The sequence below is a fragment of the Rhipicephalus microplus genome, chromosome 7 (genome assembly GCF_043290135.1).
Source record: "Rhipicephalus microplus isolate Deutch F79 chromosome 7, USDA_Rmic, whole genome shotgun sequence".
NCBI lineage: Eukaryota > Metazoa > Arthropoda > Arachnida > Ixodida > Ixodidae > Rhipicephalus > Rhipicephalus microplus.
The window spans coordinates 15,746,287-15,889,446 of NC_134706.1; the positions used below are offsets into that span (position 1 = coordinate 15,746,287).

At 46.4% G+C, this 143,160-nt stretch overlaps 4 protein-coding genes across 9 annotated transcripts; 3 read left to right on the forward strand and 1 right to left on the reverse strand.

The window, feature by feature from the left end:
• Positions 1-11,577: 11,577 nt before the first annotated feature.
• On the forward strand, positions 11,578-46,174 carry scny (ubiquitin specific peptidase 36). 4 transcript variants are annotated; one of them, XM_037431444.2, is made up of 17 exons: positions 11,578-11,685; positions 15,682-15,881; positions 16,468-16,636; positions 17,333-17,629; positions 19,961-20,071; positions 26,703-26,814; positions 27,331-27,398; positions 29,833-29,903; positions 32,182-32,342; positions 33,360-33,453; positions 34,481-34,606; positions 34,910-35,008; positions 36,200-36,269; positions 38,343-39,473; positions 41,407-41,711; positions 43,001-43,129; positions 45,629-46,174. In XM_037431444.2, the coding sequence occupies exons 2-17, from the start codon at positions 15,801-15,803 to the stop codon at positions 45,761-45,763; spliced, it is 3,159 nt and encodes a 1,052-aa protein (XP_037287341.2). In that variant the 5' UTR covers positions 11,578-11,685; positions 15,682-15,800; the 3' UTR covers positions 45,764-46,174. The 4 variants fall into 4 exon arrangements, with proteins under 4 accessions (XP_037287341.2, XP_037287344.2, XP_037287345.2 ...); XM_037431447.2 differs by having other exon boundaries at positions 45,632-46,174; XM_037431446.2 differs by lacking the exon at positions 11,578-11,685 and adding an exon at positions 13,464-13,566.
• Positions 46,175-48,248: 2,074 nt separating this feature from the next.
• Not3 (CCR4-associated factor Not3) lies at positions 48,249-97,747 on the forward strand. 3 transcript variants are annotated; one of them, XM_037431361.2, is made up of 16 exons: positions 48,249-48,422; positions 59,644-59,711; positions 61,186-61,260; positions 63,715-63,804; positions 71,264-71,488; positions 73,656-73,811; positions 74,711-74,950; positions 76,065-76,174; positions 76,890-77,005; positions 78,920-79,049; positions 83,182-83,347; positions 86,119-86,335; positions 89,139-89,355; positions 89,628-89,757; positions 89,835-89,960; positions 97,434-97,747. In XM_037431361.2, exons 1-16 carry the CDS (start codon positions 48,398-48,400, stop codon positions 97,530-97,532), a joined length of 2,190 nt encoding a protein of 729 aa, XP_037287258.2. In that variant the 5' UTR covers positions 48,249-48,397; the 3' UTR covers positions 97,533-97,747. The 3 variants fall into 3 exon arrangements, with proteins under 3 accessions (XP_037287258.2, XP_037287259.2, XP_075724868.1); XM_037431362.2 differs by having other exon boundaries at positions 76,068-76,174; XM_075868753.1 differs by lacking the exon at positions 48,249-48,422 and adding an exon at positions 48,948-49,155.
• Positions 97,748-108,561: 10,814 nt separating this feature from the next.
• On the reverse strand, positions 108,562-113,645 carry LOC119180365 (uncharacterized). The gene is made up of 4 exons (XM_075868754.1): positions 113,627-113,645; positions 111,267-111,485; positions 110,016-110,242; positions 108,562-109,050 (listed from the first exon to the last, which is right to left on the reverse strand). Exons 2-4 carry the CDS (start codon positions 111,483-111,485, stop codon positions 108,945-108,947), a joined length of 552 nt encoding a protein of 183 aa, XP_075724869.1. The 5' UTR covers positions 113,627-113,645; the 3' UTR covers positions 108,562-108,944.
• Positions 113,646-114,845: 1,200 nt separating this feature from the next.
• Positions 114,846-130,543, forward strand: SCCRO3 (defective in cullin neddylation 1 domain containing SCCRO3). The gene is made up of 3 exons (XM_037431443.2): positions 114,846-114,980; positions 119,778-120,846; positions 130,338-130,543. The coding sequence occupies exon 2, from the start codon at positions 119,802-119,804 to the stop codon at positions 120,828-120,830; it is 1,029 nt and encodes a 342-aa protein (XP_037287340.1). The 5' UTR covers positions 114,846-114,980; positions 119,778-119,801; the 3' UTR covers positions 120,831-120,846; positions 130,338-130,543.
• The last annotated feature ends 12,617 nt before the right edge of the window (positions 130,544-143,160 follow it).

Sequence of the window (143,160 nt, forward strand, 5' to 3'; positions counted from 1 at the left end):
GCGCTCCGACGCGGACACGCGATACGGTCGACGGTGAATGGGAGCAGCATCACCGGTGTTGATGCGGTGCTTTACAAGAGAAGTTTGGCCGAGTGGGCGGTCGTCAAGGTCGAAGATGTCACGGTAGGAAGCTAGAAGGCGTGCGAGAGCGGCTGATTGCGCTGGGGGAAGGTCAGGGTCGATCATGGGACGTATTGACATGTCGAGGCATGTGGCATCGAGTGGGCGACAAGGAAAATTGGGGCATGCGTCGGCTGCGAAAGTGGTGACGTGATCATCGGCTAAGGACCGCAACGTGGCAATTAGGATGCCTTCAGGGAGGACTTGCTTTGTGAAGCCGAAATTTATGACGGGTAGACGGGTCCGGTTGGAGGCTACAGTTACGATGCAGTGAGGGACGGTGACGTCACGTGCCAGTAGGACATCAGGAATCGGTGTGACGATGTAATTCCCATCCAATACGGGTGAGGTCGTGGCGAATTCGGTGAATGTGAGGGCTTTAGGCGGTAAGCGGAGGAAGTCTGTGGCAGAAAGGCCGTGTTGAGGTTCAGGGTGAATATCCGGCTGAAGAGGAAGGTCTAAGCAAAGAGTACCAGCGGAACAGTCGATCAGAGCAGAATGGGTCGACAGGAAGTCCATCCCTAAGATGGGGTCATGAGGACAGTTCTGGAGCACCGTGAATAGAACAGGGATGTAACGGTCGGCGATGCGTATGCGAGCCGTACACATGCCAATGACAGGAACAGTGCCGCCATCGGCCACACGTACAGCTTCGGTAGCAGGGGGCGTGAGTACTTTTCTTAAGCGGCGACAAAGATGAACGCTGATTATGGACACATGAGCGCCAGTATCGACTAGTGCCGACAGAGAAATACCGTCCACGTGTACATCGACAAGATTTTTGTTCGTATGAAGCGTCAATGGAGGGTTTGGTTCAGACAGGGATGATGCAGCACTACCTCCAGGGGCTGCACTGTCTAGTTTTCCGTCGGGTACGATGAAAAGTTAGGCGGCGAGTGATGGCGGCGTGGCTGGGGCGACGGGGAACGACGGCGTTGAGGGGACGGAGAACGAGCAGGAAGGCGGCTGTTAGACGTGTCGAAAGCAGGGGCGGTACGGCTGGACGAATACCGGCGAAGATCTTCATATGGGCTATAAGGTGCGAAAAACTGGCTCCTATGTGGCGGCGTCCAGGAGGCACGGCAGTAGCGGGAGACATGTCCAACGCGGTGGCACCGGAAGCAGATCGGTTTGTCGTCAGGAGTTCGCCATTCCGCCGGGTTGCGAGATCGTGGAGCAACAAATGGGTCACGTCGAGGTGCATTAATGGGAATTGGTCTGGAGGAGGGGCAAGAGATGGGGCAAGCATCAGGGAACCCGCGGTTGGCGAATTCTTGTCGTACGACCGCCTGAATAACGGAGATCGCGGGGGTTGTCGGTATCGTATGTTCGAAGGAAGTGGGCTGAAGCGGCGCTGGACTTGCTGCTTCAAGTTCCCGTCGAACGATACGCGTTACACTCTGCTCAAAGGGCGGTGTGACGGTAGAATCGGAGCAGGTGGACGTAGCCGCCGTGTTTGGCAACCGAGAAAAAGGAGGGCGCACCCGACGGCTTTTTGCTGTTTCGAAACGGCGGCATTCTTGAATTACACGGTCGATGGTCGAGACGTTAGTGTACACCAGCAAATTGAAGGCGTCGTCCGCGATCCCCTTCAAAACGTGTCCAACCTTTTCAGCCTCAGACATCGCCTCGTCCACTTTTCGGCAAAGAGCGAGAACTTCTTGGATGTATGACACATACGATTCAGTTGGCGACTGGACACGGGTAGCCAGCTCCTGTCGTGCAGCTGCGTGGCGACCGGTCGGGTCCCCAAAGATGTCACGTAGCTTCTCCTTGAACGTGTCCCAGCTGGTGAGTTCGGACTCATTTGTCTCGTACCAGACACGCGGGGTTCCGTCCAAGTAGAAGAGAACATTAGCGAGCATCATGGTAGGGTCCCAACGGTGAGTTTGACTGACCCGTTCATAAAGGCGAAGCCATTTGTCGACGTCGAGGCCAGGTTGCGCAGAAAATGTCCCGGGATCACGTGGTGTTTGGACGGCGACAAAGGTTGTCGGAGAAGCCGCAGATGATGAAGCGGACGCGTTGTCACTGGAAGCCATGGCGGGAAGCTGGAGGATGCGGCCACTGCGGAGCTGCGTGGTGAGGACGGGGATCGTTCCACCTCCACCAAATATGTTACGTGAGTAACGAATATATTCGAAAAATATATTGGCAAGAGCGGTTGCAGCACTGGCCAGTCTGGCTCCGAGCTCGAGCAGCCCGCGAGCCTCATCTTCTTCGTCGGGCGCACACGCGCATTCGCACTATGGTTTGTGGCAGCCTACAGGTAGCAATATATATATATATATATATATATATATATATATATATATATATATATATATATATATATATATATATATATATATATATATATATATATATATATATATATATATATATATATATATATATATATATATATATATATATATATATGTATGTATATATGTATATATGTATATGTGTGTATGTATATGTGTGTATGTATGTGTATATATATGTCTGTATATGCATCTCCATATGTGTGTGTATATTTATGTGAATGTGTGTACACGCAATTTCTATGCATAGCATTGTTGTCATATATATAGTATTCTGTATTCCGTCATATTTTGCATTGTACTTCGGAATTTGTGCCGAACTACTTACGCATATTAGTCTCTGTATATAGCATTACTGTACGTGCATCTTCCGACTTGTACTGCGCTAAACATCTCATGGCTTATGTTCGTTGCCTATATGTTCATGGCCTATGTTTCTTCACCCATGTCCACGTTGCTTGCCATGTATTAGGGAGGCTCGGGTTCTCCTCAAGTGACAAAACGTCACTTTTCTCCCGAGCCTGCCCTCATCCTTGGGATGAAATAAAATTGAATTGAATTGAATTAAAACTTGCGTGATTGTCAACCGACACATGAGGCCCGAGTTTCGGGTGGTTCACATACGCTTCAAAAATGTGAAAACCACACATGTAATCTAAACGCATAGGGCGAAACACATCCAAGAACATAAATAATGAGTGGTGGTTTGAACGACCCCTACCTCATCCCCGAAAAACTATTTCTGGCTACGCCCAGGGCCAGTGGCAATGGGGGCTGGAACCCCCCCCCCCCTCCCCGGAAATTTCTGCCTGTCGCCCCTCCCCCTGATTAATCTTAGCAAAACACAACGCATATGTTCCCAGCCTACCCCTCCCCTCCCCCCCCCCCCCGTCCTTTGAAGAAACGTACTTGTCCCGTGTGGCCCTTCAGTAGAAAAAAAAAAAAAAAACGGCACCGCGCTTCTGGCTACGCTGTTGTTCAGTGTCGACTTTCGGGCTCCTTATCGCGAGCCAACTGTACACATTCGCGTCGAAAGTTTCTTTTGTTGTACTCAGTCTTAGCGCAGTTCACACAGCAGGCGTGGAGCTACAGATGCTTGAATAGTGTGCGATATGTACGGGGATAAGAACGACTTTGGTGTGCGTTCGCTGGGGGCCGTCAATTCGCGCGCAAGCAATGCAGCGCTTGGGTTCTGTCGTTATCTTTCAACTTTGTGAACCCGAAATCGCGTTCCATACGATGCATCGTCACATATTTATTCGTTTTATTCTTGCTTTCTATATATAAGAGTCGGCTGGTGAAACTATCTTCCCACATATGCTCGGCAATAAACGGTGCGTGCACCGGAAGACTGCAGCTCCGCGTAAGCGCTCTCTGTTTCGTTTTTTGCCATCGCTTATTCAGAGAAGAGCGTTCCGCACGCCTACACCGACCGTTCGCCGTCATGTCTCGTAGCAAGGTGCCTTCCGCAACGTCCCGAAGCGGTCGCCCCCAGCCCTACACTGTCGGCAACCCGGCCAAGCCCTCCGCCGTCGCGTCCTCGTCTAAGCTCTCGGCCGTGCCAATGGCCCTCGGCCCGGCACCGAACGCGAAGAAGCAGCCTTCGACGCCGGGCCAGCCGACGACCTGCATCGCGTACGCCTTCCAGCCCGCCCACGGGAAGGAGGCCATCTTGCTCATACCAACGAGTGCGTTGAAGTTCGAACTACGTGAACAGGCGGGCCAGAAGGTGCTACAGTTCTTGCCGCCGTCGGCGGCGTTCTTTCCGCTGCTAAAAGCGACCCCAGTGCCGTCCGCGGCGACTTCAGCCCAAGGCCAGCAAGGACAACGCGGCGCCCCGCACACAACTCCTCCGAAAACGCAGCAGACGACTCCTTCCGCGTCGTCTGTTCCACCGGGGACGAAAGACAAGTCGTCCTTGCGCCCGGCTGCCGCGAGCGACGTAGCGGCCGTTGTAGAGCCGGCGTTTCGGTTTCAACAACGTCCCGCGTCCTGGAGCAATGCCCTACGGCTGGACTACGGCGGCAAGATCCGCAGCGGACAGGCGAGTACCGCTCCCGAGCCGCATACCGGCACCGGTTTCAAGATGGCACCGGCTAATGCCTTTCCGGAGCAGCAAGAGATCGACCATGTAAGGCGGCAAGCGCACGCTCGGTACGGATCGAACAACGGGTTGATCAATCGAATCTTGGATGGCAGTGCCGTTGGTCACGACTCGACTTGGCTCGAGACGTCTCGGAGGGAGAGTATCGGCTCGCTCGCTTCGAAGGTACGCTACGCCTTGGCCGACGTGGAGCGGACTGAGAAACGGCTAGACCAGAAAATGGCCGATGTAGCTGAAGCCAATGAACTGTTTCACTACAAGCTGGACAGATTCCAGCAGCTGGCTGCTCTGATAAGCAGTGACGAATTTCTCCGGGCTACGGTCGAAGCTGAACTGCAACAACCCATGCAGTACCTTGACCTTGACGGCAGTTCTTCCGCTTTCTTCTAAGGGGGTTTGCGGTTAGTCTGCGTCACCGTAATCGTTAAAGAACTGTGCCGGAACATAGTGAAAATAGTGGATAGTGCTGGTTTGTTGATATACTTTCTATTTAGCGCATGAACATATGTGCATTTCTAATTTCAGCCGTGAGTTTGCATGTTTTCTACGACTCAAATGCTCAGCTGTTTTGGGTTCTTTAAGAACGGCAATAAAACGACGCTGATATCACGCGTAGTCTAACATATGCCACTCCACCAGTGGCCTTGCAAGCAAACAGATGGGTCTGTTCTAGTAATATGAGTAGCATGCTGTGTACAAGAATCTCTAAGAAATAAATTTGTTGGTTGCAATTTATGCGTCGCAGTTTTAAGTTCTGTGGGCGTAGCCCGAAAAAATCACGTTTAGGTATCACGTTTACAGCACACTTATTTTTTTTAGTTTGTGATTTGATTGCGATTTTACGTCAAGTTTGGTAAGATATTACCGTCGTCTGCACTCAAACATTCTCTGCGACTAGTTTTCTTTACCATGCGGATCGGCCGCTAGGGGGCCACGGTGTGCGGACGCGCGTCGCATCGGCTCCGCAGATTTTCTATGGTTTTTCGGCGATTTCTGGTTGTTTGAAGTGCATCGGATTCGTGAAAGTACAGCGAACAGTGAACGTCGAATTTCAGCGGTGAGTGGCTGTTTTTCGGTTTTCTGCAAGCTGAAAACTTCGAGGCAGCGACCGTCGCGCCCGGCCAGACGCACCGCCGCATAGCGGCTTCTGCGTCGTGGCCGCGTCTCAAGCGTCGGCGGATGGACGCTCTTCAGGAAACACCGAGGTCTCCTCAGGAGCAGCCACTGGTTCACACAGATGAGGAGTCTGCTACAGAAACCACTCAAATGGACGTTCAGACCTGGTCACCGCAGGGTTCGTCCGAAGAAGTCGACAATGTGTCTGCAGGGGAACGCCACGATGGTGCCGCATGGACGGAGGATGGCTGGCACACGGTTTTGACACGCCGGCAAAAGAAGAACCAGAAGAAAAACCAGAAAAACGCGTCAGAAGCTGTGGAGTGCAACGCCTCGTCAAGCAGCCCACCGAAGCAGGGAAGTCAGGTGAAGCGCCGACGTCGTACGAGAAGTCGCCGTCCGCTCCCGCCCCTGCCAAAGGACGACATAAAGATCATTCTTAGGCCTCACAAAGGCCTCGCCGTAAAAGACATACTCGGCTATGAACTTTCCACCGCTGTAATAGACGCTTGCCACCGACACTTCGACGGTGGTAGCTTCATGCTGCGCGTCCACCCGGGCTCGAATATTATCATCGTATCGACGCCCCACGAGCATGTAGCCAAAGAGCTGCGAGAGATCACGCATCTGAATATCAGGGGACGAGTGCACTCATTCAACTCGTATGTGGCGGATCCTGAGGACGTCCTACGAGGCATAGTCCATGGTATTCCGTCGGGGACTTCTCAAGCAGAACTCATGGCGAATCTCCGTGTGAGAACACAGGGGGTCAAGATTGAGCGGGCACGCATGCTCGGATCTACGAAGACCGCCATCATTACCTTCACGGGCAGCACACTGCCTAGGTGCGTCTATTTCATGGGAGCGGAAGCCATCTGTTATCCCCACAAGCCTACGAGGCAGGCTTGCAAGGTATGCCACTCCACAGGGCATCGAACTGACGTGTGCCCAACGCCCGACGCCAATGTATGCTCCACGTGTGGAACACGTGAACCCGCACAAGGACACGCGTGTACCCCTAAGTGCGTGATATGTGGTGAGGACCATATGACAGGTGACAAAATGTGCAAGAAGAAGCTTAAACACGTTCCGCCTAGGAGGTCCCGAGTGGATCAGCCAAAACGGAGGCACCATCCACGCTGGTTCAGCTCCGAGCGGGACTCGTCAGTGGAATCACGCTCACGTTCAAGATCCAAGTCACGGGCTTCCTCAAAGGGTCGAGCCCAGTCTGCGTCCAGAAAACGACTCAACAAACAGCCGCATCAGCAGCAGCACCAACAGCAGCAACAGCAGCAGCAACAACAACAGCAGCAGCAGCAGCAACAGCAGCAACAGCAACAGCAACAGCAGCAGCAGCAACAGCAGCAGCATCAGCAGCAGAAGAAGAAAGCGCTGGTACAAATCTTGACGCCGCCCAAAGAGGGGACGGAGGCAGCCGCCTGCCAGCCAGCAAACACGGTGAGCTGGACGAGGATTGTGTCTCCATCTGCTCCCTTAACTGAGAATCCCGAATATCAGAAAATGGTTGCCGAGAATAAGCAGCTTGCTTTAGAAAACGAGAAACTTCGATGCCAGATTAAGGAGGAACGCCGGGAGTTCCACAAAATCATATCATCTTTAGAAACCAAACTTGAAGCCAGGCTTAACGCCTTAGAGGCGAACAACAACGCCACTCATGCTATCTCCAGGGCAACCGTAGCCCACTCTTTGGAGGGAGGAACGGCGAAAGTAGACATACCTCAGAGGTTTAGCGAGGAGGCCCACGTTAGCCAGTTACAGATGGGGGAACAGTTGCAGAGCTTGCGAAACTTAATGCGAGAACTCCAATCACAACAGCAACGAGCAGCGTCTGAACTCCGAGAGCAGATGATGCAGCAAATGCATCAAATGTTTTCGGAGTACAGGAAAGAGTTTGCAGCAGAAACGGAACAACAAAGACGATACGTTAATGACTCAGTTGTAGGCATTCAGCGTGCCATCAACAAGCGGGTCAGTGTTACCTCCGCGAGCAGTCCACTACCGAAGGACCGTCGAATCACGGAGAAAGCAGACACCCCCCAATAAAGGCAGTAGTCACCATGGCGCGAACTAATTCCACGCAAAACTCCGACCACCTAGAAATCTGGCAGTGGAATTGTCGCACGTTCCACAAACGAGCGGCGGCATTGCAGAATTACATCCATTCGGCACTAATCCCACCTGATGTAATATGCCTGCAAGAAGTTGGGAACCGTCCCGTCAAATTGCAGGGATATTACACATTATACGATCCAAAATACCCCCGCGTTGCAGCGCTGGTGAGTAACTTCATGACAGTTGCGCTAGACCATTACGAACAGACTGACATTAATCACCAAATTATCGATGTCTTCCCACAAAAACGAGGAAAAGTACGAACGAAAATTTTAAACATATACAGTCCTCCCAAAAACCGGAATGACGACTTCGGCCCACTCCTAAACGAGGCAGTTCGAGCCGTTGGCACCAGAGATCAATTAGTGGTGGTGGGCGACTTTAATGCTCCGAGCACCGCTTGGGGCTACGTCCGGGATTCACCCAAGGGAGTGTTATTAGAGAACACCACGTCTAAATTAGGTTTTACCCTTATCACTCTGCCAACAGCACCCACCAGGCTTGGTAATAGCATTAGCAGGGACACGTACCCTGATTTGACCTTCACCTTCAACATTAAAAATGCCACGTGGTCAAACCTCGATGAAAACCTTGGTAGTGACCATTATATTCTTAGCACCTCTATAGCATCACCAAAAGTTCGTCGTGTCGCTGGGGACGTTGTGATGACAGACTGGGTGACCTTTCGAAAGCGCCCTCTGCCGGAGCAAACGCCCTGTGATGTCAGTGGGTGGGTTGCTTTCATTCGAGAAACGCATGATGCCACCTCTAAGAAAATAGCGCGCACAGTTGAGGCGCCTGCGATAGACCGGCACCTATTGCACATGTGGGATAGTAGGCGACGCCTGATCAAGAGATGGAAAAAACAACGCCTCAACCGCTGCCTCTACAGGCGAATCGCTGCTCTGTCGGAGGAAGCGAATGAATACGCAACGAAACTTGCCACCGATGGTTGGGTGCAGTTTTGCGGTTCTCTCCGCGGTACACTAGGGACTAGCCAGACGTGGGCGATACTGAGGTCCATGCTGGAGCCGGACAAATCTAAGTCCTCCATGAACCGCATTCTTCAAAGAATAGTACACAGCTACCCCGGCACCGACGGAGAGTTGATCCAGGCGCTTAAAGACCGTTATATCGGTACTGATGTGGTTCCGCCATGTACATTAGAGTACATCGGCAGCGAGAATGCCACATTAGACGCCGCAATCACGAAAGAAGAGGTTTTCGCGGCAGCCCAGGCAGCCAATCGGAACTCTGCGCCGGGGTCGGATGGTATAACAAACGCTATGATAAGAAACCTCAGCACTGAGGTTCTTGAGCAGATAACGCAATTTCTTAACGACCACTGCTGGTCCCAAGGTCACGTTCCTCCGGAGTGGAAGGAAGCCAAAATAATAACTATACCAAAGCCCGGTAAAGCACCATCGCTCGGAGCCCTGCGGCCCATTTCGCTTACTTCGTGCATGGGCAAGCTCTACGAGCGAGTAGTACAGACACGGCTTCAAAATTACATTGAAAAAGAAAATCTGTTTCCCGCTACCATGATTGGTTTTCGCTCCGGACTCTCAACCCAGGATGCCTTCCTCCTTTTAAAAGAAGAGGTCATGAGTTGCGTACCCAGGGGAGGCGAACATTTGGTTTTGGCCCTCGACCTCAAAGGGGCCTTTGATAATGTTTCGCACGAGGCCATTCTCTCTGAACTCAACACAATCGGCTGCGGAAAGCGTACATTTAACTACATTAAATCCTTCCTCTCTGGGCGGACGGCAACTATTGGGATAGGCGACACGAGGTCGGTGCCGTTCTCGATGCCAAATAAAGGCACACCGCAAGGGGCAGTCATCTCCCCCTTGCTCTTTAACATAGCTATGCGCAGACTTGCTCACGAGCTCGAAGCAATCCCGCACCTTGGATATACATTGTATGCGGACGACATCACACTCTGGGCTACGAAGGGTTCACTGGCGCTGAAAGAGCAGACCCTCCAGGCTGCTGCGACAGCTGTGGCAGAGTTCGCAAGAAATAGTGGGCTGAGCTGTGCGCCTGAAAAATCTGAACTCATAAGAATACACAGTAAGTATTACAAAAGTAACGGTGACATAAACTTACAGGTAGACGGCCATGCCATAGCCGAGGTTACTCAGGCCCGTATACTTGGCTTCTGGGTCCAAAGCAATGGCAAAGCCAGTCACACGATAACCACCTTAAAGACTACGGTTAAACAGATAGCTAGAATGATCCGTCGCATCACTTATCATAAAAAAGGCATGAAAGAAAAGGATACTCTCCGGCTTGTCCAGGCCTTAGTTTTGAGCAGAGTGACGTATGGCCTACCGTACCACTCACTCGACAGAAGTGAGGAGAGCCAGGTGGATGTGCTCATTAGAAGCGCTTTTAAGGCAGCACTTGGTCTACCCACCAGCACACCGACCGAGCGGCTCCTAGCTCTCGGTATACATAACACTTATGCTGAGCTCAGTGCCGCAGTCCTCATGTCTCAGAGGAATCGTCTAAGTGAAACTTCAGCAGGCAGGGCGATACTCACTAGAATAGGAATTTCGCCCCACCCACAGCACATTGATGAGGAGCTGGTCGACGTAGCCCAAGAGGTTCGCAGGCGAATCTCAATCGCACCGGTGCCCAAAAATATGCATCACGACTTTCACGCTGAGCGACGTACTGCGAGGGTAAACTGGCTTCGAAAGCAATTCGGCTCAGCTTCCAATGTCGCGTACGTCGATGCGGCCAGTTTCGATTGGCAGAGACACATAATTACTGTTGTCGATAACAACATGACGCTGCTAACGAGTGCCTCCGTACGCACGACCTCGGCTACAAAGGCGGAGACGATGGCCATAGCCTTAGCCTTAAGGTTTCAGGAGCGTAGAGGGGAGCCATCAGTTATTTTATCCGACTCCCAGGAAGCCTGCCGGCTCTTTTTAAGGGGCCGCCTTCCAGCAATGGGGCTGAGGCTGCTAGGATCCAAACTCACTCACCACCATCGCTTGATCTGGTGCCCGGGACACGCAGGTCTCGAAGGCAATGAAAGGGCGGACGCTCTAGCTCGTGCGTTTTGTAACCGAGCGGAGAATCCATCTCTTTCATTGACCATGCCAATTTTACCTAGGGAGATTCTAGCTCACCAGCGCTTCACGCGTCAAAAATGTGGAACACCTCACAGATCCCTTAATGGGGAAGAGGCCACTGACCTTAGAAAAATTCAAACGGATGTATTTCCGCACCTACTGAAGTTACACGCGATACATCCAACTCTTTACCCGGCTGTATGTCCGTGGTGCGGCGGAAGACCGACTCTCTACCACATATCGTGGGGGTGCGATCGTAAACCAAGCGACATAACCAATTTTCTCGGCGAACCTCTAACACCTAGTATGGAGCAGTGGGAGGCACACCTCGCTAGCTCGGACCCAGGAGTGCAGCTCGCACTACTGGATCAAGTCCGGCGGGCGGCTAAGGCCAGTGGAGCCCTGGACGTAGGGCCCCAACCATAAAGGCTCTAAAACGCCCCTCTCCCTTTCCCCTTCAATAAAGTTTTACTCTCTCTCTTTACGTCAAGTTTATAAGTTATTTGCTGACATTATTTCATAGTGCTGTAGTGTTCCGTAAACCGGACTGAACTCGTGGTTTGTTCTGGCGCGAACGCAACTCGCCTAAAGCAATCTTCGCGCCAAACAAACCTTACTGCTGGTAGCGCCATCTCTGGAGCGCTAATCGACACACTTTATTGTCCTAGGTGGCGCGCCGGTCTTTTGTGTTTCGGCCAGTTCCTGAGCGTACCGACTGGCCCCCTTTATAAAAAAAAAATATCGTAGTGGTCACCGATTGTGTGTAGTGACGCCGGCGACGGATACTTGTTGGCCATGACACAGCACGCGGCTGTCACAGGTAAGTCTCATACCCATATCGTTCGCAGAAACAACCGATCGCGGTTTGCTGAGCGCCGGTCGGCGGGCAAGCGCAGCTGACGATAGGCGAAACCTAGGCCTAAAATGCTCGCCTAGTTGAGCCGCACGGCGCGGACGCAATGATTTTTCGCCGTCGCTCGGCGCGTTTGTTGGGATGCCGTCTCCACCATCGGTGCTTCGAGGACGCTGGAAGTGGCCGAAGGTCGACGCGCAGCCCAGAAACGCTTCGTGTGCGAGCTTACACGTGTTTTTTGGATGAGGAGCACGGCACTTAGACGAGTGTGTCGGGCGGCCGGCAGCGCTAGTGTAGGTGACCGGGCGCCCAGCTCGGCTTCGCGCGCAACTGCTTCGAAGTGCGCCGCCGGACGTCGTCCCATGTGGCCTCGCAGGCCGGTGCGCTAGGCCTATTTTGACGTGTACCTCGAGTCCAGGCGCTTCGCATTTTTTTTTTTCACCTCGCAGACAACCAGCTTTACGATCTTAGGCGGACTCGTTTGGGGTCCCCGTCACTCAAAAAAACGCGACGCAACAACCCCCTGTTGTTTACGGCAACGGCAGCGCTGATGTGTAGTCGCTACACTAGCGTGCCGCGTCATTAAAATCTACCGACGGTTATGATATAAACCCGAAAACTACGAGCTAGGCAGTCACGTAGCTCTGCGACACGTTTTCAACGTTGCCGAGGCCGTTCCAGTACTCTCAGACCAATGCTTGCGACGGTTTAACCAGCTAAATGTGCAGGCTTTTTGATTAAAGAGCGCGTGATTAAGCGTGGTTATCAAATCGCGCTTGGTCGTTCCCGGCATCGTTAGCTAATGCGCGTTCCATTTTGTGCTTGAGAACCTTTCTCTGAGGATTCCACCGAAAGAAAGGCAGACGCGTACGCATTTGGGAGCTCCACACGCGACGACCGATGTTTGATCGCGTAGTAACCAGCCGAATTGATTGCCAGACATGTCGCCATTGCCGTCTTCGTATTCTTGTTCCCCTTTTTTGCGAAATCTGCTCCCGTTTATTTCGTTTGCGGGGCCATTTTTTGAGGCGGAGTTTTTCTGATACCCGCCTTTTTTTTTTTTTTTGGACTGTTATATCTTTCGATATCGAAGATCTGAAGGACGCTTCCGCTGATTTTCCTTGGAATTGAAGCCTGTACTCGCATCTATCTTATCGCTAAGCGCATTCCGCTTGAGCTACGGATAAGTTGACCCACACAACCAACTTCACGCTATTGCCACGGATTAACTTTTCTTTTACGATCCGTTTTGGAAAAGAAATTGCCATATCTGTTGGGACAGCTACAAGATCGACCGGCCGGCGTAGACGTAAAAAATAAATAGGACAGAAACGCGCACCGCACGAAGGAGAGAAAAAAAAAAACAATAAAATCGATCGGCGATGCGAAGACGTCGGTTGCGTCTCAAAGCCCGCCTATTTTAAATTCACGTGACTTGAATGCGCCACCCCCCCCCCCCCCCCCCTTTTTTTTTTGTTTCGTAGAGTCACGCTGGCTTTCACAACTGGTTTGTACGTCGCACAACGTCGGAAGCAGTATTGTCTCCCTGTTAATGTTTCGTCGAGACGTTGTTTCTTTAGCGCCCGTACCATTTGCCAGTGCGACCACTTCGTTTTCATTAGGTTCCTTCGATAGCTTCTTCCACGCTGGCGTGTTTTTGCGTTCGCCGCGAAGCAAGTACAAAAGTGAGACATCTTAAAAAGTTGTGCGCGTGTCTCGTTGCGCGATTCATTCGCGCCTCCTGCGAAAGCTTTAACTATTACTCAGTGCTAATCACGGGATAATGGGAAGCGTGGATGATAACCTTCTGAGGCCCCCTCGCCCATCACCACCAGTGCTTCGATGTAGGTGAGTGCTTGTTTGAAGAGGCCGCAGATGCGTTGCTGTTTTTGGGCTCCTGCGGCAAGCGTGCTGGCGAGTCGGGTGTGTTGCTTGTCAGCGTTGGCGCCGGTCCAAGCCAAGGGGGGAATCGCGAAATCTCGGCGCACTGGAAATCGCCATTCGCCGCGCCTGCTTACCACCATGTTGAAAGAACGAAAAAGAAAAACAACGCGAAATTCTGAAGGAAACGTGCCCTTCTTGTTGATTGAGCCTTGGTGTTGGAAGTCTACGAATATTTTCGTGGAACGCAAAACTAAGCAATGTCTTGTTCGTAAAACTCAATCCTCTAAGCTCTATTCGCAGCAAGGTTCGTGAAACTGAACATTTTCGGTAACTTCATCATGTCTGCTTGTTATTTACAACGTTTTTTAATAATTTTGAAACTAGTTTTTCTGTGGTGGGGGGGGGGGGGGGTGTTTAGATCAAGTAATGGCGGCTAGTCACTTGCTGCGAAGGGAGCGTTGAAGTGTGCTTCGTCAACATGCATAACTGACAAGTCCCAGCACGTGTGACTCGGCCCACTTTGAAGGATGACAGATGCCGCCATTAGTTGGGTGAATAATGAAGCATAGAGAAGCACACTTGTGAATTGTGAGAATGGTCTATCGGGAGCGAAAAGCAATGCTGGCCTGAGACGAAGCCAAGGAAACTCCGGTGTTGTCCCATGCGCGGAACGGTATTCGTGAGTTCTTGGGGTGCCGTTTCGTGCACCGTGAAGTTCTGCCATATTCTCGGACGTCGGGGAGGCTCCCGATTTTGAGCGGCCCTGTTGGCCAATCGCAGTGAAGCAGATGACTAATTTAACACTGTCTAAATTGGCTTCCGTGGCAAACTTCACAGAACGTCTACTGAATGGACTTGATGTCTATTCGTACGCCTGTGGCATTGCCTACATTTGTCGGGAACTCTCGGGCACCTAACAACCACCACCACCGATATGTATTAAGGTGCCCACCTAATCTGACCAGTCCTCTGAATACGGAAGTGCACATTCCTTCATGTAGTGCAGCATGACTTCGTGTTGAAAGACCTGTGCTCGCCAGTAGTTCATGGTGTGTTTGTAATGATTGGGAATACGTTTCTAAATGTCGACAACTGTCCACTCAAGCTATCTTTTAATTAGATAACACGGGCTAGCAGCACGCGCAGCAAGCCTGAGTAAGTTAGATGTGGGTACTGTTAGCTTACCCAGGCCAGCACCCGCAGCACAGCTCAGAGCAGCGATCATTGGAGTGGCAGTCCTCCCTGAAAGAGTGCGAGTTCGACGCTTGTATTTAGCGGGCCTTGCTCTTGTTGTACAAGATTGTAGGCCGTTCACAGGCTTCTGCTTCTGTGACTGACATCGGATCTTGACTGGTGTTTTAAGTGGTTGTCAATGAAAAGGGAAAAGAAGCTTTATGGAGCTCAGTCTCTATCTAGTCATGCTGTTCAAATGTTACTGTGTTCAACTGGCCCACCTTACCTACTTTTCAGACAAAGCGTTTACTGTATTACAAGTGTCAGTGAAATTGTCAGTCTGAACACACACACAACAACAAAAAAAAAACAATGTCTGAAAATGCAAACAAACACAGCCTGAAAAACTGTGCTGGTCACATCCATATTTGTGTGCGCAGTTTCCCAATGACTAATGCTTGCATGATGATGAGCTTGTCGGCAAACAGGTATTTCTGGTATAGCAGTCGGGTCCTTCGTCAGGGCAACTTGTCGTTTCTCATGGCTACATTTCATTGCTGCCTAAATGTGAGCTCGTAACGGGCTTTGTTGCCTGTAGCAACTGAAGTGTTTTGCCGCTAAGTACTAGGTGGATAACGGTCCAACTTTGCCGCCCAGAAAGGAAACACTTAGGAGGGAGCATTGCGCAATGAAATCAAAAGTCAAAGAAAAGGGATAGGTCAGGTGCCCCCAATTTTTTTTGATAGGGCGAAGGCTTACCCACTAGCTCGTGCTGTCGTTTTAACGTATCTTTCTGTGTTCGTTGAGGTATGACAATTCATTTCCCCTTTCACATTCTCTTGGTTTCAGTGGCCCAGACATTGGGGAGGAGTCTAGTCAGCACCTCTTGTATTCTCTTCGTTTCAGTGGCCCAGACATTGGGGAGGAGTCTAGTCAGCACCTCTTGTAGGTTCTAAGAATTCACCGTGCCACCCCCATCCTGCCTTCCCTGCTTGGCGGCGACGCCACGAGCACCCGTGGGAAAGATGCCGCAAGAAAGTTTGAAGATGATCAGCAACTCCATCAGCATGGGGCTCGGCCGTAGTCCGCTCGGCCTCAATCAACAGGTGTGCGCTGCATGAACATATTGCGATGAAAGTGTTGCTGTGGAAGAACTTGCTGCTCGGACGGAATGAATGTTTGCTATTGTAGCATGTTAATATGTTAATGCGACTGATAAAATGTGATTCTGATGATAACATAAAGAACAAGACATGTTAGCAAATGTAATATAAACTCGGGACATGACCTAGTAATGTAACATGTTAACGTGACAACGCATCTGCTAGGGACTGACATGGCATGTCATGATAACATAAATATGTAACATGACACAGCATTAACATGGAAGTTAAAATACACACCATTAACTTTGGAGTGACATAACGTGTCATAACACAAGTTATTATCATGCCATAACATAAACTGCAGACATATCATGATGACATAACAACACAATAACTTGGAACATAAATGACATGCTATTGTCTTGGACTTGGCACTAACTTGGGGCATCACAAGATCACTCAGCATGTTACTGTAACATGTCGACACAACGTGTTATCATACTGGAAAGGCAGGAATCTTTGTTTGTTTGTTAAAGTCGATGTGTGCTGTGCTCCTCCCCGGAATAATGCCATGTCACTGCTGCAGGTTGCTGGTGGCTCGCGTTCGTCGGTGCTTCTGTCCCGCGTCGACTTTGAGCCAGGTGACAGTGGGGGAAAGCACTCCACTGAGGCGCTGAGGGCAAAGTACGCACCCCTGTCGCCATCGCCGGTGCACAACGGACAGCTGAGCAAGAACAACTCCCTACACAAGATAGGTAAGCGTGACAGGGTTTGCTAATTAACGAAAGATTGCTTCCAACGTTTCACAAGCCAAGGCTACAACATATGGCTGTTGGGTATGCTGCACCATGGCGATATTACGACAGTGTTGTAGCGCGAGAACGCCCGGCACATTGATTTAGACGTGTGCCATGGAGCCCTGCGCGCTCAAAATTGAACCGGAATGGCCCACTGTGCCATGCCTTGTAACCATATTGTGCATTTGACAACTAAAGGCATAATATTTTTAGTGTGAATGCTTGTTACAACAACGGTGGTAAGACGCCTTGCAAGTTTGGTCAGCAAAATGTGTAAGTCTGCATGTCTTGCCTTGAGTTTCGTTGTCATAAATGTGGCCTGTGCGAATGGCTCTTGCTGCATGCCTTCGGAACCTTTTGTGAAGTCTATGATATGGAAGCAGACGCTGAGCTATTCAGCATTTCCTAACGATAACTGTATAAATAATGGGTTATGTTTATTTACAAGGTGCAGTGCATCTCCATTATTACGCAGTCTAAGAACAAAAAAAATTACATGGGTGGTGACATTGTTAAACATTTTCTTGCTCTGGATGCATCTTGTGCAAGAGGTCTCTTTAGCTTCCATAGTGCTGCACCTGATGTGCAGAAGAGAGCAAAACTTTTAGCACCCATGTTAAAGACGTGTTTCTTCATGTTGGTGAATTGCACCAGGGGGCAAGACGATGGTGAACGGTGCAGCCCTGACAAACGGGTTGGGCGGCGGCAGTGACGCCGGGAACAAGGCGGTGCGTCGGGACGACGGGTACGGCGAAGACGGCATCCCCGAGCCCCGGGTGCGCCTCCACTCCTCGGACTCCGTCTGGCTGGACTGGCGGGAGCAGCGGCGCATCGGTGCTGGCCTCGTGAACATGGGCAACACCTGCTTCATGAACACGGTCATCCAGTGCCTGACCTACTGCCCGCCCCTGGCCAACTACCTCCTGCACCAGGACGACCACTGCGCCAAGTGTGAGTGCACACCGGTTGTGGTACTTGCTGCGCGAGTGGCGTACCGGGTTGTACTGGCTTCACCACGAGGGAAGTGTGGGCCTTAACTGACTCAAACAAAAGCTTGTTGATTCGACTGTATTTAATTTCTTGAGGGGGCAGACTGGTCTTTGGGACCAAGAAGTGACAAAATAATTAATTTTTTAAAATTGACATATTTGGTTTCGGCAAGTATTTTTCTATCTCTTTGCAAAGTTTCACACACCAGGAAGTGGTACTTTTTGTGATGTCATTCTAACAGTCCAGATTCTTGGTGCTGTAAACATGCAGAACCTGCAAAAATGGATAACCGACTTTGAGGCTTCTTTATAATTCGCTGGCACCTGAGTTAGAAGCTCTGCTACGAATTTATGAGCACCTTTATGAGGATCGCAAAACATGCACACCATGATTGTCCCTTTTTGAAAAAGCTGTGTGTATTCAGTTTTTTTTTTTTTCATTTTCTCCTAAAAAAGTAAATTTATGACTGTTCAGTTTTGAGGCCTCAATATCCCTGCAGCTAGGGAGGTGCAATAATAATTTTTTTTTTTTTTGCAATGGAAACCTGTATGTGTATAGAATGCAAGTATGGGAGCACAATTTAGAGCACAAGTCTTTTTAATCAATTACTCATCAAAATTGTTACACAATTCCAACTGCTTTTGAAAATGGATAGTTCATTTTGTTGTAAAATAACCAAGGAAGGCCTAAAAACAAAAAATCTACTATAATTGCAATCTATAGTCATTAGTCTATGTTGGCACTTGTTGCACAAATGCAATTAAGCGCTTGTTTTTCTATGGCGGCCTTAAAAATAGGGGGTGAATATAAGTTATCTCAGGAACAAGATGATTTGCAGGAAAACAAATGAAATATTTGAAATAAGCAGAAAAAACTGCATAAACCTGTGCAGTTTGATCAAGATCGCTGAAGCAATAAACAAAATGTCTAAGACCAGTCTGCCCTCTTAAATCTTGCGCTGTGGTCGCATTGTGAAATAAGCTGATGCAAAATTAGTAAAGCATCTAGGTAGTCGTCAAGAAAGTGACAGTGTATTGATCTAATACACATTTCTTTGTTTTCAAGATACATTTTATAATTCGGACTTCTGTTAAAAGGGGTACTGACCCAAAAATTCACGGGCGAGATAGCCTGTGGAATCGATTCTCGTGAGCATGCCCATATCATCTGCAAAATATCACCAGCGAATATAGCTTGGGAGGTATTTTACAGCAATTTTGAAATTTGAAGGTATTGACAGCATCTAAAAAGACCTCTTCACATCCCTCACATCACCACGCCGCAGTCAATTAAAACAGGTTATGATGACGTCGTAGGTGCCATTTTCTTTTGACGCACTTGTTCCATCAGTCTATACTGGCCGCAGCGCACTAGTTCAAAGTTTTGTGTTTGTTACACTGCACTCCCGTTTCCTATTGGAAAAGAATTCTCTATGCAGACCGTGTGGAAAAGTGCGTCGCAGCTCTGCGGGCTGACATGGTCGGTAGCTGCACGCACGAAGTGGTCATAGTTGCACCCGGTGACTTCTCATTTTTGGAGCTCTTTCAAACCAAAACAGGTTGATATTGAGGGGCTTGTAAATAATTATCTGTCCTGTGTTGTAGCAAACAATGTGTCGTGTTACGACTAACAGGTCCCCTGCAATACATTGCAGGAAAAAAACGCGAGGCTACAGTTTTTGTGTCGGTATTGCTTTAATCTAAACATCTCTTCCAGTCCCGTGAAATCCGAATCAATGAGCTTTTACTGTGCCAGGCCATGTGGCAGCCGTGGTCCTAATGCAGCAGATTTCCGATTTTTGTCACTTTCGTTTCTTTCTCTCTCTTTCAACAAAGTCTGAACGACATACTGTCATTCAGTGTAGTGACCATGGCTAATTGATTGTCAAGTTGTTTTGGTGTTTTACTAAAGGAAAGGAGGGTATCTCGAACTTGCACCCGGTGGTCTGGGTACCCATATAGTGAAATCTCAGAGTTGATGATAGAACTATCATTTATAATGAAGTAAATATGAAGGATAGTCATGCCGTCATAAGTGTTACGAATGCGCTGTTACGAGGTTTTCTGTATAATGAACTTAGTTGCGTGTCAGGTGCGATTTCATAGTGTAGTTGACCTGTCCTTTCCATCCTCTCGTTCTCGCCCCACCCTGCAACGCAGTGCTTCTCTTCTAACATCAAACCACTATTTCTCCTCATTTACTATAATGCAGTCATTCAGTTGTGAATCAATAGGCTTTTTTTTTTTTTCACTTTCGTACTATTGACCGTCTGCACCTTTCATGTTCGTGCAGGCAAGACGCTGAACTTCTGCATGATGTGTGAGCTCCAGAGGCACATGAAGCGTGCCCTGGAGAAATCTGGCGACGTCATCAAGCCCCTGTACATATACCAGCGGCTCAAAGGTATGTTGCAGGACGCTCTGCCATTTCACCGACTTGGCGATCGCTCTCTGTAGTTGTCAACAGAGTAAACATTGCCAGCCTGTGATCAATGACAGAGCGAACGCTCTGGTGCTCTGCAATCACAGTCTTTTTGATTTGCTAGCTTTGTAATTGCAGACTCGGTAATCACTGGCCTTGGGGTCGTTTACTTTGCAGTCTCTGCAATTGTTGGCTTTGTAATGGCTGTCTTGGAAATAACCGACTTTGTGATCGCTGACTTTTTATAATCTAGCAATCATGGGCTTTGTGGTCACCGACTTGGTCATCACCATCAATGCTGAGAGAAGGGGGGGGGGGGGGGGGACTGCAAGTGGTTCTGCAAGTGTAGCAGTTGGTGAATGGGCTGTCCCAATGCTTGTGGAGCTAGTTTCAACCATCATCTCCATCCACTTGCCAACTTCTTGAATGCAAAGTTATACAGTGAAAGCTTGTTAATTCACACCTCGTTAATTCGAAATTTCAGATAATTCAAAATAATAGCCACAGTTCGGTTTGCAGTGCGTAAGAGAACATGTGTAAAGCGATTCATTAGTTTGAACAGAAATTGCTGCGTTTACGGATAATTCGAAGCGCGCACCGCCAATCGTCATTGTCGTCAAACACTAGTGGAAGCTTTTACGGCTGAACGATAGGTAGCACGACCGGTTTTTTTTTTTTCAAGTTTTAAGAAGCCTCTGAGCAAAGGGTCGCAAAGTATGGCATCCATAATCAGGAGAGCAATTTTTTTTTTTTTTTTCTGTCGCCCACCTCCTATTTCTGCGCCACTTGTATGCGCGGTACGCTGAGGGTTCAGCAGGTCGGCGGAGTAGTCTTAGCAGTCCTAGTCCGCACTCAGCAGCATCACTTTGTTCCTCGAGCACGTTCGTTCACGCCGTCAAGCTGTCTTATTCCGCATTGAAGTTGCAAGATGCCGTGGGGAAACTGCTGCGCGAAGACTGTCAAAGAGAAGGGAAAGATTTTGCGAGAGGTTGACCAAGGGAAGTCGAGCAAATATGAAATTTTGAGGAAGCACGGCATACCTCTGAGCACCTTGTCAACCTACATACAGAACAGGACGGCCATTGAAAACCACTATGAAGCTGGGGATTCTGGTGCCAGTTGAAAAAGGCCAAGAACAGCGAAATTCCCGGAACTGGAGCCAGCTTTGATTATCTGGGTTAAAGAAATGAGAGCGCAGAGTATAGCATTGAGCGGCTCTATTATCATGGCCTGGGCAGCCGATTTCGTCCTGCGCTTGGACATTGAAGACTTTGTCGTCTCCAAGGAATGGCTTCATCGTTTCAGGATACGGCACAATCTCGTATTCCGCACATTATCCAGCGAGGCGAAGGAAATGGACGTCAAAACATGCGCTGCTTAGAGAAGCGACACCCTGCAGCAATACTTCTACTCTCCACAGGATGTGTTTAACGCTGATGAGACAGTGTTTTCAAGTTGCAGCGGACAAGACTATCACTTACTAGGGAGACAGCTGTGCCAGCGGCAAGAGTGGCAAAGAGCGTGTCACTCTTCTGGTCGCCGCAAATATGATCAGTACAGAAAATGTCCCCCTTTTTGTGATTGGCAAAGCACTCAAGCCACGGTGCTTCAAGAACATTCGGTCACTCCTGACAGAGTATGCCGCAAACAAAAAAGCCTGGATGACAGGTGACATATTCAGGAAGGGGCTACTGAAATTCGACAGCCGAATGGAACTGGGTGGCAGACGCGTTCTTCTTGTCGTTGACAACTGTACAACGCAAAACGTCGACGTTGAGCTGAGAGCAACAAAGTTGGTGTTCCTTCCAGCATGCACAACTGCGGCAATACAGCCAATGGACCAGGGTCTGATAATGAACATAAAGTGCTTTTATTGGCATCACATGCTGGAGAGAACGATTTTGTGTGCGGGCGGCAGAAAGGACTTCGGCATTACGCTGCTCACTGCCATGCACATGTTGATGCGCGCATGGGAACAGGTGACCGCGACCACATTCGCCAACTGTTTCTGCCACAGTGGATTTGCAGCTGGAAGTGCGCAGGATAGTTGCGATGTCGGCGTGGACGGGGTTGAGGAGCTCACGCCAGTGGCACTGCGCGACACTCTTCAGGGTGTACATTTTTACGATTACAGTATTTACTCGATTCTACCGCGCCTTGATTGTAACGCGCACTCGGTTTTCACGACAAAAAAAAAGTAAGACATCGATTGCAACGCGCACCAATTTTTCTCGTTGGCCCGCACGATCACACTACTCGGGAAAACGACTCCTTTCGGGAGCGTCTTCTGTTTAAATATGAGTTACAGGGGAAGCTTGTGCCAATTTGACGTGCAATGGAGCATTGCCATCACTCTTGTTTTACCGTGGCCTGATGTCAGCATGGAACTTCGCCCCCTTCTTCTCGACGGTTGTGGTGCCAGGCATGTCGAAGTAAAGAGGCGTCTGATCGGCATTCCCGATTTGCCCAAGCAGGTAGGCGTTGTTGTGCCGCAAGTTTAGGACGAACCTCTGAAAACTGTGAAGCTTTTCTTCGTACTCCTCCGGCAAGTTTTGGCGCATGCCTGTTCGCTTTCGAAGGAAAAATCCTTTCCTCTTCGTAAAGTTAGTTAGCCAGCACCTGCTCGCTTTGAACTGGCTACGCGTTAGCCCTTTTTCTAAAGCTAACTGCATAGCCCGCACTTAGAGCAGTTCTGTCGTCACGGGCCGCTGTGCCGCTCGCTGCTCAAGCACATACTCGGCGAGCAGCTCTTCAATTTGCGGAAACCGGCCCTGCTGTGGTCCATTGAAGCCTTTGCGTGAATCTTTGCTGTCGACAATCTTCTGCTTTTGTTTCCGCCAGTCCCGCACGCACGTTTCGGGAACTCCGAACGACCGCAATGCGGCCCGATTTCCGTCTGTTTCGGCACATGCGATGACTTTTCTTCTAAAAGCGGCATCGTGGTGCCGCTTTTACACACAGGCAGAAATGGCCGACGCGCCATGCCGAAGCACGTAGGGGGCGGCCACTTTGGAAATGCCGATGGTAATAGAAGGACCGTATTCATTTTTTTTTCGCACTCCATTTTAACGCGCATGCGATTTATGAACTCGCTTAACCGGAAAAAAGATGCGTGTTAGATTCGAGTAATTACGGTATGTTAAACTTGGCACCGGTGCAACGGTGTGCCCTGACTGATGAGGACATTATCGCTCAAGTAGCCAATGTGCAGCCTGTTGCTGAAGAGCCAGAAGGTGAGGAAGACGAAGATGATGAAGTGCCTGTGCGCCCGTCAGCATCGGAGGGGATGGAGGCACTTAAGGGGAGACGCTCCTCGAAAGCACTTTTTTTTTGTTATTCAACTTAGAGCTTCAGAAATTGGACCACTGATGCAGTTTTTCCTCCTGATTCCAAATCTGTAATCAGTTTTTACATAAGTGCAATAGTTTGGGAGTTGTGTTTCAAGTAATGGTGAAACTTGATAAGTTTTCCGGGAACTTTCGCGCATACTAAATGTTCATGCAGAGAGTTGTTCAATGGCTCCTTTTGCTCCCTATTAGCCATAGAGTGCCGATATCTAGCTAGAAATTGTGCTCCAACTTTGAAACTATGAAAAAAACATCTGTGTAGCAAACTACCCTTTTTTTTCCACTCGACCACCATTAAATTTATTAATAGATATTTACAGCTGATAGGTTGTGCTGATTCAAGTAGATATCGGCACCCTACGCACTCTCCTCAATGTGTGTGCCAAATTTCGTCGTCGTATGACCATTCTAAGTGCCCGAAACACTTCCCGCAAAAAATGCAAATTGGCCAAAATTGCGAAATGAGAAAAACGCGTTTGAAAGTTTGAAAGTCTGTATTTACAAAAATGAAAAACGCAGTAGCACGAAACTTGTGCTGAACACATACACACATGTCCAGAGGGAATATCAGTTGTCTAAAACTCTCCAGCACCGTAGGTTTTCCCTTCCCGGCTGGTGCGGCAGGACTCCTCCACCCGGGCCCTCTTGGCTGCACTGCGACGGTGTGCCCTCGCCTCAGCGGTTTGACGCACATTCATCTTGTGCATGCGCATGCTGTCTCGGCGGTCGCTGAGGGTAACCAGGGCCTCCGAAGGAAGCACCCCAAGCTCTTCCAGCACCTTTTCAAAGCTCGCGTGGCCCCGGTTGAACCACAGGACTGCAATGGCTGTGGCTGTTTCCACAGCAGTCCGGGAAGCAAACCGGGTCTTTGGACACAGCAGCCATATTTTGCTGTTCAGGGACTCGGCCGCGTTCTGTGTCTTGCCGTGGAGGCACCGGGCAAGCAGCTTCGCATCTGTGAGACGCTTGTAGATTCGGAGGACTGCCAAACCCTGGGCCTTGGTCAGGAGGGGGGTGTGGCACGGTGCAGGCTGGCCCTGCGCCTCAGCACGTCGGTGCTTGCACCACGAGTCTGGGCCTGCAGGACAGAACTTGTGACTTCCAGCACCGTCTGTTGAGCACGAGTGCAAACATGAGGCCCATATGGCAGTGTACATCTTGTGGACATTTCCCCGATTGTTCACAATGGCCACCTGAAAGTAAGTTTGAAGCTTCTGGATGGTGGTCTCCTTCAGCTTCTCCCCTCGTGGAAGTGGCGTTGGCAGCTTCCGCAGGCCGGTGCCCAGACGTTTCGCCACGTGGTTGGTGCACTCCTCTTTTTCAATTGGAGTGTCAGGGTACACGTTGGCATCACAGACCCCGTTGTAGGCCTTGCTGTCTCCATCGCTTAGGAAGATGGTGAACCGCAGGGGTGTCTCATAGTCCACAGTCCTCTGCCAAATGCGCACTGCAGCTTCGGCCTCCATGGCATGCGAAGAACAGTCGCAATTCTTCTCACAAACGGGATGATGAAACGCCTGCCATGTTTCTTCATCGCCTCCCATGTCGTTATGCAAACTGCACGCCAGGCAGAAGTTGGAAAGCACTTCATAGTCCAGGCACAAACCAGTGTCCAAGGACACTACAGTTCCCACACCATTGTGGCTTTTGTGGCCTCTTTTTTGCCATGTGCCGTCAAACATGACTGGCACGTCACTGTTACCAGCCACCTCTTTGGTGACGCTGCGTGCCCTTTGCATGTTTTCACAGACAGCCTTCACTGCCGCACTGTGAATCTTTTTGCCGATAGCATGGAAGGTCTTATGGTGCATAGGGTTTGGCAATCCAACTACTGCACAAAATCGTGAAAGTTGCTCATGCCCGATACCGACGGCACGCGCTGCAAGCACCACTTTCAGGTTCACGGCAAAGGCGTCACGCGAACTCCCGCTGTCGTAGCTTCTGCTTGCACCGCGGCCGCCATCTGACGCGACCCGCTTCGACGAGTACGCGGACGAAAGGATGCTCTCCGAGCACTCCGCATTCTCGCAGTGTAGCTCCAGAAACGCCGAAAGGCCTTTCCGCTTTTTATTCGGTGCCCGAACTGCGAGTTTACTCTCGTGACAAACGGGGCATGCCGCGCCTGCGACGACGGCCGTCAATGCACCCAACTCGCACAGCACTACGCTTTCGGCACGATCGGCATTCGGCCTGACGTCGTTTTCGAATAACGCGATCTTTTTCTGCGATGCACTCACAAAATTCACTGCAGCGTTGATCTCGTCGTCGCAGTTGCCATGGTCGACGTTGCCGTGGTCGATGTTAGGCCTACCGGCCGCTGGCCCGTCGCGGACATTTTCGTTGGCGGTGGCTTTCTTGTACGTCCTCCGCCGCTTCCCTCTGAACTTGTTCTTACTTCTGTATTTCCGATGGTCGGCAACGGCCTTTTTCGGGCTTGCCATCGCACGAAAACAGCGAAAAATAACTCCGGAAAACAGTGAAGCGAACTACGGCAAGAAAACACGGGTGCTGTCAGCCAATGGCGGCCCTGCGTTAGTGGCGCGCGGTTTGAAACGGCGGGAAAAGACTGTTTTTGTTGCTTTTTTTTTAGATTTTTCGTGAACGTACGAGACTTCAAGAACCGGGATCGTGGAGAGTAAGGACAACTCTACACGAGCCAGCGGCCGCAATATGGCGGACAGCTCTCTTCGCGGCACCGCGAGCACGCGAACAGCAGCCCGTTTTGTGTAAATTTCGTGATGCCGCGCGTCACTGCCGCTCACTCAGACGCGTTTTTCACTGACTTCTGATGCTTATTTCGCTGTGATATTTTCAGATGTCAAAATATAATGTATAAAGATGATAAAGCAACAAAAAACAGAAAAGGTGAAATTTGGAAAAAAAACGCGACTTTTCGACCCGCGTCTCCCCTTAATGTGGCGCGTCTCTTCAGCTTTGAAGAGAATTCCTTGTGCCGCGTCCGCGTGCTGGAACAGAGAGCCGTAACTGGTGGCATTCAGGGAATATAAGCAGATGGTCATCACCGACTTTTTTGGCCAATAAATATTTTTCGTGCCCCGACAACCGAAATCCACCCATTTTTGCTCACTTCCATTATTTTTAATTTTGTTTAATTCGAAATTTCTCAGCGCTCTCGTGGAATTCGAATTTACGAGCTTTTACTGTAGTGCTGGAAGCGTAGCGAGGGGTGTTTGTGTGCGATTTGATTCTTGGTGTGTGCACATGCTTGACGTTTTGTTCGTTTTTCTTTTCGTCCTCTTTTTCAGCCATAGCAAAGCACTTTCAGTTCGGGCAACAGGAGGATGCCCACGAGTTCCTCCGTTACGTTGTTGACAACCTTTGGAAGGCGGCGCTGGCCAACTACGACGGTGGCATCAAGTGAGTGTCTCTGTAGTCCTTCCTTTTCCTCCCGCTTATCGTCGCGAAGCAAGATTAGACAGAAGCGCTGACTCCGCTCGCATGGAAGGGGCGAATTTTGCAGCGCCGGTTCTTGCTTCATAGCAGGCTTGCGAGATGGCCCTACAGATGAAAAAAAAAAGCGCCGGAGGAGCGTCGCCGTCTTTCAGCAGAGCGGCGGACGAGGGTTCTCTGTTGTTGCTATAGCAGTGGCACACTCGTGCTTTGCCTCGTCTCTTTGCCCACCCGTTTTATTGTGCCCTGCACACGCACTTCTCCACGCCACTGTTACCGCCAGTCAGCGTATACACTCATGAGAGTAGGTGTTGAATGAATACCGGAGGGAGAGGGCTAAGGGAATGAACTAAACACCCGAATCCGCGTTGCACGATTCATCGCGAGTGAACGTGCTAAGCAGTCACTCAATCTGCATACCTGTCTTATCCGGCTCCATGGTCTTAGCTCCATAGCCTGAATTTTGTTGTCCTCTCCCTACAGGCTGGACCCTGCGAGCAAGGAAACAACTGTTGTCAATGAGATTTTTGGCGGCTACCATCGGAGTCAAGGTGAGTGTACTGCGTGCACATAGCCCGCATATCGTTGGGAAACTGTGGGAGCCGGTCTTGTGTGGTATACTATTCGCATAGCCGAATCCAGCCTCGCAAAATGTTGTTCGCTCGTACTACCTCTGCGCCTGTGTTGCTTGGAAGTAGTCTTTCGTGCTCATGTGGGCTTTTTTTTTTAATATTTGCACAAGCCAGTTTATCATGTGAAGTGGAGATGTAAAGTGTTTTCCACTACACTCAGACCTCGATATAATGAACCTGGATATAATTAATAATTGGTTATAACGAAGTAAATGAAGAAAAGTCTAGCAAGAGTGTTAGCATTTACTTTTATAGCAAGTTTTCGGATATATTGAACATATTTTCGTGTAAAATGAAACTTTGTTGTAACGAGGTTGTGGGGTCTCGAAGTGGAGAAGGCCATGCTCTTGAAACACGGATGGACACTGCAGACACGGTCAGAACGAACCAAACAACACACATTTATGCTACTACTTTTAGAACGACAATATCGTCAGCCGAATGTATATCGATTCTGATCAACCTTACACAGTAATATTACTCGACATACAACAGCATAACACAAGAACACACACATAGCGGCTTCGCCAAAGCTTGACTCGCCACGAGGGCCCACGGGCGACGACCCGCGGTGCTGTCCACTGCAGACTTACCACCAGAAACAACGGTTCGCGCCAATCACCGCCCTCTTTCTCATCTGCCACCACCAAGGCTTGCCGCCAGGCGTCACTGCCGGCGCTACCGTTCCAACCATGGCGATGATGATGGTGGAATACTCTCGCGAGCACAACGCCACCTACCGCTCGATAGTTGTGACCTTTGAAGGCGGCCTCTGCGCGAGACATGTACGCCACAAGGCACAAACAACTTCACAGGGCGTGTTAGCACCCCCCACAGAGTCTACTGCAGTAGAATCTCGATGATACGAATTTGAAGGGAGCGCATGAAATATTCGTATCGGCCCGAATTCGTATGAACCAAGAGCAACTTAAAGCTGATAAAAATGATGAGCAAGAAGTTCATTGACAACTACGCCTTGCCGAAAAAAATCTGTGATCTAACTTTCCTGCCTTCAGAATCTCTTAAGTGCCGCGGTCTCCTTGGTCATGCTGCTACCGCAGCGCGTTCACACTTGACATCAGAGAGAGCGAAACAGGCTAAACTCCTTCGAAATTCACTCGCTTCCCCGCTTAAGCAGCCGGAAAGCCTCGCTGCGAAATCCACACGAATAAAGTCCTGGAGAATTCGCATTGGAGAATTCAAGTGAGAATGCCAGTACGGCCGGAAAACCACGTCTGCGCCCGCCGAAAACGTTCACTTTCGTTCTGCCACTCGTACACACGCCACCCCCCACCGCCTCCATCTCCACTTGAGAATTCATTTCATTTTGCCCGTTTCCTGAGCACTGAAGTTCGTGCTGTTATAATTATGCATACAAGGCCCTGAAAAGAATCAGTTTACACCTTTACTAACGTTATTTCGGAAGACACGTTAGCTTAAATGACACGAGTGGACACAGCGGCGGCGACGGATTCAGCCGACAGTGCAAAAGCAAGACACGTTCGGGCAAGCCGACTCGCTGCTGCTGCACTTTCTTTTACTTACGGTGTTATCGGGGACCGTAATCCAAACCAGGCTCTCAACGACCGCGTCCTTGTCAAGGTTGTGAGCTTTGACATGCCGCTTAACTCTATGGCCGCAGGGGTAGTTCGCAAAAGCGCCGACGCAACCTACCGCCGATGCCTTTGCCGCCATGTCGATTTGCGGCTGGTTGTTGACATCACGTGGTTTGAGAGATAGAGTGATTGAGCAGCCGGTGAAGCCAAAGCCGTGAAGCAAAAAGGCAATACTCTGCTATTGTGTGGCAAGGGAATTCGTCTCGGACCTCTGATATTTTTGTGTCGGCCTCGCGGCGTGTTTTTGCCGCGTTGCGCCGCTGGGATGGAGCGGTAAATCGCACATTTGTATCATCCGCGGTGGCTGAGGAAACCATTCGTATAACACCGAATCACGGTGTATTCATTCAAAAAAATCTTGAAATACGTATCATCGCGAAAATCGCATCAACTGTAATCGTATCATCGATTCTGCTGTATTGCTCCAACCAAAAAGGCAGCTTCATTTACTTGAAGGGTGAGCAGGGGTGCAGAATTCAAGCATGAAACTTATCATCATATGAGGGGCAGTTGTTCCATTTAAACAGGCGATCTGTTTTGAGATATTTATGTTCACTGATACATTGTTGGGGGGGTATGGAATCGAAAAGCAGGAAAATGCACCAAGTTCTGCAATACATTCAAATACCTCTATCCAGTAGGAATGGGAACTCTGTTTCTAATTTGCTTAAGTGGCCTTGAAGTCTGTTGCACAACTGTACTTCTTCCTTTCTTTGTTTGCTTGTCTCGTCTTGCAGTGACTTGCATGAAATGCAAGGAAAAGAGCAACACTTACGACCACTTCATGGATCTCATTCTCGACATCAAGGTGAGTGACCCCACAAGACACCCTCAATGCCTTTTCTTTGTGTGTTTGTGCGTGTATACATACGTACATACATACATACATGCAGAGAGATACGCCGAATTTTGGAGATTCCCACGTTTAAGTGTTGAGTGACCCAGTTGTTGCCCATCTTCACAAACATGCCTACCTCTCCTCCCTTTTTTCCTGTTGTTCTTGATGTCTGTGTTGCACTTGAATCTCTGTTGCCATACTTTGTCACAGTTCCTCTGAGCATGGTGACAAATGGCGTAACCCTAAAAATTATTTTAATGCTCAGCTACATGACAATTTAAAGAAGTATTGACACAAATTAAAATGTTTGAACCTCTGTGCTGAAAGCCCTAAAAAGAGTGTTGTAGCACTGTATTTTTGATGTACTCTTTGATGTATTTTTGATGCCACTAGGGTCGAACTTGCTACAACAAACGGCGCTTCAACGAAATTTCCGCTACAACAAAAAATTCACGATTCCCCGTCCACAGGAGTCGCTGAATAAATATTGTCGCCACAACAAACACTTTTTCTTTGATCGCCCCGCTTCAACAAAATTTTACATTGCAATTCCAGGCTCAGATGCCTATTGCTATGCAGTAAACCCAATCTAACATTTGGATGCATTTTCAGAGCCTGAAAATGCGTCAGCAAAGTCTGAAACGCGCGTTGGCACCACCAGAAACCTCCACTATACCGCCGCTGACCAGCAAGCATGGGCACCGCCATTGCTAGATAGCGATGGCAATGAGACTGCCCTGGTTTTCCCACCGGCTTGCTTTTGAGCCGCAGACGATCTGAAGCTGAAGCCCAGTCGCTCTGTTCATGGTTTCCTTCACGCAGCTGCTGGGTGCAACCGCGGAACGATGCCGTTTCAGATACCGGTGCTTATCATTATGTTCGCGCTTGGCCAGTGTGGTAACTAATCGGAGTGGCTGTTCTTCCGCATTATCAACAAAATCAGCTAGTCGCGAGTGATGGATGATAAGAATGGCATAGAATAATGCATAAGTCGCCGCTCCGCGATACCCTGCCTCCATCTCTGCGTTGTCAGATACTTTTGACGGTGGACAGCTACTGGTGTTAACGTATTCACGCAACTGCTTGGTTCGTTCACAAAAGCGGTTTTGGACATTGTTTCAGCGTGCTTTTCAGCGTGGCCTCGCTTTGCATGGGCGAGAATCGCGTCGCGGCGCTGCTGGGAAAGAATAGAAAGCAGCGGACATTTATTCAATTTCGAAAATGATAGTTCCTTTGTATTGCTAGATCAGGTGAGCTATGTTTTTTTCGATTTCACTACAACAAAATTTTTGCTTCAACGAAATATTTTTCTGCGCCCCGTCAGTTGCTTTGTAGGGGGGTTCGACTGTACTTTAAAATAGGGAAGTGCAAATGTAAAGGCTCATTTTCCTTGTTACATGCAATATTAATCAGAACAGACAAGCAATAACGAGAGGGAAAGTATAGGGGATGCTATTAGAAGTAATTATATTGTAAATGTGAAGAAAGGGGAGTGTCTGTTAATTCTCGTTAATATTGTTTAACTAGCATTTTAAATTGTGGTGTTGGAGTGGCTTTGCACTGACGTGCCAATGCTAGTCTAAAGTCACGAGAAGACTGCAACTTAGATACTAGCCCCAGCTCAAGTCATTTGCTCTCTGTCGTTAGCGGTTCACGTGAACGCGAGTGTATTGTCGTCGAGCAACTCTGACAGCGAGTTCTTCGATTTAGGCTGCATGCGCGAAACAGATTTCGCAAACCCAGTGAACTGTGTTGATTGCCATGGTGCTGGCTTGCACATTTTGAGAGTCAAAATTATTAAAATCAAAATAAAATACTTAGTTACCACGGTGTGGGGAGAGGTTCGATATAGCGCATACCATGGAAACGAAAAATACTTCTTTGAAGTTACATGTTACCAGCTTTCTCCAATTTGATTTCTTGGGTTTGTGTACTAGTATAATGCCTCAGGTTCTGGACCTTTCTTTCTACATTGTGAAAGCTTTAAGGCTTAATGTACAGCTGTCAGTTACAGTGACCAGATGAAAGAGCTATTCGAACACTTTTCTTCTTATTCTTTAGCCTATCTAACTCTAACTTGGAAATTTCCACATTTTAATTGTTAATGTTTTAGCTGTTAATCTTGACGGGCCTGCACTGTTGGGTGAAAGAAATGGCCACATTGTCCGCCTGTTACAGCCCTTAATTGTGAGATACTTTGGATGTCGGCACCTTTTCGCTAGAGCCGGTTTTAATTTCATTGCTCCAGAATGCCTCCAGCCTGGAGACGGCCCTGGAGAAGTTTGTGGAGCCTGAGCTGCTGCAGAACGACAACGCGTACAAGTGTCCGCGGTGCAACGTCAAGGTGATGGCGCAGAAGCGGTTCACGGTCCACCGGGCGCCCAACGTGGCCACCTTCCAGTTGAAGAGGTAGTGGGCAGTCAAGTTTCTCCCTTCAAACTCTCGCGAGGCAAGGAAAAGGGGTACTAATGGCTGCACTCAGTATGACGGACACGGATATAACAAAATAACAGTTATAACGAATTAATTCAAAAATAGTTTTGCAATATACACTCAAACCTCATTGTAACAAAGTTGCATCTTACACGAAAATAAGTTTGCTATAGCTGAAAATTCGCTATAAAGAGTTATTTCTAACACTATACCTACTGCAAGACAATTTCTCGCTTACTTCGGTATAACCGATATTGCGTTATATTCAGTGTCGTTATATCGTGGTTTGAGTGTAGATAGTGCAAGTAATAACCTCTAAAAGAAATTTTTGGGTATAACAAACTTATTTTCTTGTAAGATGCAACTTGTTATAATGAGGTTAATAACGCGAAATTTCAAAAATTTGATGAAATGTTCTTTTCATTGGGCTCAGCGAATGGTACCTGTGAAGTTCTCCATGCGGGAAAACCCCGTTAACTTGAAGCCGTGGAAAAAATCGTGATAAGCGAGATTGTGAGAATAGAGCCCCACTGAACTTGCATAGAACTCGACGAGCTTTCTGTTCTAACCTGCAGCTTGTTTTAATTCTCAGTACGCCAAGTGTCTGGAGAAGTTGTTTTATGTAGCAATGTTACTTTGCCTAATGAATGTTTATTTTCTCATTTAATTCACCATGAAAGTGAAACATGTGCGACTATTATGTGAATAAATACAGTACGTATTGGGAGAGGCTCCGTTCCGTTCAAACACATTTTTAACGAAATTCCAGGCCTTCTGGAATTGAACAAGCTTTTGTTGTATTTAAATACTACTAAATGTTATTGTTTTTACATCTGTATGTGCCTTTCAATCTTTGCGTTTGATCTTCATGGCCCCGGAACATATGGCTGCAAATGATGCTACAACTGACGTGTTTCAAAGTTCATGTAGTACACAGTAAATGCTGCGTGTGAAGGGAAAAAAAAAAGAAAAAATGTGCTCTGTCTCTCCTAGGTTCGATGCCAACCGGATGTTTGGCGGCAAGATCACGAAACATGTGAGCTACCCCGAGCACCTGGAGCTGCGGCCGTACATGTCGGACAAGCACGTGAGTTTAACGCCGCCTCGTGAGAACATCCTTCCGAGCTATGCGTTTTTTGAAGTACCCCCATGCGTGCCTATTTTAGTTTTCTTTTGTAGAAATAATACTCGGGAACCTCCCTAGACGGTTGCATAAATTGTTATGAGCTGCAACGGGCTGCTTGCTCGTGACGGGATTTTACGGAGGAAAAAGCCTCGCCACCGTTCGCATGACCATGCTATCGAAGGCTGCCACGATGCTCTGGAAACGGCTTGCTCCGAGCCTGGCTTGGCTCGAACGCAGCTGTGTAATATGAAACTTCGTGTCACTGAATGTCGGTGGGGAAAGGCATTGTTATTGTGCAGTGCATCTTGAAATGCGGAACTTTTCTGCTCTTTGAAGGGCTCGTCACAGAGCAAGGTACGTTTACGCAAATGTTGGTCGCGATGCTCACCAGAGTTAGGCGACTCTTGCGTTCACTTTTCAGGGTGTTAGTATTGAGTCGTGGTGGCGTAACGTTGACGGTCCCAAAGATGGGAGTTCGAGTCCCGCCTGTAGATTGGTTTGGGCAAAGTATGCAACCTGAAATAAAAAAAACAAGGCAATAAAAGGGATTTTGGCGAAAGGCGTAGGAGAATGCTGGTACGATTAGCTAAACAGCGTTGTAGCACCGTCTCATTGCTAGTGAAATTTATGCTACATAATGCTATTAAATGTTCAGCAATCAAAAAACAAGAGGCCTCAAGTTCGTTAGCGCACGTAGAACAGTGCGATACATTTTCGTGCTGATTTCAAGTATGCAATTTCAGTCAGACCCTTCTACAACGAAACTGACTGGGTGCAGAATTTCTTTGAAGCCGAAATTTCGTTGTAGTAAAATGAGAACAAAATATTCAAGGTGCATTTGCTGTAATGTGAAATTGTTTCTCGTCTATTGTCTGAAATGATTGACACGAAACTCGCCTCTGATTGATTCTGGCCCTTGAAATCCTAATTGACGAGTTTTTATTGCATCTAACCTGGTTATGTGACAGTGTCCAATCTGCTTTCGCAGGGTGATCCGGTGACGTACCGACTCAACGCCGTTCTGGTGCACCTGGGTGCCAGCTGCAACTCTGGGCACTACTTCTGCTTTGTGCGCAACTCCAACGGTAGCTGGTACTGCATGGACGATTCTCGGGTGAGTGTGTTGCGCTTCATTGTTGTTAATTTATTTATTTTGGGTGCGCACGTGTGGTCTAGAATGTACACTACTGCATTGTGCAACATTGTGCAAACATCTGATAGCTGAAAACTCGTCTTGCGCTGCGAGATTGCTTCGTAACATGTATCACGTCTTGAAAAAAAATGGTCGTTGCCAAGACAGGTATGCTTGTCGCTAGGCTGATGGTGACGAATTTGTTTGTTTGTGAAACATGCATTGATTCCAGTGCACCAGAATGTTCACGGGGACGCGTTTGGGGTTTCTGTTTTGGGTTTGTAGGTGCATCAAGTGAGCTTGGGCCACGTCCTGAACCAGCAGGCGTATGTCCTCTTCTACGTCCGGGCGCCGTCGGAGTCGCAGGAAAATCATGTCGTCAAGGTGAGCATCGCCACCTGGTGCTTTGGTATTTCTCTGCTTGAGCGCATGGGAAGGCCGATTTTTTTTATTTTTGTAGTCCCGTCTTTAGTATGGACTATAGGAATGTCTCTAGACTTAAAGCTGTGCGATGACTTTTTTTCATTTGCGATGACTCGTGCATGTTTAACGCAAGCTCTTATCTTGCGGCTACACTTTTTTGATTTCCCCGCCATGTTAACGCAAGCCCAGTGTGCAATCTCCTTTTCTTTCTTTGAGAAGGCGTTTGAGGCTTGCCACACTAAAACATCCAGGTTTGAGCTTTTTTGTGAATGGCCCGCTGTCAAATCCTGTGTGGCTGCCGTTGTTGCCAGAGTTGTGGTGATACAATTTGTTTTCTGGTTGGCTGGTAGCATAAAAGCCCCTTTAATGGCGATGAAACATTCATATTGTCGACATGCTCGGTTAAACTCAACCGAGTCGTGCGAAATGCTTTTTCATCTCTAGTGGCCTGTGGGCTGTGCATAATGGAGTTGACATGCAGTGAGCTGATGCATGGGTCACTGTTTATGTGAGGCGTAGTAGTTCAAAAAGTGCCAGGTGACGAGCATAGAAGACGGCAGGCTTTTTGGTTGACAGGCTGTAACAAAGAGCTTTCTCGTTGTGCAATCTGTGAATAGTGAAGCGATCATAAACATGCATGCTGAGAATGGACGCACAACGGCATTCACATTGTACCTTGTCCAACGTGGACGTCGCGAAGTCTTGGTCTCGCGAGTTGTCGACATTGCTGATTTTGTGAATTTTGAAGGTGATGAATTTAGACTTCTGTGAGCATCTTGTGTTTCTTGAACCTCTAGAAATTCTGGTACACTCATACTTCAAGATAAAAGTCACATCTGCCATAAAAATTTTTGTTGTATATGAAAATTTGTGACAATCTATGACAAAGCTATTCTTCACTTCGTTATAAGCATAATTCATTATGTCGAATTTTTTTATATTGAGGTTTGAGTGTGCATGCGAGATTCAAGTAAAGAAAGGTAAAAGCAGTCAACCAAAAACTCCTCTGGGCGTGCTTGTGCAGTCTTATTTTCTGAATGTTGGTGACCAACTTGCGTTAATCGACTTGTCTGTATATGCATCGACTTACATTTGCATTGACTTTAAGACTAATCTTGACTGGTTTTTCTTTTCTTTTTCCTGTGCATACAGAAGTCCAACTCCGCGGCCACGTTGTGCAGCCGGAACGCCACTCCCGAGCCAATCCGAAATGGGCAGCTGTGTAAGTCAAAGCGTGCGGCTTGTCCCTCATCGATCCGAATTCGATATACTGCTTTTGACGTGCTCCTGTCTTGGCATGACCAGTGGCATTACGAATCGTTGATCTGGGTAGATGTGTTTTGTTGACAGAGTTGAAACAGTTGTTATGCAGTGCTCACCTAGTTTGCTCTGCTAGCTGTATCGATGATTTCGGCTGGTCGACGCTCAGCGTTGTTGCTTTTTGATGACGTTCTGCCGTTTTTGACATTGGAACTGCTCAAACGTAGATTTGAAAGGCTTGCTCAATCAGGACAGTGTTTTGCAGTTTGAGCTGGATCCTCTACATACTGCAGTATTCGACGGACGCAGTACGTTTCGTCCCTGCCTCATGCGTTTTGGAGTGTAACAAAGCATTAAAGTTGACACGTGCAATCCAGGCCCCAGTTTTACTCTCTTTTGTCTTACTTGGTAATAGACCGGAAGGTGTAGTCTATTCTAAATGATCAGTTTTGGGGATTGTGGGCTCCAGCAGGTGCTGATTCGATAAGGCATTGAAATTGGTGGACTGGTGCCAAATATAGCCACTGCTTTCGATCTCTATCCAATCAGCACGTGCTGAATGTTTGTGTACTTCAACGGCATACCACGCCACAGGTGCCCGAATGATGTCCATTGCTGTGTATGAAGCCCTGATTTTGCAGTGTGCCTATGTCATAGTTCTACGGCGGCCTTATGCTGGCACATTCATTTTCTATTGAATTGGATCTAAATCTAACTTTGCGGTTACCATGGGCTCTTTTGAAGAAAAATAAAAAAGGGAGCGTTACTTGTCCGCCCTGCACAAAACGGCCAAGATATGCATCTTAATGCGATAGTGTGCTGTTTCGATTGCAGACTGTCCCCCCCTCCCCTTCCCATTATGGAAAGGAATTTCTGGTTTTAACCAGTGGGGCTGGCAGTCGGTGCCATATTCAGTACAGGAATTCAGTATGCGACACTTGTGTTGGCACCTGTGGTATCGTCTTGTGTAATAGCCACTTCATTAGGTAAAATTTTAGCAGCAATTAATTTGATATTGCAAGATCAACCTAGTTAATTTTTTAGCCAAGACTAAGCAGTTGACACAGATTCCTTCCTTATTATGCATTTATATAGATAATCAGGTCATTTGCTGTTCTCGCTTATCGCCTGATAAGCTTGTTTGGCATTTGGAAAGTCACTTTTGACAAACAACCTGGGACAGTTCTGTTTTATGAACATGAAATGCATCGGATTTGTGCAGGGAAGTTGCTGGCTAAGTGGAAACTGCATTCTCATTATGGCAGCACAACTAAATTTCCGGAGCCCTCCACTACGGCGTCTCTCATAATCATATAGTGGTTTTGGGACGTTAAACCCCACATATCAATCAATCAATTATGGCAGCACAAGCTCAAGTTATGAATTTTGCTAAATGATGTGGCTAATATGCCGGTTTATGTGGTATCTGTCACAAACAAAAAGATTGCCGAAACACATTCTGTGTAGTTAAGTTGATTTTGTCGTATAGCAGCGCAGAATGGGCAGTGGAAGGGTTACTTGTTGTGACAGGTTGTCACCTTCTGAGAAAATAAATGTTTTTAGCCTGTGTTGGAGGGAGCTCTCTTCTAGTATTGTGGGGTCTAGGCGAGCGAATGAGCGCATCGCCGCGCCACGCTCTTGGAGTGAACGTACACAGTTGACGTGGTTGGTACAAACCACACAACATACATACATTTATTAACTAATTTAGACGACGATATCGCCCGCCGAATGATACATAAATTTTAATTAACATGCTACCATACAAACAACATAACGCAGTGACACACTAAACACACAATAACATGATAAACACATGCTCACCCCTGTCCAACGCCGAGACCCCACAGTATAAAACTTCTGTCACACTTTCGTGTCGCGTGCAGTTGTTTATTTGCAAACATGAAAATAGTGAATACGCAGTGTCGGTGAGTTGTGTTCAAAAATGAGTTGTTGTGTGAGGAGGTGGCGGGGGTTGCGTGTGCCGTGCTGCGGGTGAGTGGTTCTTGACGCCGAGGTCGTTGGCTCGTTGCAGCCGTGGCCGCGGAGAGGAGCACCCCGCAAAGGCCGAAGCAGCCCCCGCCCAGGTCTCCCTCATCGCCTGCAGCGGTATCCACGGCTGAAACAGCAGCTGCTTCGTCGTCATCGTCTATCTCCGCCCAGCCGTCGCCCCACCGAACAGTGGCGGTGTCCACGTTGCCCTCGACGTCGACACCGCTTCCCGCCAATCGCCCGAAAATCGCCTTCGGAATTGGGGCTTCCTCTTCGTCCTCTGTTGCGACTTCGTCTCCATCCCCATCGACGTCTCAGCGAAGCATAGGGCCGCCTAAACCTCCTGCTCCGGCGGCGCCCGCAAAGCCTTCCGCGGAAAAGCCAGTTGAGAGACCTGTAGACAAGCCGCTCACCCCATTAGCCCTGGGTGACATGAGCCTGGTTCCGTATGCTGGGGACTCATCAGATGACAGTGACCGAACCGACAGCACTATAAACAGGCGGAAAGGTGCTGCAGCCCAAACATACTCCTCGGACACTCCGAGGGCCAAGGCTTCCTCGACATGGCAAGTGTCAGACGTGAACCTTCTCTCTCCAGCCATCTCGGTCGAGTCGAGCACGACGAGCGTCAACTCTACGACAGACTGGAACGTGACTGACAAGGAGCGGCCCTACGAGGCGCGCAAGCCTGTCGCCGAGGAGTTTCCAGGCTGGACAGTGGAGCCGGCAGCCGCCAGCGCACCCGGTACGGCGGAGTCGTTGTCGCTGCCAGGGAGTTCTGGGGATGCCACTTCTAAGTGTGTCAGAGACGATGACGGGCTGGTCGTTTCAAAGCACAAAGAACAGCAGCTGCGGCCCTTTCTTGGCGACGGACGCGTTGGCGTCATCGATTCCACCGAGACTCAACCTTCTGGTGACGGTGCGCGAGGCGGTGACGCGATGTCTCCAGCGAGTGAACTTATCGCGGGTGACGACAGTGCGGCGGCGCCAGTCAACGAGCCCCCAGTGCGGCCTGTTGTGCCTCCGCCGAATTCGGCGGCGCCGGCTCCCATCGCCAACGGATGTGTGAGGGCCGTTGCGGCTGACACAGATGACAGCAGTGATTCGCATGAATGGGTGGAACGGACAAAGGAAACGTTAGCTGCTGAACGACGCCACTCGTCGAGCAGCAAAGGTAAAGAAATGGGCAGCTCGCAGCTGCTGGTAAATGCACTAATTCACAGTAACTAGCCTGCACACTGCATGGGATATTATGTCTCCACTTGTTCCTGCTTTAGAATAACAGGTTTCTCAAAAAAAGCTTGAAGGCCCCGCTGCAGAAGTCTAGTGGCTAAGGTACTCGGCTGCTCACACGCAGGTCGTGGGATCGAATCCCGGCTGTAGTTGGCCACAATTTTCAGAGCCCTCCACTACGGCGTCTCTCATAATCATATGTTGGTTCTGGGATGTTAAACACCAGATATCTATCTATCAAAAAGTTTGAAGAGGGAAAAAACACTTCTTTTGATAAAATTTTTTTCTTGAACAGACACTCACTTCCTTTGAGAGCCGTATCGCTCAAGGGAATGCAACAGGTGCTCGATTCTTGTGGAATCGACACCAACCGTTTATTGCCAGTGATGGTCTCATCATCATGGCTCCATCTCCCACTGCTGTTGGCAGGGTTTGTGAATACAAGTCCAAATTGTTGTGCCTGTTGCTTTTGGCATTTGTGTGAGTGCAATCACTGTGAATGGTATCTGTGAACTTATAAACAGTTTTCACGTTACCCAATTGCTCGGAGGCAGTGTGTTTCTGTGCAAACATCGCGAATTCTTGCACTTACGATGCGACGTTTAGTTATAGACAATCTGTTTTCAAAAGTCGAGTCTTAGTATTGGAGTTTAAGCAAAGCCACTTGTAGTACAGTTCTCTCAAGTTTTGGTTGAACCATCACACACTCTTAGCTTTTGTAGACGCTGGTGCTGTAGTCTCCTGTATAAAATTTTTTTAAAACTTACAACCTTCGTTTAGGGAGTTAATTGCACAGTATTACTAACCTATGTGCATTTTGCCTTGGTGAGGTGCGTAGCATACGGATACATACGGAGGTGCATACATATGGAATAATGGCTTATGCAAAGTCTATACGATACAGGTTTCATATATAGTTTTCTTGCCAAATACATCTACAGATATGCCCGGTGGTGGATGAGGTAGAAATGTATATGAAACATGGGTCAATCAAGTTTTTATTGACCTACCCAAGTCCGTGCATAGCACATAGACTTACTGCCTTGTCATAAATTTCACAAACTTTTATATGCGCAACTTTCTTCATTTTCTTGAAGCAGGGCTTTTGTGTCGAGATGTTTTTATATCTGACTACGTTCATGGCAGATCTGTTTGTTGCATTGTTTGACATGTTTTGCTAAAGACCTCTGCCACATGCTAATTTCGTTTCTTCTTTTGATATTACTAGAACAGTGCAATGGTCTCTGTATTGGCTGGCAAGAATTGAATCGCTGGAAACAAATCCATGGAACAGAAGAATCTAGGAAATACAGCTACCAGATGCAGGCCGTTTGATCACCATCTTTTTAGGGGGTTTTGTAGCACGTCTAAAAAGAGATAGGTTTTTAATTTAATGATTTCATGAAGTTCTGATGGAAACTCTTCCCTTCATGATATCGTGCGGGAAGTATTTTTTTTCTTTCCATTAACATCTTGCATATTCGTATAGAACTGATTTCCTCTCCTTGTGGCTCTACACCATGTTGGCTGAAGACGTTGAGTATGAAACAGGAGTAGCTTAATTGGTGCAGTTGCAGTAGGAAGTTATGGACTGTGGGAGGTTGATTGGATGTTTATTTGTTGAAAGCTGTTGTGTCATGCATGTACCTTTTGTTTGCTTTTGAAGTTTTCACGTGCCATCATTGCTCTCTGGACCGAGCCCGGAATCCCCGGAAAAGCTCGAAAATCAACTGCCGTCGTCCTCTTCGTGGAGGAGCGGCGACCTGTGAAGGCGTGGCCAAGCTTCCGTACATGGTTTGGCCGCGCCTTTGAGAGTTCGTTACGTGCCGCCAGTAGAACTCGCCGTTAACGATCTGCTTCCCCTGTCTGCGCAGCCACAGTCCACCAGTGGGACGCACGGCCGAGCGTCAATGGCTCCAAGGAAGGGTCGTCGTCGTCGCACTGGAACGGCACCAACGGTAGCGCCAAAAGGCAGACGGACATTCTGAGCTACTTCCATAGCAACGGCTCCCGTCAGTACGGCTACGCTGTGAACGGATGGCGCGGCCGAGGCTCCGAAGGGGCCGGCTACCACAACGGCTACAGAAACGACCGAGGCGGTGGCGGCGACTTCTACCGGGACAAGCGGAAATACTACGACGGCTACGACAGTTACGACGATGAGTACGACAAGGGCAAGGTGGGTGACGTTCTCTCGAGGGAGGTGCCTTCATTCCCACTTCAGCGAGCTTTGAACTCGTTACGACCCTTGAAAAAAGGGTCCGCTCCACCAACAGCCATTGCTGTCCCATCAAATAGCGCCTACACATTTTCGTGATGTTAAGCATTTCTCGAGTGCTCCTGACAGACGCTTGTTTGTAATGCTGGTTATAGGTCAACAACTTCGAATGTCCTCGTGAATTTTGTCTGGCACGGTGGCATCTATTCGAACTTCCCAAAGACAAATACAATCAATGTCTGATTAAAAATTTCCCCTTTGGATTTTTAGTATGCTTCGCCTCATGACACTGTAGTATTGCGGCAAAGCTGTCTTTCAGGTTTCGCTATTCAACTTTTCAGAGGCGAATACAGTGATCGTTTGATTAAAAGGGGCTTCTTCAGATTTTCAAATGCTTCACCTCAGCATACTCGTACTGTGGCAAAGCCCTCTTTCAGGCTCCGCTACGGTCGCAATTTTACTTACTCAAAAAAAAAAAATGCTGGATTCAACACGGAGATCACAAATGTGGCAAAGGTGGGGGCTCAATTGAATGATATTTTAGACTAGAAATCTGAAAAGTAGAACGCCCAAAAATTCCTAGCATCGGTAATTTCAGTTGTTCTTATATATTGACATCTATGAGGCAAATTTGGAACTGGGGACTTGAAGGAAGCACACCCACATCTGCCACACCAGTCGGGCTTCCACAGAAGCTAAATAGAGGCGAAGAGGTTTAGGAAATAGCATCTTCGCTTTTCATTGTAAGAGTGTTGTCAACAACCCTTTGATTGCGCCAGATCATGTACATAAATACAATTTGGCCTCTACATTAGCAGGAGTTCAATATGTGTGTGCTTTCTGGTACCAATGGACTAGTCATAATCATAAGATGTTAACAAATTTTGTGATGTATACAGGGTAGGCAGCCTGTCTGAGAACTGGCAAACCCCCCTGTCCTACATCTTTCAATCCTCCTCCTCCCATCCTCCTCCTTGTGCTGTATAGACCAAATCTCGCTGTAACGAAATTCCCCGAGTACAAACTTTGTCACACGTCCTGTCAATTTTGTTGCAACATGGTTTGACCGCAATTCCGCTTTGAGCAGGAACCGGCTAGCATGACGATCTTTCAATGGCGCCTCAGGGTTTTTATTTGTGGAGCTTAGGTTGTAGTACAGTGTTGCTGACCGTTTTCGTGACAGTGTTTAATACGCAAGTTCTTGTTTCTCAAACGCGCAAATTTTTTTTTTTCTCTTTTTGGTGTTTCAGCAAAAGCGCAAGAGCAACGGCTTCAGTCAGCACTCAGGATCGCACTACCGCAACGGGTCGAATCCGTTCCAGGAGGCGCATAACTTTCGGAACCAGCAAGGAGTCGGCCACCGGTTCCACCACCATCAGGTGCGACATAGCTTCTTCTACATTGCACACTGCCCTGGCGCCAGGCCTGAAAATGGCATAGTTTCGTCAAAACTAAAAGCAGGGGCGTGATTTTCATGGTGTCCACTTGGTAGACATGTCCACTTCATTGGAGCGCGTTCGGTTACGAAAAAAATTCTGCGACTCGTGACGCCGGGGGTGCTCTTGACTGTGTCGACACACTGAATCCACCAGCACATTCTTAGCATAAAGGGAAAGAAAGTGGTTGAAATGTACAGTAACAAGACTCTTAAACAAAGTCAACAAGTTTCAACTTGCGTATGAACGTGTGGAGATGTTTGAAGATCGATGCAGGGAATGCGTGCCGACCTTCCAAGTGTGTCGGGCTGGCGAGAGCTTTGAACGTAATGGCGTATTCGGTTGGGCGTTTTCGAGCGCTCGGACTACCTTCGGTTGGTTCTTTCAGAGCGTCAGCCTCTGGCTCAGAGCGCTCCCGACTGCTCCGACTTCGAAGTGAGAGCGTGGCGTGGTCTGACCGGGAGGACGAATCACGTGGCACAAGCCAGCCAATCACATTCTGCTGGCACGTGAACGAGGTGAGGAGCGCGAGTGTGCATTTCGGAAGGGGGAATCGACGGGCGCGTAATGCTTCGTACACGTGTGTCGTTAATGGCGTTTTCGCGCGAGTGTGGGGCGAATTCACATCTACGAAGCCATAAATGCACCATGTCAATAGCGAGACGGCTAGCGAAGGCGGACGAGACGACGATGCTGCCGTTACAGCATCTCGCATACAGCCTTGTGACGAGGAAGATTGTCAGACCTATGTGCTGAGCTCGAAAGGCTTTCACTACATCCAGACATGTCAGAGAGAGAGAAAGAAAGTAAAAAAGGTCAGACATGTCACACATGTCACACATCTCCACTGAAGTGATCGGCGCCATTTGTTGACAATGTTGACGCCGCATAGCTGTTTACCAGGCAGCTTCCTGCACTGGCTGCACGGTGGCGCTACAGGCGCGCTGCTCTGGACGTTCCGAGATCGCCGATGTATTCGGTTGCTACACTGCCTCTCGCACTCTTGATTGCAAGCTGCCTCTGCATCTGGTGACTCTGAGCCAGAGGACCAGAGCGGCCAACCGAATACGCCATAATGCAGGGGCCAACGTGATTAGAGTTTATGCGGGGCCTCCGGAAATGAGCGTCCAAATGCGTATCTTTTGAGGCAGCATTCGTTGCGGTGAAACGCATTCCGTCTTTCTCATTTGTGTCGAGAGTTGTAAATACTGTGTGGCGTCCAAATGATGTTGCGGAAAAAAGACTGCAAACGGGAGGCACGCTGCTCGCCGAGCTCCAGCCAATCAGTGGAGGCCGAATTTGACATGTCCACCAAGTAGACGCTGCGAGAATAACTCCCCAGTACGCGTTTGAGGGGTTGCGAACTATCTCTTCGGTTTGGCGAGAGGATGCATCCGGCGCATAGCAGACACTGCTGTGAACATCTCGGCCAAGTCTAGAGGTTACAAGCAGAGCGCAAATTTGCCATTTTGCTCCCCCCCCCCCCTTTTTTTTTGTGGAGGCCTGTCCTGACTTGTTCCAGGTTTGGTGTCAGAGCTGTCGGGTAGCATGCTATCGGCTGATATTTGGCATTAATAAAGAATGAGGGAGAGGGGGGCGATCAGATCTGATTTTCGTAGAGAAAGCTACGCTGGCCGAGGTTGAGCAGTTTCGCGTAGCTCCCGCTGAGCATGCACGAGGAGCAGTGACGTCGCCATGCGCGCAGAACACCTAGAAGCCTCTGGAGTGATGTGTCGCTAGTGGTCTGGTGTTCGACTCGTGTGAGCTTGCTCGTACAGGTCAGGTGTGCGACTGTCTGGCCCTATTCTGTCGTTAATCTTGTCATCAACGGTTCGTTTTGATGCTTCGATGGTAGCTCGCTGCAACGTTGGTTACTTGCTACAATGTAAACCGGCGTGGTCGTGCGAGGCTGCCCGAAGTCGGCAAAGTGCGTTGTAGCGCACGCTTCAGGGCACCCCTCGAGATCACAGCAGATACCACTGATTGCGAGAAAAAGTAGCTGCAAAACGTTGTTATGGCTTGCGCGAGCGGCGCAAGGACAGCTTGCAGAAGGTAGTCCTTCTGCAAGCTGTCAACCGCCGAAGATAGTGAAGTGCAACGAAGAAGCTGTTCCCAAACACTGTGTGCATATGTCAATCGCGAAAGGGTAAGCGGCCTAACCTTTTTACATTGCCGCATTGTTGCTCATCTTGAAAACGTTTTCATAAAATTCGCCCCATATAATAAACGCACCCCCAACTTTGCTATGATATTTATGGAAAAAAAAAAAATTGGTTGTTACGCGAGTAAATGTGGTAGTTGATATTGGTACAGATGAGTAAATTCACCCTAGTAATATTCATTATGGCAGGCCCAACGTAGACACAGCTGTGCCCGCTTCCATTCTTCACATTGGAGGAAAGGGCTTTGAATTTCTTTTTCGTTTCTTTTATTTTCATGCAGCAGTTCCACAAGAGGTTCCAGAAGGGTCCACCTCCGTTCTACAACCGGCACCACCACCACCACAACAACAACAACCGGCAGCACTTCAACTACGACTCGCCCCGACGGAAGCACCACTACAGTCGCACCCGATAGCGAGAATGTGGGGATTGGGGCCAGCTAAACCTAGATGGCCGAGCCAAGGGTTGGAAACAAGGAATTGCCGACGATATGATACACGGCATTTTATTCGTCGGCCCCTCTTGCCTCGTCGGGGAGAGCCTCTCCTGTCGAAGAGTGCAGGCGCTGGACACGCTGAAGAGGGTGCACCGTTCAACTGCGACAGCTGAGCTGTCTTCTAAGCCTTCGCAATAGACTGTTCTTCTGCGGTGCTTTCTGGGCTCTGAGGCTTCGGCTACGTCCTGGAAGTGCATCGACAGTTGCTAGAGTGTCGGTTAGGTCGTCCTGGAAACACGTTGGCCACTGTGACGTTTGCAGGAGTGTGGACTTGTTAACTGACGATGAGGGAAAACTCGGAGCCCTCGTCGGACTCTCTCCAAACGTAGAGACAGTGTTTCTTTCCGGCTTGCATTGTCGTAGTCTTCGCGGTGCAGTATAGCAGATGCAGACTGCTTGGCGTGTCTGTTGTCGTGGCGACGCGGGTCGTGACTGAAGTGTGCGGTGTGTCATACGATTGCGTGAACTTGTTTTCGAAAGCCGGCCTGTGCGTTATTTTTTCCTTCTCTTCCACTTGGTGAACGACCGGACTGAACGCGCCAGTTTTTGAAGTCTCTTCATGATCCAGTCAATGGGGAGCCATGCCTCACGAATGCTGCAAGTCATTGCGACCTAAATTCGGAGACGAGCTTTGTGCCACCTGACCGTGTACTATTGCAACTAGCCACGAACACAAAGCCTTGTCGTCACTATCCCGATTGAACTTGTTGGTTTTTCTTTCGAGAACCTCAGTGGACTTCAGTTGGCTCGAATGTTACTGGAAATCGTGTGTGTGTGTTTGTTTAGGGAACTCCCCCCATTTTATTATTGCCCTCCGTGTTAATTTGTGCTTGTTCCCTCAGAAACTTTTTCCTTTCTGTGAACATTGCGGTCCAACCGCTTAGAAGCGACGTCCTTCCTGGATGCTCTGTGTGGAGCAGTGTAAAAAAAAAAAAAAGATTTTGGTCTCCTAGGAACTGATAACTTTGTGGGGAATGTAAAAAAAAAAAAGGAAAACTTCATGGTTTCTTTTTTGAGTACTTGGATATAAAAGCTCTAGGACCTACCTACGCTGACAACTCTCTTTTCCTTTCCATCTATGACATTCATAAACTGTGCGCCAGGTATTCAGATTTCGTGGTGCATCGGAGGTCACAGATATGTTCAGACTTTTTTTTTTTTTCGTGGCATGTGTAAAAACGGTCTCGAGTTGAAAGTAGCAAAAAAACGCATCCCTTCTGGCCTCTCGTCGAAGATGCGTTTTTGTTTGTATATACAACTTGTGACATTAGAGAGCTGTCTCACGGGAAAAAAAAAAGTAATAAAGGAGTTCGCGCACTTTCAGTGAACTTGTGACTCGTTTTAGATGAGTTCCAAGCCTGCATGCGCTAAAGTGAGTTTTTTTTAATTTTTAAAGCAACAATTTTTGTTAACGCAATAAGGTTGCTTGGCCAGGTTTGCGACAACGCGCTCGCAGCTGGCGAAGGCCGCATACGAGGAGCACGTGGCCTCCGCCACGGGAACTGACGCCGGCGTCAGCTACTGCCGCAGCGGTGGCACGGGACTAGGAAATACCCGCAGAAGAACGCTCTTCCTCAAGTCTGAACGTTTTCGTGTTCGCATAGTATGCTTATGAACCCTCGGCAACTTAATTATAAAGTTTGCGCCCCCTCTTGCAGCTAACAAATGACGTAGCGTTGGCGCCTGCGCGGCTGGATGGAGCTGCACGTGGTGGTGCCGGTGCGAAAGACAGATCGATCAGCTGATGCGGGCGATATGATAAAACGTTGCGCAGCGCAACTGCATCTTTAGAAAAAAGACCGGCCTACCAAGAGAGATGCCCGAGATGCCTTCGACGAACGGTAAGACGTCTCTTTGATTTCAAACTTGGCGCGCGCCCGTGATGGCAGAACGCAAAAAAACAACAAAGTAAGTAGCCAAGACGCTGCCAGTCGAAGTGTGCTAGCGGTGCGGACTCCCAAGCGTGTCGCGACCTCAAACGTGCCACTCACAAGTACGGCGTAGTTGGTGGAAATAATACCGCTCAGACGATCGTAAACGGTACCGTCTGAGAGACGCTTTTCATTCCGCAAACCGAAAGGGTCTCATTGCCTTGGCGGTAGTTATACAACCAGCTCGCACCGCTGGCTCTTTCCACGGAGCTCTGCCCGCTTTGAAAACAACCTCACGCACACAGGCCCCAACGTGCCTCTGCACCGCCGCTCGCTTCCGCGGTGGAACTAAGTTTTGTTTATAAAACTACGTTTACGACTCGGACCTCTTGTTAGGACGCCATGGTCACTATTTCGAGCTCAGAATCTTTAAATTGGAGAGTTTTCGCTTTTCATACAACGTTCAGAGCGCGGTGAAATCACTTTCAGAAGCCCTGCCGCGCGGATGAATACATAGTCCGGCCGAACTGCAAGTAATAAGCAGATGGTAGCCATTTTGGTTGTGAACAAAGATATTGGCAATCTTTTTTCGGGATTAAATTCTCCTTAAGTGCTCAGTCTGCAGTTAATTCCCATCACGCGTTACTATGCTCCAGCAACTCTCTTATGTGTATTCGTAGCCATGGCCGATAGAAGGAAACTCCAAGGTAAGAGAAAAAGGCTGTCAAAAATTGCTGCTCTCGCTTCGGGGATGTGCTTGTTGCCTGCCAGACCTGTCTGCTGTGCCTGCTTCGGGGTATCGTACACACCGCATTCAGGCGGCGGTGGTGGTGAGGGGGGTTTTGCCGTTAAGCCTAAAGATGCCCTCCGATCGGAATCGAACACACTTTTTTCGAGCTGTAGTGCACGGATACTCCGCGGCAGGGGCCGGTAGATAGACGCAGCGAGGCGTTGTGACCCGTGCGACTACGCAGCGGCCAGCTACTGGGGGAGCAGTGGACGACCGCAGCAGCCAGCTCGGCCCCAGATAGCACCTCGGTCCGCGAGATCGGTTCCTACTTTTTGCCTGCGCTGACCCGTCCATTTGACAGTTTTTTAGCGGCCACCGATTGAAGCGGGCGGGCTTTGCGCTCGTTTAATGGTTGAGAAACCCGAGCTTTTTCTTTTTTCAACGCGATTCCCCTAATTTTTTTTTCTATCCGGTTCGGTAGCCTTCGCTTGTCTACTCTTGGGGCTTCTTGGGGTTCGTCTTCAAGCACGCGTCGCCTTCAAACGGGACGGTTTTCGTAACACTTCGGGTACCGAGTCGGAGGTCCGGCTCGCGTATTTCTTTTTGGAAACGGCCGAAGATTCGGGAGCGCGTTTGTGTTTCAAGGAGCGAGCGACTGCTGCGAAGTGCGAGGCCGGGCTTTTTCGTTCCCACTGGTAACATGCTGAACCGTGAGAGCTCCCCTCTTGGATCTTTTGCATTTGTTTTGTCGTGTGCTACGTTGATGCTGTGTGTGTATGCGTGCGTGCGAGTGGGGCGCCCAGGTGATGTGACGGTTCGGGGTTGCTTTGCAAGCGGGGGGGTGCTCAGGTCAGGCTGTTTGGTTTTGGAAAAGAGAAACAAAAAGTGGCGCTTGGTCTCGGACTCCTGCTTGGCTCGTGTCGCGGCTGAGAAGTCGTTTCGATCTTGTAAAGTGAGGTCGCGAAAGCACCGTGGCACCCGCGAAAGGCCAGTTTCGTGGTCCTGAAGGGCCCGTTTTTGGCAGTACCATAAGCCTAACCTCGCGAGAAGGGGGGGTACCTGCTTTTGATGTGCCGCTTTTCGAAGACTTAAGCATCACTGGTCAGCATCGTGCTGCCTCTTTTTTTACGATGCCGCGAGAGAAAAAACACGTTAGTTTTCACGATTTGCACCTAGATGATCGGGTCGTTTTCGCAAAGCAAGCTCGCACAACCTATTCGGTTGCACCTTTTGACACTACGGTTTGTGGTTCACGAACCGTGTTCTTTTTTTTTTTTTTACCTTCCCTCTTCGGGTTAGCAGTTTCGTGTTAGCACGCGGTTGGTGTTTCACCCCACTTAAGCCCACGTCGTGACCTCTGAAAGCATATCTAGCTATCACACCTGGGTTTCGCGGCTAATGTTTTTTGTTAAAGTTTTGCTCCAGCTGATTGGCGCCAAGCACTCGAGTTGCGATGATTTGCGATGTGTTTACAACGGGACAGCTTATCGGAACGTCGAGTCACTCCAAAGTAGCCTATACAGCACAAGTTATTTATTTTTTTGTTCACCGTGTTCGAATCGATGTGCTAAATTTTGTCGATGTCATTTTGCTCTGCAAGCATTTGTTTCGCTTTTTTGTTACGTGTTTTCGTGATGTGTTGGCCGGCGCCTTCTTTTGAGGGCAGCCCTTTTACTTTGTTCGTCAAATGTTGGACTCGGCCACCGAAATCCCACACTTTCATCGCTTTATGAAGTATGCGCCAGCAGTCATTGTGGCATGTTTGTTTTGTTGTCGTTGCTGCATCTTCTCCTCTCAAAAGTGGAATCCGGTTCTTGCTTCCATGTGTTCGCTGTAGAAAAACGGACTGATCTGACCGTACTTGCACGTTCGGTCTTCTACCAGTGTTGCGTTTTCAAACACTTGACCAAGTCTTTGGGATTGTTGGAGTGTCGCGTTCAAACACTTCTCGTGTGCCACGCACCTCGAGTGGCAAACTGCACGAAAAATTTTTCACTTTACAGTTTCTCATCGTGTGTGAACACATTGCGCCGTTGCAAGAACGTAGCTGTGTTGTGGTTTTCTGCAATTCCTAAACAGTCTTGATTAGCTTTGCTTCTGTGAAATTCAGAGGCAGTTTTTCACGTGTGGTAGGTTATTCTTGACTGTGTTCATTCACATTGCTGAAGCTTAAGCGTCAGTCAACATTTTTTTCAGTGCTGTAGTTCACACCATGCCTCGCTGCAATGTCGGTAACGACATCCTGCTACCTTACGATCGGGAGGTCTGCGTTCAGTTCCATTTTGGTGAACATCACCAGTAGTTCTTCGCATCTGAGTTAATTCTCCTCACTCTGAGGGCTTGTGAAAGTCCTTCCGTTCCGATTTGCGTGTTCTTCGTGAGCGGCTTTTTTTTGAAGTTGTTGGTTCGCGTGCTTGACTATGCTGAAGAGCATCAAGCAATAATGCTTCCCATACTAGAAAACAAGATTTCACTGCCTGAATTTTCTTCAATCTAATCTCGACCTGTTTTAGTCTTCTGCTTTACAATGGCCTCTCCCAATGATCTCCAGCTTTACCCCGTCTGTGAGCCGATTCCATTTTACCCTGGCGAAATTCTTAGCTGTGTCCCTGGATCTAACTCTTTGCCTTCCTGAAATGCATTTTCATTCCCTTAGTAGCCATTCCGTTGCCACTGCTGTCCACCACTTGTCTGTTCTATGCATTACATGGCCAGCCCAGGTCCATTTCTTTAGCTTGGTGTCAACTTTGATATCTGCAAGTCCTGTTTGTTGCCTGACCCATTCTGCTGTCCCCAAATCTTTCAATGTTACTCCTATCATGTTTAGTTTCATTGCATCCTTTGGGTTCCTTAACTTTTTCTCTGGTAGGTTTGCTATCCTTCATATGAAAGCCCTTTATGTTGGAACTGGCAGTATACAGAGGATTGCCTACGTATTGGTTTAATGGCTGTGACAGATTTTCTTACATTATTTGGGATGCACTTGAGCCCACTCTTATTCTTTGGTGACTCTCCTTAATGTGATTAGGCTCTCCTTGTAGTAAATGACCCAGGTGTACATATCCTTGTGTAACCAGCACTGTATTGTATCCAGTCATGAACTCTCTCTCTTTCAATTGCTTCTTTTTTTTTTCCTCGCAGCTGCTATTTCAGGAAGCTGTTGCAACATGCTAACTACTATAACCTGTTTATAAAATGCATTGCCCCAATGTTTAACGTCAGAACTGTGGTAGTGTTTATATTTTTCGACTATTATAAACTGAGCCTAAATTTTTACTATCTCGGCAGCTGGCTTCTTTTATTGCACGTTGTCGCGTGTTTGAAAGATACTCCTTTCGAAGCTATCGATATTTGTGTGCCATTCTTGTGAACGTAGCGTGTTATATTCTGATGGCCTTAGCTTTGACATAATCCACAAGGTGGTTCTGCATTTTTATGAGTGTTGCCACTTCACCTCTCAGCATATGGTTGCAAAGCAAGCTTGTGTAGCGGGAGTGAATGTGTGGCAGTTAGCTAGATGTCTGTTTTATTCAAAACTCGGCGGAAGTCTGTGGATTGCTAGTTCGTTGAGCATTTGTTATGCACTATTTCTATTAAGTGCATAAAAATTACGAGGTCTTTCTGAAACTAGGTTGTTTATTCAAAAACTGGCATCACTCGCTTTTCAGAAAGCAGCTCATTCACTGAGTGTAAATTGCGAGCACTTGTAACACCACTAGCAGCGTTCACATCGGACTCTTCTTGAACGACAGTCAGTCAACCTAGACTCCTAGGATTCATAGTTCGAAAGTGTGTCAGAGATTAAATAATCATATCTGGTGGGTTTATGCCTCAAAAATTACGAAATGATCATGAGACCTAGTAGTGCTGCTCCTCACAAGCATGTGCAAAAAGTCCCCCCTTTCTTCTGAATTCTTAAAAAAATTTTTTTATAGTAGTGCAGTCTCTTGCGTAATAGTTGAAGCTTGGATTCCTCATCTCTGGTGTTGGAAGCATAACCACTTTTCATTGACCATTCTTTTGGCCGGCACACCTGTTTTGGCGATCGGATCAACTGTTATTTGTGGCCCCCTTGAAAGGGACACAAAAGGCTAACTTTGTGAGAGTGTGGGGTCACTGCCCGACTAAAAAAAAAAAACAAAGGTGTTACACGCAGCAGCGCTATAGCAACTGAGTAGTTTAGCAAAGTGTGACACAGGACTTGCACCACTAGTGGGACGTCCCGTAACGCAAGACCGATGACGTAGTAGGGCCCTAGTACAATTGATAGCGAGTATTCGTAACTGCACAGGGCAGAAAAGAACATTTCAGCTCATGACACTGTAGAATAAAATGTGGCTGTGCCTTCCAGTCTGATTCCCGCAAACAAAAAAAGTGTTTACAATAACTTTATTTCATTTTTGTGGTGCCATGTTCTGCTAAAGCCTCTTGCGCTACAGCGCTGGCTGTCGTGCTGTGGGGCCAGCAAAGGGTGGGCATGGCTATGTCGGAAGGTCGTTTTCAGAGGCGGGTAGTTTGAATTGCATTAATGGTGTTGGACCCCTGAAGCGCTATTGTCATTTCAGCTAAGAATTTTCTTGGTATGGATCAAGTGCTGCAAGTTGACTGGAATGCTATTTCAACAATCCTTGTCTCATTACGTGCCTATAGTGTCCCTTTAATACACAAAGTTTGGCCATGTTTCCTGCTCCGAAAGTTTTCGAGCATATGACCAGCTTATCTTCGGAGACTTTTTGATTGCCCAGCGCTACGCTGCTTTCAAATCTGTAGCAGTCTTGCATGTCTATTTCCTCTGCACTGATGCCTAGTCGCAACAAAATGAATCGTGAACCTGATACGGCAGCAGGATGTCTTATTTCACAGTGTTTGAGGGCGAGTTCAGAGGTACGAAGTGCCTATTATGAAATACATGGCATTTCCTCAGTTGCTATCGGCCGTTTTTCGGGAGGGCTACTTATGAAAGTGATGCCAGAGCAACACGCGCACTAGATAAGCATAAGTAAACAAGTTTAAAATTTTCAAGAGCTGGATTTGAACTTCAGCGCTGAAGGCCACTGTGCCAGAGATCCTTGCCTATTTAGGCGCAGTACACCTTTGAGAGTATCATTCAAGCATGCACGTTTACTCTTGGTGCAATTTTTATGCAGATGGCTTTTTGAAAAATTCTCTAGGTGCAAATCGGCATAATGACTCTGGGCACATTTTCAAAGGGCAGATGGAGTCTCTCCTCGATCGATTTGCTGTTCAGTCATATGTTGAAACCGATAAATGCTCCCCCCCCCCCTCAAAAAAAAAAAAGCTTGTCAAGGATGACTTTGGGATTTTGTGAAAATAAGTCCTCATTTATGTCAAACGTGCATCTTTAATCTGCTTACATGTTGCATGAATAGATTACCAAATGGTGATGCACAGTTTATTTTTTTTCTCTCTAAGAAAAAAAAATGTATTTCTTTGTTGCGACAACAGTCGTCATCAAACTAACTGGTGTTTCATTTAAAGCGGCCCTGAAACACTTTTTTGAGCAACCATGAAATTAATTCACTGGACAAGCATTTTGCCTCAAAAAGTCAATGCCACAAAAATTTTAAGAATCTGTCCAGTACGAACGAAGTTACAAAGATTTGTCACATGCTGCAATCGCATTCTCTCTCCTCTCGTCTAGAGGAAAGCACTGGAAGCTAAGCAGGGAGGGATGGGAGGGGCGAACAAAAGCTTCACACGCGCCTTCTGACCTTGAGAACTTTTTCCTTTTTTTTTTCCTTCGAATGAGTTTTTCAGTGTGATAGCACGCGCACGCGTGGACAAGTAGCGGCCCCCCGTGGCAATCTCTGCAACGACTGAGCGCGCCATGCTCAAATCAGCCAATGGCTGACAGATGGGCTTACTACGAGTGATGTTTGGGCTTATTCCGTGATTTGTCGATAGAAGATATGGCAATTTTGAGCTGAATTTGATAATTTGTTGGGAATTTTAGGCCGCGCGCTGCACTGCAATATTTGGCTCACATGTTGTTAGGAACCTCTACTAGGGAATTCTAGGCCGCGCGCTGCACTGCAATATTTGGCTTGCGTGTTGTTAGGAGCGTCTACTACCGATCGGCAGCGTTTTCTGACCATGCTCAAAAAGTGTTGCAAGGCCCCTTTAATCAAGACACTGCGCTTGCCTCTTTCCTATTGCTACAAACGAAATAACGAACAGCCGCGAATCGACACTATTCCTGTGACACTATTCAAGAAAGCGTCACGCTGTTAATTCTCTCTGTTCACGGCTTTAGAGTAGCGGGACCTCGGTGATAAACTTGAGGAAAGGCACACAAGGTAGATAAAAGTTGGTCATTAGTGTTTTTTGTTAGGTGGTTTGTTTGTAGCCTGGAATTCACGGCACATACTCACTCTGGGGGATTGGCCAAGAAAACATAATATCCTATAGACGATAACTGCACTATTGCTTACAAAAAAAAAGAGAAAAAAGATGTAGAAGGCAGACGGTATATAAAAAAGATTGAGTGTGAGCAAAAAACAAGAAAATAATGACTAATATAATAACTATACCTTTAATTTGGGAGCTGACTAGACAGCTGAGTTTGCCAAACCTGATTAATATCTCATATTTATTCACATTGTTGTATATGCATTATAAGTTTAGACTTTTTTTTTTTTGAATCAGTTTCTCACAAACTCTCTCTCACTGTTTAGTTTTTTTTGTTTTCTGTTTTGCCTGTGGAGGTTTCACATTTTTACTCTGAATGTTTAGTCGCATTACTGTTGCAACTGAGCCAGCTGTTGATGCGTAGGCTACGCTGAATCATCCGTTGTAGTAGGAGCTACTTTAGGCAAGCATTTTTTCTCTCGACGTAAACGGATCGCACATGTGAATGGAGCGCTTGATAAACACTTGTGGCAGTTGAATGCTCTGTGTGACCGAGCAACTATGCGAGAAACTCGTACGTCTCCCCCTCTAAAGGTGAGGTGTCGGGTGGAGCCAGTCCTATATCAATTAGCCCTTTTACGACACCCAATAGGACTGACCGTCTCGAAATGCTTGAAGTTTCACTTCACGCACTTTGATGCCAATGTTCCAGACGTGAAGACCAAACATGAAGCTGTTAAAAGTGTTAAATGATGGTGGCCTTTACAGCAGTTAATTTTAATTGCAAGGTCAGTAATCATTCATTTGTTAAAGGCTAAAGGATTGTTAAAGAATCGCGTACATGTCGGCTGGCAAAGAAAAGATTGTTGCACCCTCACTGTGAAGCATGCGAGTGTCGCTAACACTCCCAGATTTGCATGCATGTGAATATTCCACAAATCTTTTCAAAAATGTTTTAACCAGAATCAATGTAAAGGAACATCATGCAACACTGTTTTATTCACCATTAGATCAGTGTTTGTGCTCCATTCTTTTGCTAATTGTGCAGTGCACAGAATCGAGAAAAGTCACGTCAGTCTAATGTCTCAAAAGTTGTGGGGTTCTATTACTGCTGTGGCCACCTTCTGATACCTCCAAAAATGTAAAGGAAATCGTGTAAATAGGCCTGGCTGCACTCTGAAGAAACCCAAGCAGTCAAAATAATCGTGTCGTTTCGGCAGCTACATCTCCAGAACAAAAACTTGACAAACTAAATCCTTTTTGCAGCTGTTAAATTTTTTTGTTGTCATTTTGTGTAAAACTTCTGGCATGTTGGCAGGACAGTGGCTCATCGTGTGATTACCTAAAAAGCTGTGAATTTCCTGAACGCTGGAAAAGGGGCTCCAGATGAATAAATCACAATTAGTACACCATTTCTCTCATATCTACAATACTATCGCTGGGGCAGCCACACAAAGGCACAGCCAGCAAGAAAAAAAAAAAGGCTGCAGTGTTTTCACTTTTTTGTGCAACGTCATTGTGGTTGCATGATGTTAAATGACCTTTTGCCTTGCAGGCATTGTGGGTAATGTGAGTGACATGAAGTCGAGCACTTTAAAAACCAATTTAGTTTCACTAGCACTTTTTGTTGGAATTGCAATTTAACCTGTTTTTGAAGAAATTAGGCCTTTTTTGTGCAACATTTTGTGGGCTTCTTATGTAGTGTTTTATCACAAGCATGCCGTGGAGCAGATGCACACACGATGCACTAACCCTCGCAACATGCTATTCACGGAGCTGTGTCAACCCTCTTGTGAAAAGGAGACGCACCAGCCAGTTAACTTACAATGGAAACACTTAGTTAATGTAGGGGCAAACAGTGCTGCTAAATGGAACGGACTCCTTACGCACAGCTTTAGCTCAAAACCATTTATTCACCAGTTTTGGGCATGAAAGAATTCTTGCATGGAAGTATGGCATTTTCTTTCTCGGCTCTGCATGAATGTGACCTTTCGCGAGCTCTCGGATGGCCTTCTGGCAGTCCGCATGGCCAAACTCGTTAACCTACATTGTTAGCACATCTAGCGTGCTGGCTGTTGGCAAACGTATCGGGCAGGAACATGCGAGCACAATGTATGCAGAGGGAACCCTAATGCGAAGCTCTCTGTAGTCTGCTTTCTGGGGTCGGACGCCAAAAACGTACGCTGGTAAATGTAATTTAAGGGTTTTACTGTATCTTAAAGGTCCGAATTGCGATGCTTCGAGAGCTCTTGACTGTATGGTTTAGTGCTCTGGGGAGTCGGTCCTTCATAGACGGACGCACAACTGTATGAAGGTTTGAGAAAAATGGATGGTAGGCTGCTGTGACCGAAGAATAGGTGTCAATTAGGCATTGCTTGTGTGACCTGCTAGTTTGCAGGGAAAGCAGCCTAGTTCCAGATAAGATTCATGGGCCGGGATAAATGTTACTAAATTTGTTTTTGTGTAATGTTTCTTTTTCTCTTCCTTTTTTGCAGTCATGCTAATTTTTCACTGCTTAACTTCTTTCTTTAGGTTATCTTGAGAGCACTTTCCTTCAAGAAAAGTTTGACCACAGTTTGTCGCTTGCATAGCTGCAAGGGGCTGACCTTTCTTCTTCACATAACTTTTTAGTGCGTCGTTTATTCTCGTTCATGCTGTGTGTCGCATCAGGTGTCCCTTATAATTTAAAATGCTGTTTATATTGGCAATGTCTGGGGTGCAGTAGGGACAATAAGAATGTATATCGACGTTTTACAGAGACAAAAGAAGTTTCTAGCATGTGGTATGAACAAGTCATTCTGCGCACCTCTGATGAGCACAGCTTTTCGTCCATGTTTCTGGCAATCCATCAGCATCAAACTTGTAGGGCATTGGACTAGAACTCTCGTTCGTCAGAAAGTTGTAGAGTCAATGTCGATTTCGTAGACAAGTGATAGTCATTGCAGTTTAGTGGGATGGCGGCTGCAAGATGTTGCAGGCTACTTATATCATCGGTTCTGTATTGTTGGCCGTTAACCTAGAATCTGTTTCATCATTGCCCTCAACTCTTTTGCAGCATATTAGCTGCATCTTGAGTCATGTTGCACATTTTCTCAAAGATTTCGGACGACGTGATGTGCTTTTGTGTGTGTGTGTGCACACGGGCATGCTTTCATGTATTCAGCATAAACAGCTCGGATTTCTTTAACAATCTATTCTACAAGTCTTAATTTCTATATCTTAATTCTTGGTCTTGCAAATTTGAAATGGGTCGTAATGGGAAAAAAAATTATATTCTAAAGTCATTTTCTATCCTTCCGTACATAAGTTGCCTTGGAAATAAGTGTTCAAGCCGAATTTTAAGAACAGGGAGTGTTAAACCGGGAAGTGTTCTGGGTCTAATTTTCCTTTTTGAAATATTGAAATACCATATTGAAATATCTTCGCCAAATGGCACGATGTCATTGGTTTTGGACAGCATCCATTAAGTCCTACGAAGTTTGCAATATTGTCTTTTGAAGGGCCCCATACACTTAGCATACTAATTATCGAGAAATCTTGTGCAGCTAAGGTCGCCTAAATATGAAAAATAGGCTTTTAAATCTGCGATTTCGTGTGTGATGTTTTTTGGTGCGAAATTCTAAAAAAAATTGTGACCTTGGTTTATGTTATCTCAATTTCTTCATTTATTAATGCTATAATGGTGAAAGTAATGACATCACAATTTTCAGAGTAAAATTTGTAAGTCTGGACCGATTCATTGCTTAACTTCATCGCTTCTTCAAGGAAAAAGTTTCTGAGGGTACATTCATTTGTTTAGAGAACTGACACGATATTTTGCATGTGAGATAATGTGAGTAGTAGGTCATCGTGGATGCACAAACAATGTAGAGGTACGGATGATAAATATCACCCAGAACATATTTCAGATTAATTCTTTGACACTACTGCTGTCAAAGATTGCACCTTGCAATGCACACATCAACATGATTTTAATTTCGAGGTCATCCGTAGCACGACCTCTATAGAGTGGTCGTGGCTGCGGTGACTACATCTTCATCATGGTTTTATTATCGTGACATTTTGCCATCCGCTATCACTACACATATGTCACGCCACTGTCATGATTTTATTACTTCCATGTTTTAACCGGCGTTAGAGCGAGGAATTTTAAGGCCCCTTTACAGCCACGCTTCATATCATTGTTCATATCTGTAGTCAATTGAAATGGTGCTCTTTGGCCATCAATTGGCCCGTGCGCCATTAAAAACTACTCATCATCATCATCAACATGATTTTAATGTTGGAAGACGAGAACCGCACGTGTTGGGAATGTATGGTGGCTGCTCGCATGAGCTGTCTGCAACTGTTCTCAACACGGCACTTGCACACGCCCGTTGCAGCATGTGGCACTGCCTTGTGGGGTGGGGGACCGCCTGTTCATACAAAAAAAAATGTATTGGGTTTGCTGGGTACTTTAACAATGCCTCCAAATAACTAAACCCCGTGAACCAGAGCGATTGAGCCATCCAGCCACGGCAAGTGGTGTTATCAGCTTTGTTATTTCGAGAGAAAAAACAAGGAACAAAGTTTTTTTGCGTCCGTACTCCTTTGAATGCAAGAAAAATACTACCGAAGTTTAAGACGAAGTAGAAGGCATGCACACACGCTCACCCGTTTGTGAACGAGTAGTGAGCGCCTTTACAACTGGCTGAGTGACTGGATGTTGAGCAGTGCTGCTGACCCACCCTTCTTTTGTCCTTGTTTGCATCTGTAACCTGCTGCTTGTGTCAGGCTGTGTGCCGACTGGCACTGTTGCTTGATTGTCCCCCTCTTTCATCTCTCCACAGGAGAAATAGAACGGTGTTTAAAGAAAGTAACCGAAGGCGTGGAGCAATTCGAGGACATTTGGCAAAAGGTGTGTAACCTTGAGCATGTTCGTTTACGTGCAAGTGTGTGCTTGCGTGTGTTTAACGTCACTTGATGTGTTACGTTTAATGCCAACCCCTTCGTTGGCTTCACTGGGGAAAGTCTGGTGTACGAAATTAATGTAGACCATGGGACACGAGTTGTGCGACATAAAACTGGGTATGCCAACTATGGTTTTCGTATCTGAATGAAGCTTTTGCATGTTAAATGCAGAGTTACTGCAGGGTGTGGATAAGGGCCATTAAGGGCGTATGCTGACTATGTAGCACTAGTCATTTGCAGCTGTTCAGATACCCCCCAGTGAGACTTAGTTGAATGAAGAGAGCATTAGAGTTAAACTGTCATTAGGTTACATGCTGTTGACATTTCTGATTAATGTTAATTTCAGTTGCGCTGATGCAAAGCTTTTGTAGGTTGACAATGGTGTAGGTCTTGGAATACTATCGCTGATGGCATGTCGCAGTTGCTTAGCCGCTGTAGTGTCATGATGCTGATCTCAATGTCTTGGGTTTGAATCGCGCTCTGGCTGCCATATTTTGACGGGAACGAAATGCAAAAATGATTGGTTACTGAGAAAAACACTGGGGTGCCAAAAGGAAACCGTATTTGATTTTATATGTCCCTTATTGAGCACAATCAAAGCAATCTGTCATTTCCGACAAATCGACATTACGAGGTGCTGGACAGATGAACGGGCAAGTTAAAATTCAGCCAAGAACTCCTTCTCCAGGGAGTTAAAATGATATCGAGACCACTTTCATACAACTTAGACGATAAATATATTAAAGTGCGGCTTGGATACCTCCAAGAGAAACATTCGGGAATACGTCGAAAGCAATGCCAAATTTTTTTTTTGTGTAACGAGACTAGAAGGTCCGAGGACTATGGTTGCCTGAAGTGATGAGTTGCCGAACAAGAAACATGTCCGGAGCCAATATCGAAAGGAACTAGTTTTTGTCAGTGCGGAAACTGGTTTCTTTACTGGTGTCTTACTATTTATTTGATTGTGAGTGCGGAAACTGGTTTCTTTACTGGTGTCTTACTATTTATTTGATTGTTATGGCGATGTTGCGGGTTTGATGTCGGGATACACTGATTTCTGCAATCCATGCGAAAACGTGATGCAACATTGTTGAGTGGGCTGTAAGGGGAAAGCAAGATGGAGTGTAGAAAGGAGAGGTCACAAAGGAAATTCCCCTTGTCGAAATCTCGGCTGCAGTGATACTCCAAATTTAATAACTTCACATCGCTTCAAGAATGCCTTCAAGAATATTGATCGCATTTCGTAGTCGATGTGATGGGGCCCTGCTAGTCAATCCACTAATGAGAGTGCTTCATATAATGATGCCTTAAAATGGAGTCTCTGTCCTTATCTTTCAAGAATGGCTACGGGATGCACTTTTGATTGTGATTTGGACCTTGTGGTTTCATCGTATTCTTCCATTACTTTTTTTTTTTATCAGGTCTACAATGCAACTAATACGAACCAAAAAGAAAAGTATGAGGCCGACCTTAAGAAAGAGATTAAGAAGCTCCAGGTAAGATGGTCGAATTTCAAAATGTTCCTTTACATGCCATAACAGAGCCAAGTGTTCCATTCATTTGAGGGCGCGGTGTGTCTTCTAGTCTAGTTGATCAATGCTGATGCCTCACACATTTAACTGTGATATAAAGGTGGTCAACACGGGAACCGGAAGCAGTCAGTTCGGCTCTGCTGCATAGATAGTCCTTCATTACCAACTGTGTTATAGTCGTGTTCACGCTCTCCGCTAAGCCCTGTGTTTACAAATTTTTACATATTAAAGTGCTTGATTTGCAATTTTAATGAACGGTTCGATGTCGGGAGCTTGTTCACCCTCTCGCATGCTAGGATGTAAAGGTCATTCTATATTGATTAAGAAAATTGCTGTTTTGTATTTAAAAACAATTCTTCTACGGTTTGTGTCTTGAACGAAGAAGCAATATTCGAATTACTTTTCGTGGAGAGTAGTGGACATGAATTTCGAGGGAGGTGAATGTGACACAGTGTCATCATTGTTATTGTCGGCCTCTTTATCCCCAGTGTAGTATGAAGGCTTACCTCTGAGATTTCCAGTTGACCTCGTCTTGTGCAAGCTGATTCTGTTGTATTCCTGAAAACTTTAATTCGGCTACCTCATCTAACTTGCCACTATCCCTGGCTGCAGTTAACACCTCTTCGTATCGATTCTATTGTTCCAACAAGCCAGCAGTTGCCTGTCTCGCATAGTGTGCAGTGAGATAAAAAAATGTACACGAAAGTGTATGTGCGAACATGAATACGGATATAACAAATTATCTTCTATAACGAAGTAAATGAAAAATAGTCTTGCAATGGATACAGTGTCAGGAATAAAAGGTTATAATGAATTTATGGATTTAACAAACTTATTTTCGTCAAGATGCAACCTTGTTGTAATGAGGCTTGAGTGTAGTTAATGGTATTTTACATTGGTGATGTATTTATAAATGCAAGCTTGTACACTGGCACTGTGAACGGATGCTTCATACCATGTTTTTTTTTTTTTCTCTTTGGAGCTCTGAGAAAGAAAACAAAGTGTGTCAGCTCGAATTTTGAATCCTTGCAAAATTATTTTTGCACTACGGGTTATTACAAATGCAGCATTCTTACATAGCTGGCATAACTAGCATGCTTTTCGCTTATGTAATATAACGAGACTAGAACAAAAACTGCTTGTATTAGCTTTATTGTTAAACTGTAGCACATTGTAATGCTGCCATGTTGTTGTGTTTGCATGACTAATTTCGTATGCTTGGCCGACTTTTGCCTCTCAGGGCTCAGCTTTTTGGTCTGTAGCCAAAGAGGCTCATGCGTTGAGGCTTCGAAACATTTTCTATTGTCATTTTATCATTCTTTTTGTCTCAAGCTCAATGCAGTCAGTGCATTGTTAGTGCTAATATTTTTTAATATGACCGGCATTCATTGCGATTCCTAACAGCACTGGTGCTAGTGAACAGTTGCTCTTGAAAAGTTAGTTGGCACGGTGTTGGTGTCTTGCGTGTACTGGACGTTAACATGAATTGCAAGCTGTCTCCTACTTTCAATAATGTCGCAGTTTAGTGTAAAGAAAATATTAAAGGTAATTTATGAAAGATACACAAGTGGATTGTTGTTTGCGATTTTTTTTAATCGGGAAAAATTACTCAAACGATTTTAGGTCGTATCGATTGCGTATGCATTTCTAAATGCTTATTACGTTGTAATTTGTGAAGAAAAATTTTTGGGCAGCAGAAAGGAAGCGATATGGGTAGCACTTGATGGTACCATACTGGTTGCTCTATTTTTTGGCATTGTGCACTTTTTTTTTTCTGTAAATAGTAATACTTCCTGCAAGTTCACGCAGTGGACTTGTGGGAATGTTCACGTAACCCACAATTACATTAAAAAAAGCATGAACCGGGCATGAACAAAAAAGGCACATTTCAGAGGCACACAGATAGCCAGTGTGTGTCATATGCCTTTTCCGTCTGCCTTTGTGGTTCTTGCTTTCCAAGCCTACTTCGTACTCTGCGTGTTTGTCTTTCCAACATTTGCTCTAGGGGTAACGAATAAGTGTCCGACGCCCATTACATTGTGTTCATGCGTTTTCTCTTCTCTTGTCTGCCCTTCTCCCTTCTTAGTGCTGTTTTGTCAAAAACGAATGTTGTGGCGGTATATATATATATATATATATATATATATATATATATAGTGGGTGTAATAATTCAATGGGCCAGTTAGTCTTCCTGAAGGTATGGGATATGGCACAACGGGAGCGTTGTGAACAAGGATAAATATATTTATTTCCCAACAGTTTCGGGAGGGGTCCTCCCGAAACTATATATATGTATATATATATATATATAAGTAATGAATAGGAGCGAGTGTTACTGTTTCATCTTGCCACTTTTGATGGTGGCCGCCTTTTTGGCCGTGTGCTTCAGGGTTTGCTCTTGTTGTGTGGTCTATGCAGAGGTTACGAGACCAAATTAAAACATGGATGGCGTCTAGCGAGATCAAGGACAAGCGGATTCTTATGGATAACCGGAAGTTGATAGAGACGGTGAGAACTCTAACAACCAATTAATTAAAGAGGTATTTGTCATGCTACTCGGAAAGGGGCACTACAAAGGGACATAGAATGCTGATGCCGCTGTCACATGGCAAATGTAGTATAATGTAATTTTTGTTGAATGCGACTGATGGCTTCTAAAAATTTTTTTTAATAGTTGAAACCTGCTAAGTTTATACGTATATTTGCTGGCTAATCTCAAATATGCAATTATTTCTTTAGTAAAACCTATTGTTTTTAGTGTGCGGCACTTTTCGTGTGTCCTTCAAGGAGCAAGGTTTTTCCTAAACCAAAAGAGTTACTAAGTGATTCACTATATCACAATGATATAAAATCGGTACTGTATGCTGTAAAATGACAATGGATGTTCTAAGCCCATTTGAACAATGCTTACATGTTGAACATCTGCTAGCCAGTCAGTGTCAAGCTGCTGGGATTTTGCTTGCGAATGTTCACTGTATTATAACTATTGTCCGGATGGGTATAGAACACGATTCTTGTTTTATTGCATACAGTTCACTTAAAACATACGTACACTTATGTGTATATTGTAGGACTACATACTATATCATAAAAATAGATGCACATTTGAAATGGGTACAGAAATATGCACAAAGTTGGCAAGTTTAATGAAAATTAATCTATAAATAAAAAATATATTTAAATTGTCATGTTTCTTCTTAAGTGAACATAATGTCATCTTTTTCATTTTTTTCCTGTTTGATGTCACAAGACAACTGCTAACACTCATTTGGCAATGTGTTTTGTGCCACAACCTTGATAAAAGCAAGTAAATTTACCAGAGCTTGCATTTGTCGTGTATGTTTTTTGAAATAATGGTATGAAGAAGGTGGCTTTAGAAAGATATGCTTAGATGTTCTACAACACCTGTGACAGTCGCACATCGTAAACCAAGTAAAGTCAGACTTGTTTAAACAATGGCATGGCTGACAACTTGATTGAGCTTGTAAACAATGAGAGATTGTTATAGCGTAATGATCTTTCAGTTACAGATGTCAAGATAAGATGAGTCAGCATTATTCCTACATTTCTAGCGTTTATCCTATGCATTCGTTCTCAAATCTGATAGAAAGACTCCTTCTAAGAAATGTTTAATAGAGAGCATTTAGTTTTTTTTCTTGTGACATAGCTATAAAATATTATTTGCGGTAAACGACATTTAAGTTTGCTATGCGAGAGTTATTTGTCAACATGTTATTCGTCAACATGTGGTTATATTTTGTTGTTATACGCATGTGGGGTGTTACGTTACCTGTGCGCAACTCTCTTCTGTGCTTTTGTGTCTGTGTGGCTTGTGCTACAACGAATTTACCAGTAGAACCGCTGTGGCGACCAGCTTTAACGGTAGTCGTTGACAGCCGATGGTGACTTTAATAAGCTTGTTTTTGAAATAAGCAAGGTGTGCCTTGGAATTTATTACGTAATAAGTATGGTTGCGAGCCGAACGAATAGAAGTGGGAATTTGAGAAAAAAAATTGCTTAGAGTTTTGGCCTTCCTTGTTTAAAGGTGTACCGACACAAAATTCTTGAAGGAGAGATAACTTGTGGGATGGAGACACACGCGCACCATCTACGAAATATCAACGAATGATATAGTGTAGAACATACAGTAATCCCTCGTTAACTCGAAGCCATCAAATCCGGGGAAAATTTCGAGATAGGCGGTATTTCGAGTTAAGCAAAACGCCGAAAATGTTCGCCCAGGTCACTGTAAAAGAAAAGCCAGTGCTGCTAGGAAAAGCTCCACTGCACAAAACAGCTACCGTAGTAAAGGCACAAGAATTCGGAGGGGAAAAAAATTTATTACCGAGGACCAAAAAATTTCGTGATGCTCGCCTGTTTCGCTTTAGCGTTCGGTCCGAGAAAGGCGTTCTCCAGTTGCTCAACACATCGCATGAGCCGTTGGTCGCCACCGCTGCATTCGACCTTGTTGCGGAGCAAGCACAGCATGTTACGTGTTTCTGTCGTCGTAGGCACTTCTCGAGGCTCTTCCTCATCTGCATGGTCATCTGCGTCGTTCACGGCCATCTCAACGATATCGGCGTCCGACAGCATTCCGGTAACGGGGACGTCGGCCTCGTAGAGCGCATACTGCTCAAAGGCGATCTCGCCGTCTTCAGTATCGCTCACGCAGCCAGTTGCCTTGCGCACTTCATTGCACAGCTCATCACAGCCGCTGAATTCTGCGCCAATGTCTTCTTCGATCGATTCCGGAGCGCGAGAAAACCCTGCATGTGCAAAGCAGTTAGCAATCGCCAGCGGGCGTAGTTGGCGCCAGGCTTCGGCCATCAGATTGACTGCACCCAGCAGATCGATTTCATACTTTTTCCCATTGTCGTATGACAGCAGAATTCGGTGCAGCAGGCTTTTCCTATAATACTTGCGGGCCATCTCAATGACTCCCTGATCCATTGGCTGGAGAACGGACGTCATGTTCGCCGGCAAGGACTCCAGCGTAACAGCCGCCAAGTTGTCGATTTTTCCGTGGCCGGGGCAGTTATCCACAACAAACAACACTTTCCGACCGTCCTTTGCCATCTTCTGATCAAGCGCACGGACATGCTCTTCGAAAAGCGCCGCCGTCATCCAGGCTGTTTTATTTGCGCGGTAGGTCACATCCCTCGGGAGCCGTGCATTTCGGAAACACCTGGGATTCAGCGACTTGCCAATGATGAGGAGGGGCAGCTTTTCATCGCCGGTAGCGTTGGCACCAAAAAGAATTGTTATCCTGTCTTTTCGTTGCTTAGCGCCTGAGCACGCTTCGCCTTTTGGTGTGTATGTGCGGTTAGGCAGCATCTTGTAAAAGAGAGCGGCTTCGTCTAGGTTAAAGATGTCCTTGTCCGCGTACTCCTTTTGCAGCTCGGCTAGGCGTAGCTTGCGCCATGCGTCTGCAGCCTGTTCGTCAACAATGCCGCTTTCGCCGTGGATAGGCTTCGATGACACGTTATTTCGCGTCTTAAACCGCTCGAACCAGCCATTGCTGCAACTGAAATCCGCGTGACCCATCTGCAGTGCCAAAGCGTCTGCTTTCTCCATCATCATTTGGGTTGTCACAGGAAGATTGGCTGCTCGAACGTTTTGGAGCCACAACAGAAGTGCTGCTTCGACGTCCGGGAATTTGGACGCTCGAATGCGCTTCCGCTTGCTTGAGAAGCTTTGCTCGAAGCCTTCCAAAACCTTTTGTTTGTTCTTAAGCACTGTCGAGAGGGTTGACAAAGGGATGCCAAATTCTTTGGCGATGCACGACTTGCTTCGACTTGCTTTTTCCACTTCCTTGATTAGCGCGACTTTTCTCTCCAACGTCAGAGATTTGCACTGCTTTAGGCGGGACATCTTGGTCGATATTCGGAAGCGTCCGTTGCACAGACCACTCACTACTCAGCAAAACTGAGCTCAAGATGCGTCGTGCACAGATCGCGAGGAAAACAAAGAATACCAGCTCGCACATGCAAGGGCTAGGTTGCGTACTGACGGGCGCATGCTGCACACGCCGCCCACCGCGCATAAGTCGCGCGCAGGTGCGCACACGTGATCACTCCCACAGTTGCCTGACAAGGCTGATAGGAAACGGCTGCGTCCGCGGGAATTTCAGATTCGCCCTTCACGACTGCGTTCGGCACGTATAGTAAGAGCTAAGCGTTCGCACGGAGCCCTCGTTTCCTGTTGGGAGTAGACTTTGCCTTCTGCCCTCCCTGTCAAGATTTCGAGATATCCACTGTTCCCCCCGGAAAACGTTTCGAGATAAGAGGGGGCAAATACATAGCACCTATGGGAGGTTAATGCACGGCGAAAAAAAGTTTCGACTTAACCGAGATTTCGAGATATGCGAGTTCGAGTTAACGAGGGTTTACTGTACTTAAAATCAATTTTAAAAGTCTGTGTGTGTTAGACCACTGCACGCGAATCGTGCCTTTGGTGGTCGTGTGAACAATCATCCGCCGTCTGTAAGACGAGCTTGTGTTGGCTGCCACGACTGGCAAGCACCCTCACCTAGCATGCCTGTTAACAAAAAGAGGGGGCATACTTATACTAGCGTGCCAAGGCTGATGTCCTTGCCTCAGCAGTGCTCTCTTTCTCTTGCTCTGCTTGTGGAGGGTACGCATATTTACAACACCTCAGAGATCTTTCTTTGTAGCAGCTCCCAGGAAGTCCTTGCTGAAGAGAGCTGTCAACGCAGGTTTCATTTGCACGTGCTTTTGCGAGCCCGTTAAAGCCAGCTACGTTTACACGAGAACCACGCTGCCTCACCACGTGCTTTCCAAAACCGAAACTGTAACTTGGTTCTACCAAACTGTCTTTAAATTATTAACAGTCATGTGCTCGAGCAGACGAGCTTTTCAGCAGGGACAAATGGGTAGTCTTAACGTAGCTTTTGGCGCTAAATAAGCACGAGAGACTGATTGCACTTGTCCGTTTCTCGTGTTTATTTCGTGCCAAAAGCTAGGTTACGAATGAATCAACACGCCCAACAAGTCGCTCCGCATAAATGGGTAGTTGGCTACTCACTGCAACAGAAAAAAAGAAAAAAAGATGCCAAATAATAGGGTCGGTCACTGCAACACGTTTTTAGCATGGTCCTAAAACACCCTCTGTAACACTTTTTGAGCAAAATCAGAAGTCGCTGACGGATAATAGTCGAGGCTCTTGAGAACGTGCAAACCAAACATTATAGCGCAGGACGCGGCCGCGACTTTACAATTAATTTTCAGTCGGCTAGAAATTGTCCACTCTGCTCTCAACCGAGTGATGTCATAAACCTAAACGACTGCACCTCTTAACTCAAGGTCCACAGCCATTGGCTGATTTCAGCATCGTCAGCTGCATACTAGTTACTGAAACTGCTGCAAAAGGCTGCCATATATACACTTACACTCACGATCACATTATAAGCAAGCCACACATTCTAAGGAGAAGAAAAAAAAAAGGGAATGAAAGTGCTCAATGGTCATGACACGCAATGACAAACAAATGCATCTTCTTGCCCCCTTGTCGTATCCCACCACCCTCTCATTGAAGCCTTTGACAAATCTGTCCAACTCTGCTCATGCTCGCCGCTTTTGAAGTTTCTTTTGTGGCATATGATTCGTGAAGCAACGCACTCCTTTAATAAAGCCATTCTACGATTACTTGGAAAAGTGCTGTCGGGCAGCACCTTCAAAGGGGTACTGACACTAAAATCTCTGGCCTCGCATTTTTTTTATTGTTGCAATGTGTTGCTGGGGGCTTGTTAGTCGTAACACGACACTTCTTGCTGCACCATGTGACAGATAATTAATTACAGGCCCTTCATTATCGACCAGTTTCGGTTTCGGAGAGCTCCGAAAACGAGAAGGTGTCAGGTGCAAGTATCGCAACCTAGTGTGTGCAGCTCTCGACCACGTCGGCTCACAGAACTGTGACATGCTTCCGCACGGTCTGCATCAAGAATTACTTTCAAATAGGAAACATACATGCTTCCGCACGGTCCGCATCAAGAATTACTTTCAAATGGGAAACGGGACCGCGGTGTCCCCAGACACAAAAACTTCCAAAGCGTGCTCAGCTGCCAGGCACGCGCTACAGGCCGCCGAGAAGTATAGACTGCGAGAACAGGCGCGGCAAAAGAAAAATGGCGGCTGTGACGTCGTCATAACTTGTTTTAATGACTGCAGAGTGGTGACGTAAGGGAAGTATGGGGTCCTCAAAGGGTCCCCTTCGAGGGTGTCAGTGGCACGACAGAGTCAAGCACTCGGCAAACTTCAAAATTAATTTAAAGTACCTTCCGAGCTACATTCGCTGTTGATACTTTGCAGGTGATGTACGAATGTTCACGAGAATCGACCCCGCGAAACGCCTCGGCCGGGAAGTTTTGTCAATATTCCTTTAAGTGTTGCGGCTGAGGCTGATTCGCTCTGACGGTTCTGTGATTGTCATCAGTTATGCGATCAGGTTAGTCACAAGAAAGCCGGCCGTACCTAGTTGCAAATGGTCTACTTTATTGAACAGCCAGCAACAGTTTTGGGTCAGTTACTCGTTGCTTGATATCGCATTGTGTATGGCATTTTGCTCAAAAAGACATGGACAGAAGAGAAGAGAGCACAGACAGGCGCAGGCTAACAACTAAAGTTTATATTCAGAACAATGCTCATATAAAGGAAAGGCTGGGACACCGGGTTATGATTGCAGGTTGGGGGTTGGATAATCTGTCTCAAGTTTATGCAGGTTCTCAGTTCTTGCGCAGGTTCTCTCTGTTCCATACATTGTGCACCGGTCGGGTGTTCACATGACTTGTGAGACGGCACAAGGGGACTCTGAATGGCACATCCCTCAAGTAATTTCAGTTTAGCTGCAGGTGCATTTTACTGGCTGTTGCGAGCATTCGTTGCTGCAAGCCGCTTTTCAGTCTTTGCTTTAGAACGGCCACATGACACTTTGCCCTTGGTCGATGCGAATGAACTCCCCGGATTTAAGGGGAGTTCACACTCGATTACAACCTTGAAAAAGAAAGTGTAAGCTTCTCTCAGAGCACGATGGCACGTCTGCCTTTCGGCTGTGAAGGACCATCTTGGTAGCCTGTTTCCACTTGAACTTAAATCCTTTTTCTCGGCTCATGTGAGTGCTAGGGGTACTAAGTGTTTTAAGGTTTGTTGTTACTATTTGAAATGTTACATTAGGCTGAGGAGCAGCGCAGGAGTCCCTGAAAAAAAGTTGCCGAGACATTTATTTTTCCAGCCTAGAAGTTTGACCTAAAGCTCAACAGGTAAAACGTCAGACGCATTTTTCAAGGTTGTGGAATCGATCCCTGCATTTGGAAATTTGTTTTTTTTTTGTCCACCCCAATTTATTCACATTTCTTCAATTACTATAAATATGGTTCCCTACGCTGTGCATGGCTTTATGGTTTTTCAGTTCCTGTCGACATTCTCCCTATTAAAGGAAACTCGCCCTTAACATTCTTTTTTTACCTAAACCAAATGACACATCCACCACTGTGTTCTAGTGGCTAAGGCACTCGGCTGCTGACCCGCAGGACGCGGGAACAAATCTCCGCTGCTGCGGTTGAGTTTTCCATGGAGGCCAAAGTGCCTGAGGTCCGTGTACTTATATTTAGGTGCATGTTAAAGAACCCTAGGTGGTCCTAATTTCCGGAGCCGCCCGCTGCATCATTTCTCATAATCATGTTGTGGTCTTAGGACAGGAAACCCTAACAATTATCAAAACGAGTGACACAAGCGTGTGTCTGTATGAGGAAGAAAACTATCTGAAACACTTGTGCAGTGCATGCTGTCACCAAAACAGCAAAATGTTTAACCATGTTAACTAGTATGTAAGTTCAGTTGCATAACCGTTATGCAACCGAAAAGTTAACCAAGCATATTGTCATGCATCGCACCTCCAGTGACATGACTGGAGGCCGTGTGATGCAATATGTCCCTTCTCTGCGTTTCAGCAAATGGAGAGGTTCAAGGTGGTCGAGCGGGAGACGAAGACCAAGGCGTACTCGAAGGAAGGCCTGGGCGGTGCGCAGAAGGTGGACCCCGCCCAGAAGGAGAAGGAGGATATCACCATCTGGCTCTCCAACTCCATCGCCTCGCTCAACATCCATGTCGACCAATTCGAGAGCGAGCTCGAGTCCCTAACTATTGGCGTCAAGAAGAAGAAAAACGACAACCAGGTGAGCGGGGCGCCACCTCTCGCCGCCATCAGGCGCTCGTGCCGCGTGAGCAAAGGACTGTAAAGCGGGCGGTGACGGTGCTAACAAGGGGAGGGGCTGATTTCCTACTCAATATCTCTACGCATTCTGAACAGGTGCTCTCTGTTGCCTACTGCACACCGCGAAGATTGTCTTTGCATGAATGCGGAGCTACCATTAATTGCAGGGAAGCCACAAAGTCTAAACACGCACTCGTACTGCTCTTCGTGCATTTTCCTTATCGCTGTCGGTTATCACAATCTAGAAGTGTGCTTTGTAGGATGTAGCCAGGTTTAAAGATGTCTGTTGGTCAACAAGAGACGAGAGTGCCAACATTCGACAAACCAGGGATGTGTTCAATTGCGGAGGGTGGCCTCACTGCGGTGCCGGTTCTTTTTCTTCTCTGTACACTCGAACCTCATTATAACAAACTTGCATCTTGCATGAAAACAAGTTTGTTATATCCGAAAATTCGCTATAAAGGTTTATTCTTACCACTAAATCTATCGCGATACTATTTTTCATTTACATTGTTATAACCGATATTTCGGTATATTCGAATTCGTTATATCGAGGTTTGAGTGTGTTAGCTCTCGGGGGGCTATGCCTCCGAGACCTTTAATTAAAAACCAGGCCATTGGTTTGACAAAAACCACACAAAATGTTCAATTAAAATTTAAGCGACAAACATCCACACAATATCACTCGTCAAAAAGTGAACTAAACACGGTAAAACACTTCTGTCAATAAAAATGCAAGTTCAAAGACCTAAAGTACTGAGTAGAGTTCAAACCCGGATGAATGACGAAGCGGGATCAGAAACCGTGGAGATTCTCGCCCTCTCGTTGAGGGATCGGCAATGTTTACGAAACCAGAACATAGAGGCTCAGGCTTGTGGTGCGGACGTGGGCTGGCTGGTAACGATGAGGTTTTGGTAGCTGCTGGATAACGCGTCGAAAAGCCAGAGGCAATTGGGCCAGGCGTTGACGCACAGCTTGTGCCCGTGGCCCAACTGCTGCTTCATGCCTGCCGGTACCGAAGTACGCTGGCATTGGAGTGGAGTCCGTATACCATGGCTACGGTCCTCTAGAGCGGGAGCGCGACAGTAGGGGGTCCCAGCTGGTTCAAGTCCTTGTGGCCCTGGTCTGCAACCCTACATCAACGCTTGACCCAGTAACGATGTTCTTTTCATCTCGTTCTCCTCGAACTCCTCTTCTTCAGCCTAGGCTTTTTTTGGCCCTCGGGCCCACTTGTTCTTACCAGACTAGATACCTCTGAACCTTGGTGTTGTCAGGGGATTGAACCCCCGAGATGTTTTGTGGTGTTTTCTCATTGGGCCATTCTTACGTAGATTCTTTGTGCCACACTCCCTCGTGAGGATCTTCATCATCGTCCTCTTCTACCAAGCTTGCTTTCATGTTTGCATTCCTTGTTTCTTTACGTGTCATGCAGTTTTGAAAGGCACACACTTCGACCACATGCTGCACTCATTACACCCACCTGTCGTGCACGCCACCTGGACACTTTGCGAAGCTTTAAATGGTTGAAGGTAGGCTGAGAAGCAGTCTTTCTCTGGCACGGAGGTGTCGAAAGTTTCTAGAGAAGGGAGGAAGGGCTGATTGGGAGGGAAGCAAAGGTGAACAACAAACTGTGGCGGTGGCGGCATCGTCATTTGTCAAATACCTGCAACATTGCTATCAAGTTCTTGCCAAGATAAAGATTCTACTTGCAGATGTAGTAGTGGTTCAAAAAGTGCGGATCTCTACAATCGGGTATGACTTCAGGCAGGAGAGGCACCTCTCAGATTACCGAATTGTGGCAGCCAATGACGTCCTTGGCTGAGGAAATAGCTTAGCTCGTGTAGCTGGAAACGTTCTTTGATCGCGAAGTCGACCACCATGCAGCCCATGAGGTCAGCCCTGAGCACGTACTCGTTTTCGCAGGCTTGTGTGTGAATCCACGTTTGACGTTGAAACAGGGCTGCCTTCTAAAGTTGTAGCCATCTTCGGGTAACACTGCCGCTATCCCAGTAAAACCCCGTAAAAGGTCATTGTGAAGTCATTGTTTTAATGGGTAGCCCTCTTGCACTGGGGGCCTGCATTGTCTGGTTACAAAGCTTCTTCCGCATTGGTGTCGCCGTGGTTTGCAGGACCGAGTAGACGAGCTTAAGACGCTGCTGTCGAGGCATCGGTACCACATCCTGCAGCTCGAGACCCTAATGAGGATGTTGGACAACGGCACGGTCGAGGTGTGCAAGATCAAGAAGATCAAGGAGGATGTCGAGTACTACATCGAGTCTTGTCAGGTGGGTGTTGCCATATATCGCCTCATTCAGAATCCTCTGCACTGGATTTTGCGTGGTGGGCAGGTGGGCCGAACTGTTAGATTCTAGTACTACATCGAGTCTTGTCAGGTGGGTGTTGCCATATATCGCCTCATTCAGAATCCTCTGCACTGGATTTTGCGTGGTGGGCAGGTGGGCCGAACTGTTAGATTCTTGATCGATTTTTATAGGAAACTCGGACGAGCTCATGAATATTTGCTTGCCAATTTCAGTAACAGTCAAACTTCTTCGTAAGAGACAGTGTTGTGTCGTAGGATACAGTTGGGCATAAGAAACACCAGTGTACCCACAAAGAAATGGGAGTTGATCAGAAGACGAGAATGTGGTGCCCTGCTTATAAGAGGCCGTACAAACCTCATTTGCTTAGAGACGGCTCTGCACAAGTGTGAAGCTGAAATATTTTATTTTGACATTAAAGCCGGTTTTAGTATGGCATACCAACTGACATTGACACTAGCAGGACGTTAGGCTGTAGTTTACTTTCTGACGGCTTCACGCACCAGTATGGCTAATTGTAGTGACGTCAAGCACCAAAGCATTCAATAAAACATTCAATAAGGAACTGGAACTAGCTCTTGAAAGCTTACTGTAAATAATTTTTTGAGGGTGCACTCGCACATGGCAGTACATTTTCAGGACTATTAGAAGTATGACCTTTCATATAGAAGCACTGTTAGATGCATGACCTTTCATGAACTGTCCAAAATGAAGTGATATGGCACGTTTGTTTGATTGTTTACCTGTGTGATAAGTACCTGTGTGAAGGACATGTTATGGCTAAGCGCTTCCTTGAGGTTCGTTGGGGCTTGTGAGGGTGTGACCGAGATGGCCTCAAAATCTACAAACCAAATCGTTCACAGGACCCGGACTTTGAGGAGAACGAGTTCCTGTACGATGACCTAGACCTGCGGGACATGGCGGACTTCCTGACCAAGGCGAGTGCAGCCACGACAGGCCTCGAGCACGCGGACAACTGCATCCTGGACTCCGCGACGCCCAATGCCAACGACGAAGTGCCGGGTGCGGAAACGCCCGCCTCCACCAACTCGAGCTCACCGGTGCCTAGCCCAGGGCTCACCAATCATTCCAGGTCCAGTGAGGTGCGCTGCTACGCTGGCATTGATGGCGCGTGTGTCTCCAGAGGTTCTTGCACTTTTGCACGTTTTTGCTGATGCCGCTGCACTTGTTTGACAGTTCCGGAGCTATTGCTGATGTTCAGTCAGCAATCTGATTCTTTCATGTGCTCTGTTTCATTTCTTTATGTTTCATTTTTTTTATGCTGAAGTTCAATGACATTAGATGTACACTCAGCACAACTTTCTGGGGCAATGAAGGCAAAGTTATGGGGGCGGAGCTACTGCTCCTGTACCCTCTGCGAAGTAGTCTGGTTCATCTCGCGTTTCGAATGACGGCCATGTTCGGGTAATCCCACTGCACCCTATTTGATACATCTGCTTACACAGCCACTCATGTGTGAAATTCGACTCAAGCTCTTTCGGCAAGTCGTCCGAGTAGCTGGAAGGTGGCGCGCTCAGCTGAAGACGATGTCATTTCGGCTGTGAGGTGCATGTAAAATGTACCACGTTTTCGGACGCTCAAAAACGCAAAATGACTCTTTAGAAGGCGCAACAGCAAATATGAATATCTAGTTGGTGTGCGCGGCATCACTTTATAAACAGCATCCAGTAGAAAGTGATATTGTTCTTCATTATTTACACACAGAAAACATGGACACACTTGTGGCACCATATTCTTCAGCGGTAGCACATGGCCGTTTTGGCTCCGTAGCCTTCCCTTCATTGCCACAGCAAGTTGTCTTTGTGTATAGAAACCATCTCATCACGGTGTGTTGTTTTTAAATGCAGTAGCATCTTGTGGACATTTATGTCTTTCATGTCCAGTGTTGCTAAATACGACACCATTTACTTCACTGAGCAAGTTTCCTCAGTTTGTGGACGGTGTGTGTTGCTAGGTGCTGCAGCTGATGTCACATTTGTTTAAGAAGTGTTCCGTTGTCATTTGCCAGTTGTCAATAGTCAAATGTCAATCGCCAATTGTTGTTTGTGAGTAGCCAACCGTCGGTCCCCAAATGATTGTTGATCACCAATGCTAATCCCCAATTCTCAATCTCCAATCTCCCACCTTGTGAGAGATAAAGGCTTTGCGGAGAGTGTCGTGCGTAAGTGTTGACGTTGCCCTCCTTCCCTCTTCCAGCAGAGCAGTCAAGTGGTCAAAACGGCGCGGAGTGTGGTGGCCAACTCCGGCGTCGTCAACGCGACGGTCAACAGCAAGGCACCGGCACCCATCACCTCTCGGAACAACAGGTGGGGGCCGTAGTTTGCTTGAAGTCGTGTTTTTGCGATTGACGAGCGGCTAAATTACTGTTTGTACAGACATGGTGTAGCTTGTCAATGAATAGGATTGTGCTGATTGTCAATGGCTGTTATTAGTGAAACGACACATCGCTAAGTGCATCTTTCTGGAGAGTTTTGTCACTGTTGATAAAAGACTAAATTTTCTCACATACGAGATGCACAAAAATAGAGAAAGTCTTGAAGTAATGCATGACTGCTAGTTATCCTTAAATTTCAGTGCAGAAGGGGGCCTTACAGCAATGCTTCACGGTAATGCCAGGAAGATCATTTCACGGCAGTATGCGCGAATATTTTGTTCTAATATTGAGGGTAATGGGTTGTACACAGGGGCGAGTTATACAGGGGAAAGTGCAACGTAAAATCAGAGACTTTGGGTTAGTACATGGCCCCGAAATTCGTCGCTTCACATTACAAAGGTCTGCTCGTAGTACTAACTTATACGCATTGTCCAGGCTGCTGCTGCACAGTTACGTAGTGCGACGTCTTTAGTTCATTCTGGAAACATGCCGCAGATGAGTAGCGAAGCGCCTTTCTGGTAGACTCGCAGACGTAACCAACGCTGACCGCTTGTTTAAAGAACTCAAGGCGGTCGACACTGTCACGTTGTCACCGAGGCGTTCCCCTTTGCGGTGACGATGCTTTTTTTCCTAATATTCTCTTTCAGCACATCGTCACAGAGCAGCAGTAACAGTTCGCCATCAGTCAACTCCCATCAAAATCATGCGGTGGTATCTCCACCACTAACGCCCTATGCCGTTGCAGCGGCAGCGAATGCCAAAGGTGAGTGAGCTTCGATGCTTTTCGTTTTGTTCTCACTGTCAGATTGCAATGTTCATGCGGGGCATGTTCTTTCGAAGACTCGCCGACTGATTATTTTTTCAACTTTATAAATGCACCGTCAAGGTTCCCGTACCACAAATTCTATTTTTGCGACCGTTTTTTTTTTTTTTTTTTTTGAAACGCACCTATGCCCTAAAGTTTGGTTTTCCGTACTAAATCACTCGTTTTGAGCCAAGCTCGTCCTTTTTGAAGTTGCTATGTTGGATTTTGCGTTAGCTGAGTCAAGTTGGGCTTCTAACGGCTAGTTGTCTGGCCTCCAAGATTGGAAGCACGCACAAGTTTGCAGTTTCAGAGGCTGTGTCCAATCTTCGTTGGCTGGCACAACTGTTGAAGGGATGCAACTTTTTTTCTTTATCAGTTGGCCCTATTGTCGTCGTTAATACGTGAATAGTTTTTTTTTTTTCTCCTTCCTTTTGTTCTCTTGTGCATGGTGCATGGTAATGCCTTTCGCATGTTCTCTGCTGTGGTTACAATGCCACGGAGCCACCAGCTGTGCTCCACACAACAGTCGCCGGCAGGGATTGCCAACTCGCTGACGATGTTACTGTAGGCCAAGTAATAACCGATTCTAACGACAACACGAAGCACGTCATTATAGAGGATTTTATTGACTATTTTGATCCCAAAAAGTTTATGATGTTGCTGTAGCCCAAGTAATAACCAAATTTCGAGGCAACATGAAGCACGGCAGTATTGAGGATTTTTTTTTTTGTCTACTTCGATCCCAAAAAGTCAATTTTTTATTTCTTGACCATTTTTTCGGACCGTTAGATTTTTCTGGTTGTTCGGTTCGGTCCCCACCAGGTCTGAAATATCGGTTGGCTACTGTAGTCCAAGTGCGGTATATTGCCAAAATTTTTATTGACTGTCTCAAAATGTCGCGTGAAGAAATTTGCAGTAACTGCGATAAATTGGTAATTATACTGATGCCGACACAAAAAGAACTGTGTGCTTGCTAGTGGTTGTTTCTGTAGTGTTGCTTTTGTGAAGTCGCAATATCGCTGCTTCAGTTTTCACTAGGCATCTGCAACATCGTATCCTTGCACGCTAGCTTGCATGTATTTTCTTTCCTGAAAACCCATGTGCTCGTCACTTTCCTGTCGAGAACTCCATGTCACGCTGCCAAAACGCATGCCGTTAGTGACCTGGGAGCGCTGGGTACAAGATGGTAATGCAAGGAAAGGCATGCACATGCTTATTGTGGGATAGTAACATCCTTTCTACTCTCTTTTTTTCTTTAGTCGTAGACACGACATGGTCATAGGCATGACGGTGCGTCGAATCCACAATTCTGTTTTCCCCATGTTTGGGATTCTCTTCCTGATCGCTGAGGCGTTTCACCATTGGTTTGCCTGCTGCCAGACTCTTGTCTTCTCAGTAAATCATGAGCAAGTGCCATAGAGAAGGATTGTTGCTGAGCACGTACTTCTTGAATCTGATATTGTGCAAGAGACGAGCCAATGGCTAACCTCTCATTGAAGTGACTTCATTTTGCATGCATGGCAAATTAACTACGATTTCCTGTGTATCGTGCCCTAGTCCCATGGCATGGTAGTCCTACTACGACCTTGCATAGACAAGTTATTGAGTGAGCAGTGGGAGCAATGCTATCGAAACGTTTGTACCTGTAACGCCCGTTGTTTGCTGACTTTGTGTCTTTTTCGAGCTTCCGTCTTCCACCAAACGTCGGTTCGATTTGGTGTAGCGCTGCGTAGTGGCGGTGGGCTTTGGTGCCGGGCCCTGTAGCGTAGGCCTGTTGCGCCGGTTGTTGTCGGTGGTAGTGGTGGTGGTTGTCTGTCTGGGGAGAAACGCGGGGGCTGGTTGGTCACCGGACGGGGATTCTTGTCTGTCCAGGCACGCCCTCCCCTCCGCCGTCGACGGCACCCTCCATCGACGGAGCGGCCACCGTGGACCATCAGGGCCATTTCCACCGGGCACCCTCGCCCACACAGCACAACAGCACCAATGCCACCACAAACAACAGGTGCGCCTGCTGCTGCTGGCTCTTGCATTTTCGGCTACGGCAATTAAAATATTCTAGAATTGAAAATCAAGGAGCTTTCGGTCTGGCTTGACTCAAGGTGGATTGCCGTTCCTGAAAAAAAAAAGATAGAGAGAGATCCTTCAGTCTAGTCGCAGGCCGCTGGGCTATTATGAAGTGTGAAAAAAAAAATATATATATATATCTATGAATGTTTCACCCACGGTCATGCACTGTGAAATGTGCAGAAAAAATAAAATAAAATTGCTTCGGGCCTCTGATCGGTCAGTAAGATTGTCTTTGTACAGTGTAGACCACTTATAACGTAACTGCATATAGTGCAGCACCGGTTACAATGCGGTCTTTTCTGACTCCCGTTTAAGCTCCCATAGAATCCCATGTATACGCATACGGCTTTTTGTGCAGTTCCCCAAGATGAAAGATCGGTTATAATGTGGTTGCCAGAAAATCGTTGTGACAAACGCAGTAGTGAACGTGCCCCTGAAAGGAGGCACACTGGGTGCTCCTCTGGGGAGCGAACGACGAGGTCATTACAAAGGAGGTGGGGACATGGAGTGAACAAAAGAAAGGCGAGTTGTGAGGGGGGGGGGGGGGGGAGAAAAACCACGGCACACTGTGCGCGCTCTCCGAGTAAGAGAGGAGGGCGGTTTCCCAGGAACCCTTTGCATTGACACTGGCGCGGCATACTAGCGTGGGCTCCGGCCGCGTAGTGCTGGCTGCGCGCAACTCAACATGACACGTGCGATCCCCTCCTTGTCAACTGCACTTGAGAGTTTCCTGTCTGTAAAAGTGCCGTCACTATCGAGCTTGCTATAAATATCACGTTGGCTACCTGGTGCGTAAATTTGAAAGCTTTTACGGCTTTATCACCCAAACTTTCGCCTTCATAGACATTGCGCGGTTTTAGTCTTGGCGAGTTTTCGTCGTTGGTCTTTCGGCTGCAAACGCAAACTTGGTATCATGCATCATGCATGCTGTTCATGGTTCAGTACTTGAGTGCGATCTTGTCGACGCCCGATCCTCATGTTTTGGACAGACTTTCCGGGACAGCATACTGAACAGCAGGCTAGGCTTAGTCAGCATTTCTTGCCTTCGGTAGCGGTCCCGTGCTATCTAAGGTGTGGTTTGGTGTGGCGGAATTGATGAAGCTCTTTGCAGTGGCTGGACTTCAAGAAGACGGCATGTGTAGCATTAGAATGGTGGTTCGCAATTCGATTGCGATGTCTTTAAATCGGGTGCGCGCCCGTGAAATCTGGAATGATCACACATACGTCTTTCAGAACGTGAACTTTCGAACGTGATTCGAAATAGTTTCTGTGTAATGGGCATAATCGAGGCTGTTTGAGGAATAGTCGGCAAATTTCCAGGATGTTGCTTTTTTTTGCTAGACGGCCCACCCACCTCACCCCTTTCGCATTCATTCTTTAGTCGGTAATTTTTTTTTTCTTTTAACATTCTGAAATATAAATGGTAGTGAGCACAAGGCGCATCGCATGCTTCAATTTTCGGACATGCGAGGCTGCATGCTCGACACATTTTGCGCAACTTCAGCCCTTGGAGATAGTTGCTTTGGTTATAGTGCGGATATTCGTGACTTACGTTATAAGCGGTCTATACTGTGTACGATGTGATGTCCCTCCCCCTTAAGGGAGATGCCTACATAATGCCGTGAAGCTGCACTTAAACCTCATTATAACAGTCCAGGGTTCGTACAGGTCCTTGAGAGTCCTGAAGTTTTTCGTTAGCCTTGAAAATGCTTGAATTTCGCGAGTAGTACACTCTCATATCGACATCACGACCTCCTAAACGTGGTAGATCGGTGTTGCCCGCCTGTCGAACTTCTCGTTCCCAAAGCAGTAATGCGGCGTGGGTGCACGTGGTCTCATTTTGCAAAAATGCTCGTGAAGAAAAAAAAAAACGTTAATTTTGTGGCAAGGGTGAAGCAGTGAATGCGATGGCAAGATGTCACGCGAAGAAGGGCAAGCAACGCCATACATGCAGTGCGCCGCCGCCAAGCAAAAAGGGATGCACGAAAAGAAAGCGCACAGGAGGAGTACTGGTGAACAACTGTCACAGCTCGACACTGGAAGTGTGCTGCTTAAACAAACCAAGAAGAATGCTAGAAAAGAACACACATGTATCCACAGGATGAGTGTAAACTAACCACTGTCTCAGTTGTTACTTTTTGGTTGTTTGAGCAACGTGCTGCAAGTGTTAACAGAGCTAACGCTCTTAATGGGGTGGTACTATCAAGGCTATAGCAAGCACCACGTGGGTTTTCTCTATATAGTCAAGGACACTCCACATGAATCGTTGGACTTCAGAAACGTTTAGGTTACATTTTAAGTCACTTCCCACGTGCACCTGAGTGCTTATTCTCCTATCGAAACCCATTGCGAGTGCGAGGGAGGGCAACGAAAGTTGTAGTGATGTCATGCCAGATCTGTAGGTCAGGTGAGTGACCCCGGACTTCCGTCATGTACACACCGGCAAAGGATCGTGGCTGCTGCAGCTAGCGGTGTGTTTGTTTTGCAGGTGCCTGTGCGGCACATGTGTGCGAGAGCTGACAATACTCAGCATGTCGCGTGCAAAGCTTTGTAATCATGTTACTAAGTCGGCTACACTGCTACGTACCTGCCCAACTCGGCGCCCACAAACAGGAACTGAGAATTCTTCATGAAAATGAGGCGACAAATTATCTAGCAAGAATGAACAAATCTTGGTGCGTGTATAGTGCTTGCTGGAGCTGTAATTAAAGCTTGCAGCAAAAAGCGCACAAGCCATAAAAATTGTAGCACTACCCTGCTTGACCACACATACACGTTGAAGCCAGTCAGCACGTAACTGCCTGACACAGCCTCGTGCCCTCTCCCTTTGGAGAGTAAGGGAGAGGGTGCAAGAAGTTTTCAAGACTACAATTTTTTTTTCATAATTGCAGTAACCATATACTTATTGTAAGTGCAATAAAATTGGTCATTTTTGAAAAATTTAGAGTGAAAAACTCCAACTTAGCATGCCACTTTGAGTCCTTGCAAAACTTGCAACATGTCCTGGAAAGTCCTTGAATATTCTTGAATTTTCGCTTTGGAAACCTGTACGAACGCTGCAGTCACATCTGCCAGGAAAATACTTTGTTATATCTAGAAATTTGTTATAAACAATTTATAACACTATTACAAAGCTATTCTCCACTTCGTTATTAGCGATAATTTTATATCCAAATTCATAATACCGTGATTGCAGTGTAGATTCTTTGTATAACTGTGAAGCCTTTTTGCACATCGGAGTTCATTTTGCATCATGACTTTAGCTTCTGATTTCCTGTATTTTTGCATTGGTTGTATGCAAGAAATAAGGGGCTTCTATGGCGTGATTGCACAAGGTTCTATGCTTTATTGAAATACGTGATGCGTGCCTTTGTGCATCTTTTGTCTGCAATGCGTTTCGCTTTTGGTCGCGAATGAGGAGTGATCGGAGAAATATTTTGTAGCATGGTTGCCATCAGTGTGGGTAATGCAGTGTGGCTAAAATGACTGATTTAGAATGCTGCGCTCAATTTTAGTCTTCCTTCTGGTGGCGTCTCTAGTGCTTGAGCTAAAGACTTCTGCATCTATAGTGCTCTCCGAGTTCAGAACGCCACAAAAGCAGACGAGCGGAAGAAGCAATACTTTTAGCTGACGTCACTTATTGTGTCACTCTACACTCCATACAGGACAGATACACAAACTTGATCATTAGTTTGGGCTTGTGATACAGAATCCAAAAAGAAAAAGAAAAATTGGAGCTATACATTGTGAAGAAGAGACACTGATGCACTGTAATCCTAATGATTGTGTGAAAGATGATTTCTATAATTCCTGGGCGGTGCTGCTGCAGTTGTTTTTGAAATACGGGCCTCTCTAAACAACGTCTAACAAATTGCACCTTTTTGCCGTGTTCAGCCACTCTACCTGCTGGCAGGAAGCACAAACGTTCTTTAGGTCGCTCTTAACCACAGTGTTCCGACCGTGTCGTCTTGAGTTGTCTTGCACTTTGTGCTATAAGAAAAAGTGCCGGATTCGTACCAGCTGGTCCTCCCAACTCGTTGCGTTGACATGCGCATCCTGTGCTGCAGTGGGTCACAGCAACTGGCGCACAGCGGGCCGACGTTGGCGGACCACGGCAGCACAGTGTCATCTGCGGCAGCTTCCTTGTACGCGTCGTTGGCGAGTTCTCAAGGCCGGCCAAGCTCGCCCACGGCGCCGTCGATACTGCACATGAATGGTCCCATGGTCGACAAGGTAAAGTCCAGCTGTTCTGTCCTCCTCCTTTTTCGTTGTCTTTTCATGACCCGTCACCGCCGCGTGACTCGTCGGCTTCCAAGGAAACAAAGGGACCTCTCCGTGAGCCTAAGAAACATATGCGGAACATTATCTGTATGTCTTAACTGTAGTGTGGTAACTGCACTCAAACCTCATTATAACAAAGTTGCATTTACACGAAAATTAGTTTGCAATATGCGAAATTTGCACCGTGTTCATTGCACTGTCTATTGCATGACTATTCTTCATTTAGTTAGTTTCGTTTAGTCCTTTGTTATAACTGATGATTTGTTATATTCGGGTTCATTATATCGAGGTTTGAGTGTATAGCATAAATGGAAAATAATTGAGGGGGGACCTGGGGAAAATAGCGAGAATAGCTCAAAAAATCAAATTTTGGACAGATCTTGTTTTGGCATCTGCAGTTCCTTATCTGCGCAGTAGCTAAATGATTACATAGGAAACACACCCTAAGTGTCTGAAAGAAAGAAAGCAAAAAGATATAGCGAGATTTCAGGCTTCTACAAAAACGCCACAATTCACTGTTCTAATACGCCACAGCCTTCCGTACCCGAACTTTTTGCTTACAAACCACACGAGTGGTGCTTCCACTCGTGTGGTTTTTCTGACGTATTGCGCGAGACGTTTGTAAAAGTGTAAACTGTTTCTTTTCAGTGCTTGGCCTGCATAACTAAAACTCGGTATGAAGTTTATTGCTCAGGAATGAAGTTTCAAGCAGTGAAGAAACAAATGTGAACATTTTTCGACAGGCGCGGACGTGGTTTTACGGCCGCTCTGGCGTTTTTGTTTGAATTCTCCAGTGTGAATTCTCTGGGACTGATTTTTGTTCGTGTCAACTTGGTGGCGCATTTTTCCAGCCGCTTTAGCAGCGAAGTGCGTGAATTTTCAGTAAGTTTTGCCGCTTTCGCTTTCTTTGTTGCCAAGTGTGAACGTGTCTTACCGTATATGCTCACATAATGATCGCACTTTTTTTTTTAAATTGACTCCAACTTCTAGATGCGATCATTACGCGCGGTAAATTTTCCGTGAAAAAAATATTCCGAATACCGAAAACGCAAAAAAGTCGCTAATCAGAATTCTTACGATAGCTATCATGAACATAACTAAAAATAAAAGTAAATTAAGGCTTACCTTTGCAATAAAATGCACGCATTACGCAGGAGCTACATGCATGGCATGCTGCCCTTTTATTTTTTACCTCTCTGACCTCCTAACGTTCATTCAGACTCCGAAGCGTCAGTGTCGGAATCGGCAGTGTCTTCACTGTCCCAAAGAGGGTCACCTTCCGTTTCGTCGAGCGCGTTGGAAATGCCCGTCTTTTTGAAGCTCTTGACGAACACCTCGTCGGAAGTAGTTTCCAGTATCGGATCCGGATTTTGTCGACTCCGAAATGTCTGCCGGCAGCGCGGTTGCCGTGCTCTAGCGCGTAGTCAAGCGCCTTTAGCTTGAACCTGGCAGTAAAGCTCGCATACCGCCCCATGGTGGAACGGCGCTTCAACAGATGATCACACACACACACACACACACACACACACACACACACACACACACACACACACACACACACACACAAAAAAATGGTCTCAGGGAAAAAAAAACGGTGCTGTGGGATGAACACAGTTCGACCAACAGGCGGCCGCCGCTGTAACGGTGCGGGATGCCAAAACAAACATGGCGGCTGAGGGAACGAAGCGACCACATTTTTTTCTTGTTTTCGTCAATTATGGAGGCTGTGAGTACGTCACGCATGTCAAAACAGTTTCTTTCATCTAAATAAGCAATGCTTTCATTTAAATCAGTAAATTTACGACATTAGCGTAGTGATGCCTGCTTTCAGGTTACAGAGACAATGATAGGCGTGTTCAGCAGTCATAGACATAAGAACACATGGCGGGCATTCAGTGAAAACTGCGGCATTTGCCCTTACTGCAATCCTAAATGGCACGTTTCCGCCAGCGGTGAGCAAAAATTAAGAATATGTTTGGTGTGTGCAGTTAGCGAATTTTGAAGAGCTATCAACGCAACATTCGACAGATAATAAAGGCGATGATCATCTGCTAGACTTGGCACACGACATATCGATGTGGCAAGTTCGGGGTGCGATCATTATGGGGGGGGGGGGTAATCGAATTTAGATGACAAAATTTAGGGGTGTGATCATTACGCGAATGCGATCATTGCGCGAGTAAATACGGTATGTCACCCGCAGCAGGAGTGTGGAAACCTCGGCACTTTATTGAGAGGCGATCATGGGCTTTTTTTTTTTTTTCAACAAGAAGTAGTCGACCCCAATGAAGTTCTTGTTCATCTTCATGGTCAGCTTTAACTTGTTTTTGATTCATACTAATTGGGGATGATACGAATGTTTTGTGTGCTCCTTTCGAGTTTGTATCATCGAGATTCTACTGTACACTGGAGTTCTCAGGTCAATCATGATAACTGGCGAAATACCATACAAGCTCTGGCTAATGTTTCCTGATGCACTGCCCATCTACACAGCTGCCATCAGAGCAGCCATCTACACAGCTGTGATTGTGAAATGTTTCGTATTACCTGTGCGCGACACTTCTTGTTGGGGAAACGTGCCACGGTCATTTGTTGTCGACGCTTCAGTTTCATTCGCCCGTTTGAAAAGTGTTGTTTCATCTTCTGCGCAATGAAGTCTCGATATTTCTTTAAGTGACGCCCCTTCCTCGCTGATGTGCGTTGTTTGCATGGGTGGTTCGCAGAGCGGGGACTCCATGTCGTCGCTGAAGTCGATAGCGGAGCAGGCGGTACTAAATGCTGGCCTCGAGGGTCGTCTACAGTCACCATCCTCGCAGCAGCAGCAACAACAGCAGCAGCAGCAGCAGCTTCAACAATCCTCGCTCCAGCAGTCACTTCAGACACTTCAACAACAGCAGCAGCAGCAACAGCAGCAAGTGCAGTCATCGTCGTGTGAGCGAAGTGAGTTTAATTACTGTTCTTCTATGTCTCGGTGCGTTTTTATAGCCATAGACATGGAGGCGCCGCTTGGCTTTTTTTTTTCTTCTTTGCTTTTGCTCTTGCTTTTGTACTTGAAGACACCTTGGTAGTGGAGGCTTAGTTTATGAAAAAAAAAAGCCAGGTGTGCGCTGAACATGCAGCACAGTCACAGCGAAAGCTCGAAGAGCGGCCTATCAGAGTCTTTTTTAAAAACTCTTTTGGTCTGCTATGAGTACACTTGCAGGGTACCCACTACGCCATCAATCATCATAATTTTTGTATAGTGGGGAGGCATTTACTACACCATCCTTTGTCATTCTTCTGTGAAGCGTGGTATCTGCTTCACACATGCGAGGAATCCTGGACAGTTGTTTCGCGCTGTGGCTGACGATGACGAAGCATCGTGCCTGAAGCTTTTGTATTGGGTTGGAGCATTCGACAACCCACTCGTTACGCGATTCGCACTGTGTGACGCCGGGTTGTTCCTTTCGCTGTTCTAAAATGCTTTATTTTTATTAATAATGTGATTCCTTTCCCAACATCAAGATTGGCTTAGGACAGTTTTTGCAATGAAGTTTGAAGCACCGGCGTGACTCTGTGGTAGAATACTGGGCTGGTATAAGGGGTATCCGAGTTCAAATTCTGTTGCGTCTTTGGTGTTTTTTATTTTCCCAGTTTTTAAAAATTATTTCGTGCTATAGTGCTTTTGGACACCGGCAGCAGCAGCGAGGGGCAGATGCAACCCTTGTTGTGATCTCATATCGTCTTTCGCTGTTGAAAAAAAAGAAAAGATTCTCAAATAAATCGCAGCACTATATGCTCGAAACAGAACTCTAGCCTCTGCTGAGCAGGCAATGGTATCTTTGATTGGTTGTTCCGTTGGTACGAGAAAACCGGCCTAATCACATTTGAATTGGCATATCGGACTGCTGCGTGTGTTGCCTGCCAAGCGATTTCAGAAAATTGCATGTGCATCCCGTATTTGCGAGTTCTTCTCGTGGAGTACTTGACAGTTTTGTTAATAATGCATACATTGGGCCACTGGTGGACGAGTATTCGCTGCAAACAGTGGTGCAACTGATTATTCAATTCCTTTGTTACAGTCATAGAGGAACAAATGCTTCAAGAACCAAAATTGGGCTAGTTGCATGTAGAAGTAAAATTTAGCGCAATTTTTTTACAATTCACTCTTATCATTTGCTGAAGTTGGTCTTAGTCTTTATCTGCGATCTAAAAGTAATGCGTTCGTAATACAGGCGATCTCGGATATATCAAATTCAGATATATGGAATTATTTGCTATATTGAACAGTTGGGAAATGTCGTTGAATTTCCCATGCTAAAGTGTGGGACTGTCGCATCCGTATTTCGAACTCTCGCACAGCGGGACATCCGCTATATCGAACGCTGTGCCGTGCCGAAGCCCTGAAAGTGCATATTTCTTAGGAATTATTGATCAGTTTTCGGCTCCGTTCTTACAAGTTCCCATCTGTATTTGCGTGGCGCTCGCGAGTGCGCCGGCATGTTTGGTGTACAATCTGCAGGTTTTAACATGCAAAGTAATTTTCAAAAAGACCAAATGCCGAGAACACCAAAATGAAAATGCCATAGTGAGTTGGCGATCTCCTTGCAATATTCACATTCCCTTACCTGTTTGCTAGCGCACAATGGCATGCGAGCCTTTTAAAAAGCATGAGTTATGAGCTATGCAACCTCGTGACGTATTTTTAGTGTTTTCGGTTTTACAACGCATGTCTGGGAGGCTATGCTTTTTCTAGCTTTTCGCATCAAAGCAGCTGAAAGCAGCGGCTTCTGTGCCTGTGACGAAGCTACATGTGGCATCGGTATCGCAAACATGGGGATGTTGGGAATATTGTGGGAACTTTTGTGCTTCTTTTGTGCCTTGGGAACTTTTGTGCTTCTCGCCTCATTCCTGATAAATCCTCATTTGGGAGTTGAGCAGATTGTTGGCCCGCACGAAGCGATAGAATTTATGACTGGCGCTTCGCGGCATGTGTAGTAAAGCACCGTTGTAAACTTTCATTGCGGACCGTGTGCCGACTTCGGATGCATTGTGACTGCTGACAACGACGTGCGGTGCCTCAGTGAGTTGTGCAACTTATCCGTGTTTCTGGGAACCATCTTGGACAGTGAACGACTTTTTCGGTAGAGATGACGACATGGCTGTTTCTGACTGCATCAATGCTGAGATCATGGCTGCCGTTGCCAATGCCACGGAAGTGTACCCATGCGGTTATGAATATGGCAAAGCCTTCGCTGCTGCCGCGCTTTAAAGCTTGCATCGGCCTTCTGCGTCAAACGCTGTTGTGGCCGAAGGAGCTTAATTCGCTTATTTAAAAAGCTTCAGTGATATTGAGAATGACTGAAATTTGACTCCACGATAGGAGCAAGGCAAGTTTACGGACTATTTTCGTGCGAAATAAAATGTGGTATCTTGCAGTTCACACCTTGTTCTTCATTATACTGTGAGTGAATTGTTGTGTTAGCGCTTGTAATGATTTCAGAGGCCTGAAATGCTTTAATTTAGACCTTGAATGTGCATATTTTGTACTTCAATTTATCAATATAACGGAACTATTTCGCGATCCCCTTAAAGTTCGATATATTCAGGATTGACTGTGAAAATGTGGAGTACAGTGTACTAGTGTATCTTCATTATTTGTGTCAAGGTGGGAGACAAATTCATGTCCATGTGTGTAGTTCTTCATAATTTAGTTCTTCATATGCAGCATTTGTCGTCAAAGCATGCTTTTGCAACTTTGCAGGTATGTTCGAGTCCGTCGTGGGCAGCAAGGAAGTTCCGCGGCCACAGCAGCAGCAACAGCAGCAACCCGCACCGACGGCAGAGGCACACATCCCGCCCCTAAGAGGCGTGGCCCCCTTAGGCCCCGCACCTTTGTCCAAGGAGTGCTTCTACCAGCTGCGGCTGCTGGAGGCGGCCTCCATGCACATGCCCCACCCGTCGGACTCCGAGCGGCTTAGGTGCATGACCCGACTGCTCTCCTTTAGGCATTGTCACACCTTGTTTGTTTGCTTTTTTTTCCATGCTACCCATTTTATAACAATAGCATTTTCCTTGAACATTTGTAGATGTAAGTGGGTTCAACGGTGTCTGGTAGGGAGAGACATGGTGATTAGTGGATGCTAGTACAAGTGAGAACAGAGAGTGCATGGTTGATAATGTTTGACACGAAACTGAAGCTACAGTTCCGGTGGCCTCTCTCCGTCCAACGTTCTGCGCGCCTTCCCTGCAGGCCTTACCTTCCGCGGAACCCGACGCAGGTGCCCAGTTACTACCCACAGACCTTGCCTCACTGCGACACGGTGGAGTTCTTCCAGAAGCTGTCCACCGAGACGCTTTTTTTTGTATTCTATTACATGGAGGTGAGTGTAACGTTGTGGCGAGTAGCGTAGCGCGTTTTTGTGACGCCTCTTGTTGGGGGGGTTTCGGGTGCAATCAGGGATCCAAGGCACAGTACCTGGCAGCCAAGGCCTTAAAAAAGCAGTCCTGGAGGTTCCACACCAAGTACATGATGTGGTTCCAGAGGCACGAGGAGCCCAAGACCATCACGGACGAGTACGAACAGGCAAGTGCCATGTCGGCCTCTCATGGCGGTCCCTGTAATGAATGAGCGCGCCATGTTGAAATCGGCCATTGGCTGATGGAAGGTCTTCTACGCGTAATTTCTGAGCGTCTTCCGTCATTTGTCGAGAGAAGAGAAAACAATTTTTAGCTGGCTTTGATCATTTATTGTAAATTCCAGGCCGCATGCTGTGCTACAATATGTGGCTCGCGTGTTCTGGCGCCTCTACTTCGCATAGGCAGCGTTTTCTGGCCGTACTCAAAAAGTCTTTCAGGGCTCCTTTAAGAAGTCTGGAGAGAGGCCCCACCCGGATGACTATAGTCTAGCCTTGGGCAAATATTCGAATGCTTCAAATATTCGAATGAATAATGCATTATTCGAATTTGCTTTGAATCGAATTTACCGTATTTAATCGATTCTATCGCGCCCTCGATTGTAACGCGCACTCGGTTTTCACGACAAAAAAAAAATTAAGACATCGATTGCGACGCGCACCCATTTTTCTCGTTGGCCTGCACGATCACACTACTCGGGAAAACAACTCCTTTCGAGAGCGTCTTCCGTTTAAATATGAGGTACGGGGGAAGCTTGTGCCTATCTGACGTGCAACGGAGCATTGCTGTCACTCTTGTTTTACTGTGGCCCGATGTCAGCATGCGAACTTGCTTCGCCCCCTTCTTCTCGACGGTTGTGGTGCCAGGCATGTCGAAGTAAAGAGGCGTCTGATCGGCATTCCCGATTTGCCCAAGCAGGTAGCCATTGTTGTGCAGTAAGTTTAGGACGAACCTCTGAAAACTTTGAAGCTTTTCTTCGTACTCCTCCGGCAAGTTTTGGCGCATGCCCATTCGCTTTCGGAGGGAAAAGCCTTTCCTCTTCATAAAGTTAGTTAGCCAGCACCTGCTTGCTTTGAACTGGCTCCGCGTTAGCCCTTTTTTTAAAGCTAACTGCATAGCCCGCACTTAGAGCAGTTCTGTCGTCACGGGCCGCTGTGCCGCTCGCTGCTCAAGCACATACTCGGCGAGCAGCTCTTCAATTTGCGGAAACCGACCCTGCTGTGGTCCACTGAAGCCTTTGCGTGAATCTTTGACAATCTTCTGGTTTTGTTTCCGCCTGTACTACACGCTCATTTCGGGAACTCCGAACGACCGCGATGCGGCCCAATTTCGGTCTGTTTCTGCACACGCGATGACTTTTCTTTTAAAGCGGCATCGTGGTGCACTCGTCGAGTTTCTGGAGTCGGCCCTTCCATGCCGTCGATGCTAATGAACTACAAGATGACGAACTCCTCAGCACACGTACGAAGTGCCGCACATGGGGAAACACATAGGCAGAAATGGCCGACGCGCCATGCCGAAGCACGTAGGGGGCGGCCATTTCGGAAATGCCGATGGCAATAAAATGACCGTATTCATTTTTTTTTCGCACTCGATTTTAACGCGCATGCGATTTATGAACTCGCTTAACCGGAAAAAAGGTGCACGTTAGATTCAAGTAATTACAATAAGTTTTTGAAAATTTTGAATTATTCGAGGTGAATAAGTGCATTCTGTAATGGTGCTTTCACTGAAGTTAAGGGGTGCTAAACAGTGAAAGCACTTATCCAGGTATATAATAATTCACATGTAAATTTTTGTAAAAGTGGCTTCACTGCTGTGAAGGCGTGCTGAGCCGTGAAAACACATAATCAGGAGAATTCCGCACTGCCGCGAAGCCCCTCTTGAAAGTTGTATAAAGACATTACCTCCCATCAATTCATTTTTTTGTTCAGTTTAAAAGCTTGTTATACTGACTTTATGCTCTAAGTATAGCAAATTTTAAAACTTAACATTTTTTACAGTCTATCTATCACTTGCATTCTAGAGAAAGTTAAATCCTGCTACTATTGAAAGTTGTTTTCACTTCGTTTAATGCAAAAAAAAAAAGGCACTTGCACAGGAGTCATTTGAATTTTAAAAATATATTGTGCAGGTTAGTTTGTTTATGATAGATTATGCCCTCTTTCTTTATGATATATGATACAGTAGAGCTCGCTTATAACGAACCTGAGCGTGATGCGGCATACGTTCGCTGTATCCCAAAGTTCGTAGTAAATGAAACACAGCTTTTAAAAAGTTGCGAGTGAAAACACAAACTTTTCTTGTCCCAAGAAGTCCGCGATGCACATGTTTCGAAGAGCAGAAACGATAAGGGCGGTCTCGAGTTCATTTAAAATGGCAGGCTGCTCATTCGCCGAGGCCCGTGGCATAAGCTGCATGAGGCGCTGGCTCCAAAGCTTCGTCATTCTCGCAATCCTATTCCTCCAAATCACTCTCGCCACGTACTTCATTCACAATGCCCCAATCCGTGCACGGTTCCACAGTGTCTGCATCATCATCGGCCGTAATTAAATCATCGCAAGAGATGTCCAACCCGCTCTCCCAGGTCGGAGTCGACGACACGCTGCCACAAATCGCAACTGCAGTGGTCCTGTTGGAAGCTTCAGGCTCGGCATCGGGCCCGACGATCGACGAAGTCGGCCTCGCGAAAATAGTTTCGCGCACATGTAGCCGTCACCGCCGCACACGAAATATTCACCCTCTCCACAGCTGAATACCGGGACGCCCGAAGCGGCAAGTTGGCTGCCAGGTGGTCAACAGCTATGAGCAAGCGCTCCTCAACGCGGCACGAAAAAGCGTGCTAGTCCTCTCTTTGGCCATCGTGACCACACACGCACACCAAGAGCGAGCAAGACGCGCACACGCGTGCAACAGCTCTGGGTGCATGTCCAGTCTGAAAACGAAACTAATTCGAGCTAGCGTGGCGGGCGTCGCGGAGCGTTGGAGACGGGCGAAGGGGTGGGGATCAAGAGAGGAGAGCAGACTTGCGAGAGAAGAGCAAGGAGTTGCGATAAAGCACAGAAGAATGAAAGATTCCTTCCTCCGTGCGATAAAGAGAGGGGAGGATGCGGCGTGAAGGTGACCTTGAAAACCAAAACACACGGGAAGGAGGCAGGTTGGGTAGCTTGTTAGAAAGGTCCGCGAAACTTGCACGTAGAAAAACTTGAAAAAGAGTGCCAGCGCGCGCAGAAGCCAAAGCATGGCCGCCTCATTCGGTGCGCGCGGCGGTGTTCGAAGAATCGGCGGCCGTGGTCAAAAATCGTTTTGTTGCGCCGGCGGGGTTGCGTGGCTTCTTGAACTTCAATATTTCGCGATTCATTCCGCGCAAATTAACAGCCGTTTTCGCGCTTCCGCACACGTGCGGAAGGCATGCTGAGTTGAGTGCGAAGTGAGCGAGAACAAGTCCTAAGCACGAAATGAATCGCAAATTATCAGAGTCGGTGCTGTAGCGTACGCACGTGCACTAGATGCAGACTATCGGATACAGTCGGTGGCCGACGATGTTGGCAAATGGTCTGGTCACTCCAGGCCGGTGACGCCAACTACAGTACCAGCGATCAAAAACAGGGTACGTGGCCGACCTGTCTTCGAAAGATCGGTGGCAGTGTGAAAACACGGGCCTTGTCTGGCGATGCGGAGTGCTCAGAGTAGCGGGGGCACAAAGGACAGAGGGGTGCGTAACAAAAAGCGGTCAGGGAGAACAGCAACTAGAGGGGCGCGGAGGCAGAATCGGCGTTTAACAATAAGAATGTATGGGCACCTCACCGATGCCTGATGGGTGGTCGAAATAGGTTTCCCAAGAAGTCGGCAGACCGCTGACTCCGTTTGCTGTAACCGATCAGCGGCGTTCGCAGATGTTCGTTGTAAGTGCGAGTTTGTGCCATTTAACCAATGTATACTTTGACGGTCACGCGGATATTGTTCGTTTTAAGCGAAAGTTCGTTTTAAGCGGGCCGTTATATGTGGGCTCGACTGTATATACACTATTGGAATTCGACTCAAACATATTAGCCCGAAATCTGAATTTGCTTCAAATTTGTTTTGAACGTAAAATTCACTGTTTGCTCAAGCCCACTAAAGTGCAATGGATTATTGCTTCCACCACTGAATACACCCAAAGCTCAATTTAGCAAACCCAGATATAATGAAATATTGATCATAACAAAGTAAATGAATAGTCTTGCAATAAAGACAGTGTTAGGAATGCACCTTTGTAACAACTTTTTGGATATAACGAACTCATTTTCGTGCAAGGTGCAACATTGTTATAATGAGGCTTTGTAGTCCCACTCGTACCCTTGGTCATGTTCCCGGAACGAGGGCTCACCCTAGCCATGGGGCTCATCGCGTCAGTCCGCAGTGCCCACCCATTTGTGCAGGCTTCTGTGCATCGACCTAGGTGGCAAGAATGATGTCGGTTAGCATTGCTTAATGAGGTACTTAAGTGCCGCGATAGTTTCAGTGTTATAACTGCTATTTGTTATAAACGGGGTACACAAAAAAGAAAATAGAAGGACGGCAGGCTGTTATGAAAAAGCTATAATGATATTAGTATTATTGAGATCCAACTGACAATCATGCCAAGGGAAGTATAGGGAATGTTGTTTGAAGTAATTGTAATGTAACTGTGAAAAAAGAAATGTGGACGAAAAGACAATTTGCTGTGGGCAGAGACCATACCTGCAACCTTAAAATAACACGTCCGATGCTCTACCATCTGAGCTACCACGGCGGCTATCCCCTCGTCCACTGTATTGGGTATACAGGAGAATCTCGTTACAATGAACTTCGTGATGAGACTGCCGAATTTAGCTCGTTATTCTTAAACATTGTAATACTGAAAATGATGTCAGTTATGCAACACAACGAAAATCACATACCTTTGCAGGAGGTGCACATGTTGGGGCGCAAACAATAATTGAAAACACTGGGCTCCTTGTGGAGAAACTTTACTGTTTAAAGAAGTTCGTTATCTTTTTCTGGTGAGTAGAAAGCAGACGCTGGTGCATATATGCCTCCACGTCTGCAACTTTCCTAGGGATGTCATCGGGTACATCCTTGCAGCACCATAGATACCACCCCGTCTTTTCAAGGAAGACAACAATATCTGAGCTGGAAATAATCTGTTCCTTTGTCCCAGTCTCTGCATCTGCGGTGTCGTCCTTGTCACTACTAGAGCAATCTTGTTCCTGCACTTGGCTGACGATTTCTTCGCAGGTGAGCTCTACAGACGTAGCCACTGCACAGTCGCTGTCCATGTAATTCTCCAAGGTTACTGCTGTGTCTATCGGGAGCTTTTCGGTAAGCTCGTTCCACAGCTCTGAATCGAGCTCCGCTTCATCATCGCAGTCTTGTGGCGAAGAAGTCTCGAGAAGGTCTGCCTTTTGCCTGCACTTGCTTATAGTGCTGGCCTTTTCGTTTCACCACGACCCTTTCAGCACTTCTGCAGCTTGAGGGATGTTGACCTCCATTGGCAGCTTTAGTCGTATGTTGATGAAAAGGTGCTGCACAAGTCGCATCTGAAATTCGGCTTTGACACATCTGATGTTACCCTGGTCTAAAGAGTTTAACAAAATAGTACGATTTGCAGGTAGAAATTGAGGCTGCACATTGCTCAACCACACGTTCGCCATATGTGCCGAACAGTTATCAATTATTGGAAGAACCTTCTTGTTCTTTCTTCATTGTGTCGTCGAGCTGCAGCAGCCACTGCGTGAACAGTTCTCGCGTCATCCACGCCTTCTTGTTCGCCTGGTAGTCGCAAGGCAACGAGACGTTTTTCAAAAAGCGAGGCTTGGCGGACTTGCCAGTAACAAGAGGCTTGAGCTTTTTCGTGCCCGTGGCGTTGCAGCAGAAGAGCACTGACATGCAAACACACTATTTCTTTTCACCCTTGCATTTCGCCTTCAAAGTTCATCTCTTTGTCAGGCAACAGATTATAAAAACATGCGGTTTCGTCGACTGATCAACTCGACGATCTCCTCAAAGCGCTCGTTCCGCCAGACAAACGCACTTCCAGCATCTGTCTCCTTTACTTCCCCGCAATGCAGCTTGCCACACCATGCTGTTCCTTAGCCGGAACGGATCGAGCTATCTGGCACTTGCATCGAAGCCGGAAGTGCCCAAAGCGACCGTGAACAGTCATGCCTCTCTTGAACAATAGGGCCTAACAAGGGCACACCGTGGTGTCTGGCATCCTTAAACCATGTGAGGACGACGGCGTCGACGATTTGGTAGTCGCCCAGCCGCAAACGTTTTCTTAAGGGCGCCACCTGTGATTCTCAATGTAACTTCAAGTTCCTCTCCCGATCCTTCAGCATCGTTGTCGCTGTTGACGCCGCGACATCACACTCCCTGCATATAAACACTTGCTTTTACCCATCGTTCAGCTCCGTCAGAATGTCCGTTTTTTCTTTAAGTGATAACTGGCGACGTTTTCTTTTATTGCTAGGGCCAGGAGAACTCATTACCAGAAAAGCGAACTCACAACGCAATATAAACTTTGCGGCTCCAACCGTCGGCAATTAACGTGTGGGGGAGAAGCGGGACTGAGCCTACGGCCACTACGACCGCTTCGACCATTTGGCTCTGACGCTGTTGCATGCATTTGATGCTTGTGCTGATGTCGAAGCTGATGGGGCTGCACCTGCTGAGATGGGTTTTCCTGCGCATTCTGCTGCAGATGATGATGATGATGATGATGGGAGCAAGCTTCAGGGATATTCGTACCCAAACATCCACGGAAGCTCGTAATAACGAAGTATCTGGTTGATTTCGTGGTTAAATTACATACGTTAATCTGAAATATTCGGTATTCTGAAGTTCATAGTACTGAAAGCTTCTTTACATTGTGGCAATATAGGAATTTCGGCAGGGACTTGAAAATAATTCGTAAATGTGAAAATTTTGTTAATTTGATGTTTGTAGTGACGAGATTTTACTGTATGCATGCATTAAATGCGGGAGTGTCAGTCAGCGCCGCCAGAAGCCATCTTGTTGTAATTGTCTTTATGTACACTTCTTTCCGTAATGATATTAAACATGATGTGCCAACAGACATCAGTGATGATGAGAATGACAGAGTTGCCGATCTTTCAGGCATGTTTGAAAATTTGGACGCTTCCATGGAATCGTCACAAGCCACTTAGAGCCAATGTAGGATAATGTAGGATTACTTTGTAACAATTACTTTTCTGTACGGACACCCAACAGCCTGAATTCATTGTTGTCACCTGTAATGTGGTGTGCGGGCATAGCTGTAAGCGGGCTATTCCACAAAGAAAACACTTTTAAAAAATTGATGGTGCAGCAGCTCTTCATTCTTATAACCAAAGCATTGTTAAAACTAGTCTTGTTATAAGCGGGTTCATCTGTAGTTAGGTGTAGTTACATTCATACCTTGTATAACTAAGTAGCATATTACACGAAAAAAGTTCGTTATATTTGAAAACTCATTATAAAGGTACATTCCTAACATTGTTGCAAGAATATTTTTATTTACTTTGTTATAACTGATATTTCGTTATATCGAGGTTTGAGTGCAATAGTTTGATATCTCGCATTTGTCGCCGCTGAATGTGCGTTTCTCTGATCTCTGCAGGGGACGTACATCTACTTTGATTACGAGAAGTGGAGTCAGAGGCGCAAGGAAGGTTTCACGTTCGAGTATAGGTACTTAGAAGACAGAGATCTGAACTGAGTGGGGTCTTCTTCGGCGCCCAGTCGTGCAGCCTCGGCCCCCGGACTCTCTTCAAACTCCAGCAGCCTGTGTCTCTGCTCCCCTACCGCTGCGACCCCCCCCCCCCCACTCCATTGTCGGCGTTCGTCATTTTCTAGTTCTTTTTTTTTTTTTGCGACCCCTCGACGACTTCGGTTTTATTTTATTGTGGTTCTTTTTTTTTCTCTCAATGCACCGTTGCGCTGTTTTTCGTTTCTCGCGTAGTCCTTCTTGGGCACAACCGAGCGCACATTTTCACCCTGTGGATTTTTTTTTTCTGCAATGTTTTTTTTTTGTTGCTGCTCGATTGTCGCTTTTCGGCATCATCGTCACACCCGTGCAGGGGGACTGCGTGTGACAAAACGAAAAACACTGTAACATCCTGCTAGTATTTTTTATAATTTTTTTTTTTCATCGGAAGAAGAGGACCATACGTTGTTGTGCCGCATTTCTCGGACTCGGCAAGCCATCAACGCCGCCCACCACTTCGCCGGGGGACAACATACACACAAAAAACAAAGCCTGCCAACGTTTTTTCGTCGTGCCGTAGTAGTGTTCAAGTCTTGAACTATTTTTTTCATTAATTTTTTTTCTCTCTTCTGGCCTGTTGTTCGTTGTTTCTATATTTATTTTTTACGTTCGCTACCTCTCTGGTCTTCTTCTTCTTTGCTCATCACAAAACATCCTCGGGGGGTTTCTTTAAGAAAAACAGTGAATGAGAGTGACTCGTCACATCAGCCACATTGCCACACCAAACCCCCTCCCCCTGTATTGCAGCCTCTGTGGAATGAACTTTAGAGTGAGCTGGGCAGCAGGGCACTAGGGATTTATGCGGCCGCCCGCCCGCGTCGGGGACGTCGCCGCGGAGCATTAATCGGCTCCGCGCACGCTTCCAGGACGCGCCTGGCGAGAGGCATCGGGCATGCACGGATGTTGTGGAGCAGAACGACGTCTATGTACAAATTTACGGTGGCAAAACTAGGGAATGAAAGGATTTTTGAAACGGACAAGCAAACGGTGTGTGCGTGGCCAACTGGCAACCGGCCGTGCATCATTTTAATTTTTTCAGTACAAAAACGGAGTGCTGTGGTTGTTGAGAAACGATTTCGAGAAGCTTGGGAAGGAGGGTGATTTGTCCACTCCTTGACGTTCCCTCCCCAGGCATATCGCAGAAGGCCAAAGTTGGGTCTAGATTTTGGAATATGCAACCAGCAAGTCCATTTAAAACGATTGAAATTGATTCATACGCAAAAGTGAAGCTCAGCAATGTAGAGGTCCTTCAGGTGCTTCTGTTAACGCTTTCCATCTCTTCTCTGTTATAGCCTTCTCTGCATCTTTTTTTTTATATTATTATTATTGTATCTGTCCCTTCAGCTTTCATCTTGTATGATAAGCTTCAGTACTTTTTGATAACTACTGCAAACACAAAAACATGCTCTACCCTACGTCGTCAACATATCCTGCCATTCTTTAGTTTCCCCATCATCTTGAGCGTCATTCACAGCACATGTACATAAAGAAAAAAAAAACATTTCTCAATCTTTTTTTTTTTTCTCTCTTGCTTTCGCCACACATGCACAGTTTGCAGAAGCGAATGTAGGTCATCTCTTGCTGAACAGGCGCATTCATTTCGTATTTCCTCGGAGTAGTGTAGCAAGAAAGTCTGGCCGTCGTTGACATGTGCATCGATTCTTTTCTTCCTCTTTTTGTTCGTCTAAAAACCAACAAGTTCTGCACTGTTATTCACTCTCCAATGAGTCAAAGTAACGTACCCAGCTGTTTTCGCAGAATCGTTGCACCGTTAAAATGAGTTTGGGAAAACATCTTCACAAGTAGTGGTTTGTAGCAGGGGGTAGTGAAAGGCGGGTCGCTCTGCGTTGAAATGTTTTCTTTCTAGCACGTTTTTCCTCATGCCCAAAGTTTCTCGAAAGACTAGTCTCGCTTGCGGAAAGGCCGAAAGAAAAAATTGCAAATGGCGCCACTTCAATCGTCGCAGAGCATCGTTGACGTGGACGCGTCGATCTCCACGAATCAAATTTAGGACTGGCTGCAACGAAGTGCTCCGTCATTGGCTGAAGCTCGCGGTAGTGTCGGTCCTGTGTTCCTTTTCGTGCACAATGCGGCTGCTTATGTTGAATGAGTCCTCACTTTAGTTTGCCGCGCCTGGCTTGTCCGGGAGAGCAAAGTCCGGTGCTGGTTCTGGAAAAGGAGAAAGCGTGTAAATGTAAATATGTGCGTGACAGTGTACATATATATCTATTATGCACGTGCGTTATATATATATATATATATAAATATAAATACTAAGAAGCCCATTTGATTATTGCCGTGGCCTTCTCCGACTGCGCTGGCAGTGAAGGTTTTTACGGAAGTGTGGGGCTGGTTGCGGCTGCATTTAAGTTTCCGTAATCTCTCTTTTTCCTGATGTGCGACCACCACACCATCATGGTTCTTATTTCGTTCACCTGGGTTTCACCTATTTCGAGAAAAAGTGTTGCGGGTCTGCTTGGAACACTGCGTAATTATTGGCTCGACGCCATCATAGTCTTTGTAGTGCCTTCAGCATGTGGTGTGGGGAGTAATAAGTGAGCCGGCATTGCCGGGTGAAGGGTGCATTGGCGAAGACGTATCTGGAACTGAAAAGGAAGCACACATAAGTCTAGTGAAGCTGTGATTTTAATTGCTGGCGGTCGCACGGTTGAGGTGCATTTTGAATTGTTGCCGCACAGTTGAGGTGCATTTCGAATTGCGGCGCTTTTCTTCTACGTTTGACACTCCGCCCGTCAACTGTGGTAGTTGAAGTGGGACCAGCGATGTAGACTGGGTCGGGTCGGGGATGAAGTCCTCGAGGAATTTTTCTTGTTTCTTTTTGCCAGCGCAGTCGCAGGGTCACCGTGCCCAAGCACTGGACTTTGGTTTTCTGTCTTGCCTTGTGCGTTGTCTCTATTTTGTTTTTTACGCTGTCAACTGTAATAGCTTCTTTTAGATGTTTTTCCGGGCTTCAGATATCCGTTGATAGAAATTGGTGAGAGTAGAGGTGCAGTCTCGTCGCTTGGTGGTTGTGTTTGTCGAGAAGCAAACGTGGGCCTGCGAAATTTTTACCCAGTCGTCCGCCTATCAGTTTAAATGCTCGATGCTCTTGCTGGCAGCGGAAAGGCAGTGATGTGATGAAAGGTGCGTTTTAAATGTACACGGCTGGTTGCCACTGTGCGGCCATGTAGTCTTCTTTTTAATGCTCCAAAATTTATGTGATTAAAAAGAATGTATATTTAACATGTAACTAGGATGTACAAAATTTCTTTTACAGTTAAATAATAACAATAATGACGTAAGATGCAGCGCTCCAACAACTCATTCTGTGTGTCCCTTTGGTTTTTGTGTTGATGGCTTCGAAGTGCTGCTGCAAAAGGCGACGGTCTTGGAAGTCTGGCGCACTAAAATCTGGCCGTGCTCTGCATTACACCGGCCATCGTAAGATTCTCGAAAATTAAATTTGTGCCAATTCAGGGGGAAAAAATCACTAAAAACGAAATTCTTACACCTTCTCAAAAATAAAGAAATTGTGATCAGTTCGAATTCTTGATTCAAAACTACCGAGCATCAACGAACAAATGTACATAAAAGAACACAGTCACGTAGACTGTGGGGGGGCTAAAAGTACATTGAGAAAATCTAGATTTCCTGCGTAGAACTTGCTGCATATTTGCAGCAGCATGTGCCTACGCATGATTTTCTTCAGCCCATCAAGGTCGTGGCCCACTGCGGGAGCACTTTTGGAGGAGGAGTTGGTTTGAACGCTGTTGCAATCTGAGTAAAAAAAAATGCAAAAAAGGGGAATAGTAATGGTGTATGTGGAAAGGGGTGCTTTTCTGAGGGAGTTGGTAAACCGAGCCAAAAAAAAAAAAGCACACGGGTGTGTTGAGAAGTGCGTAAAAGGGGAGGGAGGGAGGGTTGTTGCCTGGGGTTTAAACGAAACTATATATCCGAGGGGCCGTGGTTCCACCAAGGGGTTGTCAAGGGAACACAAGGTTTTTGCAGATCTCGCCTCGGGGCACTGTGTAAATAAATATTTCAATAGGGGGGGCCGGAGAAGCCGTGCGTTTCCCAGTCCCCACTTTGGAGTCTTTGGACTTTAAAAGTCCCCCCCCATGTGAATGAAAGAGGTCGAAAAATAAAAAAAATGAACTTTTTTTCGTTCGTGAAAAGACCTGTTGTGCCTGTCAATTCTTTCTGTGTTGTTTAACACAGTTCGACAAAGTTTTTCCAGTAAAAGATTGAGAGGTATAGAACCATTAGAGACATGGCATCCTCATTCGGAGACTCTACTCTTGCCATTTCTGTGTACTCTTGGCAAAAACGCCGAGCTGATGATAAATCGGGCATCCTTGCTGCCTATCCCAGCGAAAGCTGTAATGAGATCACAGGAGTTGCGCCTGGCGCCTTATCGACCACCGCGTTTGGCTGAGCCGCAGCAATTTGCAGCAGTAAGGCGTTGTAATAGTTTACACACTTTATGCAGGGAGCTCGAATCAGTCGAAACTGTTTCAGGTTTCGGTTAAGAGTTGAACGCGATAGCGCTGCCTTGTCCCTAGAGCGTACTTCAATACGTAGTCCTTGCTTCTTATTGTGCGATTTTGAAAAGTTTGAGATCTTGAGAAATTGCAGATTTGACAGCACAATCGACAAAGTTGAAACAATAGCGTCAGTGAAGCTTTCACATGTGGTTGCATTCTGTGTAATAGGTGGCATGCTTTAAACAAGGAGCGATTTTGTGCGCGAAACGTTTTGGAACTTTTTATGCACCCACTACGTGGTCCTAAGGGAGTACGAACAGTAACGTGTGTGCCTTTTCTTAAGGTAGGCCAGCTTTGAACCACAAAAGTGTTTATGATAACTACGTATGCTGATGCCTGATGGTAATGTACGCTTGTACCAGGCAATATTGCTACGATATTACATATTCATATTATATTGTGAAGCCTGTATACAGGATGCATGTTCAAAGCATGAATGTTATTTTCACTGCATTTCCAAACATGGGAAGTTATTTTGACTGTAGTACCTAGTAAACATGTGGCTGTGTGGCACAACTGCTGTTTTAGACCCCCAAAATTTTATTATTTTATTTGCATGTTTCTCAATTTTTCTATCACTGACAAGATGATTTTTGTTGCTCACAATGAGCGACATCGACGTTGGAGTTATTTCAAAGCGGCTGTTATTGTCCTCGCGTTAAAAGGCTTTAGAAACGTTAATCTTCCAGTTTTTGCAATGAATGTGCAGCGCAGGCCTGTTTTTTTTTTTTAGAATCTCTCTTGGTCTAAGTATGTTGCTGTATGAGATTGCTTTGGTGAAGGCAGTGGCGTTTAACAAAACGGATGTGAAAGGCTTCAGCAGAAATTTGAAAAGCAATTCTTTTTTTAAGAATCTTTTCTGCCAGCAGATAACTATTACTTGTAAGTTGAGTGTGTCATTTAGTTGGATTTGTGAATTAGCATGAATGGCTTACCATAATTAATTTACATTGTAATTATAGTTGGTTATTGTTAAATACACTATAGTTTATTACAACACTGCCACTTGCTTTAAATTTGGCTGCCAAAACCTTGGCATTACGTAAATGTTGTGAATCAATGGACCGTAAAGAAATAAATGAAGCACGTTCATCAGAAGTCCTCGAAGGTCCACTAAAGGTGTTCTGTAAAGGAGTTTTCAAAAAATGCAGAAACCAGGATAATGTATGAATTCTTGCATCTTGCACAAGGTTCGGTTGCTAAGGGAAATTCCCAGGTGCATGAAGAAAGGTGCCTCGAAGGCAATGTAGATAAGAAGGCCGCAGAAATCTTTCATTTCCCCCAGGAATTGGGATGAAGAGACTTCGCATTATGGCAAATTCTGTACAGAAAAATAATCAATGAGATTCCTTGCGCTACGAAAGCCTACGGCAAAGAAAATTATATAAATGTGCAGAGCAGTCTTTGCAAGAGTGGAAAATATTGCACATAGCAGCTTGGCACATTGGCCCAGTAGTTTTAACAGTTCACAGAGGCCTTTATTTGAAGCTACTTTCAAGTTTGCTAGTATTGCTATAGAAAACACTAAAGCTCAACTTGGAGAAAAATTTACTGAAAACACGAAGCAGACGTTTTGAAATCGTCTTGCTCATGTGTTGGCCCGGTAGGAATACCGGTACTTCAGCCCAATTTTTCAAAAATTGCCGTAGATGTGAACAATGCATACTTACATGTGAGAATTCATGACGTGAAGCAAGAATAACTCTCACAAACTAAGCCATATAAGATGTGGGACAGCTAATTTTTTTATCTACTGTGGTTTGCAAATTGTATATTAACCCTTCTTATAAACAATACTTGAAACAGTTTTGCTTGGGTGCACTTACAAAAGCTGTCATGTTTAAATATATTTGCAGCAGGATCAGTAGAAGAAGCAGATCTTGTTCCAACAAGGTAATCATGTCACCCAAATTCAGGGTATAACTCGACTGAACTGAAAAAAATACCTCTATACAGTTGAGCCTCGTTACATTCTAACAAATTATCAATTAAAGTGAACTAAATGAGAATTTTGGTTTGTTTTGCTTAATTATTACTTATTGGTATTTATTCCTGTAATAAAGAAACAAAATGCAAATGCCACTGCAATATCGTATGACAAAGAAATATTTTGTTGGGACGAGGCTCAAAACATTAAAGGTGGCATAAAAAACAAAATATTGAAAGAAAATTTACCACCACACTTCTAATTGTTTGAAACAGTCGTAAAAACTTTGATCACCCAACACAATCAAAAAAGGGCAGTTTGACTGGTTAACCACCATATGGTGGAAATGCCACTAGGAGACGGGTTAAGATTGCCTGTTTATAGTGTTTTTTTGAGACTAGAATGAGTTTTTTTTTTTCAGAAGTTTTTATGTGCCAGATTGAAAACGTTTCAAGTCGATCGTCATATTTGTTACAACGAATATCATATACACTCGCACCTCATTTTATCAAAGTTGCATTTTACAAGAAGATAAGTTTCGTTATATCCAAAAATTTGTTATAAAGGTGTATTCGCAACACTAGATATATTGCAAAACTATTCTTTTACTTTGTTATAACCGAAATTTTGTTATATCCGAGTTCATTACATAGTGGTGCGAGTGTACAACAAACTAATTTGTGGTCTAAATGCGGGGCCAGCAACGTGTGGCCCACGAGACAGCTGATATATGGCCCCAAACCCTTGAGAACGCACCCCCCAACCCTCCTTCCTTTGTCACTACCTATCTGAAGGCAGACATGGCAGTTTTCACCTCAAATACAGTTCTAGATGCAACCTATGTTTGGAAATCGCAACCTCGTGACACACGTGCTGAAAATTTCTATTACAATTTCGTACTTTTTTAATTTGCAGAATTTCTTTTTGAGTGTAATGCCCCCCTCCCCGATTTGCCGTGCAGCCCCAACAATGTCTCTGTAGACTTCGTGCAAATTTAGCCCTCTGCATCAAAATGTTGCCAACCAATGGTCTAAATGCTACTTCATTTCCGACTATATTGTTTTGTTTTTTTAATATTTAATAGCGAGTAAGGATGTTTCTTTACATTGAGCTGAAACTTTTTATACGACACAGCTACTGGACTGAAACTCACTTTCTCACTGAAACCCACTTTCTGGGGTTGCGTAAAGAAGATGACATTGTTTGTCATGTTCGGGGATGCTGCACGTACTTGTGCCGCCAGATTTTCATGACACGTACACGAGGGGTGAAACCTGGCGCTAGCGCCCGTATGCACTCCTGCTATGGCTTCTTAACGTTACCGACAGATGGCAAATGGATTTCCACCCCCTTGCAGCTCTTAGTGGTTTTCGTAACAAGGGGGGTAACTTTTGATACCAAGAATAATATCACTTTCCTTTGGCGAGTTCACTAAATAACATCCAAGATTTTTCGAAAAACTTTGTGGTGTAAAGTTTACGCACCAAGTGATCAATTACATTGGTGATATGCTGCAATCGGGCTATTGAAGAAGTACAAATTACGGTGTGTTCAAAATGTACACGCACCAACTGCAGTAGTCGTGAAATATTTTTGACAGAACGGGGATGTCTCTCATTGGGCTTGTGCCTTCTGTGCACCTCTGATCGAAAAGTAAACTACTTCTGTGGTATACTCGTTCACCTGAGGGAAAAAAAATGAAAGCTCTGCCCACAGGATTGCGGCGCACCTGCCCTTCACTTCTGAAATCAATAAGTTTTCTTGGCAGCACTGTCGCAGCTACAGAGCTGAAATGCACGCCTGCTACTGTGCCAAAATATAGTACTGCTGTTCACTAATATTTTTCTCACTTGCCACGCTGAAATAAGTACCGTTTTATTCGGCATGAGACACCAACACTCGCGGGGAGTCGTGGGTGAAATTCAGTTGCTGTTCACTTTGAAAGAATGCCTTCCTTTTCCGAGATGACGGCACCTTTCTTTAACGGCTGTTTTCCGAAGTAAACGCGGTGTCCGCAGGGTGTGGCCGCCGCCGAACTCTTTACTTCCTCTAGAAAAAATATACCTCGTATGACGCTGAAATGTAGACTGATCAAGATGTTGTTCCCATTCACATTTTTCATGGATATGTTTTTCTAAACTTGTTGGCGATGCGAGCGAACAGTACCGAAATAATTGATGGATACGTAAAGTTTAACGTCCCAAAACCACCATATAATTATGAGAGACGCTGTAGTGGAGGGCTCCGGAAATTTCGACCACCTGGGGCTCTTCAACGTGCACCCAAACCTGAGCACACGGGCCTACAACATTTCCGCCTCCATCAGAAATGTAGCCGCCACAGCCGGGATTCGATCCCGCGACCTGCGGATCAGCAGCCGGGTACCTTAGCCACTAGACCACCGCGGCGGGGCAGCAGTACCGAAATAAGCTACAAGCTGCCGTACTACTTGTGGAGCAACAGAAATGTGCAGAATCCCAACCCTTGTAGCACTTTTTTCGGCTAGTGTAAACAATGTGCATATTAGGAATTATGGGTTTGTCATTACAACTTGAAGCATTACAGAATCCCCAATGAAATTCACTAGGACATGCAAAGTTTTCAATGTGCAATTAGCTAGACGAATGTGTGAGTGTATGGGAAAAATTATCCGAAACACTTGCTAGACACCACAAAAATAAGCGAGGGATATTGGATGGAGCATATATGCAAACCATCGAGGGGGAGGGACATTGACGGCTGTGGGCAAAGTCGACATTTCTTCTTTGGTCGTAACTGACCGTAGCAACTCCAGGACCGATTGGTTCTGTGTGTCGTGATCATAAAGTGAGGAGGCTTGCATTGAGCATGCAACAAACGTGTTTATTTTTTTATTGTTCCCGGTGGCACATGTTGAACACAGAATCGCTTTGCGCTATCGGGTAGCGTCATACCTACATTGTTGCTCAAATGCCACTTGCCCTCGGCTTTTGATCAGTTGTGCACTGCAAGCTTTGGCGCCGAGGCAAATAGCTTGGCTGCTTTGTCACGTGGTGCGAAATTTCCCACACGATTCCAAGTGCTCCCGAAAAGAGATTCGTGCAAACAGTTTTTGTTTTCTCTCCAAGACATTGGCCTAAATTCAGTTTTGAAGTGTCTACATATAGACGTTCTCTTTCGTTTGTTTTTTCTTGCTAACTAAATCGAGGAGGCATTTAAGCAACACTCACAATCTGCCCATCTTGCAAACACGCCACGTGCGTTTATTAAGTTAACAGTTCTACATTTGTGAGCCAAGAGAGAAGACTACAGCTCGGTAGCAAAATTGATAGAATCTGCATGAACCCCAATCCTTGAAGCCAACAACAATTGTACGTCGACTTTCCCCTCTTTTTTTTTTTATTTCATGAAAAAGTGCTTATTCTAGCTTCCGACAGGAAACAACAGAGAAACAACAATTCTGCAAAGAATGCTCAAAGAGTGAACAGACATTAGACGCTTTCCAGCTGAAAACCGACACGAAACTGCCAGCAAAAAAATTTTTTCTGTACCCATCCAATTATAACACAGAATTGAACCAATACTGGTGCAATATTGCTTATATAAGTTACCTATATTTATGGTGATATCATATAGTAGTACATAGGTCTTATTGATTCGTCAACATCATTGCTCCAACAATGGTCCACCACGCTATGCTGTTTGGAAACTTTCCTTCATAACCCTTTCAGAAAAGATTCAACAATCTGCCACTCCAGAACATTCTACACCGTGCCTTGATAGGCACAGTAGATAACACTGGCACTCTGCTATCTCTGAATACGTCCTGCACCGACACCGGGCGTACGATGTACCCACTCAAGCGCTTTTAAACGCACTTGCTATAGTAACGTGTCGCAGGCAAGGAATGGTCTACAAGGGTGTGGTCTATTATAGGACATCGGCGTTGCATGCGTGACGGAATGTTTTTTTTTTTTTCGTCCATAGAAGACCGTATCACATAGATCGTAGAATCTCACAAACATCAACAGAAATCTGAGTTTGTCGCTTTCAAGTTCAACATGTAAGAAGGTGGAGACCGGGGCAACCAAATGTCGTTGCCAAAATTTGAAAGGAAGTCTTCATAAATGAAGTTTCTACACCATTAAGCAAGCTTTATCACATCTTTATACAAAATGCAAGACATATGAACAGAAACAAACCCTATCATAATGTTTTCTAATTTCTCATCACCTATTCCTACGAAACCAAATAACCACATAATGGCACCTGTTTCGAGGTTACAGATTAGCAACAATCACCAAAATAATTCTGGCATGCAAATTCACTAACGCCAGCATGTTGACAACTCTGAAGACAATGTGCAAATATAAAGCTGTGTCCCTAGTTAAAGAATTATTATAATACTGAACTGAACGACTATAAAAAAATTAATCGAACACCTGTATCTGTCATTCATAAATTTGTGGGACACCAGATATACAAGTAAGTTCGGTGTTTGCAAAAGGGGGAGGGGCTCGGGACAGAAGTCTAGAAGTGTATAGAAACATCATAACAAAATATATAAACAAAGCTCTGTCGTGTACATATACAAGTTGTAATTGTGCCTACCTAGAATACAACTCCGAAAGATCGCTAGCGGATTGTATAATACAACCAAATATATAGCTCTCGTCGGTCAAGCACGGCAGGTACTTTAGGCTAACGCCTGCTTTTACAGGAGAGGGAATTTATAGCGGTCGACGAAGAAATACGAGACAATCTGGGTGGGCGGTGGATGGCAGGGCGCACTTGGAGAGACGGCGGCCATTAGAATGGTTGGTGGTGGTTGTGGTGATGGCATGCATGGATGACACACGTCCACCGTAGCGCAATCGGTCAGACCCGAGAGTCGGGGGGGCATTGGCCTGCGGACTAGTCCGTCAGCCAACAGCAGAACCACGTCAGGCAGCAGGTACCGAGGCAGCACTTCGCCAGGTCGTCCATGCGGCTTGTCTCTTGGGTCTGCTCGCGGACGACACTGCGCAATCAAGGTTGATACAGTTTATGAACTACATCTCGTAGGGGCAGCTGCAACTTACAAGAGCACGTTGCTCACACACTTGAGAGGTTGTGCCATGTGTTTGAGCTGGTGGACCGAACTTGTCCCCCCCCCCCCCACAAACTCCAAAATTGTTTTTCGCTGACATAGAGAGCTGCAAAAAATAACCGTTTCAAGAAGGTGCCCTCCCTGAAGTCAAGAAGATGCACCTTCCAAACCCCCTTCCACCCCACCTGAAACAAATTTCTGGCAATGCGCCTGTGTTCTGGCAATAAACTGCCAGGGGTCCACATTTCAAAAACCAAAACATAATTATGAGATGCCTTAATGGAAGACTCCCATAATTTCGACCACTGGGGGTTTAATAACGCACCTAAATCTAAGCACACGGGTGTTTAGCATTTTCTCTTCATAAAAATGTGCCCACTGAAGCCAGAATTCGACCCCGCGACGTTTGGCTCAGCAGTCGGGAACCATAAGCACTATAGGCTATCATGGCAGGTTACATGTTCTAGGCCACGCACTATGCACCAGCACTGTCAAATGGCAATTGCTGCATATTACCAGCCGTTTGTCTTTAGTATCAGAAATGGCTATATGCTTTAATGGAGTACAGGTTTTCAAGGTGCTTCTGTATATCAAACTTTTGCAATGCTTCCACAATTCCACCTTTTGCAATGCTCCCGTATTTCAAACTCCTACAGTACCTCCGTAATTCAGACTTCCACAATGCATCCGTGTTTGGAACTTTCACAATGCAACCGTATATCAAACTTGTACGATGCTTCCGTATGTTGAACATTCGAGGTGCTTTGCGTTTTCAGATGCTTGTTTTTTTTTTTTTTTTTAAATCTTAAATACTGCCCTGAGGCCCCCTCTACATCTAGACTACATGAAATTATGGCTTTCTTTATAGCCTTCAGCTGAGCAAGGCTGTCACTTACACTGTGTTGCCCCCGGGGTAACCAGTTGCCCCGTAGTATCCCTGATTAGCACCTGGAGGTGGCGCAGGTTGTCCAGGGTAGTAGCCTCCAGGCATGGGCTGCTGTGTGGTGCCATTGTAGTAGCCGCCGGAGGGCACTGGCTGACCGCCTGACGGGTAGTACCCTGCTGGCGGCACGAGACCAGGCTGACCAGTGGGCACGTATGTTGACCCTTGCTTTACGTAACCCTACAGAGATAGACAGTACATGACACGCAATTGGAATGATGGTTTTTGCATGCAAAAACCACAATACAATTATGAAGCATGCTGTAAAGGGGGCTTCAGATGATGTTATTAGCAAATGGGTCTCATCAACAAGCACATAAATCAAACTGCGTGGGTGTTTTAGATTTCATCTCCAGTGAAACGCAGTAGCCATGACAAGGAACTGAACCTTCGAGCAAGGCTGTGAAATACTTTGGCCACTACTAAGCCACCCTGATCGAGCTGGAAGCAGGCTGAAGTAGAGCAGTAGCAGGAACTTCACACGCGAGATGGTTCGAGTCAGACAAAAGGGCCTTGCTTCTAAAGTATCAATGGCTTCATACACAATTGCCTAAAATATCTGCGACGTGCGAGGGGAGACAATAATGGATGCATGACGTCACTTCAGTTGGCCTCAGTCAGTCTAACATTGACGGATAATTATTTAAACTTCAGGCCTCCCAGGCTTCGGCAGGACGCCCTCAGGCAAGACTGCTTCACACCTGCAGCCTTGGGGCCTCATGTGGTGCTAGCTAATGCTCACAAGAATTAGGCATACGTAAATACTCAACAAAATGGACAAGAGAGTGCTCCCTGGCTCAATGAGTACAGCGTCAGATGCGTTATTCAAAGGCTGTGGGCAGGGGCGTAGGCAGAAATTTTCCTTGGAAGGGGGGTGGGGGGTGGAAGTGGGCACCTTTTGATTTGAAATGAGGGTTTTGCAGTCAAATGTTTATTTTTCGCACTGTATACTGTGGCGAAAAAAAAATTCGGGTGGCAGGGGAGGGCATCGACCTGCTGTGCCACCACCAGGCTATGCCACTGGTTGTGGGTTTGGATGCCACTAATAAATCGCCCTACTCGAGTTCGTCGACTTCAGTTTCTTTCAATTCAGGTATTACACAATCGTCTTGCTACAGTAAAAGAAAAAAGGGGTCCCCTATGCTTTTCTTGGCTTTCACGCGTTGTGGAAGCCTTCAGTGTCCGATTTAAGCCATGGCATTACCTGAGCAGCTGGGTTGAAGACTGTAGCCTGTGGTTGCTGTGGCTGAGATGGAGGTTGCTGTGGTGCCTGAGGTGTGGTTATCCATCCTGGCTGTGGGTATCCGTCGTTGCCCGCATGTGGGTTGTAAGGCGGTGGAGGATCATAGGGCATCTGGGGAAATGAAGGCTGCTGGGAAGGAAAGGGGGCCTGGTGGGGGTAAGGGACTTGGGGTGCGGACATCTGCAAGAGAGTTGAAAGAGCACAAGATCACCACATGCAGGTAGCAGTTTTCAAATAGGGCACGGAGCAAGGGCACAATCAGCCACAAAAACTTCATGTATTGCAACCTTCGTGGAATAATTCTCACAATGCTTGAATACCTGGCAGTGCACCTAAAGTTTCAGCAGTATGGTAGCCTTTGCAACTTACGTATGATTGATTTGAGTTAGATGCATCACCCCTTGGAAATTTGAATTTTCCACAAGACTTGTGTACTGCAGCACTAACGTGGGTAACACTACATCATTACAAATTGTACAACGTTCAACTCGTAAACAACAAACATCAACCTTGCCGGCAAACCAAAAGCCCCTGACCTGATGCTTGACTGTCAGAGATGCCATCTCTATTTGAGCATGCCATAGAGTTTGGAAAGAGAAGCATGAATGTACAGTGCTTATTTCTGAGAATGAAAACACAATGTTGACATGTTCTTACTTGAGTCACACTTCCACAACCAACCTGCACACTATATTTTTGGTTCACATCGTTCAGTGCCAGTATGGGTAATATGTGCACAGCAATATTTTGAGAAGAGTAAATGTTTGCATACCCTAGAGCTCATGTTATCTAACATTAGATTCTCATCTTGTAAGCCTTAACTTTATGCCTGTGAACCTGGTATTTCCAGGTCACGGACAAAATAGCATTATCAGTGTGACAGCAGTTGACGACAAAAATGCAAGGAATGGTTATTTGGGGCTGGTCATTATATATGTCACAAAGGCATAAACATTTATGCCTTTTGAAATTCGCATTTGCTACACGTGACTTTTATACCCATAATGCACTGCAATCGTGCTGCTTTACACTATAAATGCTCAGAAGTGCATGTCATTACTGGCAGAGGAACCTTCCACCACTTACTCCTACTGTAATATCCAATGTGAGAATTTTCACGATACTGTGCGTCTTAATTACAGCTTATTTCTCAGGTGACACCACAAGAGCATCATAACGAGTTCTATCGCTGCATACTTCATTTGACATAAGCACTTAGGTTGTGCACATAATTCCCAAGTACTCTACACACAGCCCCAGTCGATAACACAGTATCCCATGGGAAGTACACCGCTTAACGGTGTCACTTTTCTACAATGTAAACGGAGTGACTTATATACTCCTATATACACCATAAATAAAGCTTAACACCTTCAAGTGTAATTCGAAGTGCGCGCCTTTTTCTTTTCTTTCGACGCTCCGAATCCGAAACCTTCAGAACATGAACGGCATATGCGTTATCAGTGTGACGTCACATTCTAGGCAGAAAGACGGCGTGTGCAGAGTTTGGGGACAAGATAAGCCCCCAAAGAATGTAAATCGCTTGAGTGGTGAGAGTTAACCTACACCCTAAAGGGTGTCACGATAGTGCGACAGCTTTGACACCCTTTTGTGGTCACCCTTTCCAATTTTTCCACGGAATGCAACTGGCTTTTCAGCTAATAAGGTTAAATCAGCGAAATGAACAGGAGCGCAAGAAAACAATGCAGGGCGACAACGTACAGCAATCACGCGAACGCGTGTGCCACAAACTAACATCTGGCAGCAAAGGTTACTGCGAAAATTCACAATGTTTGCAGGCCACTGCCACTGCGGGACACGTCGAATGAGGATGCCATACGAGTCAGAGCCAACTCAGATTAGTAAACATAATCTGCGAAGGCAAGCTTCGCAACAGCGAGCTCCACACAGAAACGTCGAGTAAATACAATTAATTTCACGCAGCATTACACGGTTTCGTAGCGGAGTTGTTACACTACGTATAAGCGCATTTCGCGGCGCTTAAATTCCGCAATCACGTGCCTGTCATCCCGAGTTTCTGAATACCTGGCAAATGCCGCCGTCGCTATGTCTCGTAGATTCTGCAGGCCTGTAAGTCGGATGCTCTCATCTACTCTACGAAAGAAACTAGCTCGGAATGGTCCGTTCCATCGTCGAAATCGGGCTGTTGACAGGAGCTAAGCTTTTTTTTATTAGTACGCGATAAGAAGCCTCCGATAACAAACCCCTCCGCTCTACGATGTTGCTTCGTAAAAAACATATTTCAACCCTTTAAAATACGAGTTGAAGATGCATGACGCTAAGGAACAAGAGACACGTACTTCAACTGGTGCGCCGATGAAAGGTTTTCCCAGTTTCGAAGTCCCGCACAGGCAAGCTAAAACACGAAAGGAAATCTACCCAGATTTGCGCAATGCTACAACTGCGAAACACATACAGCTGCAACCTACGGTTCGGTCGAGACAGCTGATCGCCGGCTCGGGCTGACGCGAAAAGCGGTATACCCGTTAGAACGTATCGATTCGAAGGAACAATGACGCGCACTAGCGAAGATTATAACGCTGCGAACGAACGTAGCGCTAGCCGTCGGACGTCACTTGGCACCCATGAAAGTTTCACTCACGGTTCGACGTCCAGCCTTATCACTTGTCACTGGTCGCTTCACAGCGAAGGCGCGAGCTATTTAAAGAGGTCACGGGCACTAATCGCGGCGTAGCGCAGTCAGCGTCGCTGACCGCTACAGCTACATGGATTGATCGCTTGCAGATACGCGGAAAAAAGGGGGAACGATGTCTAGCAACGGCATGCGGGTGCGCACCCGCTCGCAACACTGCGCTCACAGCTGAAGAGGAAGTAGAGAACTGCGGCGCTTACTTTTTCGGGGTGTGACGGCTCCAGGATTGAACCCGATGCCGAACAACGCGATCGCTATGTAAACTAGACCTTGGATCCTAAAGCCCAAGAAGCATGAAGATCACTGCGTAGCCTGCATTACAACGCAACCAGCCATGATGATGGTGGCCGCCCCTTTGGTGACGTCACAATGCAAGTTGCATCAAGTTGCCATGGCAGCTGGAGCACGCGATCCTCTCTAACCTCAGACAGAAATAACACATGTTCTATCTCCATTTTATGTAAGGTGTATCTCACTAGCCCTCACCCTGAGCGTGCAATTAAGGGTTTCATTGTCAGATTTTAACAAATATGATGTCGTACCATCAGTTTTGCGTCATTTCTTTGTGATCCTCACCTATAGTGTTCGACGAATTTATACGTGCTTAAATAGGCGTTATTTAAGCACTTAAACGTACGCCAAGTGGCGCATTGTTTATGTCGGAAGCTCCTGGCGTCAATTTAAAGTTGAAAGTTACCCTTCAAAGTCAGCTTCTAGCGACAGTACTATCAAAGTGACGTAATAAGTCTCGGAGACCATGCTTTTGTGATGTACGTACGTCACAGCGTCCATGTTATAAACATCATTTTTGCCGCGATGGCGCTTGTTACCGTATCACTTCAATGTGCAAATAGCCATCAGATGTCTGCTAACCGAGAGTTTTTCTCGGGGGCCCAGTGTGCGTGTGTGCCGATGCTGTCCGTGAGGCCAAGTTTCGCGAGCTGAAAGGAGCCAGACCCCTCAAAAAAACGAACGTCATTCTGGACTTCGTTATGTGAAATGTAAGCCCTTCCACCGTCACCGCGATATTCCCCACGCTTGTCCACTAAACCCATTCGAGCAACCCCATTGCTACCCCGCCTTCTCCTTTTTTTTGCGTGAGGCTTGGTCCTCGGTAGGGGCCAACTGTGCGTGTTGTTGACCGCGAGACGGAACAAAAGAATGGTCGATTTGCTTGAGTTGCGCTGCAGTAGTTGCGTCGCCGTTCTTTGACCCAGCTGGCCGCTACACTCCCTAGTGTGGGCCAGTGCTGGCCGCCGTCGAAGCTGAGGAAACAGTGCTAAAAGGCGAAGGAAACACGGTACGCTGGACGAGCGCAGTCCACTGGACGAGCACTGGGCATCGCTCGTCCAGTGTGCCTTGTTTCCTTCGTAATTTTTGCCCTGTTTGGTCAGCTAAGCATGCAACAACTTGCCCAAATCAAAGTCTTGCCGTCGAAGATTTTTTAGAAAGCGGAGGTTATTTAAGAGATTATGTACAAGAGAAAGCCACCGCAACGAAGCCGTTCTGAGGCGGCGGCATCAAACAAACTTGCACGTTGCTTTTGAAAACAATACTCTCTACGCTCCGCGAAACTTCGTTAGCGTTGTACCTTTCGATTGCCGTGAGCTCGCCGATTCTGTTTCAGTCTTGTATTTTTGCTTATCCGCTTACACGGCAGCGTCTAGGTCTGGTGTGACTCACTATTCCGTAGACTCGTGACCATTGTGCTGTGTCCGGCTGATCCAACAGTTGTTGTTGTTGTTGTTTTCCTGTGTTCCCGGACTGCGAAAAAAAAAAAGGAAGAAACAGCAATAAACAAGACGGAAAAACGAGTGTTGTGGTGAAACCCACTGACGTTGTAGTAGTGGAAGCTGTGAGTTTATTGTAGTGGGCTTGCAATCTACTGATTGATGTTTCCTACGAGGATGTACTGGAAGTCGCCAAAGCGCGGACTTGAGCTGGCGGTATCTGCACGTGAGCTGCTACGTGTTCGTGTGTGTGTTTCTTTTTATCATGTTTAAAAAAAAAAAGCTTCTATATTGGGAGATTCTTGTTTTGACGTGCGCGTCGTCTTTTTAACGACTTCCGTGATCTGCCGGTGCTTCTCATTGTTAGTGATCCGTCCCTTTTTTTTTTTTTTTCTGAAAGAATTAACGCGTGCAGTTTTTTTCTATTGTAGAGTCGCTGATGCCAAGGTCTACCTTTGCACGTCCATTTTTCATGAGGGCTTTAGACCAGTATGGAAGTATTCTGGAGTAAAGAAAAAAAAAAAAGAAAAGCCCGTTGAAGTGCATGCTCTGCGTTCGCATGTCTGTATGACAGTATGTTTATTTAAACTGCAAGCCTAGCTTTAAGTTGGACTTGTGTTTCAACAATTCGTTCCTCGCTTAAGTAGCGCCTACGTGAAGCATGACGTTGTCTGTCTTACCAGTTTTCTTGAGCTTTGAAACATTGGTGCAGATGTGGTGCATGGCTACTTTGGCCACCGTTTCAAACATGTTATCAACATTTCCCAACCAGGTTGCATACCTGTTTTTTTATGTGCACTTACCCACAGTGATAGCATAGCCACTGAAGGCGTTGCAGTGCTTGAGGAGTACTGACACTATTTTGAGGCACCCCGAAAGGGATTTTTTCCTTTAATTTGTATGATGTGCACTTCAACGCCTTCGCACACGAGGGCCAGACAACTCGTGTCAGATATCCGACATTTATTGTCAAGCTTTCGTCACTCCGCATCTACAAGCTAATAATAATGGTTGGGCTTTCCCAAAACTACCATACGATCATGAGAGACGCCGTAGGGGAGGGCTCTACAAATTTGGTTTACCTGGGGTTTCTTTAACTTGTAGCTAAATTTAAGCTCACAGATTCCAAGCATTTTCGCCTCCATTGAAAATGCAGCTGCTGCGGCCGGGTTTCGATTCCGTGACCTGTGAGTTGGCAGTCGAGCGCCATAACTATTAAACCGGCCGGTCATCTGCAACCAGTCCCACCGCAATGGACATTAACGACTAGTCTGCACAGTGCACTGTGTTTGTGAAGTCTGTGTCCTGCATGTGGCCTGAATTGCAGAAATCTGCCCAGTCACTGGAGGGCAATGCACTCATCGTTTACGTAAAACACATGTGGCTGACATTAAGTGACTGGCACGGTGCTGGTGTTTCCCGAGTTGCAGTCTTCCAGTGCTGCCACACTATTGCTTGCATCACAGCAAAGCTGCTCTTTGATAACAAAGTAGAATGTGCCTTTTTATCGTGGTAGTATGAAAACCAAATTCATTGCATTCTCATGCATTACTACACAGTTTTTAGGGTTCCTGACACCCATGTTCTTATTTAGAGCAACAAGACAAAGCTATTTAAATTTCGTATCATTACTGGTTTTAAAAAAAAGCACGAACAGCTTTTTTTCGCTTGGTTTATGGTGTATGTCAAAGCATCCCAAGCGGTCGAAAAGTAAGCAGGAATCCCCACACAACGGTGCACTTCTTAGTTGTATCGACCTTTTTGGCAATTGTCGCCCTGGAGTCCAGTTTAAAATTAACTTCAGATGTGATTGAGCATGCAAGTTCGTCTAAACGGCAAACTAGGCAGCTAACATTTGCTGCAGCTCTATTCGTAGCCAATTTTCTTGTGGAAAAAGGTTTTCATCTGCGTTCACCCGTAATTTCAGTGCCGACTGTTTTGACTTGTCAGTGTGCTTCTGCAATTGAGATCCATAACTCTTCAAGAGGTATTGAGAACAATAATGGTGTTTGATGAGCCTATCAGATGTGTAAACGAAAGCTTGATTAGATGGTGACATATTGTGCTGTGAGTCATCGGAGAACGTTGGAAAATGTTGCAACGGTTGCTGGCAGTATTGAAATGTTTGCTTGCAGTATGTTATGTGGAGCTCTTTTCTGCCAAGGAGCATTGGTGTGATACGGAAGACGAACGTTGGTATGACAGGTCACATTGATAGCATGAAACAATAAATCGCAATTTCGTGCAGTTTCTGTGTTGAAAAATGCTGAAAATTCAATGTTGGGGCAAAATTCTGGTGGCAACACACGCATGCACAACTTCTTTATGCTACTTGTGTGAACTTGTGGCCGAAAGATAGTAAAATAGATCGCTCATTAGATGCATTGAACCTTCTCCATAGTGAATAAATCTCGACTTAACCCCAATGGGCTGTATATGACTGTAGCCATATTCTGGAACGTGCCGGGTTCCAGAAGCAATGTGGAGAGCGTTTTTTGTTGTTGTTTTTTTCTTCACGAATGCAACCAGAAACTAATCGGGCATAGATTTGGGGCCTATAACTTACTTCTTCATATGTCATAATAGAACATGGCTCACTACAAGTAATGAAGAAAATAATTACATTTAAATTTAAATGAAATAGTCTATAATCTCACATGAAGCAACGCATGGCTTCCATTTCCTTTCTTAAAATGTAATACAGGGATGGAAATGCTGCTCCATACTGCTTCAAAAGAGAAATGCTGCTCTGTGCTGCTCCAAAGTGTCATATTTGTTAGTGACTGCTGCGAACCTGCTCTGAAATGGTATTGGAAAACGAAAAACGATTGACTTGAACGATGCGGTCGTTCAGCAAGACTAGTGGAACCAGAGACAAGCTGTATGTACTGTTATGCTAGTATGCAGTTTGCTTAATAACTGCTTACTAGCTGCACACTAGCCTACTGGCCATGCCGGAGGTTCTGTCACTATATGTGTCTGATTCAGCTGTATATGTGGACCTGACCGGCAGATTATTTTGGTAAAATGTTTGTGATTACAGTCCAATATTGTGATAGTGATGATAGTTCAATATCTGCTGTGACGACTTTTTTGATGTTTGACTGATTATATTTACCGTTATGTCGGCTTTGACCTTGTTTTATGCTACAAGAACTGGCATTTTATGTAAAAAGCTTTCTTTTAATTTTTGATGCTGGCTCTCTTTGGGCGTTTGAGAATAACATATTCCTGTGATCTCGTACTAATTTCGAGCTGCTGCTTTGGCAATAGCTTCATGTGATTGTGCCTACTTTTTTAATTTTGTCCTCAGCTTCATCACTTTATTCAGGTCACAAGTACTCTAAATTTAAATATATATGGCTCATCTTACTTAATGTTCAGTGGCCATTCATTTGCTTAGTCATGTGTTGCTTGCAATGATTATTGTACATGCAATATGTTAATTAGACATTAATATTTACGACATGTTTAACTGATGCTTTAAACTTAAGGAATAGTTAGGAATATTCTGCCATCTGCTTTGAAAACACCAACAGCTGCTCCAAAATAGCATTTTTTTTTATGCTCCGGGAACACTTAAGGCTGCTCTCAAGCATCATTTTTTCGTGCTCCAGGATCTGCTCTAAAAAGTAAAATGTCATTTCCATCACTGTGTATTATTAGGTGCCTTGTAAATATTGTGTGTGAAATTTACACATTTGTGGGCAGTAAATCATAATTCCCGCGTTGTTGTTGCAGTAATGCTTCTTTGCTCTTCTACATCGATTTATCAGAGACTTGGAGCTCTCTTAAACAACCAACTAGATTTTCCAGAACTGTCCTTTGTGGGAACTAGTTTTGACTGTACGCCATTGAAGGCTAATGTGCACCGGGTGCACGTGTTTTCACATGTACATTTTGTTTCATGTACGATTCATTTCATATCGCGTAACCTACTCGGCGGTTCTCTCTTCCATGAAGAATATTGCTACCGAGGTGTTCACAGCTGACCTTGTTGTTGCACCTCACATTGGTGTTTTCTTCCAATTGGTTTATTCTACATATCTTGCAATGCTTCCGTTGCAGCACCATGGTATGTGAGCCAAGCCCATGGGGAACGCGCTGTGCTGCTGCCTCGGCCAGGACGCATCTACTGGTGACCACCCGCTGAAGTTTCTCGATCCCGCGTGCTCCAAGGGCGGAGCCACGGGTGTCACCAACAGCCAGGCCGCCGCCTCCGCCACGGGTCCCGCCTACGGGGCGGGTGCTTCCACGACCCCCACCGGTGGCGGCGGTGGCCTTGGCTCTACGGTTGCCAGCACTCCGGCAACCACGCCGACCGGCATCGCCGGTTTCATCGCCAACTCGGCCGCGGCCACCTCGGAGTCCAACGTGTCTATCTCGACGGCTCCAGCGGCACCACGAACCAGCATTGGTGAACGGTTTATGTTCTACCCCCGCATCCAGCGTGACGCTGGACGCCGGGGAACTTTCGAGCCACGTCACTCGGAGGCACGTGCTGCCGCACTCTTCGAGAAGTACCGGGACCCCGAAGAGGACGCTGTGTTGGCCGAGGGAATCGTGCAGCTCTGCGACGACCTGGGCGTGAGGCCTGAGGAGTTTCGCGTCCTTCTCCTCGCGTGGAAGTTCGGTGCCCAGCAGATGTGCCGTTTTACAAGAGACGAGTTCCTTGGGGGCTGCCGCGCGCTTCGTGCAGACTCGGTGCCTGCTATCCAGGTGCGGTTCCCTGAACTTTTGGCCGAGGCCCGAGAACCGGCTCGGTTCCGCGACCTTTATCGCTTCACATTCCGTTTCGGGCTCGAGTCTGGCCAGCGCACACTGCCAACGGACATGGCGGCGCAGCTGTGGCGCCTTGTGTTTTCCCAGGAGCCACCGGCAGTGCTCGAGCGCTGGTTGGCATTCCTTGAGAGCCACCCCGAGGTGCGCGGCATCACGAGCGACACGTGGAACATGTTTTTGCACTTTGCTGAGACGGCGGGCCGCGACCTCAGCACATATGATGACTCCGAGGCGTGGCCCAGCCTGTTCGACGACTTTGTGGAGTATGAGAACGACCAGACGAACCAGAATGTGCTCCACCAGGTGAACAAGGGCGGCAGTGATGTGAAGGCTGAGTGACGATGCATCGCCAAAGGTGAGTATCCCTCTTCTGCCGCTGTCTCATGGGGCTGTGGTGTGCTCAAAAGTGCCATATACCATTTGGTCAAAGTGTTTGCAGCTTATTAGAAGCAAGAAGGTGTGCATGTATGCGATCTTGCGCAAACCCCTTTGTCCCCACATTGCAGTTCTGCTGCACGAAGTATTAGTTCATAGAGAGCGGCATAGCTCAAAAGCAACTGCAATGTGAAATGAGCAGACCAATCCTGCTATGAGTGCACAACTTTCGTAGATGTATCTGTATGTGTGAAATGGATATAGATCAATATCCAAAAGTGCTTAGAAGCAAAGAATGAAAGACAAAGGCTGGCCCAGTATAGAAATGCTTGTAGGCAGAATAGTATATATAGTATGATTTCTTGTGGACAATTGAGGACGTACAGTACGAAATTCCTTGTAGATGCAATAGGGCAGACACAGTAGAAAATTCCTTAAATCGCTGTAATAAATGATTGCAAGTGCTATTGTTCTGCCACGTTTCCCGGGCTTGCCAATTGCATTCAGCAATCCACGCACTGTTCGTGCTATAGTATTCTGTTGTTCTTCAAGCTGTCATTTTTCGCTTTTTCAAAGCGCTCACTTTTCAGAGGAGGGTGGGGAATAGGGTGAGAGACAGGATAGCGTGAAAGCAGTGCTCATCAAGATTGTCCACACGAAAGCTCAGCAACATGTATTAAAGGGCAAGCACTGTTCTATGGTGCAAAACAAAAGCTATACCACAAAGTGAGGGAAAGGCTTTTCAATGAGTGCCGGAGAACCTTGCCTAATACAGTGCACCCGGCATGCTTTGTCACGCATGGCTAAGGTACTCGGCTGCTGACCCGCAGGTCGCGGGTTCAAATCCCGGCTGCGGCGGCTGCATTTCCGATGGAGGCGGAAATGTCGTAGGCCCGTGTGCTCAGATTTGGGTGCACGTTAAAGAACCCCAGGTGGTCGAAATTTCCGCAGCCCTCCACTACGGCGTCTCTCATAGTCATACGGTGGTTTTGGGACGTTAAACCCCACAAATCAATGAATGCTTTGTTACGCATCAACAGTTGAGGCAAATGTGTTTCATAATCACACACGTCTAATGACAGAATGTGAAAACTTGGAGGAATGGTGTTTGCAAGCCCCTCCCCCCCCCCCCCCCCAACCTCCATTCGTATCAGCATTCTGCGCACTGCCAGTGGTGGTGCTACAGTGGCATACAGGGGCTTGTGGCCGAGACTGCTGCTTGCAAAGCCAACGTACCATGTGATGTCGTTGAACTAAAAGAATGTGTTGAATTTTGCCGACACTGCAACAGGTGTGCACCAGCCAGCATTCTGCAGACATTTCGCGTATCTCGTAGCAGCATTAAAGGGGCTGTCAAAAGAAAATAAGCTGTCCGGTTGTGATTTTATAAGAATGAATCGGACATGCCAATTCTGAAATATTTGAAATAGCAGTTTTCTAAGGCTCCTAAGCAACCACACTGCACTACTGGCTGCTATAGGCACTAACGTGTGATGTCGTGCTGAGATATGTAATGAACACAGTGTTAGCTTTCTTTTGCTTTAAAGTAGTATGCTTATAGACATCCAAAAAAGAAGAAATTACCACAACAATTTTAGGAGCCACAGTTGTGTACTCTGCAAGTACCACAAGTGATCTGCTTGGTTCCGCTTTCAAGTACATCCGAGCTTCGTCACATGTGGATTCTTGTCTCTCCGGTTGCGTTCGCTTGCTTAGTGCAGCGTTCCTGTATTTTCTTGTTGCGTTAGGTTGTGTCTGATGGTGTGTTTTAGGTGGCTTAGTCTTCGCTATGCTAACCATGTACGTCATCAGACAGTGCCGCACAACTTGCCAAAGTGTGAGCTAGTCAAACGTCTTTACGGCGCTGCAATTGAAATGGTACGTCGTTATGAACGTCGCTCAACCATGGCTCAACAAACATTGTTGTGCTGCCATGTTTTGTCTACGACAGAGGCTTTTTATTGGCTGATTTAAAGTGACGTCAGCTGTATAGCTGAGGTAAACATGAGCTGGGTAATTGAAATTGTGCTTTTATAGCTAATAAATGAAGCTGCTGTTGTAATGCGGAGAGACAAGACACAATACTCGTTGACGTAGGTGGGGGTTCTACGTATTTGGCTACCTTCGTCTTTAGCGCCAGTGCTTAAGCACCGCTATATCGTTCTTACACCGAACAGTGAAACGAGTCGAGGTATAATATTGAATAGATAGCCAGGATTCTGAATACACACTTAGTCTGAAAATTTTCGGAAACGCTTCACAACCTCTTTGAAGGTACTGATGTGAAAATTTTGTTTTTTTTTGTGTGTGTTTAATGAAAATCCAAGCTCTCCATAGCCTAGAAAATGTGCCCATGAGCCCAAATTCGCCCTGCAAGATTATAGTTGCATCATGTTTTTAAGAGTTAGTTTCAATTCCTTCTGTGCCCAATGTCACGTATGAACTTCTCGTCACATGCTTGTTCAAGATGGCACAACATTTGCACAGCCACTGTGCTCTGTGACTCAGTTGGTGACGTACAAGCAGCCATTTTACATGTTTCGATGCCTGATGTCGTCTGAACAAGCCATGCTCCTGCATAAGATCACTGGAACTGATACTGTAGCCTGATGTCATGCTAATGTCGTCAGTTGGTGTGCCATGTGAAGATTGACTTTAATATAAAAATAAAGTTTCAGCACTTCTTGAGCTTCATGCTTGCTCAGAGCTGTCTCTGTATACGAAATATTTTTATGGTGGAGTGACTTCAGCTTTGAGGAATTGATGTCAGCACCTCTTTAAGAGAGTTCGTATTGCAGACATGACTTGGGATTTTGAGAAACTGAGCCGATGTAAGTGCTAAAGTTTCGTTAAAGGGCCCGTGCGACACTTTCTAATGGTCAGAAAATGATGCTGATTGGTAGTCGAGGTTCCTGAGAACAATCTCATTTGTGGTCTGGAATTTACAAAAAATTCTCAGTTAACCTATAGTTGTTTTCTCTTCTCTCGACAAATCATGCCGTTATCCTAAGTGACTGTACCATGAACCCTAATTGTACCGCCGTTGGCTGATTTAAGCATCATGAGCTGTATAATTATTGTGGCCACCACAGGATGGCGTTACAGGCCCACACTTGCGTTCACTGTAAAAGTAAGCAGTGTGTTCAAAGGAAAAAAAAAAAGTGTTCTATGTTATGACGTGTGCTCGTAGAAGAATGAGTCTTCTGGCCCTTGCCCTCTCTTCATAGCTTTCAGCGTGCTTGCACTTATAAAGAAGAGAGAAAACACTTTTGGAGGGGGGGGGGGGGGGCATGCAATAAGTTTCTTTAACTCTGCCCATACCTGCCGGGTTCTAAAAATTTTTCCAACAGTAGATGCGGGAGCCAGTAAGCTCTTTTAAAGAATCTATTCAATGATTACCTGTAAAAATGTTGCAAGGCCCCTTTAAGGTATTCAGCCTCAATTGGGAATCGTTGTGTGAAGAGTTGCTTTCTAAATTGGAGTGTTGTGCGGGACACGAGTGCGGCTGGAAATCGGCACACAGAAGCGAGTATTGTGTCCCTTGAAGGAGAAGCAACTACTAGTTTTATTTTTGTGGTTCTACAGCCTCTATGGCTTGGCCCTGCACCCCCGCACCGCTTCCCTTTCTCGCTAACTACACGATAAGAGTTCACTGAGAAAGATGGAAGAAGGTGTCTGACTGCTGTTATGTGAACGGTGAACGTGAGGCCGCGGTAAGAGGTTTTGATGGGCCTAGATGTGGCTTTTTGGTAGCCGTAGCTACAGTAAAAGCTCGTTAACTCGGATCTTACGAGAGCGGAGAAAATGTCCGAGTTAACTGAATTCCGAATTATCGAATGGACCATGAAAACAAAAGAAAAACGTACGCGGCACAGACAAACCTTTATTTCTTAAAAAAAGTGCGTTATTTTTGCCTGCCTCCCCGTCGGAATTTCTGACATAATGATCTTATTTAATCCCATCAGGTGGTAGTGCGCACGTTCACTGTCGCGAGAACAAACGCAGAACTCCTTGAGGACAGCGAGGGCTTCAGCGGCCTCCTGCACGGTGCGGCGACGTCGCGTCGGCTCATCCTGGCCGTCATCGTCGGAACAGTGATTTTGGTCCTCCTCAAGCACTTCCGATAATATATCATCGTCAGTCAGCGGACCATCAACAGCAACATGATAGTCTATAGCGACGTAGTCTAAAATCTGGACGCCACTAGGAAGGAGCGAGTCAAAACGCGTGTCATTCACCTCGTTGTCTATATTTCCAGTGGGCTCGGTGTCCTATGGAGTGGCCTCTGGAGGAATATCCGAGTTGTCAGGGCGGACAAAGTCGCTGTGCCGCAAAGAATTTGCAATGACCGCGGGTGGCGTTTCGCTCCAGACATGAGCCGAAATGTGAATTGCTGTCAGGAGAGTCACGTCATATTCCCGCCCTGCTTCCTTGCACAGCAGGATCCGTTCCAGCACATGCTTTCTGTACCTGTTTTTTACGTGCTGAATTATCCCTTGATCTAGCGGTTGCAGAGCAGCCATCGTGTTTGCAGGTAGAAATACAAGTTCGATGCACTCCAGCCCTGTCACTCTGGTATGAGCACTGCAGTTGTCAACTAGAAGAAAAACCTTGTCGGAGAAGCGGCGGTCGAGTTGGCGCAGCCGAGCTTGGAAAATCTCCGAAGTCATCTAGGCCTTTCTGTTGGCGCGGTATTGCACAGGAAAGTGGTGAATGTTCTTAAAACACCTTGGGTTACGTGCCTTCCCGATGACTAGCTGTGGCAGGCGCTCGGTGCCCGACATATTTGAAGCGAGAAGCACAGTGATTCTTTCTTTGCTCTTCTTCCCTCCAACGCACGGATCGCCTGTGAAAGTGATCGTTTTGTCCGGGGAGGATTTAAAAAAATAGAGCCGTTTCATCGGCATTGAAGACCTTGGCAGACTCATAACGAGCCGGGTACTGGGGAAGCTCAATTGTTTTCCAGTCAGCAATACACCGTTCATCCACTGCTGCTTTTTCCCTACACACGTTTCGAAAGACCAACCCGTGCCTTTCTTTAAAGCGCGCAAACCAGCCTTCAGACGCACCGAAAGATTCGATGTTCATTCTCAGTGCGTACCTTTTAGCTGGCTGACAGATCAACGGTCCACTCAAGGGAAGCTGGCCGTTCCGCATGTCTGTTATCCACTGCAGCAGCGCGTCTTCCAGCTTCGGGTGTGCTGCCGTCCTTGGTTGTTTTCCGGGGAATTGGTCGCTGTCAAACGCCTCAAAAATTTTTTCTTTGTTCTTCACGTAGTCGCTTGAGGTGCTTCTCTTAACATCGTACTTTTTCATTATCTCCTGTCGAGAAACTCCTGCATCCACGTCTTTCAATAACCTTTCTTTCAAGATCATTTGCTTGCTGCTGTGGCCGCTTAACTCCTGTGACGGTCGCCATGAAGCGTGACGGCGGCGACAGCGCGCACGAACACAGTCGCAACACAAAGAACCAAGACATTAAGTACACCAGTAGGCGTAGCATGGACGTAGCGAGCAGGTGTTAGTAGACACTTGATGCGCCAGTGGCCCAAGCGCTTCCGCTGCGTGGTGACTAGCGCCACCTAGCCACTTCCCCCTCATTCACTATTATCATGGTCATATTCTGCTGCAGTTTCCTCGGTTTCGGTTTCTCCAAAACTCCGGTTCTGCCGTCGGTTATGGCAAGTGGTGCTTGAGCCTCCAAGCCGCCAAGATCGCGCTGGAGTCCCTATAGCCCTCCCCGGAGTTGTCAGAGATAGCCGGTGCGCGGCTAAATCTCTCCGAATTAATGAGCATTTGACCTCATTGAAATATACACAGTTTTGCCGGGACTGCACCGAGAGTTCGAGTTTACCGAGTTTCCAAGTTAACGAGGTCCATATAAACGAGCTTTTACTGTATTTAGCCACAGATTTTGCTGCCTTATTTTTTGTAAGCGCACCTGTGCGTGAGATGATTGTTAAATAAAAGGACATTAAACTCAATTGCTGCTTGGCTTTAGGTCTTGCAGCTTTTGCAGTATCTTCACAAGAATTAACTTTGAGGTTAAATTATATATTTGAAGTTTTTAGACGAGGTTACCCTACACTTTCTCTGCAATTCTCCTATCATCCTGTTCCAGTAAACCTGCCAACACAAAAGAATTGGGAGACTCGTAAAATTAAAGCCATGGCATGGCGAATCCTTTTGGATAACTCATTGGCTAACATGTTGAACTGTTTCTAAAGCAGGTCACTGAAGCTCTATGATGTAGGTTTAGCTTGTGGCCATTGCACCCTCATTTCGATGTCGGGGAACACCGGAAAATCCAGAGTGCTCAAAATTAATTCAGAGTCTTGCATTATGGTGCAAATCTCCAGAATGGCACATTGCTGCTGTCCCGAAGGCCGTAGGATCAAATAGTGGCCGCAGGCGACTGTATTTCAATAGACGCAACATGATAGAGGCACATGTGTTCAAACTTGGGTGCACATCAACCCTTTCGTTACAGAGCTCTTTTTGGCCAGAAACTACACAAAATGATAATTTGTCTATTTAATTCTGCGTGTCTTGAGACAGCTAAAAAACTGTGCAATGGTGCCTTATTCGCAAGATGCATTCAATTTTTTTATCTGTGCAGACAATCGGGTTTACTGCACTGCACCTTAAAAAGTTCCCTAAACTCTGCGCTTTTTGGTGCAGGAAATGTCTCTTTCGACACAAAGAAAATAAGGTGCAGGGAAGCAAATTCACGAGACAGAACTAAATGAGTTACGTCTATTGGGGTTTGCTTACATCTACCGTAAAATGCCAAGCAAGTGCCACCCCCGCCCACCCCCTCCTTTTTTTTAAAGACGATAGTCTTTCTTGGGGACCTTCGACACAAAAATTTGGGTCTGTCTGTCTGTACACTTGTCTGTTTGTCAATTATTAACATCGTATACTTGAAACGGTCGACCCCATCCGTAGCGCCCACCAATGTTGTTCAAGGTTCAGTGTTCATACTTCTGTAATTGTGAATTAAAAAGCAATTATTGCGCATGTCTGGGGGACCATAACAACACGTATATATTCTGCATGTGCGTCTTTTACTAGAAAAGGCATACATAGGTAATTTTAAGGACCATAGCGCCTATCACGCTCCGCTGACCATGCAACGCTTGCACGGAATGGGGAGTGTTTCGAACGCTTTGCTAAGACGAGACGGTGGTGGCACCTACCCGTCGCTTGCGTTCTACTCCTTATCAGCTCTGGGGCGGGCACACACACCCGTTTCAAAACCCCGCGCTTCGTTTTCCAAGAAAACAACCAGATAGCGCTTATGTCTCACGTGTCACGTGACTTGATTCGTTCGTTCGCCTCCGCTGCACGCTCGAGGCACTCTAGCGCAGTGCCTCCAGAATACCATTCACCGATTTTCTTGCACAGAACATCAAATAAATGTTTTGTTCACTCTCTCCACACGCAAGACTATCGTCTTTTGACGAAATTTGCTGATTAACATGCAGATACGGGGCCAATTTTGTTTCCGGGGATCTGAATTAAGTGCCAATGACCGAACAACTATTCATTTCTCCTCCTCATGTGCGGCCAATTTTTTTCACGACAAACATCGCTTGTGTAAAACGAACCACAAGTGTGATTACGCTGAATGCATATCTAATATTGTTTATGAAATTCTGTTGTCATGTAAATTGTCATGTAAGCAGCTACCTCACCGCCATCTTCATTTCTGTTCGGGACCAAACAAGGGCCCCCCCCGCTCCCCCCCCCCCCCCCCAAATCAAGAGACTTGCTTGGCATTCTACGGTAAGGGCATCCACTGCTGATACATCAATATCCCGTCTTCATCCACTTCTTATGATTTACAGGAACAATGCTGCTATGTGTACTCACCAGCGCACTCGCAGGGGAACTTTATCATTCTTTGTTAACAAAAGTTTTACAAACGAGGGCATCTTTTTCTTTTTTTCCTGAACGGAGCTTTTCCAGCTTTTGTGCAGAGCAAGAGACCGTTTTCAAATTTAGTGTGCATGAATTAAGAGCTTTCTTCACCAAAATGAATGCTTTGGACGTGTTTTTATATTTTTTAATGCTATATGTGTTGAAGCCCGAGAGAACACAGCAAAATGAGTTAGGGTGCCCTTAGATGCAAGCCCAGCTTGTCTTTGGTATGAGCTATACAAACCGTGTCGGCGAGCTCAGCTGGTTTGTGGCAGGGAAAATGTTAAGAAACCCAAGGGGGTTGAAATTTCTGGAGCACTCCTCTGCAGCGTATCGTAATAATATCGTATTTTCAGGACGTAAAACCCCAACAATCTAATATTGAAGTGCAGAGCCATGAATTTTCCCAAATCTACCTCGAAAAAAAGAAATATTAGGCCTGTGTGGTTATTGCAGTACTTGAATTCACTTCGATTCGAATTTAAAATGAGGACAATGGCGAAATATTCGAAACGAAGGAATCAATGTATATTAATCTGCGTGTAGTCTACTGTAAAGGTGGTTTCACTGCAGCAATGGGTTGCTAAGCCACGAAGACGCCTTTCCAAGGGAATCCGCACTGTGGCGAAGCTTTTATTTCTAAGTAAAATGAAACACAATGCCCTGGCAATAATTGATAATTTCTTAAGTTTAAAAGCTTGTTACAGTGGCCTATACACTCTTAGTATAGTAAATTATAAACTTGACATATTTTACAGGTTATCACTTGCATTCTACTGAAAGTAAAATCCTGCTACTATTCAATGCTGTTTCCGCTTCATTTCAACAAAAAATAATGGCGTTTGCAAAGGCCTTGTTTCAATTTTAGGGGCGAAGCTCCTCTTTGTCTAACCTTGTCATTCGTCATACGTAACCGAGAGAAAAAGAGACGAGAAAGAAAAGGCAGTATCTCCCCAACAGTATAATGGACGGCACTGTCTCATAGAAGTACATACAAACAGCAGTTGAGTGAGGATGTTATAGATGGTGCTTTACCGCTACTCTCCGATTGGCTGCTGCATGGGCTGTGCCTCGTTACGCGGAAAACGAGTGCCTCTCTGTCTCCTGGATAGTCTCCGTACGTGGCGGATCGTTGATGAGGCATGTACGAAGCAGGGCGGCGGGCGCGTTGACACTTGCGCTCGGCTTCTTTGGCTCGTGTCTCGTCTATGTTACCCGCGTGCCGTCTTCATTCTTAAACGCGATCGGACACACGAACAAATGGACGGACGGAAGCTTCGCCCCACTCATCATCATTCACCCCGTGGATATGCTGTGATTTTTTTTAAAAGAAAATATTATGTAGGTTAGTAAGGTAATCACAAATATGCCCATTTCTCTTTATAATATGTGATGTATATACTGCTCAAATTCGATTCGAATTTATTCGACCAAGGTCGCTTTTCACTCCAAACGTAATATCCACTATTCGCTCAAGCCTACAAACTCTGTGTGGCTGCAGTTGAGACACTTGTCTTTCCAATCCCCTGACTGCTTTTTATTTTGCAGGGTTGTGACTAATCGGAAACATCGAGCCGGGATCCGAGCGAAGGCGCAAGCTCCACAGCCGCCTGGAATACTGTTCCGACAGCTGACGTCCTGCTACACGTGGTGTGCGGGCCTGGTCCTATCAAAGGGGGCGACTGCCAGGAGTGCACGAAACTATACATACTCTTGCCTCGAGCTGTGTAGCTCGAGCACTATTGCATTTGTAGGCTGCGTGCTTCGCTGCCGGATTGCGAGAAGATTGCTAGAGATCGCGTAGGCAAGCTCACAGTAGGGAGGGCCTGTGTTGTTTCGAATGCTCTTGTGTTCTGTCGACGATGTAGCCATGCTCCATGAAACAAAAGGCTTTCCTCACGTCGACCAATCAGATTCGTAGGACTAAAGAAGTTTGCGTTTTTCGAGTTCAGCTGGACATAAACACGGCACGCTGTCTTGTTTGCCAACCATGCACAGGCTCCAAAATGGACGCAAAATTTTCGACTCGCCGTTTGACCCGGCGTTTGAATGACAACGTGATGTTAAAATGAAAGGAAAAAAAACGCGGTGCATGTCCTGGAGAGCACGGAGAACTAGTCAACATGCCTGTGGCACTCTGGAAGGCGTGGCATTGTGTAGTGGTGTCATACACAACAGAAGGCTTAGTGTGTGCTTGTATGTTGCCAGCGAAAAAAGAACAGATGTAGAAAAACGCACCATGCTGATATTTTTTTATAGTTTACACAATTGCGACTTAATTGAAAGACCTGCAATGGCACTTGAGAGTGCGGTACTCCCTTTGTACACCCTGCCTGCCATGTTCTATACTGGTGTCTGTCGGGTACTTTTGATATCTATCGAAGCTGATCCAGATTAGGCTCGATTCAGGTCACGTACCACTACACGGTCACTTTTACTCGTTTTGAGGTCTGATCACAATCTGTGCACGGCTTCCAGATCGCATTGTGGCTGGCGTCTCCACCAAACTTGTTCTATGTAAGTTTGGACCATGTTTCAGCGACTGTTGTTGCTCATTGTCAAGAAATCTAATTTGGACCGGCCCTGGTTGCAATAGAAAGGGCTCGTGTGATATCAGTATTAAGCTGCATTCTCACTACAGTAGTGATTGTAGACAAATCAGCCGCACAATGTACGCCACTGATTGAAACGCTTTGTAACTTGCGTTCGACCAACGAGCTAACTCTGCTGCCGTTTTCCTGAAGTATGAAAAACGGCATAAACTATGTCAGGACTTCCATGAGTAGCTGTCCACTCGGAATCATGTGCAGCCAACGTCTTCTTGTCGGTAAGTGACCTAAAGACGGTCGTCATCAGATTGAAGTATTTCCTGCAGCATGTCTAGCCTAAAGTGGTGATTTGCTTTATTTAGCTGTGAGGATGAATCACTTCTTTGAAACCAGGGGAGTGACCGCTGCAACGATAGTGACAAGTACGTTCTCGTAATGTGTACAGTCGGCGTGCTGAGGTCGTGATTTCACCTTGTGTTTGAGTTAAAATTCACTTACATTTTTATTGTTTTTTTTCCTTGCAATGCCCCCTGGGCATGTTGTCCATGAACTGTATTTTTGTTTATTTGACGGTGCATTGTGTTCCCTAATGCTGGGTTTCATAGACAGTCATTGCAATATTTGCAAGTCAACACGAGTCGTTTTTCAGGGCTTCAAAGCCATTTAGTTTGAAGAGTGTTAAGATTTCAGACTTCATTTTCTGGCGTGGCACGACAGAATTTGTTTTTGCGTCTGCCCACAAGTTTGCCACAGCCTTCAAGCCTATTCAGACTGCTCAAATTCACTGATCTTTCTTTATTAAATCGATAATGCCATTTTGCCTATAATTTTCTCTTTCTGTCTAGTGAGGAACGTTTGCTTGTAGAACGCTATACCTTTTTGTCTTACTCAGCATTAATTTTGTTTTTCTTTTTTCCTCCTCTGTTTTGGAATAAGGTGTGTGAAGGCTTTGTCAGTGCATAGAAACCTAGAATTTGTGCCGCAGGAACTTGCCGTGCAACCTGCTCGTGGGAAGCTGCTTTTGTTTTCTTTTTTTCCTGCTGAGATACTTGCTCCAGGTTAATGATAGACATGCTAGCACTGTCGACAGGTAAATACTGAAGGGACCCTAAAATGAAACAAGGAATCCCTCTTAAGTGTCACTGAAGAAGGTACAGCCCTCCCCTGACTGAAGTGCAGCTGCTGATCGCCTCCGCATCTAACAAAACGGTCTCACTATTGTTCTTGGACACGACGTCTGTTCGCAGGATCACTGGCCGTTGAACTCGTGGCATCAGTGTAGAGTGCACACTCATTAGTGCTGGCTTGTGCATGTCTAATTTCAAGGTGGAAACACTGCTGCTCTCCAAGGTTGTACCGCACTCTAGAACTGTCTGCAACGTCTTGTGATTAGGTGGTGCAGTGTGACAAACTAATATACCGTGGCACCTCTGCTTCGCATTTTCTTTTTATTTTCTCTATACAATGTATGAAGAAAATCTGCATTTGAGTATACGCACACGTCTTCCTCACAAAAGGTTCACGAGTCCGTTTGACGTTAGCCTGTATGCCACTTTCGAAGAGCACTGGTGGCGTTCTTCAGTAGACGTTTGTACTATCGCACATGAGAATGTACAATCCAAGAATCTTGACAGTTGACAAAAAACTTGTGATGCACTTCAAAGCACTAGGATTTTTTCAAGTTCTTGCAATTTACTTGAATTATACAACATTGCAACTGTCGAAGTAGAAAGTACCAAAAGACTGCCTTGTCTTGGTGTGGGAACTTCAAAGGGGGATCATAACTCACGTGCTTTTTGTTTATTTTTTGTTGCATGGTTTCTCGCCTACCAGGTGCCGTCTTGCAGCAATCTTGGGGATTTCGATACTGAGAAGGAATAGCCTACTAATACAATAAAGATCGTTTTTCGCTTTGCAGTCTCTGAAGAAGGCACACCCCTCCCGCAACATAAGTGCAGTGGGTGATCGCTTCTGCATCCAACAAAATGAACCATGGCATGGCCGCTCAAAAATACGTGCTGTTTAGTTAAAACTAGAGGTAGAGGGTCTATTATGTCTTTGCGGATCTGAAAAGTGGACCGTAGAGGAATATTTTGGGGCAGAAAAAAGCCCGAGAAGTGGCCGGCTGTGAACCCCACAATGCCGGCGACCGCCACTTCGCAATGGCTTGTGTGACTTCATGGGCTGGAAGGAGCAGAGCTGGCGCCTTCTAATGACGTTTCAGTCATTGCAAATCATTCAGTTTCAGTGCCAAGCTGGAGGAAGCTTAAATATCTCGACTTGACGAGCAGCTCACCGTGAAACAGCATTATTTGCCGGAATGCAGGTGCTCACTTAACCAACTACTCGTTACGTCGCGGCTTGCGAGTGCGCCAGTGTAGCCCGGCTCTCGGGTGGCTCGTGTCCTTATGATATTGAATTCTAAATCGAGCGCTCAACCAAGTGCGGTAAAGTTTTGCCGGGTTATTTGAGAGTGCAAAAGGATTAACCCACATAGTGGAGATTATGATCGACAATTGGTTGTCGTGGCCCCTTTAAGTTCCCACCCCTTAAAGCTCGGTGCTTTTATTTTTCTGTTAGGCGGCACTCTTTAGTTCATTAGCTCTGTCCTTTGTGTTACCTTTATATATCTTGCCGTTTTCTACTTTTCACTGCTGACGTCTCTATATTTTTTTCTTTTTTCACTAGCTTACCTTTTTTTTCCGCCACTGGTTACATAGGTGCCTTTAGCGTCGATGTTCAGCCTCAACTACCAGGCCAGTTTTAAGATGATTCTCATGGAGCTGTAGTCTTTATGAAGGAAACCTTTGCTTCGACACGAAGCAGTTTTTGGTGCCATTTCGATTCTTTTATTACCTTTGCAGCCAAATCCAGTTATATCAAACTTGACGAAGATCACAAGAAAGTTCTACATATAAGCTATTCAATAGATCAAATATTTCAAGAGGATTTTACTACTGCCTATATGCACAATATTTCAATATATGCAGGTTCAACTGTATTTTTCCGTTCTCTTTGTAGTTGACAAAATAAGCACAAGATGTTTGTCCAAGCAGTGTAACTTTTTAGCGGGTAGATGGGCCAAAAAAAATGTTGGCTTCTCTGCACTGATTGAAATTCATTTCGTTTTGCAGTATTGTATCGGCAAATCGTATTAAGTCGCTGTAGCACAAAGAGCACATAAAGTGACATCCTCGACAATGTGCACACTGGGTACACTGTTACTGTTGGACAAATCCTATTCTGGCGCACCTTTTTGTATAACTATCGTTGTAGCTGTGTACACTGGTGTGGTTTGTTGAAGATGCCGGAAGAGCTAGGCTTTTGTACTTGACCACATGGTGTATAGTGAGATAAATCCGGACAGTTTGCGGTGGATTAACTAAACCAGTGCACCATAGTGTATGCACCGAGCTTGTCTAACGAGGCTTACGTGTTAAGGATATAATGGTATAAATGCTGCCGTTACCAGTATGAATCGTAACCTTTCAGGTTGCTTAGGTCAGTGGGACGCTTTTATTCAAATGCAGGTAAACACAGCTCACTGAAGGAACATTGTTCCCGCTAAGGAAAGGGGTTGGAGGAACTTGCCGACCTGTGTTCAAGACCTATGGCTAGAGAGCATTAAATGTGATGTATATTTATTGAAATGAATGCACAACCAGTATAGAACTTTGCATTGTGACAGAACTATCAAAGAAGACAGCCCTTTATTTTGGTTCATCATAAACATTATTATGCTGTAGTCGCAGCTTTGTGTAGAAGTTAGTAGCACTTGTATTGCATTCGCTTATCTTGATGGGTTACACTTTTGTAGCAGCTGGATTTCAACATGATTGTGTCACACATCTTTGGAATTCTGCTCAGGCAATCTGCTCATTTAATGTTTTGTAGAGTCTGCCAGCGCAGTGTTTCTAAACTCTTCAGTGTAGTCGCGACATGACAGACAGTGTCGTGGTTGTAGACTTTGACTTGCAGTGTTCACATGCTGCTGGCGATTGTGTTTTTACTTGCAACTTTGCTTGCCACCCTTAAATAAGACATCGTGCCTGTAAATTAGAGAAAAAAGAAGTTCAGCCTTCGTGTTAAACTGCAGAGCGTTTGGTACTTGCGCAGCTTCTATTTAAAAACTGTGAAAACATAGGTAAGTGATCAGTAGACTTTATAGAAATGAAAGGACACGTCGCACAATGATTTATATAGGAACTTATCACGAGTTGTTGCCGAACCGCTATGGTTGTTCAATTGTGCCGACAAACGGACGTTACTAGTTTGTCGAGCCAACATGGTCTCTAGAGGTTCAGCGCAGTCTCCGACCACGGACCATGATGTATTGCCTATTGTGACTATACGCAAAACTTACATTCCCGATGAAGCTTGCATAGGTTGCGTAGAACCTCGTACGTGAGTTAAACGCGGGCACGTCGCAGTATGCTGTAAGTTTAATGAAAGGTGGTTTTTCTTCACTTGAGAGAGTGGAGCGTTGCTTTGTAGTGTGTTGGGGCAGTGCGGGTGCTTTGTGCGTGAATGGTTGTGTCTGTCATCATTGTTTGTGAGAAAGCTTGGGATGTGTGTGCCGTTGACCTCCTGTTTGTACTTTCTTGGCAACACTTGATTTTATGCTCGTCGATCCCCAGTGGTTTACGAAGAGCTTTTTCTCAACGAAGCATTGTCCGACTCTTGTATCTAGCACAAAACACGACACATCACCCCCTCGAGTTCTCGTTGTGTGCTGAAGTCATTTCTGACATCCTTGCTTGGCACTGTGAAAGTTACCTCTGTTTTATTTTTTGTCTCTCTCAGTTTTTGGTTATCCCGTCCTGGCAGCTGTGTGCGGAACGCCAGCTGCATATGCTCGAATCCTTCTGTTTTCTATACATGTGTGTCTGTTGTCTGGAAGGGTGTTGCGTTTGCTGTCGCTGTTGAAATCCACGAAGAATGTGTGCCTATTTACAAAGAATGTGTGAGCGGTTGTGTGTGAGCTATCAATAAACTATTTTCTATGAAAAACTGTGGCCTGTACTGTACAGACGCAGCCTAACAAATAGCTGTAGCACCTGGAGTTCTTGTTTATTCGGTCACTGTTGGCAGTAGTGTTTCTTCTTCTTTGTAATGATAGATGGGCACAGCTGTGCCCCACACATGCACAATAACAGGATCACTGTTGTGTCAGCAATCTGGAAGGTAATGCAACACTGGAGGCCGTCTTGACATTTCAATGGTGCAAAACGCTGTTTAGAGGGCACCACACTACATCAAAAACGTGCAAGTGAGCGAGTCCAGAATTGCTTTTCTGGTCCCCATCAAATTCAACCATGTCAAATTTTGTAATGGTGTCCTTTCAAGCCAATAGGAGAGACGCAGCCCTCTGGGCTAACCAGAGTTGAGCAATGGGGGAATTTGACGTGTTTGTATGGAAACGGACTGGGATCTCGTGCCCGTTTGAGAAATGAAGACCTTTCACCGCTTGCGATTTTTTGATGCCAACACATGCATCTCCTGTTCGTGACGAAAATTGGACTTCGATCAACCGCATACGAAAAAATTGTTCGTACTCTTGTAGAATGGGTACAAGTTCTGGGTCTAGAACGGCATGCTTTTGAGAAAACTGGCCTGTAGGGATTGGAATGCCAAGGCATACTTGTGTTATATAGGGAAGGAGGGGAATGCAATATCATTCCAGCTAATAAATGCAAGGTTCAATTTAGTGTATGCAATTTGTGTAAACTTGAAATTTAAAATGTTGTGCAAAAAAAGTGTACCTTCACTTTAAATGAACGTTTTTTTACTCGCAACCTCCGATTTCAAGCATGTTGCATGCAAGAACACATTTCAAGCAAGAACAAGTTTTACTAGTGTTCAGACTTGTTTATTGCATTACCGCGAAACTGAAAACAGCAATCCAGTGAAGTGTACTTCTACCCAAATAATTTGTTTCTCTACTGCAGCATACCACATGCCAATCCAATATGTGTATGTTTTGCAATGGCATACATGTGCAGTATATAGCTTACAAATATATGTCATATATTTCTTTGAGAATCTTGCTGGTACATGGAATGATTGGAATAACATGTTGCACATTACTGTGCGGTTTCTGATCATTTCAACTAGACCAACTGTGCACTGTGCTACAACATATTTGATTGGAGACCTTGGGAGGGCGCACACTTGCTAATAGACAAGTAGCGAAAACTGCAAGTCCTTTTTCGTGAACAGCAAGAACACGTGCACTGCTGCTTTGCAGGTGAGCTGCCTCGTAGTTCTTGCGACTTGTCCGTTTCCATGCCCTCCCATTCAAAAAAAGCTATAGTTTCGAAATCGGCCTGTCCTGCTAGTGGTCCGTCTTGCCGCCTCCGCTGGAGGCCGGGTTGAGTTGCAGGATGATAACCACGTACGAGATGAGAGCGCCGGTCAGCGTGAGCACGAAAGAGCGCGAGAAGCTAAAGAAGCCCCAGCCGGTGAGCTCCACCACCGGCGCCGTCAGCATGGATGCCAGGATGCGGCCTTCCAGAAACGACGCCGGTGACGACGACCCTGTCTGGTTGCTTCCCGCGGTAACGGCGTCCTGCGTTGACGGCCACTGGGGGTTGCTGCCTACGCTGATGCTGCCACCACGCGTTTGGGACGTCGTGGCCGCCTTCGCATGACCCAGGCACCGGTACAGGGATGCAGTGGACGCGTGAGCGGCTTCAGTGAGCCGCGAAGCCAGCACAGAGAGCAGCAAGAAGGCCAGTGTCACGCTGCCGAGGTTCTGGGCTGAGATACACTTGTAGTGAATGCGTGCTCGTAAGGGGCGCTATACGCAAAAAAAAACATGCAATGGTCATCGTGCGGCGATTGCGAGAGGATGACGTTAGAATTACGAGGGGCAGCGGCAGTGTCAGTCCAAAGCAATCGCAGGCCCTAGAATCGGCCAGTAGCGTGCAAATCTGACCCGTGCCCCCCCCCCCCCCCCACCGAAATTTTTCTGCCATGGTGTAGAGCACAAAATGACCCATAATATCATACTTTCCGGCCCAGACGCCACGTCAAAACAGGGACGTGCCCCCTCCCCCTGAGACACATCTATGCATGCCGACATCACTGAGCGCCCGTGTGCTCAGATTTGGGTGCACGTTAAAGAACCCCAGGTAGTCAAAATTTCCCGAGCCCTCCACTACGGCGTCTCTCATAATCATATGGTGGTTTTGGGACGTTAAACCCTACATATCAATCAAATCAATCATCTACATCACTGAGCGAGACTAATTCCCTGAAAGGAGTGGGAGGGGGGTCACTTACTTTGGAAGATGTACTTCAGACGGGTAAGGACACCTTCGAAGGAACTATCTTTAGGCTGTGCTTTCTGGACTGTCAGGTTAAATCAAAATTCAGGGGTCCAGCCCGCTACCTCTACTCCCCCCCCCCCCCCAAATAACAAGACGTGCGACTTTGAGGACCTTTCGCCGGGTTTCCGCGGACCACAACACCGCCGCCGAAAGACGGTAGTCTTCTGCTGGCCGTACTACATAGTGCTGTTCTCATCCGCGTTAGAGTTACTGTATACGCTGCCTTTAGGTAGCATCGAAAAGTAGCATATACAGTAACTCTAATCCGCGTGAGATATAGAAGCCATCTGGCAGTAGCATCGGAAAACAAGAGTTTGTGTAGTTCTCAGCACAACTGCCAGGTGGCAGCGCCATATTTTCGGCAGTGGGCTTTTTCGTGCATAGCGTCGCACTTTCAGCGCAGCTTAAGAAACGCAAAGGTCTTTACAATTATGTATCTGCGTATCTTTTGGTTAATGGACGCAGGACTTAATGCTTACGTATTGATGCTGCGCCTCAGATATGCGTAACATTTGTTTTTTGGTCGACAATGTTCACAAGTATGAACGTAGTCACCAGTTTAAGATGGCTGGGCGTTCAGCAAGCAAGTGCCTAAATTTTGACCAGGTGGCTGAATCGTGGCAGACATGCCACAATTTTGCGTCGAAGTATCCGAAAAACCAATGTATATAAAAAAATTGTGTGCCTGATTGAAAGCGTCCTTCTCACCGAAGATGACGAGTTCGTAGCGGTGTCCCGTCCGCCGGTGTCCCAGGAAGTGGCTCACTTCAACGCCCACGCCGAGGACGAAGAGGGCGACCCACAGGAACGCGGAAGGTGAGAAGTGCCTGTCCAATTTGCGCACCACCGAGTACAGTTCGGTGCGCGCCATCATTAGCTGTCGCAGCTCCTTCGCGTCTAGGAAGGTACCCCGTAGAACGTGCCGCTCAATGACGGCGTTGAACGCCACGTACCTGCAGGCAACTCGGAGTTTTAGCGGAACGCAGTTTTAGTGAAAGGCAGCTCTATCTACATGACGGCAAGACATGCATAAGGTGTTGCCTATGGTTTTTTTTAAAAACGATCGTCTTTCTTGGGGACCTTCGACGCAAAAATTTCGGTCTGTCTGTCTGTCTGTCTGCATCTGTCTGTACATTTGTCTGTCCACTTAACGGTATCGGGTACTTGAAACGGTTGACCCCATCCGCAGCGCCCACCAATGTTGCTCAAGATTGAGCATTCATGCTTGTGAAATTGTCAATCAAAAAGCAATTATTGCGCAGGTCTGGGGCACCATAAAAACACGCGTATATTATGCATATGCCTCTTTTACTAGAAAAGGCATGCGGAAGTAATTTTAAGAACCGTAACGCTTATAACGCTGCGCGCTGACCATGCAACGCTTGCACGGAACGGGGAGTGTTTCCAACGCTTTGCTAAGACGAGACGGTGGTGGCACCTACCCGTCGCCTTGCGTTCTACACCTTATCACCTCTGAGACGGGCGCGCACACCCGTCTCAGAGCCACGCGCTTTGTTTCCTAAGAGAACTGCTAGATGGCGCTCATGTCTCATGTGTGACGTGACTTGATGCGTTTGTTCGCCTCCACTGCACGCTCGAGGCACTCTAACGCAGCGCCTCCAGAATACCACTCACCGATTTTCTTGCGCAGAACATCAAATGTCTTGTTCACTCTCTCCACACGCAAGACTATCGTCTTTCGACGACATTTGCAGAAACATGCAGATATGGGGCCATTTTTTTCGTTTGATAACGCGTCGCACATATAAGCTTCTGAACACGTGCCGTCATTTCTCCGCCGTTGCAATTGGAGGTTTAACGTGACTTAACTGTGGGGCAAACTTTAGGACGGTATTCTTCGTTTGTGTGCGTATGGCAATTTACGCATCACGCAGTTGTGCACGGACCGATCGCGGCGCTGATCGCTGCGTAGCTGATCACGTTCCGTCGGTTTTTGTGAAGCCCAAGGTTTACACAATTTTTTTCGAACAGATAATACGCACGGACAAACGAAGCGAATCACCGACTTCAGTTCTGAGTTCTATTTATATAAGTTGCAGAGAAGCATAACTTATTGGTCACAACGTAATTCTCATCTGTTGGGCGATCCACCATCTGTACCACTGAAACGGCGTTACAAGGTAAGATGAATGCACACGAAAAAGCGACACTAAACACAAGCAGGTCCCGGAAACTCGGCGCTAGTTTCGGTTTCAAAGAACATGAACGCTCGTAGCGGTGGCTGGGCGTACCAAGATCCGGTTAAACGAAGTGACGTTGATGTGAATGTTTGCATTTATTAGCTTTTACAAACAAATGAAAATCGATGCCCTTGCGAAAAACTTCTCTTTTGCTTATATGTCTTTTGCCATTTCTTACTTCGTGAATTTTATTACAGTGGCTATTCTAGCCACTGTAATTTTTTATCAGGCGAAGCGCTCGAAGTGATTGGCTTGTGTTCGTAGCGCTTTCCTCCTCTCCTTATCGCCCCTCGCTCAGCGATATTAGAAGTTGTATCGCGCCAAGTTATCTCGCCCGATTTGCGTGTCATCTTCTGTAAAGATAAAGACGGCAAGTTGTGGAGGACAGAGAACGGAAGCCTCAGTGAGCTACGCCGAACAAGTCAACCATGCATTCGGCGAAGATGGCGTAATCGGTCAGCACATGTTTTCCGCGGCTCTGCGGAGTGGTGAACCGGGGATTTCTAGATCCGCGAAGGGTTTTTCAACGTTTCCTAAAGGCAACGGGTGAGCACAAGGATTTAAACCTATTCTTTCACAAGGTATTGATTTTCCATGAGTGCATGAGTAAACCTAGTTATCTGCAAGTCTGGGGTATGGTGGCTAGAATTCCAGCCTCCATACCCATAGAATTCTGCCACCATACCCATAGAATTCTGCCACCATACCATAGAATTCTAGCCACCATACCATAGAATTCTATGGTGGCTAGAATTCTAGCCACCATACCTGGGGTCCTATTCTGGACATTGTCGAATTGCGCCATGTTGTCAGATTCCTCCATTGATCGATGCTAATTGACCTAGTGAGCTGCTACGACCTTTCTGATTGCTTTAAATGAAGCCATTACAAAATTTGACAATATGGCGGAGTTCTATAGTGTTCAGAACAGCACCCCTGATTGGACTGACAAAAGCGCAGTGTCGCTTGACTAATTGGCGAAGACGGGAGCCAAGTTCCTGCCGGGAAAATGAGCTTATTGAAAGGTTGAATTCGAGTTGGCTGGGCTACATAGTTTAGGTTTCTTTTACTTTCGGCGTGTAGTTCAAATTATGTCAGGTAATTATAGGCTGCTTCCTCCTCATTAAATTCTTGTTGCCGGGGTTCAAAACTTTGTGAGTATTCGCTTCTAATAGTGTCACTCAAATACACGTGATGCACTAAATGCTTATGAAAACTGTTACAGATAATGTTGATGGAGCCAACATTTTGGCAAGTGACTTCGTCAGGGCAACGGTATTTCCCCGACAAATACAAGTCAGCTTTCCGAAACACTCTTTTCAACGACGTTCTTCTCCGAAAAACATTTGATCGCTTCAAGCCTCTCCATGCCTCTGAACTCCAGTCGCGTGAGGTACTCAAGTTCTATACGAAAACTATCCGCGCCGCCATAACAAACGTGATTGAGTGAAATACGACGTGTTATACTCGCGATTGTCGATAATTTTTGCATTGGTTCGGATATTCTGGGATGCTCATTATGTCCGTATGTCAGTTGTAAATTAAAGCTGCGTTTATAGATTAACACTTTCACACTACATGTATGTACCTGTTTTGTTATACAAGACATGCAATGAAAAGTGAATTTCATTTGTGTCGATAGAGTTTCGTCTTACTGAAGAATCAGTCAGCTTAACTTTCGCCTCTTCGGAAAACACGAATAAAGTTTTTAAAAAATGTTAACAAAATTTTATGGCCGCGTTGCCCAGGCGGACAGCGGACGGGAAAGAAGACGCGAGCGCGTTCCGCTTGAATGCGAAGTGGGAAAGGAGGTCCTCCGCGGCAATCCTCCTCCTTCTCTTGATTTTTCGTCCTTTCCCTCTATTTGGGGACCTCATTAGTGACGTCATGAAAGAAGTTTTCTGTTCGTGATTTATTTCCAGTATGATGCCCGGCAACCGCCAGTGGTACAAGCGGCGCTGCGGAGAGCGAATACATAAATATATACATACATAAATATATACTGACATAATATATATACCCACCTGTAGCTTCCAATCATAAGAACCTTGGATGGGTAGAGATATTGTTTTCTTGTATATTTTGTTGGTTGCTCACACCAGTGGTCACACGTTTATGTACGGGTTGTTTAGTCTGTGTGAAGCCATGTGTGGGTATAGATATTTATGTTCTTCGCATCTGAATCAAAGTTCACTTGAGAGTCGGCGCTTGTGTTTTGTGTTCCCTTTTTCGTGTGCATTCGTCGTACCTTGCGGCGCCGTTTCAGTGGTTTGAATTCATACCACCTTGC

Excerpts from the sequence above, each read along its gene's own strand:
- scny (XM_037431444.2), top strand. The coding sequence starts at position 15,801 with ATGCCGCAAGAAAGTTTGAAGATGATCAGCAACTCCATCAGCATGGGG. Across the intron at positions 33,454-34,480 it reads CGTACATGTCGGACAAGCAC|GGTGATCCGGTGACGTACCG; the intron begins GTGAGTTTAACG and ends CTGCTTTCGCAG. Across the intron at positions 35,009-36,199 it reads AGGAAAATCATGTCGTCAAG|AAGTCCAACTCCGCGGCCAC; the intron begins GTGAGCATCGCC and ends CTGTGCATACAG.
- SCCRO3 (XM_037431443.2), top strand. The coding sequence starts at position 119,802 with ATGGGGAACGCGCTGTGCTGCTGCCTCGGCCAGGACGCATCTACTGGT.
- LOC119180365 (XM_075868754.1), bottom strand. The coding sequence starts at position 111,485 with ATGTCCGCACCCCAAGTCCCTTACCCCCACCAGGCCCCCTTTCCTTCC. Across the intron at positions 110,243-111,266 it reads TCTTCAACCCAGCTGCTCAG|GGTTACGTAAAGCAAGGGTC; the intron begins GTAATGCCATGG and ends CTATCTCTGTAG. Across the intron at positions 109,051-110,015 it reads TACCCCGGGGGCAACACAGT|TGTCGTCCGCGAGCAGACCC; the intron begins GTAAGTGACAGC and ends TTGATTGCGCAG.
- Not3 (XM_037431361.2), top strand. The coding sequence starts at position 48,398 with ATGGCCGATAGAAGGAAACTCCAAG. Across the intron at positions 74,951-76,064 it reads ATCATTCCAGGTCCAGTGAG|CAGAGCAGTCAAGTGGTCAA; the intron begins GTGCGCTGCTAC and ends TCCCTCTTCCAG. Across the intron at positions 89,356-89,627 it reads TCGGACTCCGAGCGGCTTAG|GCCTTACCTTCCGCGGAACC; the intron begins GTGCATGACCCG and ends CCTTCCCTGCAG.